The sequence below is a fragment of the Saccopteryx leptura genome, chromosome 2 (assembly GCF_036850995.1).
Source record: "Saccopteryx leptura isolate mSacLep1 chromosome 2, mSacLep1_pri_phased_curated, whole genome shotgun sequence".
In the NCBI taxonomy this organism is placed as follows: domain Eukaryota; kingdom Metazoa; phylum Chordata; class Mammalia; order Chiroptera; family Emballonuridae; genus Saccopteryx; species Saccopteryx leptura.
In genome coordinates, this window is record NC_089504.1 from 114075001 (window position 1) to 114216130 (window position 141130).

At 48.0% G+C, this 141130-nt stretch overlaps 4 protein-coding genes and 1 pseudogene across 11 annotated transcripts; 3 read left to right on the plus strand and 2 right to left on the minus strand.

The window, feature by feature from the left end:
• Positions 1-9556: 9556 nt before the first annotated feature.
• Positions 9557-62657, minus strand: DDX11 (DEAD/H-box helicase 11). Of its 4 annotated transcripts, none has more exons than XM_066368570.1 (27): positions 62527-62657; positions 55603-55750; positions 40799-41047; positions 39251-39337; positions 38804-38961; positions 29578-29629; positions 27738-27845; positions 27408-27495; positions 25382-25590; positions 23224-23376; positions 22265-22311; positions 21834-21913; positions 20547-20591; positions 20360-20427; positions 18413-18451; positions 18013-18124; positions 17724-17855; positions 17114-17226; positions 14016-14088; positions 13578-13681; positions 12735-12884; positions 12412-12480; positions 12224-12324; positions 11710-11794; positions 11318-11396; positions 10608-10762; positions 9557-10525 (listed from the first exon to the last, which is right to left on the minus strand). In XM_066368570.1, the coding sequence occupies exons 2-27, from the start codon at positions 55744-55746 to the stop codon at positions 10496-10498; spliced, it is 2730 nt and encodes a 909-aa protein (XP_066224667.1). In that variant the 5' UTR covers positions 55747-55750; positions 62527-62657; the 3' UTR covers positions 9557-10495. The 4 variants fall into 4 exon arrangements, with proteins under 4 accessions (XP_066224667.1, XP_066224666.1, XP_066224668.1 ...); XM_066368569.1 differs by adding an exon at positions 58843-58950 and having other exon boundaries at positions 12224-12480; positions 62527-62649; XM_066368571.1 differs by lacking the exon at positions 12224-12324.
• A 15333-nt stretch (positions 62658-77990) lies between these two features.
• Positions 77991-88320, plus strand: FKBP4 (FKBP prolyl isomerase 4). 2 transcript variants are annotated; one of them, XM_066368573.1, is made up of 10 exons: positions 77991-78280; positions 80382-80526; positions 80962-81104; positions 81974-82094; positions 82319-82475; positions 83103-83193; positions 83287-83370; positions 83661-83846; positions 84554-84822; positions 87516-88320. In XM_066368573.1, the coding sequence occupies exons 1-10, from the start codon at positions 78176-78178 to the stop codon at positions 87529-87531; spliced, it is 1317 nt and encodes a 438-aa protein (XP_066224670.1). In that variant the 5' UTR covers positions 77991-78175; the 3' UTR covers positions 87532-88320. The 2 variants fall into 2 exon arrangements, with proteins under 2 accessions (XP_066224670.1, XP_066224669.1); XM_066368572.1 differs by having other exon boundaries at positions 77996-78280; positions 84554-84793.
• Positions 88321-103990: 15670 nt separating this feature from the next.
• On the plus strand, positions 103991-121061 carry ITFG2 (integrin alpha FG-GAP repeat containing 2). Of its 4 annotated transcripts, none has more exons than XM_066368576.1 (12): positions 103991-104075; positions 113452-113547; positions 114143-114184; positions 114363-114534; positions 115129-115268; positions 115742-115890; positions 116273-116370; positions 116566-116619; positions 116730-116821; positions 118100-118217; positions 119815-119988; positions 120070-121061. In XM_066368576.1, exons 2-12 carry the CDS (start codon positions 113545-113547, stop codon positions 120171-120173), a joined length of 1146 nt encoding a protein of 381 aa, XP_066224673.1. In that variant the 5' UTR covers positions 103991-104075; positions 113452-113544; the 3' UTR covers positions 120174-121061. The 4 variants fall into 4 exon arrangements, with proteins under 4 accessions (XP_066224673.1, XP_066224672.1, XP_066224674.1 ...); XM_066368575.1 differs by having other exon boundaries at positions 104016-104236; XM_066368577.1 differs by having other exon boundaries at positions 104016-104145.
• LOC136393873 (janus kinase and microtubule-interacting protein 2 pseudogene) lies at positions 110858-112765 on the plus strand (annotated as a pseudogene).
• An 872-nt stretch (positions 121062-121933) lies between the features above and the next one.
• On the minus strand, positions 121934-131799 carry NRIP2 (nuclear receptor interacting protein 2). Its single transcript, XM_066365739.1, has 7 exons — positions 131546-131799; positions 126644-126796; positions 124592-124674; positions 123766-123887; positions 123467-123519; positions 122504-123161; positions 121934-122471 (listed from the first exon to the last, which is right to left on the minus strand). The coding sequence occupies exons 1-6, from the start codon at positions 131735-131737 to the stop codon at positions 123069-123071; spliced, it is 696 nt and encodes a 231-aa protein (XP_066221836.1). The 5' UTR covers positions 131738-131799; the 3' UTR covers positions 121934-122471; positions 122504-123068.
• Positions 131800-141130: the final 9331 nt, after the last annotated feature.

Below are 141130 nucleotides of genomic sequence, written 5' to 3' on the forward strand. Positions count from 1 at the left end.
AAGCATCAACTTATACTTGCAGCAACTTAGTTGTTCATTGATTGCTTTCTCATGTGTGCCTTGGTGGGGGGCTCCAGCCAAGTCAGTGACCTTTGGGCTCATGTCTATGATCCCACACTCAAGCCGGCATCCCTGTGCTTAAGCTGGTGAGCCCACACTCAAGCCGGATGAACCCATGCTCAAGCTGGCAACCTTGGGGCTTCAAACCTGGGTCCTCAGCAGCCCAGGCCAATGCCCTATCCACTGCACCACTGCTTAGCCAGGCCCATTACTATTTTAAGTGGCATTCCTTCTGTTTATAAACCACCTTATTAGCAATGAAGTAAGAGTAAAATGGAATTTTAGTATAAGATAGTGAAAAGTAACAGTGGATACCCAAAGGAACCTTTTGATATCTTTACTTTTGGGCTGTGGCAAAATTTAATAAAAGCATCACATATCTTCATGCCTGTGTAGTATATTTTGTTTCAAACTGGATTAATTTGCAAATTTTTAAAATTCTTATCTTGCTTAGGTATTTGCATTTGGAATTATATATGTTAAATACCTTATTGCATGACAATTTTTTTTTTTTTTTTTTTTTACAGAGACAGAGTTAGAGAGAGGGATAGACAGGGACAGACAGACAGAAACGGAGAGAGATGAGAAACATCATCAGTTTTTTGTTGTTGTTGTTGTTTTTTCATTTTTCTGAAGCTGGAAACAGGGAGAGACAGTCAGACAGACTCCTGCATGCGCCCGACCGGGATCCACCCGGCACGTCCACCAGGTGGCGATGCTCTGCCCATCCTGGGCGTCGCCATATTGTGACCAGAGCCACTCTAGCGCCTGGGGCAGAGGCCAAGGAGCCATCCCCAGCGCCCGGGCCATCTTTGCTCCAATGGAGCCTTGGCTGCGGGAGGGGAAGAGAGAGACAGAGAGGAAAGCGCGGCGGAGGGGTGGAGAAGCAAATGGGCGCTTCTCCTGTGTGCCCTGGCCGGGAATCGAACCCGGGTCCTCCGCAAAACATCATCAGTTTTTTGTTGCAACACCTTAGTTGTTCATTGATTGCTTTCTCATATGTGCCTTGACCGCGCGGGCCTTCAGCAGACCAAGTAACCCTTGCTCAAGCCAGCAACCTTGGGTCCAAGCTGGTGAGCTTTGCTCAAGCCAGATGAGCCCGCGCTCAAGCTGGCGACCTCGGGGCCTTGACCTGGGTCCTCCGCATGCCAGTCCAATGCTCTATCTGCTGCACCACGCCTGGTCAGCATGACAAAGTTTTCAGTGCATCATCCTACCTCCTGGGAAAGGGTCCATTTTCTCGGCAAAGCTTTTTCCTTTTCTCTTTTTACTTCTTACCTCTTCCCTTCTTTTCCTCTCCTCTCCTCTTCCTCCTTTTCACCTCCACACTTCTCCTTTTTTCCTCTTTTCTTCACTTTCTTCTTCCTCTCAGCCCTTCCTTCCCTTTCTTCCCCCCTCTCTACTGATTGGCACCTGGACTCCCAAGGTTAAAAAGCAGTCAGCTGCCTGCATAATAAGGAGATCATTCTTAATTATCCCTGTGAACTATGCCTGTGAGTGGAGGATAAAGGTGAAGAGCCCAGGTCAGAGTCTGCTGTGCTAGGGGACAGGACAGGCGAGGGGAGGAGAAGCAGCAGTTACAGAACAGGAGTAGGTGCATCCTCCTGCCACAGCCTCTATGGCAAGGGTCCCCAAACTACGGCCCGCAGGCCGCATGCGGCCCCCTGAGGCCATTTATCCAGCCTCTGCCGCACTTCCAGAAGGGCACCTCTTTCATTGGTGGTCAGTGAGAGGAGCACATTGACCATCTCATTAGCCAAAAGCAGTCCCATAGTTCCCGTTGAAATACTGGTCAGTTTGTTGATTTAAATTTACTTGTTCTTTATTTTAAATATTGTATTCCCTTTTTGTTTTTTTACTTTAAAATAAGATGTGCAGTGTGCATAGGGATTTGTTCATAGGTTTTTTTTGTTGTTGTTTTTTAAATTATTTTACTTTTAAAGCAGGAAGCACCTACTCATAGTAGTTGCCTCCTGCATGTGCCTTGACTGGGCAAGCCCAGGGATCTGAAGCAGCGACCCCAGTGTTCCTGGTCAACACTCTATCACTGAGCCACCACAGGTCCATAGTTTTTTTTATAGTCCGGCCCTTCAACGGTCTGAGGGACAGTGAACTGGCCTCCTGTGCAAAAAGTTTGGGGGCCCCTGCTCTATGGACTGGCGTGCTGATCTGATGGTGAGGAATCCGAACAGTGCGCCACAGGGCCTGCCTGGCCTCGTGGGAAGGGGAGGGAGGGTCAGCTTCAGAGGTGGCAGGGCAGGGAGCCCAAGCACTCTCCTGGCAACCTGTCCCCCTCCCTGTGTCATATGAGGAAAGGGTGGTCCCTAGGCGCCTCCTGAATGCCTCCCGCCCCAGCCCGAGGAGTGCTCATGGTTGCTCTGCCCTCCGCACTCCATGGTGTTCTCCTGCAAAGTGCTTGTTCCCAGCCTGGGACTTCCTTCTCTGTCTGCCCAGCACTGCCTCTTCTGGCTTTCCCCTGAATGCCTAGAGTCCCTCATCCCTCCCTCCCTGGATGGCTAGGAATAGCAAACGTGAACCGAGTACTTAGGATATGTCAGCTAGTACAGGAGCACTAGACATACATTTGCTCATTTTAGCTTTTACACTTTCCATGATATGGAAGTTACTACTTCTCAGCTGACAAGGCTGAGGTATAAGCTAATTAAGTGACATACCAAGGTCACATTGCTACTAAATAGAAGTTCAGCCAGGTCTATGGGACACTGTAGTTATTTATCTCCCCAGTAAACCAGTATCTGCTTGAGAGCAGATGTGTGTGTGGAGAGGGGATGTTTGTCATCTGATTCCCAGGCCCTGAGCAAACTGGGTGAGCCAGTTCTGTCTCTGCTGCTGACCGGGCAGCCCTTCCTCTGCTAGGGTCTGAGCACACATGTTCTAGGGACATGGCTTCAGTGATGGGCTTGAAAATAGACCTACTTTGAAGCAGACTGTCAGACCAGGGGGCTCTAGATCAGGAGTGGCAAACAATTACCCTTTTGCCACCATTCCCCACCCTCCTGGTGGCCGTTGCTAATCAGTTATTGCACACAGTCCCCAGCCCCAGTATAGCCTAACAGTCCTTCCTGACACAGCCTTCCAAACCGTCTCTGCCAGCCTAGAGAGGGTACGCACACTGAAAGCTCCCACATGGCCTGCACTGTCCTCGGCGTCGTGGCGTAGACTGTAAGAGGCCAGGCTATCTGGGAGCTTTGTCAACAGACTGGCCATTACTTCAACTTCTAGGTTCTTGGCTGAGGAAAGAACCCTGGAAATCATGCCTTACGTTCCCCTGCCCCACACAGACTCTCCCTTGAGGCATCCTGACAGGTGCTCATCCAGCTGGAGTCAGATTGGTTTGCAAAGCTGTGCAGCTGTTTACTAGAAAGTTCTTATACAGAACTGAGGTCTGCTTCCTTGACCTCTACCCCCAGGTCCTAATGCAGCCATCTGGGGTGACAGAATAAGTCTAATTGCTTTCTACCTGACAGTACTTGTGATACTTTTGATATTTGGAGGGAATTATCATAGTCTCTAGTCTGCTTATCTGTTGCCAGACATCCGTCATTTACCTTTGCATGACATGAGTTTCTCACTCATCACCATCCTTATTATGCTCCTTTAGACATTTATTAACTTGTCACTTTTTTTCAGCCAATGTTTATTACATGTCCAGCACTGTCCCAGGTGCAAAAGTCAATACTAGAATGATACAGATTCCATCCTGTGTCCCAGGTGCAGAAGTCAATACAGGAATGATACAGATTCCTTCCTGGGGGGGAACTCAGAGTCCTCTTAAAACATGGATCCAGCTTAAAGGAGACACAGCTGTGGATGAGATGGTGCATGGCATGGATTAAGTTCATTAATTCAGGGCTCTGTTTTCCCTGTATTGCCGTCAAGAGAGTGGACGAGCCCTGTTTGTTGAAAGTAAGTAGAAGAGGGACCAGGAGCTGTGTGCTCTAATATTGTTTTTCCTTTTTAAGCTGCTTAACATTCTTTTAGCTTGTACTAAGTTTATAGTTAACCAAAACCTCAGGTCCTTCTTCACCTGAAGGACTGCTCAACCTCCCTGTTCTGTATTTGTGTGCTTGACTTTTTAACCTAAAAGCTGGGCTTCACCCTAACTCCTTGTCAGTTTCTTTTTGTTGATTGCATTCGGTCCTTCTGGCCTGGGACTTTCTGAGTCTTGATTCTATCCTGCAGTCGTTTTTGACCCGTTCGATGTCCCCACTTTACTGATCAAGTGTTGAATGAACTGGATGGGGCCCTGCCAGAGACCTTCGTGCAAGGCTGAAATCAGTCCGTTCTTAGCAGTGCCCGTTGCATACTGTTGTTTATCTGGCTCTGGTTTTCCTAAGGGTGCTCTCCGCCAACTCCATAGCTCCATCTTATCCGCAGGATTTTATGAGAAGCGGTCAAAATCCTCCTTGAGTCAAGATGCATCGTGTTTAAGATTTTCCCCGACACACAGTCTAACAACCCTGTCACAGAAAGAAATGCTGTGAATTTACAACAGTGCTGAACTCGAGACCTGCCTCTTCCTCTTCTAAGTGTTTACAGACCCTCTATTTAATAATCTATTCCGGAATTTTGGCAGGGTTCTTTGTTAAGCTTGATGTTTACAATTTTAAGAATCAGCCCTTCTCCCTTCCTGTCTCTCTGCTTCTCTCTTGCTCACAAATAAACAAGTAAATAAATAAAAAATCAACCCATGTCTCCTTAATGGAAGAACAAGAACAGGGTAGCCTTTGTCATCTCCAGGTCTGACATCCCTCCCTCCCCATGTTGACTTCAAGTGGAGTGGTTACATAACCACTGAGATTGCTCCAGCACCCAGCACCAGAGTGGCAGAATTTGGGACTGGAGGAAGTACCTCCCCCTCCCCTCCCCCCAGTGGATGAAGACCTTGCTCCCTGCCTGATATGATGGAGCTCATGCTGGAAAAGGTGTGTGTGTGTGGGGGGGCGTTCTGCATTCTGTCGTCAGAAGGAAGTTGCCCTCTTGTTCTCTGTCCGCATTGCTGCCCAGTCAGACTAGTGAGTCAAGGAAAACTAAGCTGCTTGAGGTGCCTGCTTGTACCCCAGGCCCCACCTCACTCTCCACGTCTGGCACATGAGGAGTCGGGAGAAATCAGGGAGACATCATCAGGACGGAGACCCCTGAGTCGTGAACTTAACTGATGGGATGGGTCTTCTAGAGTAGGTGAGAATGGTTTAGGAAGGCTGGGCCAGAGTCTTGACTGGTTCATTTCAACCTTTAGAGAAATCCGAGTCCCCTGGCCCTGCAGTCTCCCACCGAGCATCTGGGCCCCTCTGCCGCCCACTGCGTCCTCCCACCTTTCCGCAGGCACTGTTGCAACACTGCCTCGTTTCTCCTGCCTCACTGTGTGCTCACTCCTGCCAGCTGGATGCAGAGATGTGACTGCTTTGAATGTAGAACGTGGTGGTCCAGGCAGGAACTGGTGTTCTTGGAAGTGGGGGAGCTTTATGGGGAGGATGCACTGGCACCCAGGAGCCAGAGTTAACACTGCAGTGAGAAGCCCCTTGCTGTTGCTGCACGTGGGGACAGTGTACGTGCGGCTCGTGTGCATTTACATTTAGGACACATGGGTGTTAGTCATCAGTACCCACAGAGGGGCCTGTGCAGGTGCCGGGCACTGTTCTAGGCACTGGGAATACGCAGGGAACAAAGTGGAGTCCCCAGTCCCCTGGAGCACATGTTAGACAGGAGACACATAATGTCAGTGGCACTGTGTGAAAGTAAAGCGGGTGGAGGTTGGAAAATGACAGGAGCCTTTTCAGACTCTGTGGTCAGGAAGGCTTCAGAGGACAGAGCTCAGGCAGTGAAGGAGCTGGCCGTGTGGGCATCTGGGGACGGCACTGCCCCTGACGCAAACACCCAGCAGCAAGAGTGAGTTTGGCCTGTTCAGAGAACAGCAGGGCAGAGTGTTCCTGCAGCTGACTGATGGGGTAGGAAGGGGGGCGGAGGCTGGCGAGCAGCCAGACCACAACCATGAGAACCTTAGGACTTAGTTCGAACTTACATGAGTTTATCACGTGTCAGGGCAGTTCCTCAGGAACAGCTCTAGGACTTGAGTGTGGGCCTAGCCTTGCCAAGCTCTGGTTTCCTAGTCTGTAAACAGGTGATTGTGTCCATGTCAGTCGTGACGGTTCTGTCCCTGCTTGCCCCCACTTGAGGCTGTAAAGCCCAGGAGGCGGGAACCATGGCCTCAGGGGGCATGTCCAGGCACCAGCTTGGGGCCAGGATAATTGTCCATCCCGACCCAGAGCTCCAAGGAGCCTGGCACAGAACACTCCTAAAACCTTCAGTTTGGGTTAATCCTTGAAAGGTTACCTGGGCAGTTCCAAGATTGACCCTGACAAGAGGCGACACTTTTTTTTTTGAGAGGAGGGGAGATAGACTCCCACATATGCTGGATTGGGATCCACCTGCCAACCCTCACCTGGGGCTGATATTCGAATCAACCGAGCCAGTGGCTACAAGGGGAAAGAGGGAGAGAATGCGGAGACAGAAGAGAAGCAGATGGTTGCTTTCCATGTGTGCCCTGACCAGGGATCAAACCCAGGACATCTGCACACTGGGCTGACATTCTGTCCACTGAGCCAACCAGCCAAGGCCAACATTGTCTCTTTAAGAACCCTTGCCAAGCCCCTGAGTTTTTGCAGGTTTGGTGTTAGAAGCAGGAGGTACGCAGGAGGCTGCAGAGAGAGCAGCCCCAGCCCGTCATTTTCCCCATGGCAGGATCTCCCAGAGTAGAGCTCTGCCGGAGCCAGCTGCGGCCATGAGGGAGAGGCCAGGATCGGGAAGAGCAAGGGCAGCAAGGCCATCAAGGTAGCCCACGTGTGCCCGTGGCTGGTGGGCAGTCGCAGAGTCCCGTTCTCTGCCGTATCTCTGGGCCGCTGAGGTTGCCTAGGTCTGTCCTTTCACTGTCCAGCCACACCTCAAGCTCTCCTCCTCCTCAAAGTCCCCCCGCCCCAACCCTAGGCTGTCTGGGACTTCTTGGGGCCCCTAAAAAAGTGATCCCCCAGTCTACCTTAAACCAATGGAAAAGGGGAACCAGCCCTGGGCGGTTGACACAGTGGTAGAGCGTTGGCCTGGCGTGTGGAAGTCCTGGGTTCAATTCCTGGCCAGGGCACACAGGAGAAGCGCCCATCTGCTTCTCCACCCCTCCCCCTCTACTCTATCTCTCTCTCCCCCTCCTGTAGCCAGGGCTCCATTGGAGCAAAGCTGGCCCAGGTGCTGAGAACGGCTCCATGGCCTCCTCCTCAGGGGCTAGAATGGCTCTGGTTGCAAGGGAGCATCACCCCCTGGTGGGCTTGCTGGATGGATCCTGGTCGGGCGCATGCGGGCGTCTGTCTCTCTGCCTTCCCGCTTCTCACTTCAGAAAAATAGAAAAGGGGGGGGGTACTAAAATAATTGAAAACTACAGCAACAAGATATCCTTATGTCCCTTAAAGTGCAGAATTTCAGTTTAATATGTCTCCCAGTCATCACCATCCAGCAGTGGCAGAATTCCTTGTTGGATCATGTGTCACATTTAGATACTCAGCACATCAGTGATCCCCAAGGTCCCCCTCTACAGGGTGGCACCTAGGCTGGGCGGGGATTGGAGAGGGACCGGGGTGTCTGGACAGGACTTCTGAGCTCAGGTGGATGCAGTCAGCACCCATCAGGAAGGGCCCTCCTCACAGCCAGGCTGCTGAGGGCTCCTCTGGACCCCCAGAACCTTGGGCCAGGCAGGTCTGTCCCAGAGCCTGGCCCTGTCTGAGCAGCCTTCCTTCCCCGCCCCCAGCTCCAGTCCAGGGAGCTCCCAAGGAAGTGGTGGAGCCCTCCAGCGGCCGGGCCTCTCTGCTGGAGTCCATCCAACAGGCTGGGGGCATTGGCAAGGCCAAGCTCCACAGTGTCAAGCAGCGCAAGCTAGAGAAACAGGAGCAGGAGCAAGGTGAGGGGCCCTACACCCCTCCAGTAGGGCTCTCAGAAAAGGGCCACCTCTTCTAACCACCACAACACCTACAGGGTGCTCCCTGTCACCCAGGTGTCAAAAGGCCAGCCCCCTGCTCTCCCCAGGTGTGTGCTGGAAACCCTGGTGGCCTCCCTAGCATCCTGTCTCTGCTGCCTGGGCATAAGCAACAGTGCCCTGGATGTCAGCAGTCCTGAGCTGCAGTCCCAGCTTTGCTTCTGAGCTTGCACTGTGACCCAGGCAGACTGCAGCCTCTCTGGGCTGGTTCCCTCATCCATTCACAGGGGCTGCTCATTCACGCCCCTTTGTCTCACAGGGTGGCTATGACAGTTGCTCAGATGTCAGCCATGTCCTTTCCACTGCCCTGGTGCTGTGTCCTCTGACAGGCTGAAGCTCCAGGAGCAGGTGGTGACACGTGGCTGTGGAGGGCTGGGGTGTGTCAGTAGTGAAGAAAAAGGACAGATGGGGCTGAACCCTGAGGTTGTCACCCAGAAGCAGGTTTCATACCTGGTCCCTTCCTCCTCCCTCGCCGTGACTTTCCTGTTGCAGTGAGAGCCACAGTCCAAAGTGGGGACTTGATGTCTGATTTTTTTTAACAAGCTGGTCATGAGGCGCAAAGGTAGGACAGAGCAGGGGACTCAGGGTGTTGGAGTCATGCACGTTCTGCCTTTCTCTTCCTGAGTCTCTAGGGACAGGGTGAACTGGGCCCCAAACCATCCCCTCACCCTCCACCCCCCCCCCCAGGCATCTCTGGGAAGGGACCTGGGCCCTGGAACAGTGCGGAGGCAGAAGGAGCCGTCTCCCGCATGCCAGACTCCATACTACCTCTGCCATGCCCACAGCAGCCACCTGGAGAGGAGGATGAGGATGACTAGGAATCCTAGAGCTCGGAGGCTTCCCCCAGGGAAACAGTGGGGATGGGCTCCTTGGCCTACAGGCCTCTCAGCCCCTGTTGCCTGGAAGGACAGGGCTCATGGAGGACGACCTCAGGTCTGTGCCTGGACCATCAAGGAGCATGAGGGTGCTGGGAGGGGGCCCTTGCTCTCTGTCTGTGCTCCATGCACCTCCACTAGCCTGCCTTCTCTTCCCTGAGACTTTGAGGTTCAGCAGTACACAAATCAATAAAGAAATACAATGCAGAGACTGACCAGGCAGTGGCGCAGTGGATAGAGCATCGGACTGGATGCAGAGGACCCAGGTTTGAGACCCTGAGGTCGCCAGCTTGAGCCCAAGGTCACTGGCTCGAGCAAGGGGTCACTTGGTCTGCTGGAGCCCCCCGGTCAAGGCACATATGAGAAAACAATCAATGAACAACTAAGGAGCTGCAATGAAGAACTGGTATTTCTCATCTCCCTCCTGTCTGTCTGTCCCTATTTGTCCCCCTCTCTCTGCCACAAAACAAAACAAAACAAAACAAAAATATATATATATATATATATATATATATATATATATATATATATATAAATATATATATATATATATATATAAATGCAGAATTGAGTGTCCAGTAAGTGTATTTTAATTAAGGGGCTGTGCAGAACACAAACCTCTCTGAGCCAGAGCCCACCCTGCTCCCCAGCAATGGGCAGGATGCCCATTGAACCCAGGCCGCTTTCTCTGGGGTCAGGGAGAGAAGAGAGGTGTGTGTAGTCAACCGGGGCAGATGTTGCAGATGGAAGGTGGAATATTTTTACACGGGAAAAAATGTCTAGGTGACAGAGTATCTAAAATAGTCCTGTGAGAGCCTAACGGCCCTTGCTGTGATTGCTGAGGTCAGGGGAAGAGGTGTCTTGGAGTTTGCGCAGGTGGCGGAGAAGGAGAGAGGTGCCACTGACTGGCAGGACCTGGAAGGAGCGCTGTGGAGCAGGGCGGGGTAGGGGCAGCCCCGGAGAGAAGTGAGGCAGCGGTCGGGAGAAGCGCACGGGCTCTGCTCAGGCTCTAAACGACTTCATTGACCAGCTTGTCATAGGTGGCACCTCATCCCCAGAGGGCAGTCGGGGAAGTAATCAGAAGCCTGTGCCCAGGAGAGCCCTGGGCACCGGGCGGGGGACTGGGAATGGGGAATGTTCTGGATTTTGAAGAGATGGTGAAGGTCTAGAAGAACTAATTTCAGTGAGAAAAGGCAGAGGCAGGAGAGGCCTGCTCCATCTCAGCTCTGAGAAGGGGCTGCCGGGAAAGGAGCAAGGGCAGTGCTCCAGGGGAGGGCGCAGCTCCCACAGCCACCTGCCAGGCAACAGGGTGGGGAGCTCAGCTGGGCTGTGGAGACCAGGGAGGACGATGCCATTTCAGGGAGGGGAACTGCCCCGGGACGGGCCCAAGGAAGCCAGGACCCACTGTTTGCTCTGGATTCACGTAGTTCACCCCTTGGCTTCTGCACCTATTCCTGGATCCTGGCAGCCCAGCGAGTCCAGAAGGGGGCAGGTCTGCACTCCAGACAGGTGCTGCTGTCCCTCAGGAAAGGCTTGACTTGTTGTGATGGAACTGGGAGACAGGGAAAGACAGTGAGACACCAGATGGGGGTCATGGTGGGGGGTTCTCGGGGGAAGAGAAGAGCAGGACTGACCTTCCGCAGAGCAGCAAAGGCGGGGCCAAAGGTGGCTTTGACTTGGACGCGGTCTCGGATCCAGGCTGGCAGCTTTGCCAGGACTGGTGGACGGGTGTACCGCTGGTCCAGGAGCACTATGCTGGCAAAATCCTTCTGGTGCCTGATGGCTCTGCCTGGATGGGAATGGTTGGGGTTCTTATTTAACCTAGCTGCCCTGGCCCTGGCCAATTGGTTCAGTGGTAGGGCACTGGCCCAGGGTGTGGATGTCTTGGGTTTGATTAATAGGGCACACAGCAGAAGCGCCTGCTTCTCCACTCCTCCCCCTCTTGTTCCTCTCTTCCTCCCCTCCTGTAGCCATGGGTCAATTGGAACAAGTTGGCCCCGGGCACTAAGGATGGCTCCATGGCCTCACCTCAGGTGCTAATAAGAGCTCAGTTGCTGAGCATCGCCCCCTAGTAGGCTTGCCAGGTGGATCCCAGTTAGGGCACATGTGGGAGTTAGTCTCCCTCCTCTCCTCTCACTGTGTGTGTGTGTGTGTGTGTGTGTGTGTGTGTAATATATACACCTTTCCAACAGTACATTTCTGTTGTGTCTAGTAGTGTATCCCTTTCCCTATCTCAGCCTTCAGACTACAGATATGGCAAGTGAAACCCCATCCCGTCATCTCATTCTTCATCCATCCCTCCCCAGCTACCCGTCCTGATAGCCAGCAACAGTCCTGGGCTTACCTATGGATTGGTTGACAGCCTTCATACAGAGATTCTCCACCAAAGCCTTTCCTGGGGGAGCCTGACCTGGGCTTCGGGGCTGGGAGGGGCAAAGGGGATGACCTATCAGAACTGTTTCCTGCCTCCCGCCTAGTGTTCTGAGAAAACAACACTGCCAGACTTTGAGCAAGACTGGTCAGCTTCACGGGCACAGTGCCAGCAGCCGGTAGAACAGGTGATGTCCGGAAAGCTCCAGACGGTATGGAGGATGCTGCCATCCCTCTGCAGCGAACAGGAAACACGGCACACAGCAAGGGGCAGAGGGAAAGTCGCAGCGTATCTGGGCCCTAGAGGCCTCAGAGCGCTCCCCCACCCGCCCCCTCATCCTCCGGTAGAACAGTGGGGGTACTCACAAGGGTCTGATCCAGGTACGCCATCTTCTCTTGGAGCTCTGGAGACTTGATGTTGGGGTAGGGCATGCCCACCATAACCACACACCTGGGTGGAGGCGCACAGGAGCTGAAGGCACCTAGAGTTCTCAAGGCCCAGGATGGAGGGCCAGGTCCTCACCCACATGTCACAGCTGCCCTGTCTGCCACCCCTGCAGTCCTCAAGCTGTGTTCGGTGACTTGACTTCTCCCTCCCCACTCCATACCTACCATGTGAAAGGGGTTTTTCGACTAAGAGATCCAATCTAGACCAAGGAATTGAGTCCTGATAAAGGTAGGGGCTGCCTGATTTTCCACCTGGCCTCAAAGAGCCAAACCCGAAGCTGCTGGATCGCTTCCCCACGCCGCTGACTGCCCTACAGTCAGCCCAGGTGCAGACTCAGCTGGCAGCAGACTGCATGGCAGGGGGTGGGGGGACTGCTCGGAGTGAGCAGAGGGCAGGTAACAGAGCCCCAGGGATCCGAAGCCCATCACTTACCGACCGAGGTTGTCAGAGAAGTTGATGCCTTCACTCATCTTTCCTCCGACCACCGAGAGCAACAGGGCCCCCGTCAGTGTGCCTCCTGCCTGGCCATGGCACTGCAGGAACCACCCAAAGCTGGGACCAGACGTTCTCAGCTGCCAACCCCCCATGTCTGGACCCAAGGCCTGAGTGCCAAGTCTCACCTCGATGCACCTGGAATACTCTGTCAGCACCCGTTCCACCTGGTCTGCTCTCTTGGGTTCCTGAAATATCTGAAGAAAAACATGTCTCCCAGAACAGGGTTTAAGGATGCCTGGGTCACGGGTCTCCTCCAAGCCTTTTTCCAGTTTGGAGAACCCTGGGAGCTTTAGGGACTCCTCTGGGCGGTCATCAGGGATTAGAAGTGGTGGGAGAGGCCCCCTTATGGGAGGTCCAACCATCCTGTTTAATGTGAATACGAAATCCCAGGAGGAACTCTGGGTTCACTGTCCCCACAAGCAGAAGATCCAGCTGAGGGACCACTCACCTTTTTCCTGACAGACAGGCGGGCCAGCAAGCCACTCTTGTCCCAGTGGGCATGGACCTGGTGTTGGTACTCATAGGAGGGAAAGAAACAGATCACCCCTCCTGGGACCACATTGCACAAGTTACAGAGGATGCGACCTGTCTCATCCATCTAAGAAAGGAAGACAAGGGGTCCTCCATGGGGACACTCCTGAAGCCACACCCAGAAAAGGCTCCTAACATTAGGACCCAGAACCAAATAGAAACCCACGAATGAGTGCAGTCAGGGAGGTGCCCCCTGGCGGGAAATCAGACTGGAACATGCCACTCTCCCTACCAAACACACCCAGCTGCTCATGGTGACTGGTGCATCGGACACACTCCAAAGTGCTATCATATCAGAGCTACACCTGTCATCGGCGTGACTGATGAGTCCCCCTTCCCAGTTCCCAGTGTCCTGGGGGCAATGGGGCTTATGCACCACCTATGACAAATGGGGCACTGAAACCCTGGCATGTCACTAGAGAAGTGCCCCTAGCACTTGCATTCTGCCAGACACGGGCCGAGAAACCAAATGGCAAGGAGCCAGAGGAAGTGAGCCGCTTTCTCACGAACTTCATCCTAAAGGGATCACTGGAGGTGTCAGGAAAACTTTAGCAACCTAAGGAGTGAGGGGTGTGGGGAAACAGGCTGCCCTTGATAAACATCTAGATACTATTCATCCTGTGCCAGCTCTGTGATGGAAGACACAGCACTCATTTCCACAACGCGCGGACACTCAAGATTGGCTCGAGTGCCTCCCTGCCCGGAAATCTCCCTCCTGCCCTAGCGCAGGCTGTGGTGAGGCAGGCTGGCCGCTACTCACCACCTGAGGCAGCTCTCTTCTCAGGTATGTGAATTCCAGCTGCTGGTTGGAGGGTCCTCTGCAGATGACAAGGGGCAGGATGTTGTCTGGAGGGATCACATGACCTGGGGAGACCCAGTGAGGGGCTTAAAACTGTGGAGGTGCAGACTGTTGTGCAAGGCAGAGTCCAGAAAGAGCACTGCCCGACCCTTGTCTTCCACACTAGGGACAGCAATGATGGCACCCACCCTCCCACTGCCCCACGTTACTCAGCACTGCTCAGGCCTCTCCCATGTAGACCGAGGGGGCACAGAGCATGACAGCACGGAGATGCTGAGCTCACGAGACAGCAAAGGATGAGACGCCCATCCCGTGGTCTCCTCCGCCCTGTGGCTCAACTATGACAACCCAGGGCCCTTTGACCATGTGGCTCATCCCACCCTGGACATGGATCCTCACCACAGGAGAACTCCACCAGGCGCTCGGCTTCCACCCCAGCACACGCCAGCAGCTGCTCCCGAAAGTCAGACACCTGAAGGCCACAATGTCAAGGCTCTGTGACTGCTCTCTAGGAGGACCAGGGACGGGGCCTCAGGACTGAGCAGGTGGGGGCCTTGGCAGGGAGGGAAAAGAGAATCTCTTGGAAAGACAGAAGTCTGGGTGAGGAGGCAGCAAGCACATAAGAACAGAGAAGATGTAGAAGGAAAGGCTGATAACTTAGTAGAAAGAAAAACAATTTAATGACACCCAGCGTTGGCAGTCTCATTTAAACTACTTGTGGGAATAGCAAAGGAAATTTGGCAAAACTGGCACAATGGTTTTCAACAAAATCACTAGTGACAATTTAAAAATTGCCTGACCAAGTGGTGGCACAGCGGATAGAGCACTGACCTGGAATGCTGAGGACCCAGGTTCGAAACCCCAAGGTTGCTGGCTTGAGTGTGTGATCATAGACATAACCCCAAGGCTGCTGGCTTGAAGCCCAAGTTTGTTGGCTTGAGCCCAAGGTCACTGGCTCAGCTGGAGCCACCACCACCCCAGTCAAGGCACATATGAGGAAACAATCAATGAACAACTCAAGTACTGCAACAAAGAATTGATGCTTCTCATCTCTCTCCCTTCCTGTCTGTTCCTTGCCCTCTAAAAAATAAATAAAAATATGTATACATGGTCAGGCCCCAACCCAAACTATTGTATAAGCATCTCTAGGGAAATAAATATGCTTTTGTATTTTTAGAGCTCCACCCAGATTTTTTACTTATCAAATTGGCAAAACTCCAAAAGTTTGACTACTCTGTGGAGAAACAGGCATTCTTATACACTGCTGGTGGGATACCAAATAGTACTCCTCCAGCCAGAGGGGAATTTGACAGTACTCAACACATTAGGTATATTTTTACTTTTTACAAGCAATTCCGTATCTAGGAGTGTCCCCTGAAGATACAGCTCAACAAACCAAGTAATACATGAACAAGGATAGTTGTGAAGTTACTCATGAGAGCAAGACTCGGGGTTTCAAACTTGGGTCCTCCACATCCCAGTCCAATGCTCTAATTCACTTCGCCATCGCCTGGTCAGGCTGTTTACATATTTAAAAAATAGGGTAAATCAAGCCTGACCTGTGGTGGCGCAGTGGATAAAGCGTCGACCTGGAAATGCTGAGGTCGCCGGTTCGAAACCCTGGGCTTGCCTGGTCAAGGCACATATGGGAGCTGATGCTTCCTGCTCCTCCCCCCTTCTCTCTCTCTGTCTCTCTCTCCTCTCTCTCTCTGTCTCTCACCCTCTCTCTCTCCTCTTTAAAAATGAATAAATAAATAAATGAATAAAACTGTGTGTGTCAACTATTTAAAAAAAATAGGGTAAATCAACAAAAAGGCAACCTCTAAAACTGAGAACTGAAAAAAAGAAAAACTAGCATCTTATCAAATTCACAACATAAGCACACAAAGAAAAGCCTGATACCAAGTGACGTCATCTCTTTTGTAAACCACATTATCTTTAGTAGAATATACTCAAAGGGCAAAAAGTAAATGCAAAGAATTGAAATTTAAACCATGGCTTATAGTTAGAATATTGGTACTGTATTTTTTACACTATTTTAACTACATTGTGGGATAAAGCAAATAAATAATTATGTTACTAAAACCAAAAGTTTAGCTCAAGAAAAAAGACACAGCATAAGGTCAAATTGATTGATTTTGATTTAGAAATATCAGTATGAATTCATGAAGCCTGAAAATATATTTCCCTGGTCTGGACTGAAAAGGCCTATAGACCACAATCACGTAGGGGCACTGCAGACACCCCAGCACCCAGATCCTGGTTTCTAAGTACCCATCCCCAATAAGAGCAACTAGGACACCTTGGAGAAACGAATGAGTCTAAATCTGGGGCAAAGAAAGCACCAGGGGGCCTGGGTGTTTGTTGTGCCAGAGCAAGACAACATCCCCAAGGCTAAGAGGGCATCTAAAGGGCCAGAGGTGGCAAGGGGGTTCCCACAGGCCATGCTTGAGACAATTATTTTAATACACGAATGAATAAAAACCTACAAGTCTATACACAAGACAGAAAGCTACAGGGGAGATCTAACAGCCAGCGAGGTTGGGAACAGACTACTTGAGAACACTGATGAGCTTTCCACGAAGGACGTCTCCTAAGGAAGTAACCAGCATACAGAGACTGGTTACATTTAGCACTCTACTGTTCAAATAGAGAAAAACTAGAGATAACCTACATATCTAACAAAAAGAGTGGTTATATCAAATACAATATATTCTGTAATAGGATAAAGTATAGCCAGAATATGGTGGAATAAATGCTTATTTGATGACATGAAAAAAAGTGTGTATAATGTTTTGTTGTGGAATGAAAAAAATTGTAACAGCAGCATATACAGATAATACTTTTTTTTTTGGAGAGAGAGAGACAGGGAGGGATGAGAAGCATCAACTCGTAGTTGCGTCACTTTAGTTGTTCATTGATTGTTTCTCATAAGTGCCCTGACCAGGGCGGGGGGAAGGGGAGCTCTAGCCGAGCCAATGACCCTTTTATTCATGCCAGTGACCTCAGGACTTTGAACGTGGGACCTCAGAGTCCCAGGTCAATGCTCTATCCACTGTGCCACCACCGATCAGGCACTGTTTTATTCTTTTTAAAGATATGTAAATATATTTGTAAAAACTGTGCATACAAAGACTTGTAATGATATGCACCAAAATGAACTTTTGCTCTGAGATTACGACCCTTTTCCTGTGGGGTACAGGAAGGGCGTGGCACTGGGACACCTTAAGCAGCTGCAGAAGGGCTTTCTCTGGAGAAGTGTGATCCACAGACACAGCAGAGCAGGGGCAGTATTCCCTTGTCCCCACAGCCTAGAAGGGCCGGGTGGTGAGACAATACAGCAATGCCACCTGGTGGACACTGCTTGGGCTGCTCAAGCCAACCCCTTTCTGGTTTGGGAACCCAAGGGGCGATGTGGAGAGGCCCGACTCTGCAGCCTTCCCCTGCCACTGTCCCATCCACACCAGGGCTCCAGAAGCTGGGTTAGGTGTCCTTACCGGCTGCATGGTGCCCCCTGCAATGACCACTGCCCGGCATTCCTTCACCACCTGGGCAAAAGGCACAGCTGGATTCAGCAGCAAGAACTTCAGGCTGCTCTGACTGAGGCTGCCTAATCAAAGACAAAGAAAAGACAGCTACATGGGAAGGGGGTGAGTACAGGCCCAACAAACACTTCTATCTCTCTGAGGCAAAGGGATCTCCAGCTGGGTCCATGGAGGAGGCACGAGAGATGACCCTTTCTCTTTAAGTTAAAGCCCACCTAATCCCTAGGACAGCTCTGAGGCAGAGAGTACTAGTAACTCCCTTTTCACACGAGGAAACTGAGGTTCAGAGACAGAGACTCTTGTGGCTGATGGAACCAAGACTCAAACCAAAACTCAGATAACCTTAACCACTAGGTTACGTGGCTTCTCTCACATCCTTGCGAGATGACTGACCATCCGAGCACACCTGCATCCCTCTTACTTCCCCACCGCCTGCCCGGGTGCAGGAGGCCATGCAGTACCACTGTCTCCTCGTCCTAACCCAGAAAGGTGCCAGGCAGGAGGTCAAGACCCCTTTCACGCTCTGGCCTCCCAGCTCTGACCTGGCTTCTGCCGGCATTACCTTGGCGGCTCAGGATGACCCGGCCGTCCTGGTTGGCAGTGGTGAGAGCTGCAAGGAAGCCTTCGATGTGCATCAGCGGAGAAGCAGGCCTCGGTGCCCTGGCCGTGCCCGCCTGCACAGGGGGTGTGGGAGCTGCACAAAGCAGAAGGAAGAGAGCTGGGACCAAGGACAAGGGAAGAGAGCTTCCTGCAGCTGGACCAAAGTGGTTCTCTGGGAAGCTGAGTGCACATGTGAGGAAGGAACACCTTTCCCAGGGCCTGCAGCTCAGCCCTCCCCGCATCTGACTCACCCTCAGTCAGTCCAGGCTGAAGGCTCTGTAGGAAGTGCTGGAACCCAGCCAGCCTGGGCTGCTCGCGGGGGGTTGTGAGGACGGCCCCATACCTTTCTGTGAAGCCAAAGAGCTGGGCAGGGATGACACAGTGAAGGCGAATGAGGGCGGCCCCAGTGAGGGAGACCGGGGGAACGAGAGGCTTCCACGTCTCGTCCACAGCCCAAGCAGCCACCCCCAATCCCCCAATCCCAGCACCCGGCACCTCGGCAGCCCTCCCCACCCCAGCAAGGCTGCTCCAATGTGAGGACAACGGAGACGAGGGTGACTGGGGTTCCCAGGGGCAGGAGAGGAAGGCATTGTGAGGGCAGCAAGCTGGGAGCTGCTGGCCCACCCAGACCCCAAGGAAGGGCAGCCATACCTTCCTGCTGACCATGCTCTTTTCACAGTAGCGCCGCACCTGCAAAACCAAACCTGATGTCAGCCCGTGGAGAACTCAATCAGGCCAGAAAACAGAAAGATCACCACTTTCCAAACCCAGGGAGCATGATTCAGCACCACTCCCACCTCCCAGGAGCCCAGAACCTCCCGAGGCTAACCAGGTCACCCTCTTTTCTGAGGTCACTCCTCCTGCACTGTCCCCATACAGTGCTGTCCCATGAAAGGGCCTCTGTCGGGCCTCAGACATGGCCTCCTCACAGACTAGTCTGCATGGTTCCAACCCTCCTAAAGGTGCCCGGTGACAGCTACGGCCCCTCTGCTTTCCTTCATCACGACAGCACTTACGCCAGACACTGAAGGATTAAGTTGACAGAAAACAATATCTTGCTTGACCAGGCGGTGGCACAGTGGATAGAGCTTCAGCCTGGGATGCAGAGGACCCAGGTTCAAAATCCCAAGGTGGCCGGCTTAAGTGTGGGGCCACTGGCTTGAGTGTGGGATCATATACATGACCCCATGGGTGCTGGCTTGAAGCCCAAGGTCACTGGCTTGAGCCCAAGATCGCTGACTTAAGCAAGGGGTCACTTGCCCTGCTGTAGCCTCCTGGTCAAGGCAGGCACATATGAGAAAGCAATCAATGAACAACTAAAGAGCCACAATGAAGAACTGATGCTTCTCATCTCTCTCCCTTCCTGTCTGTCCTTATTTGTCCCTCTCACTCTGACACACACACACACACACACACACACACACACACACACACACACACACACACACAAGAAAACAATATCCTGTGAGCAAAGGCACACAGAGCTGAAGCTTGGTACTTGTTCAGGGAATGCCTGGGCTGCACGTTAGTTGGTGCGTAACTTAGAAATGCCAGATGATGACCTTAGAGCCTTTAAAGGTTTCTGAAAAGGCAGTATCTTTCAACTAAGATTCACTAGACTAGTTTGTGAAAGAGCAGAAAAAAGGCAAAGGAGGAAGGGCTGCTGTGGAAATGAGAAGGGGGGAGAAATTCAACAGCTCTTTCAGCTACTGGTCTGGCACTGTTTGGATGAGGGACACGGCAGGAGAAAGGACTCGAAGAGGACAGGAGTGCCAGCCTGTCTGAAGGGAGTAATGGCAGCAACCACAACCAAAATGGGTAAGACCGGGGCAAGCTGGTTTGAAAAGGAAAGGCAGAATGGAAAGCAAGGTCTTGCATCTGTGCAGCTGGGTTCACACTCTGGCTCCGCCATGTGCGTGCTGTCCTCCTGAGGTGACCTCGCTGAGTGTCGGTCTCCTCTGCACTAGAAAGGGGATAGCACACTCTACCCTAGAGTCACAGAGCCTGGAGCACCACCTCAAACATACTAACTGCTCTGTTACTGTTAGCAAACTGGAATCACTAAGGTTGTGAGTGTGGCAACAGTGGCCGTACCCCACCGCGAGAGCACGGATACGCAGGCCTGGAGTGAGCAAAGGTCTGAGGCCGCCATCAGACCACGGCCGGAGTGGAAGGCCGAGAGAAAGGCCAAGCAGAGTGGCCCAGCTGGGTCCTCCCTCACCTCAGCCCAACAGCTTGGTCAGGCTCACAAAATGAACTTCCTGCTCTGCCCAGCAGCCCGAGGGAAAGACTGCCCAGGAAAAATGGAGTAAGGCGAAGGGCCAGGTGTCTCTAACTGCTTGTTAGGGACCAGGAAAGGCACCTCTCCTCCCTATCTCTATGACCCTTCAACTCTAAGTTGAGGATTTTTTTTCTGGCTGACACATTGCTTTTTTCAAGAGTTAATGACATGTCTGTGCTGTAGACAAAGTCCTCTGGACTGCCTGAGGACAGAAGGAATTCACTTTTGCTCTTTCCACAGTGTTAGCATGGTGTTCTGCCCACATGTGGAGGTAAAGACAAGATTTGATCTGCTAATGTGAACAGTAAAACCCCTACCTTGAACAGGTTGATGTTGTCGATCTGGCTCTGAAAGAGAAAGTCATTGATGGTCTTCAGCTCTGTCCCTAAGGGTAAACAAACCAGTGCCTTGAGTCCTGCTCTGAAGATCACAGCCTCCAGGCCCCAGAAGGAAGCTCAGAACTGGCTCAGACCAGCTATGGACCCAGGAGGGTCACTCTCTTACCTGTCTGTGAGAGGCTCTGTGTATTGGGATTTTGCTTAATGTTCCCTAAAAGAGAATTCAAACAGGTCAGGGTGGTGGTGCTCTAGCCCCCCATCTTCTCACACTCCTCACTATACTAGTCAAATAAGAACATTTGTATTTCAACAGGTATTTTGCTATTTTCAGTACCCATCAACCCTCACTGAGGACAGGACGTTCCAGGAACCCAACACCTTGTGATTTCATTCTTTTCACATTTCCCCCAAGGGGGCAGGGACAGAGTAACCACCCATTTTACGCAGGTGCAAAGAGGATGTGCCCAAGCTGCACTGTGACTGTGGCAAGGAGCTTTGTGCAGTGGCAGTATCGTAGCCAACAAGATTTATCCGAGGCGTGATTATTGCTAAGTGATAGTTTCAAGGCAGAGATGGATGTTAAGAGCCCCTACATGAGGCCCTAGCTGGTTGGCTCAATGGTAGAGCATCGGCCCGGAGTGTGGAAGTCTCGGGTTCGATCCCGGTCAAGGCACACAGAGGTGCCCATCTGCTTCTCCACCCTTCCCCCTCTCCTTTCTCTCTATCTCTCTCTCCCCCTCCTGCAGCCAAGGCTCCATTGGAGCAGAATTGGCCTGGGAGCTGAGGATGGCTCCGTGACCTCTGCCTCAGGCACTGGAACAGCTCCGGTTGCAACAAAGCAACAGCTCAGATGGGCTGAGCATCACCCCCTGGTGGGCATGCCAGGTGGATCCCGGTGAGGCGCATGTGGGAGTCTGTCTGTCTGCCTCCCCTTCTCAATTCAGAAAAGTACAAAAAAAAGAGCCCCCATATGAGACATAGTCCCTCCACAATAACCCCACTGGTAGGTCAACTCGGGGTCTGTGAGTGCCTTCGAAGGGACCATGGAGGAAGGAAAGGGCTGTCACACGGAATGCTGGGAAGACTCCTGGGGCTGCAGCCAGCAGACTCGAGTCTCTCACTGGCGCAAGGGCCAGAGGCAGGCCCCCTGCTCTTGGCTTTCATTTATTCGTCCAACACTGAGTTAGCACACTGTGCTGCTTTAATCACAGGAGCATTCCAAGCTGCTATCGCTATTATTAACATGCATACTTTATATTGTTATTATTACTACCTCAGGACAGTGGCAAATAAACCAGTCTAAAAAAACATTCACATCAGACAATTCAACTAAGCTAAATCAATGGCCAAGACAATCTGAGGACACCAGAAACGCAGATGTCCTGCGGTGTCCAGGGAACTGAGTCCTGCAGGCTGAGCAGGCTGGAGTCAGGGAGGGCACGGTGCTCCTTACCACCCAGCATCGTCACAAACTTCTCCAACAGATACAGGATCTGTTTGATGTACATCAGGTTCTTGGCCTTCAAACGCTTCCTGAAGACAAATCAATGGATGGCAAGTGGGATTATTCCACAGCAACTTCGCCTCTAGGTGCCCCAAGCTGAGGCCTGTCTGGTGTCTGTCAAACTGGGTCACAAGCTACAAATACTCTCCTAGAACAAAAGGCTGGCCGTGGCCCAAGGCCTTCAGAGCCAGCTGCTGTGTGCTGAGCATCCCTGGACTGTGTGGGGTACATGCCTCGATGAACCAGGAGACGAGCAGCATGCCGGGCCATCCCGCAGCAAGCCTGGCCAGAGATGGCAAGCTAAGTGCTTCCTCTCAGAGGCTGAGCTAGTGGTGCGAGAACAAGTGGAACTGTCCTTCCCCCTCCAGAGGTGGTCTCACCTGTATCGTTCCATGTACTGGAGCAACTGGGAATGTGCCTGGCAGAGCTGGGGAGAGAAGAAATGAACGTGAGGGCAGACCTGGCTCTAGGCAAGCGGCCTAGGACTGTGGCAGTGACAATTCAGATCGTGCCTACAAAGTGCCAGCCCAGGACACACAGGAGACAGTCAAGGGGAGGCGAGTGGGGCCGGGTACAAACGATACGGGTTTGAGGTGCCCTCAGGCTGGTGGGACCTGAGAGAGGGGAGGAGGTGGGTTCTGCTGCAGTGTCCCCTTTGTGTCAGGGACAAAGGAAAAGGCTGACTCTCTCAGGTAGTGAAGCTCCCTGCTCATTTTTACTGGGTTTGGGAAAGATGTGCTGTCTACTCAGAGTAGTGCTTCAAGGTACTATCACACCCTAGCCTAAGGTTAACCCAGGCACTGGGCAGTGGAGACGGTGGGGTGTCATGTGGGTTTCAGGATCAGAAAGCAGTGGCGAAACCCCAGCTCCCCACTCACTAGCTGTGTGACCTTAGGCACTGCTTAAACCTTTCTGAATCTCTGAGTTCTCAATGTAAACTAGGAGTACCAGCCAAATGTGAAGTAGGCATGAAGAGCAGAGATGCCTCCTACAGTGCATGGCACATAATAGGCAGTAAATAAATAGTGGGTTTGAGGAATCTTGAGCATTCCTCAACTAAATCTCCTCAAAGCAATATCAGTAACAGAGACATCCAACTACACAAGGACTCTGCTTCTCTCATGCCATTATCCTGGACCATGGACAACTAGTAACATCCCAGGCTAGAGGGGCTCAGGATAACAAAGGCCAGTGAAGATCAAGGGGACGAGCCACTTTGCCTGGCTCAGTGCACCTCCACCAAACTCTATCTCTGCAGGAATCCCAGGTCTAGGTCATTAGAAAGGTGCCCCTTTGCCCCATGGCAAGCTCTGGCCCAGGTAGGGAGAGGCCGACTTACCTGGGAACCGCTGACCTCCGTACTGTGGATGCCCGTGATGGTGTCGATCAGGTTGTGTGCCTCATCGATGATCACCACCTGGCCCTGCAGCCGGATCCCTGCGGCCTGCCGGGTAGCCGTGTGCAGCAGCATCTGGTAGGGCAGCACCACCAACTGGGAGGAAGAGATGGCGGCCACGTGAGTGGTGACGGAACTCCCTCCTACAAAAGGTTCACCCAGCCCACTCCAGGTTCCTGGTGTGAACAGTTTTATTTCCTGCCCAGAATAGGTAGAAGAAAAGCTATAGCATCGTACTGTGGTTTTAGCAACAAATTCTTTCCTCAAAAGTTTTATTTATGTCAAAACATAAGCCTTGGCCAGTAGATCCACTGGTTAGAGCGTCATCCCGATATGCCAAGGTTGTGGATGCAATCCCCCATCAGGGCACAGACAAGAAGCAACCAATGAATGCATAAGTAAGTGGAACAACAAATCAATGTCTCCCTCTCTCTCCCCACCCCTTCCTTGCTCTCTAAATTCAATAAATAAACATTTAAAAATATATACATATTTATATGAAACATAAAAGTGGAGCCAATCTAATTCCTGATTGAAACAAGGGCGGGGTGGGGGAGGGGCCTTCAGCCCCTGCTGCTTAGCCTTGTCCACGTGCCCACGGTAGTCCCTGAGGCACCCAAGTTTCCTCAGAACACTGTGAACACCACTCGTGTCCCAGAAGGCAGTCCTGGCTTCTGATCCTGGACCTGCCACTTGCCAGCTGTGTGGGTCTTCGAGAGTCATTCACCTCCATGAGCCCCGTTTTCCTCATGCAAATGAGATTAATAAACTCCATCAAAATAAGGTGAAGAAGTGGGGTTGGGGTAACAAAAATCAAAACACTCTGCAAATTAGGGGCTTTGGTGTCATGACCATTTTCCAGCTAAAAGAATACTGATAAATGAAGTGAAAATCCAGAAAACGGGACACTTCGAACCCAGGTTTTAGTACTGGTTCCATTCCTTACTTGCTATGAGACAAGATAAACCACTTCACCTCTCTGGACCCCAGTGTGCCCGTGTGTAAAATATGGAAAGAACCAGCCTCCGCTATCTCAATGGGACACCATAAAAGCTGTGTTAGGCTTGCTCTCTGGTTTACCGGCTGCAAGCACTTTGCCTGATTAGTGCATGAGCATATGGCAGTGTCACATGTGTACAGTCTATGTAAGGCTATGGGTGCTTGCCCTCATGGCAGTGGACTGCGGATTGCTTGCCTTGCCTGACTGCCTGACTGCCTTCCCGCCTGCCACTGTGAGGGGCCATTTTTGCTGCTCATTTGCCTGAGAAGTGGTTTTCCCCTGCCTGCTTGCTCGTCCACTGTTGCAAGACTCTATCAAACGGGAATGGCCCAATGCTTCCTGGCTCCGCAGTTTCTCTACCGTCTGCCCAAATCCAATGTGGACCTGCCTGGCCCTGGCCACTTGCATTACAACCACACAAATGTTCAGGGCAGTATATTGATAAACAGTGACTGCCATGTCCAATTATTACTCATGTAGTTCCCTGCATCTTTTCAAATCAACCTTAACCTTTCCTTGGTTAAGGAATTCTCCACAAACAGTAGCCTATTTCTAAAAGTCACGCCAATGAACAACGTGGCAAGAAAACAGTTAAATCATACCAACCAATTAACAACAACATCATTTTTGACCTGACAAACTGGCAGTTTTTCTCTGTTCAGATAATACTCCATGTGGCCAGTCTAGAACACAGTCCTCTCCAATGCTACAGGTTGGCACATAGTTAGGACAGTCACTCTGAAAGGCCATGTGGAAACAGATTCACATTCTGTAGCTCCCTGAGTCCATTCCTCTCCATTGCTGCCCTGGCATCTCTCACTGTGGTTTCCGTAGGAATGCACACTCCTTTCTGGCTCTAACCAGCTTACTGTCTCCCATAATGCCAACAGTCCCTGCAGCCCAGAGCCACCCAGGGACCTGGGGCCTCCTGTGACCCTATGTACTAGGAGAGAGTGCGTGACGTGTCATCAGTGAGCAGTGTATTGGTCAGTCCAACCATGGCCGGTGACATCTTCCCACACTAAGAGGTGTAGGAACTCCCTCATGGCCTAGGCTGCAGTGACAGACATGAGTTACTGTCCACCCCTCCGTGGTCTTTACCTGGGCTGCTGGAATGGCAAACCGGCTCCCGTAATAGGGACAGGCCCCAGCCTCCTTCCCCAGCGTCACCAACTGCTCAATGTCCATCACCTCCAGCAGGACCTCGTCCCGGAGGAGCTGCAGCTGCCTGTACTTGTAGAAGGGGCAGGCAGCCCGGGGCTCCTGCCTTCTCCTCTTGCCCTCCTTGTTCTCAGCTCTGCTCTTGCTCTCTGTGGTGGCACCAGTATGGGGGCAAAGGCAGAAAGAACAGTAACTGTCCGGTGGCCAGAAGCAAACCTGTAAGGTCAAATCTACAACACCCCTCCGGGAACTACTTATTCTGGTATTTTACTCAGTGTTCAAAGCCAGGGTTTAGGAATTAACACTAACCCAGAAAGCAAAAACACCTTCTCTTAAGGAAAGGATCTTTCAGAAGAAACCATCTTTCCCACTAAGACACTACCTGTGGTTCCTGTGGCCCAGGTCCATGCCCCTCCCGCCCCAGTGCTGCCAAGGCCACACAAGGCTCCCGAGGCCGCTCCTCTGGCTAAGGGCACAGGTGACTACCGTGGCCGCTCCTCTGGCTAAGGGCACAGGTGACTACCGTGGCCGCTCCTCTGGCTAAGGGCACAGGTGACTACCGTGGCCGCTCCTCTGGCTAAGGGCACAGGTGACTACCGTGGCCGCTCCTCTGGCTAAGGGCACAGGTGACTACCGTGGCCGCTCCTCTGGCTAAGGGCACAGGTGACTACCGTGGCCGCTCCTCTGGCTAAGGGCACAGGTGACTACCGTGGCCGCTCCTCTGGCTAAGGGCACAGGTGACTACCGTGGCCGCTCCTCTGGCTAAGGGCACAGGTGACTACCGTGGCCGCTCCTCTGGCTAAGGGCACAGGTGACTACCGTGGCCGCTCCTCTGGCTAAGGGCACAGGTGACTACCGTGGCCGCTCCTCTGGCTAAGGGCACAGGTGACTACCGTGGCCGCTCCTCTGGCTAAGGGCACAGGTGACTACCGTGGCCGCTCCTCTGGCTAAGGGCACAGGTGACTACCGTGGCCGCTCCTCTGGCTAAGGGCACAGGTGACTACCGTGGCCGCTCCTCTGGCTAAGGGCACAGGTGACTACCGTGGCCGCTCCTCTGGCTAAGGGCACAGGTGACTACCGTGGCCGCTCCTCTGGCTAAGGGCACAGGTGACTACCGTGGCCGCTCCTCTGGCTAAGGGCACAGGTGACTACCGTGGCCGCTCCTCTGGCTAAGGGCACAGGTGACTACCGTGGCCGCTCCTCTGGCTAAGGGCACAGGTGACTACCGTGGCCGCTCCTCTGGCTAAGGGCACAGGTGACTACCGTGGCCGCTCCTCTGGCTAAGGGCACAGGTGACTACCGTGGCCGCTCCTCTGGCTAAGGGCACAGGTGACTACCGTGGCCGCTCCTCTGGCTAAGGGCACAGGTGACTACCGTGGCCGCTCCTCTGGCTAAGGGCACAGGTGACTACCGTGGCCGCTCCTCTGGCTAAGGGCACAGGTGACTACCGTGGCCGCTCCTCTGGCTAAGGGCACAGGTGACTACCGTGGCCGCTCCTCTAGCTAAGGGCACAGGTGACTACCGTGGCCGCTCCTCTAGCTAAGGGCACAGGTGACTACCGTGGCCGCTCCTCTAGCTAAGGGCACAGGTGACTACCGTGGCCGCTCCTCTAGCTAAGGGCACAGGTGACTACCGTGGCGGCTCCTCTAGCTAAGGGCACAGGTGACTACCGTGGCGGCTCCTCTAGCTAAGGGCACAGGTGACTACCGTGGCCGCTCCTCTAGCTAAGGGCACAGGTGACTACCGTGGCCGCTCCTCTAGCTAAGGGCACAGGTGACTACCGTGGCCGCTCCTCTAGCTAAGGGCACAGGTGACTACCGTGGCCGCTCCTCTAGCTAAGGGCACAGGTGACTACCGTGTCCGCTCCTCTAGCTAAGGGCACAGGTGACTACCGTGGCCGCTCCTCTAGCTAAGGGCACAGGTGACTACCGTGGCCGCTCCTCTAGCTAAGGGCACAGGTGACTACCGTGGCCGCTCCTCTGAAGCTCCATGCAGCGGTCGTTGATCAAATGCACAAAACCCAGGTGTTTCACGTCTTCATTTATACAAAGATTCTACAAGACAGGAGAGAGTTAAAGACACAGTGCTGGCTAAATGCACGCAGCAGCCCACCAGGGCCTCCCAGACCAGCCCGCCCATTTCCTTCCGGGGTCTCCGGGGTCAACAAGGCCAGGGGAGGCGCTGTCCTCCCCGCTTGGCTTGCCTGGGACCCACCTTCCTTCTGCACCTGAGGAAGACAAAGGCACAGGGAAGGGAGCAGATGGCACCTGGGCCATGACGCCCTGACCCTGCCTACCTGCCGAGAGCCGAGGGTGACGAGCCGAGTGTCCTTGCCAAAGGGGCTCTTCTGCACCTCGTGTACAAACTGGGCCAGCTGGGAGTGTGTCCGACTGCAGTAATAAATCTGCCCCGAGCAAAAGCAGGAAATTTCAAAGAGACTATAATGTCCTCAAATATTCTCTGCTCATCAACAGATGCCATGGCCTGACAGGCTGAGGGAAGCGGAGAGTGGCCACAAATACACAAACCTAAAGCAAGGTGACTCTGTCCCACAGAAGATCTTGTTAAATATAGGGTAAGGAAGCTTCCTTACCTCACCCTCAATCCCTGAAGTTCAAGAGAATGATCAGCTGTGTTAAGCTTCCTCGCTGGTGTACCGGCTGCAAGCACTTTGCTTGATTAGTGTCTGAGCATCTGGCAGAGGCACGTGTGCGTAGCTGTGGGGCAGCTGTGTTAGGCTTGCTCGCAGGGTTACCAGCTGTAAGCACTTTGCCTGATTGGTGCATGGGTGCATAGCAGCGCCACGTGTATGCGGCCTATAGAAGGCTATGGGTGCTTGCACTCGAGAGAGATGGGGGATTGCAGATGAGTGGATTGCCTACCCACCACTGTGCAGGGACATTTTGCTGTTTGTTGCCTGAGAGGCGGTTTCCCCTGCCTGTGTGCTTGTCCACCATTGTGACACTTTATTAAACAGAATGGCCCAACCCTTTCTGGCTCCGCAGTTTTTCTACCGTCTGCCCGAATCCAATGTGGGCCTGCCTGGCCTTGGCTGCCAACATTACAGCCCCCAGGACAGGACTGCTCCCATCAGTCATGCTCACCCTCTGATCCAACTGTTCTCTGGAGGGTTCAGTCACCTTAGGAAACGAACTTCCCTGAGTGGTGACTCTTGACACGTGTTGGGAAAACAGATGTGTTAGGCTTGCTCGTGGGCGCACTGGCTGCAAGCACTTTGCCCAACTGGTGCGTGAGCACGTGGCAGTGCTGTGTGGATGGTCTATAGAAGGCTATGGGTGCCTGCGCTCAGGGAGGATGGCAGATGGTGTATTGCCTGCCGCTACTGAGGGGCCATTTTGCTGTTTGTTTGTGTGAGAAAAGGCTTTCCCTGCCTGTTTGCTTGTCCACCATTGTGAGACTTGATTAAACAGAAATGGCCCAATGCTCTCCAGCTCTAGTTTCTCTCCTCTCTGCCCCAATCCAATGTGGACCTGCCTGGCCTCAGCCACGGGCATTACAACATAAAAACGGTTCCTAAGACTCTGCGTAGTGTGGGAGGAAGGGCTGTTCCACACCCGCCACAGAGGGCTTGGAGGGCTCAACTGAACACCCTCTCTGTACTCTGCTGACATTTAGAAGAGTGAGGAAAGGAAAAACAACAATAGGGGGAAAATAGCTAATCAAGTGTTACAGGAATGAAATAAAATTATTTGAAATTGAGACATGTCGGCACCACACACGCCTCATAGAACTCCACACAAATGTAGACACAAAGAGCAGCGTGCCATCAGACACCCAGAGGGCAGGGAACTCACTCTGACCTGCCCTGACCTGTCCCATCCCCTAATGGAGAAACCCAGGATCCCTGGCCCAGAAATGTTGCCCTTCGATGCCTGAGGGCACATGAGCCCTGTCACGACTCCCAAGAGAGGTCTCCCCAGGCGCCCAGCCCAGCTGCCAGGTGAGTACCTAGCGACCAAGGCCTGGGTCAGGGGAGACACAGAGTCAGTGGGCTGGAGGCTCCTCACTTACAAGAGAGTAAGAAGCAGCTGGAGAGACTCCCAGTCTCCCTGGCGATGGAGAGCCTCTGAACTCAAGACCAATCACAGCAGAAAGGCCGGGACATAACATCTTACCTTGGTTATATGTTCTTCCTCCAGATCATCCTCATTCTCATCTTCATCTAATCTGAGAGAGAGAAAAACAAGACAGAAAAAGTCTTCTCAGCAAGCTCAGGTCAACTACAAACACATTTCCCAAGCATCTACCACATGCCAGCGACTAGCCCTAGACCTGAGCATATGAGAACGGAACTGAGGATTGAGCTCTGAGCCAGCAAACACATCCCAGTAGTGAGGTTCCACCAAAGCAGCAGCTGCTCGCTTGTTCTCTTGGTCAGAGAGACAGCACAGGCTGACACCAATGCTGTCCTGCTGCTGCTCAGCAGAGGACAGGCAAAGCACGTGGGTTTCTCCATTAGGGGTTGGGACAGGTCAGGGCAGGTCAGAGTGAGTTCCGTGCCCTCTGGGTGTCTGATGGCACGCTGCTCTTTGTGTCTACATTTGTGTGGCGTTCTATGAGGCATGTGTGGTGCCGACATGTCTCAATTTCAAATAATTTTATTTCATTCCTGTAACACTTGATTAGCTATTTTCCCCCTATTGTTGTTTTTCCTTTCCTCACTCTTCTAAATGAACCGTGGTATTCCCAAATCCTCGGTTCAATGTCTGACTGTCGTCCAAGGCAACTCTCCCCTCATGGTCCAACCTCTAACAAACAGGATTTTTCTCAGTTCCTCCAAGAGAACTTTATTTTTTGACAGACAAAGAGAGAGACAGAGAGAGAGGGACAGATAGTGACAGACAGGAAGGGAGAGAGATGAGAAGCATCAATTTTTCATTACAGCTTCTTAGTTATTCAGTGATTGCTTTCTCATATGTACCTTGACCAGGGGGCTACAGCAGAGCGAGTGACTCCTTGCTCGAGCCAGCAACCACGGGGTCATATCTATAATCCCACACACAAGCTCGTGAGCCCATGCTCAAGCCAGATGAACCCACACTCATGATGGCGACCTTGTGGTTTCGAACCTGGGTCCTCTGCATTCCAGTCTGACACTCTATCCACTGTGCCACCACCTGGTCAGGTAAGAACTTTATTCTTTATCACTTAGAGCTGCGCTCTTTGCCCAGAATGCTCTCTCCCCTCACTTCATTCCTTCACCTAGCCAACACCTAGTCAACCTTGAGTTCTCCACATAAACATCACCTCCTCCGGGCAGCCTTCCTCAATCTCCCCTGGCAGGCTTGGCTGCCCTGTGACACACTGCCATGACCCTGTACCGGTTCTTTTTTTTTTTTTTACAGGACAGAGAGAGAGTCAGAGAGAGGGACAGACAGACAGGAACAGAGAGATGAGGAACATCAATCATCAGTTTTTCGTTGCGACACCTTAGTTGTTCATTGATTGCTTTCTCATGTGTGCCCTGACCGTGGGGCCACAGCAGACCAAGTAACCCCTTGCTCGAGCCACCAACCTTGGGTCCAAGCTGGTGAGCTCTGCTCAAACCAGATGAGCCCACGCTCAAGCTGGCGACTTCAGGGTCTTGAACCTGAGTCCTCCGCATCCCAGTCTGACGCTCTATCCACTGTGCCACCAACTGGTCAGGCCCTGCAACTGTTCTTTGTGGTACTCATCTCATTCCAAACAGTTTAGTCTTCTGTCTCACTGACCACACTAGCACGTCCACAGGCCGGACCTGGGCGTGCCCTGTTTCTGTGGAGTGCCCCCCACAGCAGCAGGCACACAGCTGGAACTCCATGCACATTTTTTCTTTCTTTTTTTTTTTGTTGTATTTTTCTGAAGCTGGAAACGGGGAGAGACAGTCAGACAGACTCCCGCATGCGCCCGACTGGGATCCACCCGGCACGCCCACCAGGGGGCGATGCTCTGCCCACCAGGGGGCGATGCTCTGCCCCTCCGGGGCGGCGCTCTGTCACAACCAGAGCCACTCTAGCGCCTGGGGCAGAGGCCAAGGAGCCATCCCCAGCGCCTGGGCCATCTTTGCTCCAATGGAGCCTTGGCTGCGGGAGGGGAAGAGAGAGACAGAGAGGAAGGAGAGGGGGAGGGGTGGAGAAGCAGATGGGCGCTTCTCCTGTGTGCCCTGGCCGGGAATCGAACCCGGGACTTCTGCATGCCAGGCCGATGCTCTACCACTGAGCCAACCGGCCAGGGCTATGCACATTTTCTAAGCGAAGCCCTGAGTGACTGAGGGACTAAATGATGCTGTCACTCGGGACCAGATAAATCTCTTCTCTCCTCAGCACCTCAGTCTGTCCTTTCTAAGAATAAATGAAGAGCCTATAGCACTGGGGGCTGGTAAGTCAATCCATATTACGTGGCTGGATGTCTAGTCAACATTATTAGTCTACACTTCTTAGAAACACAAATAAAGGCGTCAGAAGCTGCACAAACTAATCTCTAGGATTCACGGCTTTTGCCTGGACCCTATGGAGCACTTTGTTTTTTTAACTACAAACTCTACTCAAGGTCTTTAATGTTTCCCAAGGGGCTCTAGAGGAGAGGTAGAAGGGCAGACAAGCAATCTTGGAGGCCGATGGAAAAGGGTTTATGGAGGGGGGAGGGGGCAAGGGGGATGTTGAGGGGAACACGGGGTGGGGGAGATGTATTCAGTGGGACACTTCAATCTATGTAAACACAATAAATTTAAATCAATTCAAAAAAATAATAAAGTGGGCATGTCACCATAAAAAAAAAAGGGTTTCTGGAGCACTTGTTGCTCCGTTTTCCCCCTAAGTGTAATGCATAAATTTGTTCAGACATTTCAGCCCTGAGTAGTCAGAAGTTTTAATCTGAATCCAGGTCCTGAAATCTATGCTTAAGTGCAGGCCACTGAGCACCAACAAAGAAAATGCCAGGACCAGATGGTTTCACTGGTGAATTCTACTTAATATTTAAAGAAAAAAAACACAAATCCTCTTTAAACTCTTCCAAAAATTTATTTTTATTTTTATTTTTTATTTATTCATTTTAGAGGGGAGAGAGAGAGAAAGGGGAGAGTAGGAAGCATCAACTCCCATATATGCCTTGACCAGATAAGTGCAGGGTTTTGAACCAGCGACCTCAGTGTTCCCAGGTCGACGCTTTATCCACTGCGCCACCAGAGATCAGGCTCTTCCAAAAATTTGAAGAGGAGAAAGTACTCCCAAACTCATTTTATAACACCAGCATCAGTCTGATATCAAAGCCAGATAAGGACACTACAAGAAAGAAACTACAAGCCAATTTCTCTGATAAAAACAAATGCTAAAATTCTCAACCAAATACGAACAAACCCAGCTCAGCAACACACTAAAAAAATCACACATTGTAATTAAGCAGGATTTATCCCTGGGATGCAAGGATGGTTCAACATAAGCAGATCAATAAGTGTGATACATCACATTAATCCAACGGAAGATAAAAAACATATGATTTCAATAGATGCAGAAAAAACATTTGACAAACTCAACATCCTTTTTTTGTGACAGAGAGAGAGACAGACAGTTAGGAACAGACAGGAAGGGAGAGATGAGAAGCATTGATTCTTCGTTGTGACATCTTAGTTGTTCACTGATTGCTTTCTCATATGTGCATTGACAGAGTGGGGGTAGGGCTACAGCAGATCAAGTGACCCCTTGCTCAAGCCAGCAACCTGGGGCTCAAGCCAGCAATCATGAGGTCATGTCTATGATCCCACGCTCAAACCAGCAACCCTGCACTTAAGCTGGTGAGCCTGCGCTCAAGCCGGATGAGACCTTGCTCAAGCCGGCGACCTCAGGGTTTCAAACCTGGGTCCTCTGCGTCTCAGTCTGACACTCTATCCACTGCACCACTGCCTAGTCAAGCTCAACATCCTTTCATTGAAACTATCAACAAATTGGGTATGGAAGAAAAGTACCTCAACATAATAAAGGTAATATTTAACAAGTCCACTGTACTCAGCAGTGAAAGGTTGAAAGTTTTTCCTCTGAGATCATAAAGAAGACAAGGCTGCCCACCATCACCACTCCTATTCAACATAGTATTGAAAGTCCTAGCCAGAGCAATCAAGTAAGAAAAGGGAATAAAAGGTATCCAACTTGGAAAGGAAGAAGTACAATTGTCTCTGTAAATGACATGATCGTATATTTATATATATAACCCTAAAGACTGACAAAAAGTTGTCAGAACTAATAAAGAAATTTAGTGAAGTTGCAGAATACAAAAACAACCTATGAAAGTCAGTTGCATTTCTATACATTAACAGAGTATATGAAAGAGAAATAAAGAAAACAATCCCATTTACAAGGGCATCAAAAACCATAAAATACTTAGGAATAAATTTAACTAAGGAGGTAAAAGATCTGTATACTGAAACTATAAGGCATTGATTAAAAACAAAACAAAACTAAAGACAAACAAATAAAAAATATCACATATTTTAGATTGAAAAATTTAGTATTAAAAAAATAATAAATAAATTAAAAAAAAGAAAAAAAAAGAGAAAGAATTAGTATTGCTAAAATGTCCATACTATACTACTCAAAGCCATCTCTAGATTCAATATGATACCTCTGAGGTTTCCAAAGGCACTTTTTACAGAAATAGAAAAAACAGCCTGACCAGGTGGTGGCGCAGTGGATAGAGCGTCGGACTGGGATGCGGAAGGACCCAGGTTCGAGACCCCGAGGTCGCCAGCTTGAGCGCGGGCTCATCTGGCTTGAGCAAAGAGCTCACCAGCTTAGACCCAAGGTCGCTGGCTCCAGCAGGGGGTTACTCGGTCTGCTGAAGGCCTGCGGTCAAGGCACATGTGAGAAAGCAATCAATGAACAACTAAGAAGTCGCAACGCGCAATGAGAAACTGATGATTGATGCTTCTCATCTCTCTCCGTTCCTGTCTGTCTGTCCCTGTCTATCTCTGCCTCTGTAAAAAAAAAAGAAAAGAAAAAACAATCCTAAAAACTGAATGGAACCACAAAAGACTCGGAATAGTCAAAGCAATTCAGAGAAAGAAAAATGAAGCTGGAGGCATCACACTTCCTGGTTTCAAACTGTATTACAAAGTTATAGTAATTAAAACAGTATGGTATGGCATTAAAACAGGCACATAGACCAATGGGCAGAATTGAGAGTGGAGATGTAAACTGATACATATAGGGTCATCTAATATTTGACAAGGAAGCTAGGAATCTTCAATGGGAAAGGAAAGTCTCTTCAATAAATGGTGCAGGAAAAACTGAATATTCACATGCAAACAAATAAAACTGGACCTTTACCCTACACTCTAATTAACTAGAAATTGATTAAAGACTTAAATGTGGCCTGGCTGGGTGGCTCAGTGGATAAAGCATCAACCTGGCACACCAGAGGTTATGGGTTCGATTCCAGTCAGGGTACATGTGAGAAGTAATCAATGAGTGCACAACTAAATGGAACAGCTGAGTGAAAAAATGAGTGAATGCTTCTCTCTCTCTCTCTGCGTTCCTCCCTTTCACTCAAATCAATGGAAAAAAAATTTTTTAAAGATTTAAATGTAAGACCTGAACACATAAAACTCCAGAATAAAAAAAAAAAAATAAGGAAAAAGCTCCAATGTTAAATTCATCTTGGGAGTGATTTTTTTTTTGGCTATGACACCAAAAGTACAAACAACAAAAGCAAATATAAACAAGTGGGACTATATCGAAGTAAAAAGCTTCTGCACAGCAAAGAAACAACCAACAAAATGAAGAGGAAACCTCCCGAATGGGAAAACACATTTGTAAACCACGTATCTAGAAGGGCTTAATATAAAAACATGTAAGGAATCCCTACAACTCAAGAGCAAAAAAACCCCCAAATAATCCAATTAAAAATGAGAAAGGACTGAAATAGACATTTTTCCAAAGAAGATATATACAAATGGCCAACAGGTATATGAAAAGATGTTCAACATCACTAGTTGTTAGGGAAACACAAATTGAAGTCACAATGAGAAACCACCTCACACATGTTAGAATGGCTATTATCAAAAGATAAGAAATAACAAGAAGTGTTGGTGAGGATGTACAGAAAAGGGAAACCTTGTGTACTGTTGGTAGAACTATAAATTGGTGTAGAAACTGTGGAAAACAGTATGGAGATTCCTCAAAAAAATTAAAAATAGAACTACCCTATGATCCAGAGGTAGTCAACCTGGTCCCTACCGCCCACTAGTGGGCGTTCCAGCTTTCAAGGTGGGCGGTAGTGGAACAACCAAAGTAAAAATAAAAAGATAGATTTAACTATAGTAAGTTGTTTTATAAAGATTTATTCTGCCAAACTTAGCGAAAATCCAACATAAAGCACTTGGTAAGTAATTATTGTTATATGCTTTAACTTGCTATAACTCTGTTTTATAAATTTTATAAAGTAAAGTTACTTCCCTACTTTATAAATCACCATTACTGTGGAACCGGTGGGCGGTTAGAAAATTTTACTACTAACAGAGATACAAAAGTGGGCGGTAGGTATAAAAAGGTTGACTACCCCCGCTATGATCCAACAATTCCACTTCCGGGTATATAACTGAAGAGAATGAAAGCACCAGCTCAAAGACGTATCTGCACCTCAGGTTCACTGCAGCCTTATTTATAAGAGCCAAGATATGGCTGCAATTTAAGAGTCCACTGAAGGATGAATGGTCAAAGGAAATGCGATAAACACACACAGTGGAATATTTATCAGCCATAGAAAAAGAAGAAAATCCAGGCATTTACAACAATACAGAAGAAACAAGAGCATTATCCTAAGAGAAATAAGTCAGACAAAGAAAGACAAATGCTCTAGAATCTCCTATGTGGTATCTAAAATTCCAAACTCATAGAAAACAAAGAGTAGGTTGGTGTTAGCTGGAGGGATGGGGGGGGGGTGTAATGCAGGGGGGGAAGGCTGAAGAAGGTCAAAAGGTACAAACTTCCAGGTATAAGATGAGTAAGTTCTGGGGGTCTACTGTGACTATAATTAACAATAGTGTACTGTGTACTTAAAAGTTGCTAAGAAAGCAGATCTTAAAAGTTCTCACCACACACACACACACAAAAATGGTACTGTATTTTTCGCTCCATAAGATGCACTTTCTCCCCCCAAAAGTGGAGGGGGAAATGCCCGTGCATCTTATGGAGCGAATGTTATTTTTTTTTTTTTTTTAGCTGCTACAGGTTCCCGGACATCTAGAAGAGTATTTGAACATTAAAGTCTCTTCTCATTTGTTAATAACAGTGTTAATGGTTGTTAATATTGCTGTTGAGTTTACATTGTTCAAATATTATTGTGGTATATTTTATTAAATATTTTAACACACCATTTGGTTCAGAATATTTTTTTCTTATTTTCCTTCTTAAAACCCTAGGTGCGTCTTATGGAGCAAAAAATATGGTCATTATGTGAAATGACAGATGTGTTAACTATAGCTCCACTGTGGTAATCGTTTTACAGTATGTTCAGATTTCCAATCAGATTGTACACTTTGAACTTGCACAATGCTGAAACGTACACAATCTGTGTCAACGACATCTTGATAAAGCTGGGGAGACAGTCGGGGCAGCTGGGATGCAGGGTGTCAGGATGAAGTTAGATGGGGCGCTGCAGGCAGACTGTGAGTGTGGATTCATCCTTCACAAAGTCAACAGAGGGTTTCAGGCCTTTGGAGTGACATTCGGACAGACACGGTGACCACCATGTGGATGGAAACGTGAAACACGTGGCAGCTGGAAAGACCTCTTCCAAGCTGGGGGCTTGAGAGAGATGATCTGAAGGAGCTCTCAGGCCTTAGAGGAAGAGCCCCTGAACCTCAAGGCCATAATGACCTTTCTTTTTCTTTTTTTTTTTTCATTTAGTGAGAGGAGGGGAGGCAGAGACAGACTTCCGCATGTGCCCCAACCAGGATCCACCTGACAAGCCCACTAGGAGGCGATGCTCTGCCCATCTGGGACCCTTGCTCCATTGCAACTGGAGCCATTTTTTACCACCTGAGGCAGGGAGCCATCCTCAGTGCCCAGAGCCAACTCGCTCTAATTGAGCCTTGGCTGCAGGAGGGGAGAAGAAGAGGGAGGGAGGGAGGGAGGGAGGGAGGGAGGGAGGGAGGGAAGCAAGAGGGGGAGGGGTGGAGAAACAGATGGGCACTTCTCCTGTGTGCCCTGACAGGAATTGAACCCAGGACTTCCACACCCCAAGCCGACATGCTACCACTCAGCCAACCATAATGACCTTTCTAATGCCCAAATCACTACCTTGCTTGAAACCTCCCACAGCCGCCGGCTGCTCTGAGAAAACACCCAAACCCCTCACTGCCAGCTGCCTCGTCCTTGGCTTCCCCTTCCTCTCCTCCTCAATCACTCATGGCTCAGCAGCCGGGCCTTCCTTTTGTTCCTCAAACACACTCAACCTGTTGCATTTCTGGGCCATTGCGCTACAGGTCTCTGACCTGAATGAACTCTCTTCTCCTGGGTCTTCCCACCGCTCTCTCATCCTTCAGGCCTCAGCTCAAAGATCACCTCCTCACAGGTCTTTCCTGACTTCTCCAGAGGTGTAACCCCACAGCCCACCCACTTTACCCTCTTTTACTGCCCTCTTAGGCAAATGTGCTACTTTCAAATAATGGCCATTTACACACTGTCTGTCTCCCTCCACTAACCGCAAGCTCTCTGAGGGCAGGGGTTGTGTCTGTCTTATTCAGCTCAATATCCACAGCACCTAGAAATGTGCCACACTCAGGGTAGAGTCCCAAAGGGCATCTGTGAAGCATGAATGACAAAGGAGGGCCTCGTGCGGGGCACTGTGGTCCAGAAATGGGCCTGGCTGTTTCCCGTGTTAATTTTTAGTTCACCCGTATGTTACAGCCCATAAATGAGAAACCTATAAACCAGGACCACAGAAGCCATACAGTGAAAAGAAGAGCTAAGGATCCCTTGGTGGTCTGGGTCACCAACCTTACCCAGTGTAGTGTGGTGCTGAAGAGCCTGATCTAGAGCTGGGTGGGGGGCTCAAGCCTCAGCTCCACACTGCCTCACACCTCGCTGGGCCACAGTCCCTCAGTGTAAGGAAAGGCACAAATACTGTTGTGAGAATAATGGAGTTAACACACATGCTGGCAGCCTGGGCCTGGCAGAGAGAGGGCTGGCTATCACTGTCCTCATCACTGATGCACCCCGAGGGGCACCTGGCTGAGAGAAAAGAGGCCGTGGCTGGCAGTCAGGTGCCCTAAGAGGGACTGAGCAGCCTGCCTCCTTCTGGGCATGAGAAAAAAGCTGCCTCCCTGGCAACCCCAGGAGACCCTGCATGGGGGGGGTAGTGCTGGCTTACCCACTAGCGGCTCCTTTCTCCTCTTCACTCTCGTACTCGGAGAGGACTAGCTCCTCCTCCCCAGGTGCTAGCCCCTCTAGCGGCTCGGCCTCTGATCCTGCTGCCAGTGTGTCCCTGCTGAGGCGGAGGAGACACTCAATCTCTTCTTCTTCCTGTCTCTGTACACGAGCATTGCAGGTGGGAAAAGAAAACGGTCTCAGTCCTGGTGCCCCCACCTCCTTGACCACCAGCCTCAGTGTGGCTTTCCCAAGGACAGCACGCATGCATGCCACCAACGTGGGCCTAGCTCTTTCCCTGGTATTAATCCCTCGCCTCAAGCTCCTCGACCACTGCATGATAAGAACTTTGTCAGCAGGAGTCAGGGAGAGGAGCCTAAAGTCCTGGCCATTCACCCAAGGGAGCTACACCTCGAGGCCCCAGGCAGCCACTCCAGGAGATGACACTCACCTCACGCTTGGCTGCATGCTTGAACTGTGTGTTGTGACGGAGCTGCTGCAGGCGTTCTTCTCGCTTCTTCCTCCTGATCTGCTCCTTCTAAAGGGCAAAGCAGCCATAAAGGAGACTCCTGCAGGAAGCCCCAAACCAGGCCTTTCTTAAAGAGTCTGGGGGCCCTGGGCGGTTGGCTTAGTGGTAGAGCATCAGCCCAGTGCAGATATCCCGGGTTCAATTCCTAGTGAGGGCACACAGGAGAAGCAACCACCTGCTTCTCCACTTCTCCCCCTCCCCTCTCTCTTTTCCACTCTTCTCCTCCCACAGTTATGGCTCCATTGGTTTGAGCACATTGGCCCCGGGTGCTGAGGATGGCTCCATGGAGCCTCTGCCTCAGACGCTAAAAATAGTTCAGTGGCCAGCAGCCCCAGATGGGCAGAGCATTGGCCCCAGACAGGGGTTCCTGAGTGGATCCCCATCTGGGAGCTTGCAGGAGTCTATCTCCCCTCCTCTAACTTGGAAAAGAAGAAAAAATAAATAAAAGAGTCTGGAGCTGCTCAGCCTAGTGCCTCTTCCCACAGGGCAGTTCTCTGCTGGCCAGCACTTTAGCACCAGACCCTGAACCTCGCCAGTTCCAGCCTCGCTGCTCACTGCAGGAAGTCTGTATACTGCCTCCCAAAGCCATACCCTCTCAATCAAACACATTCTTTGAGTCTGTAGCCACCAAACCATGTTGTGAATAGCAATAGTGAGGTAGGTTCCTTTTCCAGGTAAGTAATGAATGGGAACTGCCAACTAGAGAAGGCCTACTGACATCAGCTTAAAAGCACACCAAGCAGACCTGACCTGCGGTGGCACAGGGGATAAAGCATCAACCTGGAACACTGAGGTCACTGGTTCAAAACCCTGAGCTTGCCTGGTCAAGGCACATACAGGAGTTGATACTTTCTGTTCTTCCCCCCTTCTCTCTCTCTCTTTCTCTCTCACTCCCCTCTCTAAAATGAATAAATAAAATCTTAAAAAACAGTCTGACCAGGCGGTGGCACAGTAGATAAAATGTCGAACTGGGATGCAGAGGACCCAGGTTCGAGACCCCAAGGTCGCCAGCTTGAACGTGGGCTCATCTGGTTTGAGCAAAGCTCACCAGCTTGGACCCAAGGTCGCTGGCTCGAGCAAGGGGTTACTCGGTCTGCTTTAAGGCCCACAGTCAGGGCATATATGAGAAAGCAATCAATGAACAACTAAGGTGTCACAACAAAACAACTGATGATTGATGCTTCTCATCTCTCTCCATTCCTTGTCTGTCTATCCCTCTCTCTGACTCTCTTCTCTCTCTCTCTGTCTCTGTAAAAAAAAACACCACAAAACTTAAAAAAAACAAACTAACAAAAAAAATTGCAAGTGTGAAACACCAAGAAATTTCAAGAAAGCTGCCAGGAGAGCTAAGATGCATTGCAAAGGCAAAGGACACAGGCCATCTAAATCTTGGACCTGACCCAAAATCATCACTGCAGTCCTCTTTCTAGATCACACCCCCTCCCTGTCCCCTCCCACCCCCAATCTCACCTTTAGTTGGTCCGCCAGATCCCTTTCTTTTCTCTTCTGCACAAACTGAGTAACCCAGTCAGGCTCTGCAGCAGGCCTCAGGGTGCCTGGGGTCTCTTGACTTGAACATGAAATACATGGGGTCTGGTTCTTCTCATCATTTAAGGGGGCAGTTCCAGCTTCAAGGAGCCGTGCCTCCTCTTGACGTTTCTTCTGTTCAAAGTCACGGAGCCAAGAGAGGGCCCCACAAATAAGACTTAAGGATTTTCCCTACAGGAAAAAAAATGTTTGCAGGAATGAAAAACAAAAAACAAAGCTTCCCAGCCTGACCGGGGGTGGTACAGTGGATAGAGTGACTTATTATGCTGAGGTCCCAGGTTCAAAACACTGAGTTCTCAGACTCGAGCACAGGCTTGCCGGCTTAAGCATGGGATCATCACCATGTCCCATGGTACCTGGCTTGAGCCCAAAGGTTGCTGGCATGAATCCCAAGGTCATGGCTTGAGCAAGGGGTCACTGGGTCAGCTGGCGCACCCTGCCAACCCCGTCAAGGGATGTATGAGAAGCTGTCAGTGAACAACTAAAGTGACGCAATTACAAGTAGATGCTTCTCATCCCTCTCCCTTCCTGTCTTTCTCTCTCTGTCTCTCTCACTTAAAAAGAAAAAAAAAGCTTCCCAAAAGACCTTTTCCATTTCACTAATGCTTCAAAGAAGGTGTGACTTTAATATTAGAAGGTGCTCTAAGACCAGCCTGGGGAAGAAAAGGAAGGAAATTAGCAAGACAGGGCCAGGGTAAGTGGGACCAAGGAAGAAATAAAAGTGAAGCTCTTTGCTTAATTATATAGTTCACTGTTCCTACAAGAATTTAAAGTGGCTTATCAGGTTACATATAACTACTGCAAGTTAACATAATTAAAAGAAAATGAGAAATTAGATCAACAACCCCCAAAAGAATTAAGGTGAAAAAATGCAGCACATAAAATCCCATCCATATGCTGAGAAGGAGCCACCCTTGCTCCACCACTGGGCAGATGGACCACTTGACTCTAGCAGCCAGTGGGCAAATAGAACACAATCAGTCCCATGAGTTCTAGTGTTCAAAGCTTTGTTAAAGCAAACCAATTGCTCTAAAGAACACAATTCTTCATTTAAAGTCCAGAATTTTCTCTGTGGTTCCGGTTTACAGATTGAATCATGTCCCCCCAAATTCATGTCAGTCCCAAACCCCAGTGTCTCAGAATGCGGCCTTATTTGGATGCAGGCTCATTGGAGATATATTCAGTTAAGATCACTGGTGCCCTTAATAAAAAGGGGAAATGATGCCGGGTGGATCCCAGTCGGGCGCATGCAGGAGTCTGTCTGACTGCCTCTCTGTTTCCAACTTCAGAAAAATACAAAAAAAGCGGGGGTGGGGGGGGTGTGTGGACTCAAGGGCATGTATAGAAGGAGGGCGATCTACAGGGGAACACAGCAATCTACAAGCCAAGAAGAGGGGCCTGAACAGATCCTTCTCTAACTGCCCTCAAAAAGAGCCAACACTGCCCACACCAGAATCTGGCCTCCAGGACAGTGAGAGAATAAATTTCTGTTGTTTAAAGCTCTGCAACTTTGTAAGCTTCTTACAGCAGTATGAACAGACTGAGCAGTCCTTCTAGAGAGGCTGCCGCAGTGAGTTTCAGAGCCGCTTCTCAGGTGTCTCAATAGCAGTTCATTTCAGGTGAGTCTCAGGAGGGGCCAATACCTTCGGATCCAAGCCATCAGCTCCCTGAGCCTGCTTACCCCAAGGGTGATCTCGGAGTATCCAGAGTGAGATTCTGAACACAATCTGGGCCTGGAGGAACTGTAAGTGAAATACACATGTGTGTCCAGAGTTGGGGGAAACAGCAGAGCATAGGGGCTAAACCTCAGACTCCACAGCCAGATAGCCTGGGCCAAATACTGGCTCCTTCTCCACTTATCAGCTCTGATTTCATGCTAACCTCTGTAGGCTAGTTTCTACAAATGCAAAATGGGAGTAACAGTAGCACATTCCTCAGAGTTGCTTCAAACATTAAGTTAAATACTCATAAAGGTTAAAGAATTAGAATACCTTGTATATAAATGAGCAATTGGAACCTCTTTTTTTTGGCCGTAATAAGTAATAATAAAATAGTTGGCCCTGGGCAGTTGGCTCAGTGGTAGAGTGTCGGCTTGGCGTGCAGGAGTCCCGGGTTCAATTCCTGGCCAGGGCACATAGGAGAAGCACCCAGCTGCTTCTCCACCCCCCCCCCCACTCCTTCCTCTCTGTCTCTCTCTTCCCCTCCCTCAGCCAAGGCTCCATTGGAGCAAAGTTGGCCCGGGCACTGAGGATGGCTCCATGGCCTCTGCCTCAGGTGCTAGAATGGCTCTGGTTGCAACAGAGCAACGCCCTAGATGGGCAGAGCATCGCCCCCTGGTGGGCATGCCAAGTGGATCCCAGTTGGGTGTATGCGGGAGTCTGTCTATCTCCCCGTTTCCAATTTCAGAAAAATAAATAAATAAATAAATAAATAAATTTATTAACTCAGAACCAGGATCTATTAGCTTTTATCAAATTCCCAGAAGGCCCTGTGACAGACTGACACTTCTAAAGAATGGATGGCTCACATATCTTCAGAAAAGCCCCATATGTCCCATTTCTGTCAATTTGTGATAAATCCTGAGTGGCAAACTTGCAGACAGCACCCCCCAGGAAAAGCTGGAGGCAACCATTCTGAGCTGCCCGTGAATAGGGAGCCATCTGCTTTAGCTGTCATAAAACTAGGGACAGGAGAGGTGGCCCCGTAACAAGTTTCTGAGGCGACCAAGTTACCTTCCAGAAACAATGCAAAGATAGTCTAATACCAAGAAAATAGATAAATAAAGCCTTGCAGGTCTATATTCTATAATAAAGCCTCAAATATTTTAGATTGGAAAATGTTAAAAGGACTTATAACCAAATACTCACTTCATTTAGAAAGCAATTTAATAAAGCACCCACAGTATACCTAGCCTTGTGCAAAGTTATTTCCTGGAAATTTTTCTACCATAACACAGTTTAAAAAAATGTAGGCAGAGACAAGTAAATTCATTCATTCTAAACACCTATATCACAGCAAGCACTAGGCTAGGTACTGGGAACAGATCTCCCTGGGAAGTGCTCACAGGCACAAACATAAATATATGATCCAAGGGCTTCACAGATCCCTGCCGGGACATAGACTCCAGCATTCAGAACTCCCATTGCACTGCTGTACAAGGTGCAGTGGGCAAAAGGCAGAAGTCAAGTCAGTGTGATGACAGATTCATGAAACGCTTAAAAAGGTGACTTAAAGGGACACTAGGCATCATCAGGCAGCTAAAGGGGAAACTGAGTAACTGAGGCAGAGGACTAGCAGGTGAGGCACAGCCTGTCACAGTATGGCGCCCTCTGCAGGCAGTGGGGCACAAGGACAGGGGAAGAGCTCTGTTAGGGGCATGATGTTACCAAGAAGGTAACTGAAGTACACAGTAGGGAGAGGAGGCCACAGAGCCAAGAGCACCCGCATGAAGGGCTGAGCAGAGGAAGAGGACACCTGAAATGGGCAAGCGGCTGAGACGGAGACCTGAGGGGAGGAGGGCCTCAGGTTAAGGAAGGAGGAATGAGCACGAGCTCTCTACCTCCTCAGAAACACTAAAATCACAACAACGGAATAGAAGCGGCTCTCACCACAAAAACAAAGGGAATGGAATAGGGACAGTAACCAGTTTTAGGAGCATAGAAGGCACAGTGAAGGGCACTGGGACTACGTGCTTACAGAAATCTGCCCCGTTCCCCCTCAGAAATGCCTCGGAACCAGCAGGACCAAGGCACAGCACTAAAAACAAAGGGGTTCATGGAAATTCTTTTAAAGAATAATTAGATTCCCAAGGTGCAGTCTGTTCTCCTCCCAGAGACAGGAAGTTATTCTCTGGAGAAGTGAAGCCCCGAGCACCTGGAGGCAGCAGGTGGAGTGAGGCAGGGCAGAGGGCAGGGCAGAGGGCAGGACAGAGGGCAGGACAGAGGGCTGGGCAGAGGGCAGAGGGCAGGACAGAGGGCAGAGGGCAGGGCAGAGGGCAGGACAGAGGGCAGGGCAGAGGGCAGAGGGCAGGGCAGAGGGCAGGACAGAGGGCAGGGCAGAGGGCAGGACAGAGGGCAGGACAGAGGGCTGGGCAGAGGGCAGAGGGCAGGACAGAGGGCAGAGGGCAGGGCAGAGGGCAGGGCAGAGGGCAGGGCAGAGGGCAGAGGGCAGGGCAGAGGGCAGGACAGAGGGCTGGGCAGAGGGCAGAGGGCAGGACAGAGGGCAGAGGGCAGGGCAGAGGGCAGGGCAGAGGGCAGAGGGCAGGGCAGAGGGCAGGACAGAGGGCAGGGCAGAGGGCAGAGGGCAGGGCAGAGGGCAGAGGGCAGGGCAGAGGGCAGGACAGAGGGCAGGACAGAGGGCAGGACAGAGGCAGGGCAGAGGGCAGGACAGAGGGCAGGGCTGAGAGCCCAGCAGTAAGTGAAAGGCCAGGTGCCCAGAGCCACTGGCCACACCCTCAAGAATCCTGGCTGTCAGGTGTGGACCCACTAGGCAAGAGATCAGAGCAGAAACTTCGCTGGAAAAACTGGATGGCTCTAGGGAAAATTCTACAAACACTAATAAATGGAGGCCCTCGGCTTTTTCTCGAATACCAACAGCAGACGGCAAGTATCACCAGACATTTGCGGAAAGCCTCAAAACAGAACCCCAAACTGGGGAAGTAGAGGGAATGGGACAAAGCAATGCAAGGGGAAAAGAACTTCAAAATACAACTACAATTGATATCTTCAGAAAGATATTGTTTTCATAAAACAAGAACAGTATGCTACTTTTAAAAAATTATAGAACAGCCTGACCAGGCAGTGGCGCAGTGGATAGAGCGTCGGACTGGGATGGGGAAGACCCAAGTTCGAGACCTTGAGGTCGCCAGCTTGAGCGAGGGCTCATCTGGTTTGAGCCCAAGGTCTCTGGTTCAAGCAAGGGGTTACTTAGTCTGCTGAAGGCCCACGGTCAAGGCATGTATGAGAAAGCAATCACTGAACAATTGCAGGCGTCCCCAAACTACCACCCTCGGGCCGCATGCGGCCCCCTGAGGCCATTTATCTGGCTACCCACCGCACTTCCGGAAGGGGCACCTCTTTTATTGGTGGTCACTGAGAGGAGCACTGTATGTGGTGGCCCTCCAATGGTCTGAGGGACAGTGAACTGGCCCCCTGTGTAAAAATTTTGGGGACCCCTGAAGGTGTTGCAATGTGCAATGAAAAACTAATGATTGATGCTTCTCATCTCTCCGTTCCTGTCTGTTTGTCCCTGTCTATCCCTCTCTCTGACTCTCTGTCTCTGTAAAAAAATAATAATAATAAAAATTAAAAAAAATTATAAAATAGCCTGACCTATAGTGGCGCAGTGGATAAAGTGTTGACCTGGAACACTGAGGTCACTGGTTCAAAACCCTGGGCTTGCCAAATCAATCAAGACACATATAGGAAGCAACTACTATGAGTTGATACTTCCTGCTTCTCTCTCCTCTTCTCTGTCTGTCTGTCTCTCTCTCCTCTCCTCTCTCTAAAAATCAATAAAGTTTAAAAATAATAATAAAATAAATTTAAAAATAAAAATTACAGAATAAGAGCAAGTTCTTGAATATCTACGAGACGATAGGCAAAATAAACTGAACCCATCCTAGCCGGTTAGCTCGGTTGGTTAGAGCACCATTCTGATATAGCAAGGTTGGCGAGTTCAAAACCCAGTCAGAGCACACATAAGAATCAAATGAGCCCTGGCCGGTTGGCTCAGCGGTACAGCGTCGGCCTAGCGTGCGGAGGACCCGGGTTCGATTCCCGGCCAGGGCACACAGGAGAAGCACCCATTTGCTTCTCCACCCCTCCACCGCGCTTTCCTCTCTGTCTCTCTCTTCCCCTCCCGCAGCCAAGGCTCCATTGGAGCAAAGATGGCCCGGGCGCTGGGGATGGCTCTGTGGCCTCTGCCTCAGGCGCTAGAGTGGCTCTGGTCGCAACATGGTGACGCCCAGGATGGGCAGAGCATCGCCCCCTGGTGGGCAGAGCGTCGCCCCATGGTGGGCATGCCGGGTGGATCCCGGTCGGGCGCATGCGGGAGTCTGTCTGACTGTCTCTCCCTGTTTCCAGCTTCAGAAAAATGGAAAAAAAAAAAAAAAGAATCAAATGAGTGCATGAATAAGTGGAATAACAAATCGATGTTCGTCTTTCTTGTCCATCATCCAAATCAATAAATAAAAAATTAAAAACCAATACAAAAATAATAGAAAGATGGGGCAATAAAGTTAAAGAAATCTCAAGAAAGTAGGATTTCAGGCAAAAAATAAAAACAAACAAACTACCAGACCTGTGGTGGCACAGTGGAAAAAACATTGACCTGGAATGCTGAGGTCGCTGGTTCGAAACCCTGGGCTTGCCTGGTCAAGGCACACATAGGAGTTGATGCTTCCTGCTCCTCTCCCCTTCTCTCTCTCTCTCCTCTTTCTCTAATATTGAATAATTAATTAATCAGTTAATTAATTAAAAATAAAAGCAAACCATGGTGCCCAAAGAGATGGGAAATTAGAAAGAAACTGATAGATATGTGTATTCCAAACTGCCCTCTTGATGTTCCCCTTATCTGTCAGACCTCACCCTATTGGACTATCGCCCCTGAGGCAGAGGAATTCCAAAAAGCTGACAAGCCGCCCCAAGGAGCGGCTCCGGACATAAACCAGGACTTTTGCCTCAGTATCCCCTCAGGCTCTATATAACTCGCCCTTAGTCTGTAACCCGGTGCACTTCTCCTGGAGGAGTGCCCCGGCAGGTCTTTCTCCTCTAATAAAGCCTGCACACCTGGTGATGGAGTGCCATCTCATTCTTACATCTGGTGCCGAAACCTGGGACGAGCTGCCGCTGCCCACTGCTTCCCTGGTTGTAAGTTTGGACGGCAAAGAGGGATCATCCAGGCAGTTAGTACCCTGTCCTGGGTTTCGGCTGGTCCGAAGGTAGTGAGTTATCTCAATTGATTGTTCACAGTCAGTTACAGATTGTCTCTCTCTTCAGTTGACTGCCTCTGCTAATCCTTGGATCTTTGATATCTGGGATCCCTGGGATAATAAGTGGGTAAAGCCATATTTAATATATCTCTATTTGTCAAACTTTGGTCTTCCAGACAGAAAACTCAAAATATATCGAAAATGAGTAAGGAAAAAAAAACCCTCCAAGGTTCTTGAAGAATTAACCAATTCTATTCTTACCTATGAAGATGAACTTAAAAATCAAGCATCTAATTCCTACTCTCAACCTTTTTCATGGGTAGGACTCATCAAGCAGGGCATCCAAGTGCTCAACCTCACTTCTGTATACATTTCTCACTGCTTTCTCTGTGCCTTCCTTAATAAGCCTCCCATCACTGCAGTTCCTTTACCATATCCACTCAACATCACCAAAAATCCAGACCCTTTTCCTCTTTCTGCACTTGATCTTAGCCAAAAGGCCGAGAAGCGATCCTCTTTCTGGAGTTCCTCTCTTCCAAGAAGACCCCACCTCAACCCTCTCAATTTGCTACACCAATCGGCCTACCCCGTTATGCAATAAGACTATCCCAATCAAAACTTCTCTAACCAGCCCTAACGGAACTCATTTGTGGTGCAATGGAACCATTCTAAAAACCTTAAACACCTCTTCCCCCTCCCTTGTGTCCCAGTAATAGTTGCGCTACAACTAACCTATTATGGAGAAGAAGAATTTTCAAACCAGCTGAGAACAAGCAGGAATAAACGGGCTGCCTTCCTCCCGGTCCTCCTTGGCCTTACCCTTGCCACCTCTATAACAGCTATAGGGATAGGTGGAGTTGGCTTAGGCCACAGTATATGGACTACTAACTAACTAAAGGCAGACCTAGAACAGGCCCTTGATAATTCAGCCACCTCTCTAGCCTCCCTCCAGAGACAACTGACCTCTCTAGCTCAAGTCGCCCTGCAAAACCGGAGGGCTTTAGATCTACTAACAGCTGAGAAAGGCAGTACTTGTCTCTTTTTACAGAAACAGTGTTGCTATTATATCAACCAGTCTGGCCTGGTCGAGGAAAATATCAACTCTCTCCGAAAATTTCAGGAACGAATCCGCAGTGGTCAGGTCAGCAACGGCCCCTACTCCGAACAATGGTGGAAAAACCCCTTGTTCTCCATGCTAGCACCAATTATAGGACCAATCCTAATTCTGTGCCTAATTTTAATATTTGCCCCCTTCTTTATCAAGTTCCTATAGGCCCGGATGAAAAAAATCTCTAGGATTACCTATAATCAAATGCTCCTACACTCCTATTCCCCAATACCCCAAGGAGAACTTCACAAGGGAAATATCAAATTGGTAGGGATGACAGCAGGAAGAAGCCGGCCCTCAGCCCGAGAAGTTCCCTCCTGAATGTTCTCCAAATCCTCTTCCTTTTTAACCACACATATTCAATCCTTCTAAAAAACTTACACCAACAGGTTTCCTGTCTTTTAAAATCTCCACATGTCCTCCCACTTGAGGGGAACCAGACCAGCCTGTCTCATGAGGCTCATCCAGGAGACCATGTATCACCATGTCACTCTGTCCACTTGGCACTCGCAGCAAGCACCTAACAATTATTACCTTGCAAGATTTTTCTACTTCCTCACTCAGGTGTTCGAGGACATCGCCTGGTTCAGACCTCACAGCATGAAAATTGACGACCTTCTTAACTGGATGGGGGACTTGGCTTGGCAAGGTTCCCTTCTTGACTTCTCTCCAGAAGAAGCAATAATTTTCCAATTTTTTCTCCTCTTTCTCCTCATCACCCCTTACCATATATTATAAAATTAATAACTGCCTTTTTTTATATGTAACCACAGAGTTGAGAAATGATCGGTATGTGTATTCCAAACTGCCCTCTTGATGTTCCACTTATCTGTCAGACCTCACCCTTACTGGACTATCACCCCTGAGGCAGAGGAATTCCAAAAAGCTGACAAGCCGCCCCAAGGAGGGGCTCCGGACATACCAGGACTTTTGCCTCAGTATCCCCTCAGGCTCTATATAACTCGCCCCTAGTCTGTAACCCCCGTGCACTTCTCCTGGAGGAGTGCCCCGGCAGGTCTTTCTCCTCTAATAAAGCCTGCACATCTGGTGATGGAGTGCTGTCTCATTCTTACAGAAACACAATTACAGGATTAACCAGAAGGTCCAAAACCCAGTGAATGGGGGTACCAGGAAGATTATTATCAAATATAAGGAAATGTCTCAGAAATGAGAGGTAGAAGTCCCCAGATGGAAAGTGCTCAGAGTAAATAAACATACACTCACAGGCCCATCAACATGCAATTTCAGAACACAAAGCATAAAGAGAAGATCCTGAAAACCCTGGAGGGTGAGGTGGGATCAGGTCACAAAGGACTGAGGTGGACACTGCCAATGGACTTCTCAACAGCAACAATGAAACTGGCGCGGGGAGGGGAGAAGGGCACCGATGGTGATGGACAGAGACGACTAGGAGCGGTGAACACACAGGCAAGTACAGATGACATACTGTAACACTGTGCGCCTCAAAAGCTGCATAATTTTATTAACCAGTGTCACCCCAATAAAGTCAATAAAATGTTTTTAAATGTAAAGATAAGAAAGAAACTAGTGAATAGAGAAAGCACTAGTGAGGGAGAATTATTTTGAAGCTAGCCTTATATACCTAGCCAAACTATATATTAATACCAACCAAGTAGAATTCATACATCTTCAGACCAGCAAAGCTTTACACACTTACTTTCTATGCAGCCCAGCTCAGAAAGATTCTTTACCAAAACAAGGAAGTAAACCAAGGAGATATGGAATAAAAAAAAAAACAGAGAATCCAGCCTGACCTGTGGTGGCGCAGTGGATAAAGCATTGACCTGGAAATGCTGAGGTCGCCGGTTCGAAACCCTGGGCTTGCCTGGTCAAGGCACATATGGGAGTTGATGCTTCCAGCTTCTCCCCCCTTCTCTCTCTCTGTCTCTCTCTTTCCCTCTCTCTCTCCTCTCTAAAAAAATCAAAACAAAACAAAAAAACCCCAGAGAATCCAACACAGAAGCAATAGGGAAAAAATATACATGACTGAATCTCAGAAATACTACGCTGGCTTAGTAAAAGAAACTAGACACAAAAAATTACATACTATATATCATTCCACTTGTATGGGATTCCATTTTAATGACATAGTGGAAAGATCAAACTAATCTACAGAAACAGAAAGTGAATCCGTGACTGCCTGGGGCTGGGGTGAGATGCCAACGAAGGAACAGCAGCAGGGAGCAACTTCCAAGAGGTACAGTGAACCTTCCAGGGTGAAGGCAATTATTTTGCATCTTGGTCATGTGGGGTCAATGATGACTGGGTTGGACATCTGTCAAAACTCACTGAAATTACAGATGTAAAAGGGGTACATTTAATTAAATGTCAATTATCCTCAAATAAGTTGACTTTTTAAAAGGAGCAAAGGAAAATCCTAGGGCAATAGCTGTGTACTAGCTCTAATGAGCTACTAATTCCGGTAAGAACAAACGTATAGAGGAGGACTTCAAGGAAGTCATCAGGTAAAACGGAACTGATTATTGCTATGGACTGAACTGTGTCTCCCCCATCCCACAAATACATATGTTGAAGCCCTAACCCCCTAAGACAGGGGGTGGGAACCTATGGCTCACGAGCCAGATGTCACTCTTGATGGCTGCATCTGGCTCGCAGACAAATCTTTTTTTTTTTTTTTTAATTTTATTTATTTATTTATTTTTTTTACAGAGACAGAGAGTGAGTCAGTGAGAGGGATAGACAGGGACAGACAGACAGACAGGAACGGAGAGAGATGAGAAGCATCAATCATTAGTTTTTCATTGCACGTTGCAACACCTTAGTTGTTTATTGATTGCTTTCTCATATGTGCCTTGACCGCGGGCCTTCAGCAGACCAAGTAACCCCTTGCTGGAGCCAGCGACCTTGGGTTCAAGTTGGTGGGCTTTTGCTCAAACCAGATGAGCAAAAGCTGGTGACCTCGGGGTCTCGAACCTGGGTCCTCTGCATTCCAGTCCGACACTCTATCCACTGCGCCACTGCCTGGTCAGGCGCTCGCAGACAAATCTTTAATAAAAAAAGTAGTAACGTTAAAAATATAAAACATTCTCATGTATTAGAATCCATTCATTTCCTACCACTCATGTTCATGGTTGCGGTTGGCTGGAACAGAACACCACCACAGCTGTCCTCCAGAACAACACCAAAGTTTTATTGGATAATGCATAACGTACATGCGTCATTGTATGGCTCTCATGGAATTACATTCTAAAGTATGTGGCGTTCATGGCTCTCTCAGCCAAAAAAGTTCCCAACCCCTGCCCTAAAACCCTAATGGAGAAACAGCCACTAAGGTCATAGAGTTAAATGAGGTCATAAAGGTAGAACCCTGATCTGATAGACATGGTGGTGTCCATATAAATAGGAAGTGACACCAAAGATATTTTTCTTTCTCTCTCTGCCATGTGAGGACTCAGCGAGAAGGTGGCAGTCTCAAAGCCAGGAGGGGAGTCCTCACCAGGAACCAAAGCCTGCTGCAACTGTACTCTCAAATGCTCCCGTCTCCAGGACTGTGAGAAAGTAAATTTCTGTCATTTAAGCCACACAGACCATGGTATTTTGTTGTGGCAGCTCTAGCAAACTAAGATCATAATTTTATGTGCTGAATACTGGTCTTCTCTGCTTTCCAAAAGATCATCACATTAGGCAAACTTTGGTCTTTTGTAAAAGCAAAGTGGCTTAACACAAACTTGCATAAAGCAAACTTTGGAAAGTGGAAGACACCCTTTACTTTATGCCATTTTGGTTTACAAAAGGTTTCAAAGGAATCCTCTATAGTGGTCCCTCAGTATCCACGGGCAACCAGGACCAAGAACTCCAAAAATGCAAAAAATGCAGATGCTCACATCCCCATATAAAATGATTCAGTATTTCCATATAACCTATGTACTACCTCCTGTATACCTTAAATCATGTCTAGATTACTTACATTTACTATAATGCAGGGGTCGGGAACCTTTTTGGCTGAGAGAGCCATAAATGCCATATATTTTATTTATTCATTTTAGAGGAAAGAGAGAGAGAGAGAGAGAGAGAGAGAGAGAGAGAGAGAGAGAGAAGGGGGGAGGAGCAGGAAGCTTCAACTCCCATATATGCCTTGACCGGGCAAGCCCAGGGTTTTGAACCGGCAACCTCAGCATTCCAGGTCGACGCTTTATCCACTGCGCCACCACAGGTCAGGCGAACGCCATATATTTTAAAATGTAATTCTGTGAGAGCCATACAATGACCTGTGTACCTTACGCATTATCCAATAAAACTTTGTTGTTGTCCCAGAGGACAGCTGTGATTGGCTCCAGCCACCCACAACCATGAACATGAGCGGTAGGAAATGAATGGATTCTAATACATAAGAATGTTTTATATTTTTAACATTATTATTTTTTTATTAAAGATTTGTCTGCGAGCCAGATGCAGCCATCAAAAGAGTCACATCTGGCTGGCAAGCCATAAGTTCCCGACCCCTGCTATAATGTAAATGTTATATAAATAATTGCTATACTCACAAAGAAAACCAGATAGAAGGTGACGGAAGACAATTTGACTTTGGGTGAGGGGTATACAGCATAATCAAATGTCAAAATAATCTGGAGATGTTTTCTCTCAACATATGTACCCTGATTTATCAATGTCACTGCATTAAATTTAATAATAATAATTTTAATTGACAAAAATTAATTAATTAAAAATAACTGCTATACTATATTGTTTATTGAATAATGACAAGAAAAAAAGTCTGTACATGTTCAGCAACTGTCATAGGCCAAACTTCATAGGACATGTCAGCAACAAGGCAACTTTTATTTCCAGTGCTGTGTGTGTGTGTGTGTGACAGAGACAGAGAGAAGGATAGATAGAGACAGATACACAGGAAGGGAGAGATGAAGCATCAGTCCTCCACTGCAGTACCTTAGTTGTTCATTGATTGCTTTCTCACGGGTGCCTTGACCAAGGGGCTACAGTACAGCCAGTGACCTTGGGCTCAACCCAGCAACCATGGGGTCATGTCTATGATCTCATGCTCAAGCCAGTGACCCCATGCCCAAGCTGGTGAGCCTGCACTCAAGCCGATGAGCCTGCACTGAAGCTGGTGACCTTGAGGTTTTAAACCTGGGACCTCAGCGTCCCAGGTCATCGCTCTATTCACTGCACCACCTCTTGTCAGTGCTTCTGATCCAAGGTTGGTAGCGACTGTGGGTGCAGAAGCCACGGATAACAGCCAACTAACTGTATTTGGGATTGCGCAGGAACCGGTATCATACTGAGAGACCACCAGATGATGTGTGAGGAATGGCCTTAGTATATTGAAAATGAAACAAATGTTTAAAACACAATTATTAAATCTAGAAAAATAAAATTACTCAAGGAAAAACCAATCACAGTATAGGACTTACAGGGTTTTTTTGTTGTTTTTTTTTTGTATTTTTCTGAAGCTGGAAAAGGGGAGAGACAGTCAGACAGACTCCCGCATGCGCCCGACCGGGATCCACCCGGCACGCCCACCAGGGGTGACGCTCTGCCCACCAGGGGGGGCTGCTCTGCCCCTCTGGGGTGTCGCTCCGCCGCGACCAGAGCCACTCTAGTGCCTGGGGCAGAGGCCAAGGAGCCATCCCCAGCGCCCGGGCAATCTTTGCTCCAATGGAGCCTTGGCTGCGGGAGGGGAAGAGAGAGACAGAGAGGAAGGAGGGGGTGGGGGTGGAGAAGCAAATGGGCGCTTCTCCTATGTGCCCTGGCCGGGAATCGAACCCGGGTCCCCCACACACCAGGCCGACGCTCCACCACTGAGCCAACCGGCCAGGGCCTAGGACTTACAGATTTATTCTCTCCCATTCAATATACATATATGAAAAAGCAAAATGACACAATACCATGTCCCAGTCTGTACTTTTCCTGTCCCAGGTGATCCTATCATCTCAAGAGAGTGACACGCTTCAATCACCAAGTGGGAGAAAAGGAATGACTCACTTTCTTTTATTCATTCATTCATTTATTCAACACATACTTATTAGAAGACTCCTGTGGGCCAAATGGGCCAAGCTCTACTAGATAGGGACACAGAGGTGAGGACCACAAGGTCCTTCTCCTCGAGGAAGTCACAGGCTAGTTGAGGGACCTTCACATCAACACATACATTGCACTATCACATACTACTTGAGATATAAGATAATAAAGTGCAAGAGAGAAACAGTAACTGATCTCCATAGCCCTAGCAATCCTCAATGGCCAATATCTAATAAATCCCTCATTCCAAGCCAGGAAGAAAAAACTTAGGGACCCTTGATTGGACCTCGCCATCACTCAGTAACGTAGTTCCTGGAGACTAAACCAATATGCTTCATCCGTGAATGAGCCAAAGTCATTTCTATATAGCTCAACAGCAAAGCAGTTGCATGCCCAGTAAATCTGGAAAGTTTTAGTGCTTTGTTTGAACTGCCATTCAAGTTCTCATTTGCCTTTAGCCTAAATATCCTTAGACCCTGGTGTTATGTTTTAATAAGTTAATAAAGAGAAGTGAGCATTACTCAGAAAGATAAACTGACAGAACTACTTTGCCACCTTCAAACCATGAAAATCTCTACATGGGTACAAAGGCATGCTAGGATGCCTCTGACCAGCTGTAACTGGGGTCTCCCAAGAGCCTTCTTGGGCCCAACTATTCATACTTACAGTGCCAGTTGGACTCTCAAATATCCCAATCTTGCCAGCCTCCAACACCTGGTATAGCTTTGCCATGAAGTCTTTCTGGATGGAATAGGGTGTGAAGGGAAAAGGGAAATGGATGCCACCAATCTCCTGGGTTTTATTCGCCATGGTCCTAGGGGGAAAAAATTTGGCAGTTAGCTGACAAGCCAGGAAGAACTGGCTTGAAATCTAGTACAGTTCCTAAGAGCAATCTCAACACTACCATGGAATTTCTCCTTAGGATGTACATTTTTTTGCTGGCAAAGACCATATCCTCTCCATCACGTGCAGATCCCCATGAAGTCACACCAAATGGTGCAATCCATCTAGCAACATTTATCACAAATGGCTCCAGCAGAATGCAGCCTAGGAAAGCCTCTATAGAGAAACTGCCTGCCATTTCATCAAGGATGCTTTTTTTTTTTTTATAGATACGGAGAGAGAGACAGGGACAGATAGGGACAGACAGAAAGGGAGAGAGATGAGAGGTATCAATTATTCATTGCGGCACCTTAGTTGTTCACTGCTTTCTTATATGTGTCTTGACCGGAGGGGTACAGAAAAGCAAGTGACCCCTTGCTCAATCCAGTGACCTTCGGCTCAAGCCAGCAACCATGGGGTCATGTCTATGATCCCCACGCTCAAGCCAGCAACCCCGCGCTTAAACTGGTGAGCCTGCACTCAAGTCGGCAACCTTGTGGTTTCAAACCCGGATCCTCAGCATCTCAGGCTGACACTCTATCCACTGTGCCACCACTTTGGCAGGCTCATCTGGGAGGCTTTTGCTGCTTGGGTGCCCTTCCAACTTTTCTAGGAAAGGCTTGGAGATTTCCTCACAAAGACCTGTGCCCTAGAATCACAGATGTTGCCTATAATCACTTCTGCAGCATTGTCTCACGTCTCCAACAAGGCAGCTTCACTTGATCCTGTTGGGAAGACCTCTAAGTAAAGTGTCATGACACACAGGCAGAGAATTACAATTACAGCTTTTCCTACATGGCACAAGTTAACCCACTGTTGGGAAAACAGCTGTGTTAGGCTTGCTTGCTGATTTAGCAGCTGCAAGCCCTTTGCCAGACTGGTGTGTGAGCACATGGCAGCACCATGTGTGTGTGGCCTATGTAAGGCTATGGGTGCCAGCACTCGGGGGGATTGCGGATGCCGGATTGCCTGCCCACCACTGTGAGGGGTCGTCTTGCTGTTTATTTGCCTGAGAAGCGGCTTCCTCCTGCCTGTTTGCTCGTCTGCCCTTGTGAGACTTAATTAAACGGGAATGGCCCAGAGCTTTCTGGCTCCACAGTTCCTCTGCCATCTGCCCGAATCCAATGTGGACCTGTCTGGCTTCAGTCACGGGCATTACACCCATGTATCAGATATCTTTATTTATAGATACCTCTAGTTTGCTTCTTAGTTCACCCTACCCTCCATTTCCAGTATAGACCAGAGCTGCCCCCCATAAAATGTTCTGGCCTCAGGAAGCAGAGCTTTCTGTCTGGCTGCAGACTGGCAGAGCTCTCCTCACAGGGCCTTGGCCTGGCGGGAAGAGCTCCCACTACCGAGTCCACCGTATTCCTCTTCCCTGGTCAGGCCAAGGGCTACGGGAAACTTGTCTGCTCCCTGTTTGTGTCATCTGTTTTTCTCCTCTTCTGAACCTGATTTCCCTGAGATAGCTTTTGCATACCCTTCCTTCCTTGAATCACCATTTGGACGACTGGCTCTTAAATCCTTGTTCTCACACTCTGACTTTGGAAGCCACTGCTTCAAGTTATTTAGCAGGCCCATCTTTTATAAATACAAATATTAATGTCTAAAAAAGCATTTTCATCTTTGTTACCCTGACTAGCCTCAGAAAGACTAGTAATAGGGTTAATTCATTAGGAAAGGAAAGGCAGTTGTCATGTTGTTCCCATTACAGTTTAGGGGCAGTTCCAATGAGTACAGAGGTGGAAGGATAACTACAAGAGTGACTTAAAAAACCAAGGACAATTCAATACTGAGAGGGAGGCATGCAATCATATAAGCATTCAAACATGTAGAAGAAAAGCAACTAACAAAGTCTGCACTCCTACTATGTACCGAGCACTCTCCAGGCCCTTTCACAATGATCTCCTCTAATCTGAAGAACACTAAGGATACAGTTGTTGCACCTAGATGCTTGCAGAAATGAAATAATTGTTCAAAGTCTCAGCTAATTAGAGGAAAACCAGGGATCCAAACCCAGCTCCATATGACTGCTTTAATCAAATTTAACTGTCTGCAGGAGACAGCTGGCAGACATAAAAGGGAGTTACTGAAAAGACATCTTTTTTTTTTTTTTTTCTGAAGCTGGAAACTGGGAGGCAGTCAGACAGACTCCCGTATGCACCCGACCGGGATCCACCCGGCACGCCCACCAGGGGGCGATGCTCTGCCCATCCGGGCATCGCTCTGTCGCAACCAGAGCCACTCTAGCGCCTGGGGCAGAGGCCAAGGAGCCATCCCCAGCGACCGGGCCATCTTTTGCTCCAATGGAGCCTCAGCTGTGGGAGGGGAAGAGAGAGACAGAGAGGAAGGAGAGGGGGAGGGGTGGAGAAGTAGATGGGCGCCTCTCCTGTGTGCCCTGGCCGGGAATCGAACCCGGGACTTCTGCATGCCAGGCTGACACTGTACCACTAAGCCAACCGGCCAGGGCCAAGACATCTAATAAGAGATTAAGATTTGAGACCAGCCTGACCAGGCGATGGCGCAGTGGATAGAGCGTCGGACTGGGATGCGGAGGACCCAGGTTCGAGACCCCGAGGTCGCAAGCTCATCTGGTTTGAGCAAAAGCTCACCAGCTTGGACTCAAGGTCGCTGGCTTGAGCAAGGGGTTACTTGGTCTGCTGAAGGCCCGTGGTCAAGGCACATATGAGAAAGCAATCAATGAACAACTAAGGTGTCGCAACGTGCAATGAAAAACTAATGATTGATGCTTCTCATCTCTCCATTCCTGTCTGTCTGTCCCTATGTGTCCCTCTCTCTGATTCTATATCTCTGAAAAAAAAAAAAAAAAAGACTTGAGACCAGCTGGGAAAAGCAAAATTAGAAGCCATGGACAGGGTGGGAGTTCTTGTAGAACTCCAGACTAGTTTAGATCTCAAGACATCTCCCAGAACCTCACTAATACATAAACAGCCATGGATTTGCATTCTCCTGCTCATTCACATGCCAGAGGGAGCCACTCACTGCCTTCCTCTGCTTACTCACAGCTTCGGCTCGTTCAAAACTTTAGCCTGCACGTGTCTCTTCAGCCTTCTGTACCTTTTAGCTTCAGCTCCCACTGCCAACTGAAAATTCTTTTCATATTTCTGAACTCTAAAACCCAAGAGAAAAATCTGATCAGTATTCCCTGCCCTTTTACGACAGATCACTGGTCGGCCTATGGGTGGGTGAAGCACCCAACCTGGGTACTAATCAGCCTAGGGCTTCCACTTGCTGCCATACCCCACCTCCCAAAGGAAATGATAACTCTTCAACGTTTAGGACAGCTCAGCTCCTCAGAGAAGCCTCCCTCCACTTGGCCATCCTATAGTGGTCAAACACCTACCCTCCAACTACATGCACACATGCATATTCTCTACTTTAAGTCACTTTTATTTCATGACCCTGTATTTAATCTCTTCATAGCTCTTAGCATTCTCAACTTCTTTTATGTAGTCCTCCCCACTAGAACATAAGCTGCATAAAGGGGCCTTGTCTGTCTTATTCTTCCCTGCCCCTAGACTCAGAAAGCCAGGGGCTTTGGCAACCAGCAAGCATTCAAGAAAAATCTGATGACCTGTGCTGGTGCAGGTGGATAAAGTGTTGACTCGAAATGCTGAGGTTGATGGTTCGAAATCCTGGGTTTGCCCAGTCAAGGCACATAACAATCAATGAAGAAGTGAAGTGAAGCAACTGTGAGTTGATACTTCTCATACCCTACCTCCTCTTTCTGTAGAATCAATAAAATCTTAAAAAAAAAAATCTTGAGCCTGACCAAGATAGAGTAGTGGATAGAGTAGAGTATCAGACTGGGACAACCTTGAATGAGGTCAGCGGCTTGAATGCGGGCTCATCCGGCTTGAGCATGGGATCATAGACATGACTCCATGGTCCCTGGCTTGAGCCCAAGGTTGCCGGCTTGAGCAAGGGGTCACTCGCTCTGCTGTAGCCCACTCAACCCCCCACTCAAGGAACCTGTGAGAAAGCAATCAATGAACAACTAAGGAGCTGCAACAAAGAATAGATGCTTCTCATCTCTCTCCCTTCCTATCTGTCTGTCCCTATCTGTCCCTCTGTCTCTGTCACAAAAAATAAATAAATTTTTTTTGAGCTCTGGCCAGATAGCTGTTCTTAGAGCTTCACTCTGAAGCACAGAGGTTGCCTGTTCAATCCCTGGTCAGGGCACACACAGGAACAGTTCCTGTCTCCCTCTCTCCCTTCCTCTCTCTAAATCAATAAAAAAAAAATATCTGACATGGGGTCTGCAAGGTTTCTCTACTTCAATGTGTGGGTAGAGGAAGTCCCATGACTAAAGTAGTTAATAGTTTCAAACTGTTTTCATATAATCTCACAACAACCCTGTGTGGCCAGTATTTTTATTAGCTCTATTTTTTACGTAAAGAAAGTAACACTTAGAAAGGTTAAGTGACTTGGCCAGTCACTCAGCAACTATCAGAATCCAAGATTTGAATGCACATCTGCCAAACCTTCAAGTGCCTAAACTGTGAATTTCCTCACTCTTCCTCTCACCAGGTAAGACTGAAAATGATTCAGGTACCAAACCTTAGAACAACAGGAAACAATACAGAAAAAAATAATTATTATTTCACTCCCTGGGGGTACTAATTATGGATTTCATTATTCCAAAAGCAGCACAAGCTAAGTCAGAAGTTAAAGAAGGGCTTAGATAAACCCATGCTATTAAGAATGCTTGGTGTAATTTTTTTCTGATCTCTTCAGGTTGGCTGCATGGAAGACAACCACGACCTCCCCACACAAGCTCTCCCGAGATTTCCCCACCAGTGCTAAGTAAGGCACATACCAGTGCAGAAAACCTTAAGCTCATTGAATGAGGTAATATATAAGAAACTTGGGTATATATTGGTTCTGAAAGTGTTGATTTTCCTCCATCTTCAATTATTACTCCTTATTTACTTGGCTATAAACAACTGCTACACATTGAACTGTGTCCCAACCTACCTTAAATTCATGTGTTAAAGCCCTTACCCCCAACATGAGACTATTCGAAGACAGGACTTTTAAGAGGTAATTCACATTAAATGAAAAAGGTAATCAAGATTAAATTTAGGCCCTGGCCAGTTGGCTCAGTGGTAGAGTGTCAGCCCAGCACGTGGATGTCCCAGGTTCCATTCCCAGCCAGGGAACACAGGAGAAGCAACCATCTGCTTCTCTCCTCTTCCCCCTCCCTGCCTCTTCTCCCTCCCTCCCCCCAGCCATGGCTCCCGCCAGCGAGTTGGCCTCAGGACCTGAGAATGGGTCCCTGGCCTCAGCCGCAGAAGCTAAAAAAAATGCTCCATTGCTGACCAATGAAGCAACAACCCCAGATTGGCAGACCATCGCCCCCTAGTGGGCTTGCCGGGTGGATCCTGGTGAGGGGGCATGCGGGAGTCTGTCTCTCTGCCTCCCTTCCCTCTCACTAGAAAAATAACAAACAAGCAAACAAATAAATAAAAGATTCAATTTAGTCATAACAGTGGGGTCCTAATTCTTATTAGAATCGGTGGCTTTATAGAAGGAAGAGAGAGAGCTCTCTCTTTACCAGCCATGTGAGGACAAGTAAAAACAGGCCTTCTGCAAGAGAAAGAGGGTCTTCACCTGGGATAGAATACACCAGGACCTTGATCTTCAACTTCCAGCCTCTAACGCTTTGAGGAAAAAACTTCTGTTGTTTAAGCCACCCAGTGTATGGTATTTTGTTATAGCAGCCAGAGAAGACAGAAACTAGGTTCTAGGCACTGCCAGCTTTTAAGCTCCTAAAATGCTTTAACTTCACAAACCTGGGAGATAACACAGCCCCAAAAGAAAACGTTTCCTGCACCTGCTGTTAAACCAGAGCCACAGCTGGGGACATGGCCTGGCCCACAACCTTGCTCTGGCCTTCTGTGTCCCTCCCAGCTCAGTCCCCAAAGTCCTAACACTGTGTAGGGAAAACCTGATACTCCTTAGTACTTTTTTTTTATTGACTCCAGCTAAATTTATTTCATTAAATTATCGGGGGGTTTTCCCATGCTGCCTTCATTCATTTATTTTATTGCATTTACTGGGGTGACACTGGTTAACAAAAGTATACAAGTTTACTTATTAGTGTTTATTTCCACTTTTCACTGCACATCCTCCAACAACCTGGTCAATTCCATTTACTCGAACCCTCTTGACTGGACCCCACTCCACCTTGATTTTCTGAAGGGCAAGCAATAGGGCAGGGGCATTACAGTATGAGCGCTGGGGTCAGACTGCCAAATTTGAGATGCCCGCGATATTCCTGCCCTAAGTTAGTAGCACGAATCCTCGGTTTCTTCAAGTGTAAACGAGTGACAGGTAAAAGCGCATACTCATAAAGTTGCAGTGACCACTAAATAAAATATTTTCTCTTAGCACAGACGGGCTATTTATGTGCCTGGTGCGTGATAACTATTACTCCAAAGCAGCGCTCCAGTTCAAGCGCACATCCCGCCCTCCTTTACCTCCTGTTCCACTTGCATTAGTTTCTCGCCTGTCAATTATACGTTTAGCCCCACCCCTCCAGATCCGGGAGGTTTTCCCGCGCTGGCGCTCCGGGGCCCTCAAACCTCCCCCAATAGCCTTCGTTTGGCTTACACGGGAGCTTGCCCTTTTTCATTTCCTCTCGCCCGCTCCTTATCTTTGTCACCTCCCAGCACCGCCGCTCACCCTCGTCCCTGGCACGACAGCTTCGCTTCAGGCCAGGTGCAGAGGAATCAAAGTGAATGCGCTGAATTTAAAATCGCAGATCAATGAGAGATCAAGCCCAAAAGGAGCATGGAGCGTGCAGGTGCCCACGCCCCCGCGCCACTGCGCGTGCTCACCGGCGGACTTGGGCGTGTTCTCTTTTTGCAGCACTGCGCTTGCCCAGCGGGCTTTGCAGTAGGAATGCTGCCTGTGATGGACCTTCAGACTCTGATTTCTGACGTCAGCCTCTGGGCTTAATGTCTGACTTCCTCTGCACTCCTGTCAGTTAAAGCAGTGGTCCCCAACCTTTTTTGGGCCACGGACCCATTTAATGTCAGAAAATATTTTCACGGACCGGCGTTTAGGGTGGGACGGATAAATGCACAAAATAAAATTGTGCGACCAGCGTAAAAACTGGTATTTTTAAATATACTTGTCGAACTTACGAGACAAGCGTCAAGAATGAGTCTTAGACAATGTAACAGAGGGAATCTGGTCATTTTTAAAAAATAAAACATTGTTGAGACTTAAATATAAATAAAATGGAAATAACTTAAGTTATTTATTCTTTCTCTGCGGACCGGTACCAAATGGCCCACGGACTGGTACCGGTCCACGGCCTAGAGGTTGGGGACCACTGAGTTAAAGGATGCTTGATTCTCTGCCAATAGCGCTAGAAGTACTAAGCGCTCTGAGTTGCATTACTTAATCAACTTACCAAACATGGGGGTTGAGGGGACATAAACTGTATCCCGGAATTGAGAAACCCGTTTTCTGGTCCCCGCTTTTGTCAGGCCTTCACATGTGTGAACCTGTTATTTTACCTTTAAATGGATGGTACAAACCTCAATTGGGTTGTGCCTGAACTTCAACATTTTTATTTTCAATTAAAGTTGACATATAATTTTTGTTTTCTTGTGGGAGAGACAGAGAGAGTCAGAGGGACAGACAGGAACGGAGATGAGAAACATCAATTCTTTGTTGCAGTTCCTTCGTTGTTCATTGATTGATTTCTCATATGTGCCTTGACCGGGGGGCTACAGCCAGCGACCTTGGACTCAAGCTGGTGAGTCTTGCTCAAACCAGATGAGCTCGCGCTCAAGCTGGCGACCTTGGGGTCTCGAACCTGGGTCCTCCACATCCCAGTTCGATGCTCTATCCACTGCGCCACCGTCTGGTCAGGCTTGACATACAATATTAGTTTCAGAAATAGAACATACTGATTAGACATTAATATAACTTAGGAAGTGATCACCCCAATAAGTCTAGTACCCATCTGACAGCATACATATTTATTAAAATATTATTGACTTTTTTCCATATGCTCTGTTTTACCTCCCCATGACTTTTTCATAACTGGCCATTGGTATATATTTTTTTGGCTTTGTTTTGTTTTTTGTATTTTTCTGAAGTGAGAAGCGGGGAGGCAGAGACAGACTCCTGCATGCACCAGATGGGCATTCACCCAGCATATTCACTAGAGGGCGATGCTCTGCCCATCTGGGGCGTTGCTCCATGCCAGCCCGAGCCATTCTAGTGCCTGAGGCAGAGGCCAGGGAGCCATCCTCAGCGCCCATGCTAACTTTTGCTCCAATGCAGCCTTGGCTGCAGGAGGGAGAGAGGAAGAGAAAGATAGAGGGGGAGGGGGAAGGGGGAGGAAGCAGATGGGCGCTTCTCCTGTGTGCCCTGACGGGTAATCATACTCAGGACTTCCTCACGCCAGTGCTCTACCACTGAGCCAACTGGCCTAACTGACCATTGGTATTTCTTAATCCCTTCACCCCTTTCACTCATCCCCAAACCCCCTCCCATCTGGAAAATCTGGCATCCATCAATTTGTTCTCTGTATTTATGAGTTTGTTTCTGTTTTGTTTGTTCATTTATTTTGTTTTGTTGATGCCACATGAGTGAAATCATGTGGTATTTGTTTTATTTCACTTACCCTCTAGGTCTATCCATGTTTTCGCCAACGGCAAGATTTCATTCTTTTTTATGGATAAATAACATTCCAGTCTCTGTACTTGTCAGTCTGAGTTCAGAGGTAAGGGATGGAAGGCTGTGAGGAACTGGGAGGTGGAAAAAGACACAGGGAGCTTTAGGCAGATAGGACATACTTTATTGGCAACGGCAGCCAGGTGCAATATGGTGGCAACAACAGCAGCTGGCAGCAGCAGCAACTTGACGCAGTACCTAGGTGTTTTATAGTAAAATCAAACAAAAGTGGCACCAAGGCCCTGGCCGGTTGGCTCAGTGGTAGAGCGTTGGCCTGGTGTGCGGAAGTCCTGGGTTCGATTCCCGGCCAGGGCACATAGGAGAAGCGCCCATCTGCTTCTCCACCCCTCCCCCTCTCCTTCCTCTCTGTCTCTCTCTTCCCCTCCTGCAGCTGAGGCTCCATTGGAGCAAAAGATGGCCTGGCGCTGGGGATGGCTCCTTGGCCTCTGCCCCAGGTACTAGAGTAGCTCTGGTCGCGACAGAGCAACGCCCCGATGGGCGGAGCATCGCCCCCCGGGTGGATCCCGGTCCGGCGCATGTGGGAGTCTGTCTGACTGCCTCCCCGTTTCCAGCTTCAGAAAAAATACCAAAAAAAAAAAAAAAGTGGCACCAAGCCACGATTACATCAAGTGTGTGCAGGGTGGGGGGGTGGGGGGGGGTAACATAGTTATATAAGGGAGATGCGCATGTGTACTGTCCCCAGCCTCTTTCCCTTAGTCATACATGGCCAGATCTGACATAGCAGAGCTGTCCACACCGACTCCATCTTGTGCAGGCTGTTTACTAATTCTGGGGATACCAACTTCCCCACACTCTACCCCTTAAACAGTCTGTACTTGAGAGGGTACATGGGCCCAGAATGCTGCTCTTTGAGCCTATAGGCCACAACAGTAGTATAGGAGCAGCAGCCTACCACAAGAGCCAGGGAAACTATGGTCCACCTCTAGGTGGACATTAGGTTATTCCATCACGACTGAAGAAGGCCATGGGAGAGGGCCTACATAGCTAGTACCTCAGTAGCTATTTCTTGCAGAGGTTGGGTTACATTTATTTGATTATCTGGGATATACATACAACACTCTTCATGGAGGATAGCACATGTACCTCCTTGGGCAGCTGTCAATAGATCCAAGGCCATCCTGTTTTGTAACACAACCTTATGCATCTGAATAGTTTCATTTATCATGAGAGTAAGGGCCTGCTGGGTTTGAAAGCCTGGGCTGTGTGCTCAGCTAAGGCCGTCATCTCTAACTCTACTTTAATAGCACCCCCTCTGGGGAAAAAGACAGCTAAAGGATAAAACCACCAAGCAGTATGTTTCTCTTTATGCCAGCTGTTGTACAGCATGTCCCAGTTGTGTGGGGTTTCCAGCAGGGCCTTCAGAAAATGCCCTGAAAGATAGAGTCTTCCCCAAGTACAACTCCCAATCCAACTAGTAGGGAGATAAAACCATTTGTAACCCCCACAAACCCACATATAACCTGGGGGTACCGTGTCTACTTGTTTGGTGCTGGTGTGCTTTCAACCATCTACCAGTGACCAGGCTTTGTTACTAGGGTGATATTAGGCCCTGGCCAGTTGGCTTAGTGGTAGAGCATCAGCCCCGTAGGTGGATATCCCAGGTTCAATTCTCAGGGCACACGAGAAAAGCAACCATCTGCTTCTCCACCCCTCCCCACTTCTCTCTCTGTCTCTGTCTTTCTCTCTTCCCCTTCCACAGCAATGGTTCAATTGGTTGAAGTGCACTGGCCCCTGGCACTGAGGACGGCTCCCTGGAGCCTCCGCCTCAGGTGCTAAAAATAGCGTGGTTGAGAGCATGGACTGAGATGGGCAGAGCATCGGCCCCAGATAGGGGGGTTGCTGGGTGGATCCTTGTTGTGGTGCATGCAGAAGTTTGTCTCTCTGTCTCCCTTCCTCTCATTTGGGAAAAAAATTTTTTTAAAAGGTGAGGGGGGGCCCTGGCCAGTTGGCTCAGCGGTAGAGCGTCGGCCTGGTGTGTGGAAGTCCCGGGTTCGATTCCCGGCCAGGGCACACAGGAGAAGCACCCATCTGCTTCTCCACCCCTCCCTTTCTCCTTCCTCTCTGTCTCTCTCTTCCCCTCCCACAGCTGAGGCTCCATTAGAGCAAAAAGTTTGCCCGGGCACTGAGGATGGCTCTGTGGCCTCTGCCTCAGGAGCTAGAATGGCTCTGGTCGCGACAGAGCGATGCCCCGGATGGGCAGAGCATCGCCCCCTGGTGGGTGTGCCAGGTGGATCCCGGTCGGGCGCATGCAGAAGTCTGTCTGACTGCCTCCCCGTTTCCAGCTTCAGAAAAATACAAAAAAAAAAAAAAATAGAAAAAATAAAAGGTGAGGGGGGATACATGCTGGAATATGTATAGTACCATACTATAAATCTGAACTTAGTCTGAAATGATGAAAGAGAAAGATTGAGAAAAGAACAGAGAGAGAGAGCGCACAAATATGGCAAAATATGTTAGCAAACTGCTGAATGAGAGTTTATGAATAATAGGTGTTCATTGTACTGTTCTTTCAACTTTTCTATAGGGTTGTATTTGTTCAAATAAAAAGCTGGGAGAGAAAATCAACTAATCATCAAAAGACACCATAGGTAGGTAAAAATGGCAAACAATAGTGTGAAAGAATATTAATGTCACCCATAAAATCAACAAAAAGTTCATTATACAAAATATATAACAATTTCCTGAAAATCAAAGAAAAATACAAATAAAAAAATGGGTAAGAGACTTATGAGGAATTCATAACAGAGGATATCCAGATGGTCCATAAACATGCCAATAGGTCTTGCTCAACTTCACTAGGAATTAGAAAAGTGGAAATTAAAACCACAAAAATATAGCACTATATACCAACCTGAATGGCTTAAATTTAAAAGGTTTACAATGACAAGTGTGACAAAGATGTAGAACAATGGAAAATTTCTAATACTACTAGTGGGAGTGTAAAATAATACAGCCACTTTTGAAAAGTTTGGTATTATCTACTTCATGATCCTTTCCTAGGTATACACCTAGCAAAAATGCATACTTACTTACAGTGACAGACACATGTGACTGTTCATAGTGCCATTATTCATAATAGCCCCAAACTGCAACTCAAATTTCCAGTGTCAGGATAAATAAATTGGGATATATTTATGTATTATTCCTCTGATAGAATACTATACAGTAGTGAAAATGAACAAACAGCAAGCTTATGCGACAGTATGTATAAATCTAACAAATGTAAAATGAGCAAAAGCCAGATGCAAAATAATACATACTTCATTACTGCTCCTATAAAAAGCTCAAAACAGGCAAATATAAATTACTGTGTTTCTGAGGTAGTAAAACTTTAAAGAAAAGCAAGAAAGTTATATTTTTAAAAAAAGACTTTATTCATTTTAGAGAGGAGAAAGAGAGAGAGGGAGAGGGTGGGGGGAGGAGCAGGAAGCATCAACTTTATGTGCCTTGACCAGGCAAGCCCTAGGTTTTGAACCGGCAACCTCAGTATTCCAGGTCGATGCTTTATACACTGTGCCACCACAGGTCAGGTAAGAAATTGATTTTTATAAAGGTTTCATGGGTTATTCTGGGAATGGAAACTAGAAAGGATCACAATAAGGAATGCTAGGGTGCTGGTGATGTAATTTCTTTTACCTGGATGATGGTGACACAAATACTGTATTTGCTTAGAATCAGGCAGATAAGCCAACAAAAGAATGCAAGTGTCTAAAAGACTGATGGAAGTCCAGGAGCTAATAAGGAGTCTACAGGAATTCTTCAAACATTACATGTGCATGAAGATGAAGTGCCAGCCATTCTTCCAAACTTCCAACCCAGTAGTGGGATTCAGCCAGTTCGCACCAGTATGGCAGAACCAATACCTAATTTTCAGTTGAGTTCGGTGAACCAGTTGTTAAAATGGCACTTGTAATCACAGTTCTCTCTAAGGTGGGTGCCTGGGCAGCTGTCCAATGTGGAAATCACAGATTTACATTCCTTACTCTTTTTTTAACATTCATCTGCGCAATAGTGTATTCTAAGCGCCCGTAGCAATGTTCATTCTGTCCATGGGTGAAAAAAATTTGATGGACTACACTTGTGATATTTATTCATTTCATAAAACTCATTATACCTTTGATGAAATACATTTTAATTCCCTTGCTTTTGTTACTTCAGTAAACAAACATATAACATAAAAAGTGCCAAACAACCAGGGGGTGACAAGCTGTCACTGGAAATATCTTAAATAAGTTTTATTGTTTTTTGTCAGGTATTATTTAATTTTTCATTAATATTTTAAAACGCTTTCTTATAATATAATCTAGTTTTGTGTACCTCTTTTATTGTTCTTATTTAAGTATTAAATGCATGAAATAATAAACTACCTTTCAGTATATCTTTTTTTATACTTAAAACAGTCAGTAGGGCAGAAAACCAGCTGTTAAACTATTTGAATCCCATCACAACTCTAACCTGTCAGCTAAGAAGGGAACAGAGGAACAAAAAGTAGATTAGTGGTTGCCAGGGGCTGGGAGCTGGGGAAGGTTGGGAAGTGATATTGAAATGGTACAGGGTTTCTTTATGGGGTGATAAAAATGTTCTAAATTTGATTGGGGTGATGGTTGCACAACTCTGTAGATATATTGAAAGGTATACTTTAAATGGGTGAATTATAGCCTGACCAGGTGGTGGCACAGAGGACCCAGGTTCAAGAGCCCGAGGTCGCCAGCTTGAGCGTGGGCTCATCTGGCTTGAGCAAAGAGCTCACCAGCTTGGACCCAAGGTTGCTGGCTCCAGCAGGGGGTTACTCGGTCTGCTGAAGGCCCACGGTCAAGGCACATGTGAGAAAGCAATCAATGAACAACTAAGAAGCCGCAACGCGCAACGAAAAACTGATGATTGATGCTTCTCATCTCTCTCTGTTCCTGTCTGTCTGTCCCTGTCTATCTCTGCCTCTGTAGAAATAAATAAATAAATAAATAAATAAATAAATAAATAAATAAATGGGTGAATTATATGGTCTGAATTCTATCGCAATAAAGCTCTTACCAAGAAACTAGAAATTTTTGGCATGTTTGTACAATGATGTGAATGTATTTAGTGCCACTATACTATACACCTAAAAATGGTTAAAATGGTAAATTGCATCTTATATATATTTCACCACAATTAAAATAAATAAGTAAATAGAAAACAAAAATCAATTGCATGCCATGTACTGGCAACAAACAATTGGAAAGTTAACTTTTGAAAATACCATTTACAATAGCACCAAATCCAAAAATACCCAGGAATAAATCTTTATTTAAAAAAATGTATTTATATTCCTGATTTTAGCAAGAGAGTAATGGACAGAAAGAGGAAGAGACAAGAACTGTTCCTGCATGTGCCCTAACCAGGGATCAAACCTGAAACCCCTGAGCTTAGGGATGGTGCTGTAACCAACTAAGCTATCTGGACAGGGCAGAATAAATCTAATAAAAGATGTGCAAGACCTCTATGTTGAAAAATATAAAACATAACACATTACTGAGAAAAAATAAAGACTACCTAAATAAATAGAGGCAAGTATCATTTTTGGATTAGAAGACTCAGTATTTAAGATGTCAAATCTCCCTAACTTGATGTATAAATTCAATGGAATCCCCACCAGAATACCCAAATTATTTTATTTTATTTATTTATTTTCTTAAGTGAGAGGAGGAGAGATAAGATTCCCACATGCACCCCAATCTGGATCCACCTGGCAACCTGCTCAAATCAAGGGAGCTATCCTCGGGGCTGGGATGACGCTGGAACTATTGAGCCACTGGTTGTGAAAGGGGAATAGAGGGAGGAGAGGGGGAGGGGTGGAGAATCAGATGGTTGCTTCTCCTGTGTGCCCTGACCAGGGATCAAACTAGGGACATCCACACACCGAGCCAATGCTCTATCAACTGAACCAACCAGCCAGGGCCCAGCCTTTTTTTAGATATAGACAAAGAGATTCTAAAATGTGTATGAAAACATTTAAACACCTAGAAAAGCCAAGGCAATCTTAAAACGGAAGAACAAAGTTGGAGGATTTACACTACCAGGTATCAAAATTTATTTCACAGCTACAGCAACTAAGATTATTTGACACAGGGACAGATTAACAGACTAACGGAACAAAAGAGAGTCAGTCCATAAACAAACATAAATACATAGTTACACCTGATAAAAGACAAAGGAGCCATCTTAGTTCAGTAAAGGAAGATGGTCTTTCAATGAATGGTGCTGGGTCAATTGTACATCCATAAAATAATAAACCTTGATTCTACCTCAGTTCACATGTAAAATTAATGAGATGGATCCCAGGTCTACATGTGAAAGATAAAACAAAAAAGTTTCTAGAATTTTAAAACAAAAAAGAGACTATCTTCATGGGATAGGCAAAGATTTTTTAAACAAGACACACATAAAAAATCACTATCATTCTTATCAGACAACATGACCATCCATGTAGAAAATACAAAATAATCAAAAACAATGACAAAAAAACCCTAATGGAACTAATAAGGAATTAAAGCAAAGTTGCAGGATATAGATTTATATGCAAAAGTTCATTGCTTGCCCATATGCCAGCAATGAATAAATGTAATTTGAAATTAAAAAAAAAAAAAAAAGAATAAATAAAATTTAAAAAAAGCCTGACCTGTGGTGGCGCAGTGGGTAAAGCGTCGACCTGGAAATGCTGAGGTCGCCGGTTCGAAATCCTGGGCCTGCCTGGTCAAGGCACATATGGGAGTTGATGCTTCCAGCTCCTCCCCCCTTCTCTCTCTGTCTCTCTCTCCTCTGTCTCTCTCCTCTCTAAAAAAAAAAAAAAAAAAAAAAAAGAATAAGTAATTTGAAATTAAAAGCAATATACCATTTACATTAACACCCTGCCATAAATGAAATACTTAAGTATAAATCTAACAAAATATATACAAAATCTACATTAAAAAACTACAAAACTCTGATGAAGAAAACCAAAGAAATCAATAAAGATAGTACATGTTCATGTATAGGAACACTCAATATTGTCAAGATGTCAGTTCTTCCACATTTGATTTATAGATTGAATGCAATCCCAATAAAAATCCCAGCAAGTTATTTTGTGGTTATTGACAAACTTCTAAACTTTATATGCAGAGGCAAAAGACCCAGAAAGATCAACACAATATTGATAGAGAAAAATAAAGTAGGAATATTGATACTGCCTGACTTACCATAAAGAGACAGTGATCAAGACGGTGTGGTATTGGTGATGGAATAGATAAATAGATAAATGTAACAGAAAAGACAGGCCAGCCTGAATAGGCAGTGGCACAGTGGATGGAGCATCGAACTGGGATGCGGAGGACCCAGGTTCGAAACCCTGAGGTCCCTGGCTTGAGCGTAGGTTCATCTGGTTTGAGCAAGGTTCACTGGTTTGAGCCCAAGATCACTGGCTTGAGCAAGGGGTTATTTGGTCTGCTGTAGCCCCCCAACACAGTCAAGGCACATATGAGAAAGCAATAGATGAACAACTAGGGTGACACAGTGAAGAATTGATACTTCATATTTCTCTCCCTTCCTGTCTGTCTGTCCCTATCTTTCCCTTTCTCTGTCTCTCTCTGACTCTGTCACCAAAAAAAAAAAAAAAAGGCCAGAAATAGATTCACATAAATAGAGTCAACTGATCTTTGACAAAGGAACAAAAGCAGTACAATGGAACAAAGATAGTTTCATCAACAAATGGTGTTGGAAAAACTGGACATCCTCAAGCAAAAAAAAATTAATCTAGACAAAGACCTTACACCTCTGCCCAAGGATCCATGGTGTGCTCAATGATGAAGTTGAGGTTTCTCTATAAGAACTGAGGTAAACCCAACCCAGTGCCCATGAGGTTAACCTTTACACTAAGCAAATCCCCATTACTGCAGACCTCACATAGATGTCTACTATTTTTTTTTTAAAGATTTTTATTGATTGTTTGATTGTAAAAAGGCAGCAAGGAAGTTCGGATGGGAAGTACCAGCTCGCAATTACTTCTTGTATGTGCCTTGACCTGGCAAACCTGGGATCTCCAACCGGCAACCTCAGTGTTCCCAGTCAACGTCCCATCCACTGCTCCACCACAGGTCAGGCCATTTTTCTTCTTCTTTTTTTTTGACAGAAACCAAGAGAGAGACAGAGAGAGGGAGAGACAGGGACAGACAGACAGAAAGGGAGAGAGATGAAAAACATCAATTTTTCATTGTGGCACTTTAGTTGTTCATTGATTGCTTTCTCATTTGTGCCTTGACCGTGGGGCTTCAGCAGACCGAGTAACCCCTTGCTGGAGCCAGAGACCTTGGGTCCAAGCTGGTGAGCTTTGCTCAAACCAGATGAGCCCTCCGCTCAAGCAGGCGACCTTGAAGTCTCGAATCTGGGTCCTCCGCACCCCAGTCCAATGCTCCACTGCGCCACTGCCTGGTCAGGCCCTTTTTTTTTTTTTTTTTTTTTGCATTTTTCTGAAGCTGGAAACAGGGAGAGACAGTCAGACAGACTCCCGCATGCGCCCGACCGGGATCCACCCGGCACGCCCACCATGGGGCAACGCTCTGCCCACCAAGGGGCGATGCTCTGCCCATCCTGGGCGTCGCCATGTTGCGACCAGAGCCACTCTAGCGCCTGGGGCAGAGGCCAAGGAGCCATCCCCAGCGCCCGGGCCATTTTTGCTCCAATGGAGCCTTGGCTGCGGGAGGGGAAGAGACAGAGAGGAAGGCACAGCAGAGGGGTGGAGAAGCAAATGGGCGCTTCTCCTGTGTGCCCTGGCCGGGAATCGAACCCAGGTCCTCCGCACGCTAGGCCGACGCTCTACTGCTGAGCCAACCGGCCAGGGCCAGGCCCTATTTTTCAAATAGTATTAAACTGCAGCTGTCATCACTAAAATATATAAATAAATGTTCTATGAAACGTGTAATTGCTGTTTTGGTCAGTGGTATAGTTTGTGTTGCTCAGATAAGAGACACCAAACATAGCAAGAAATTAGGTAAGGGTCCTTAACATTTTGGTATTACATTTTTGACACAAATTATACTGGTAATGTTCTAATTTATAGGTTGGGTTGTATACTACCAAAGTTCATTACATTGGAATGTTACATAACGTGTGTATATATGTATACACACACACACACACACTCATCTCACATTCTTTTAAACAATCCCAATAGTATATAATTTTTTAAATGTTTACGAGCACTGGCAGTCTAAAAAAAATAAACTAGAAACTCAAATACAAGGGCCTTCATGTGTAAAGGATGGGCCAGCATTAGGGAGATGAACCAGATGAGCTCAGGAAGGCTCCTTTTGGCAATAACAAAACTTCTAACCTCAACATGAGTCATCTATAGGGTATGGTGGATGATTTTTAAAAAGTGTGCTCTCTTTCTCTAGCAATAAAGGAAATTTTCAGAAGGATTTTAATTGGCTGAATGATACCAATGAAAATAACTACATTGTTAAATATCTTTGATGAGAATATTAACTAAAATGGGCTGGGCAAGGAATAAGCCAAGGAGGGAAAAAACAGAACATCTGTGTACTTTCTACATTGAATATGTGTAAGTTTTACAATCAGAAGAATATAATGTAATGTAAATAACCAGAAAAAAAATCTAGAAACAATGAAGTCATGCTCTGAGATTCAAAAACCCAATGCCTACTGCCCCTCCCCTCTCCCTTCCATCCCCCAACCTCCTCACCCCTCATTCACTGAACAGGGAAAGAACTTTCTGGCTGGAAACCTTTCCCTGTTGTCCTTCCCCTTTCCCTCCCACCCTATCTTCCCCCTCCCTTATAGACCTTTGTCCACATCTCCACAAAAGCATTTATCACGTTAGATTTATGACCATAATTTATTTTATTTTATTTTTTTACAGGGACAGAGAGAGAGTCAAAGAGAGGGATAGCTAGGGAAAGACAGACAGGAACGGAGAGAGATGAGAAGCATCAATCATCAGTTTTTCGTGGCAACACCTTAGTTGTTCATTGATTGCTTTCTCATATGTGCCTTGACCGTGGGCCTTCAGCAGACTGAGTAACCCCTTGCTTGAGCCAGCGACCTTGGGTCCAAGCTGGTGAGCTTTTTGCTTAAGCCAGATGAGCACGCGCTCAAGCTGGCGACCCTGAGGTCTCAAACCTGGGTCCTTCCGCATCCCAGTCCGACGCTCTATCCACTGCACCACTGCCTGGTCAGGCTATGACCATAATTTTTTTTTTTGTATTTTTCTGAAGCTGGAAACGGGGAGGCAGTCAGACAGACTCCCGCATGCGCCCGACCGGGATCCACTGGGATGCCCACCAGGGGGCGATGCTCTGCCCATCCGGGGCGTTGCTCTGTTGCGACCAGAGCCACTCTAGCGCCTGAGGCAGAGGCCATGGAGCCATCCCCAGCGCCCGGGTCATCTTTTGCTCCAATGGAGCCTTGGCTGCGGGAAGGGAAGAGAGAGACAGAGAGGAAGGAGAGGGGGAGGGGTAGAGAAGCAGATGGGCGCTTCTCCTGTGTGCCCTGGCCGGAAATCGAACCCGGGACTTCCGCATGCCAGGCCGTCGCTCTACCACTGAGCCAACCGGCCAGGGCCTATGAACATAATTTATTAACCACCTGCTTGAAGGTGGGCATTATGCTAGATAGCTGACATCCATGTCCTTTAACCATCACAACTACCCTCCTTGACAGATGTTACTACCCCCATAACCTGCCCCAAATCGAATGGTTAGTACATAGGTGACCCAAATCTTTGCTTACTTCAATGCATATGCTCTTTCTACTACTCTAAAGTTATGTATTTTATGCAATGACAGTCACATCTTTAGTTCTTGATTAATACATGCTGACAGGAATGAAAAGATATAGATATGTTATTTGCTTCCACTAAAGAAAAAGATGCAGAAAAGCATTATTCTAGAGGTGAACTTTTCTCTTCTATCCCAACTTGTTCTGCCAAATAATACCCAATAGCCCCAGCATTAAAAGAAACTAGCACATGATGAAAATAAGCAGGTGCCTAAGCCAACAGCAAGGTTACTGCCAAATCTGCAAGCCAGCACCCTACCCCTATCCCTGTCCCCTAGAGTTTTGGCACTTAGTAGGGGTTTCTTCCCCTAATAAGGAAAGTGTACAAAAGAAATAGATTTACCTCTAGTGAGTCAACCTCCTCCCTCTCAATATCCTTCAAGGGTATCCCCAGTTAGCTAATAAGAAATGTATTACGGGACCAGTGGTGGCTCAGTGGATTGTTGACTGGGATACTGACGTCCCAGGTTTGAAACCCTGAGGTCACTAGCTTGAATGCAGGCTCATCTGGCTTGAGTACAGGGTCATTGGTTTGAGCATGGGATCATTGACATGATCGCACAGTTGCTGACTTAAGCCCAAAGTTTGCTTGCTTAAGCCCAAGGTCATTGGCTCAGCTGGAGACCCCCTGGTCAAAGCACATATGAGAAGCAATCAATGAACAACTAAAATGATGCAACTAAAAGTTGATGCTTCTCATCTCTCTCCCTTCCTGTCTCTCTTTTAAAAAGAGAGAGAGAGAAAAAAGAAATGTCTTGGTTGTGGCTAAACTCATTTGCTGTAAATAGCTGGAGGAAAGTTTTGTTTCTTCTGCAGCTCCTTCCAGTAAAGTTCGATCAGAAAGAACTATGATGAATTACCAAATTATGTTAAGGTATTGAAATTTCATCTGTAACAGCCCTTTCAATTACCTACCTAAATGGGACAATTCACATTCAACAGAGCAGTGTCAGGCCCATAGCCAGGGCTCAAATAGTTTTACTACTGGAATACAAATTAATGTAGCCAATGACTATCTGATACAACTCACCAGGCACTATGCTAAACTGGGGATAAATGCTAAGCAAAATCAAGATCCTCTCTAGCAGGATCTTTTTGCCAAAAAGCTATCGTGTGGGTAACTAGGGGTTGCAGAGCTTTGAATCACCACAGATGCTCAGCATTCTATAGGCAGTCTATAAACACTTGGGAGTCAAATATTGAAAAAATAAGCCCTGGTCAGGCAGCTTAGAGCATCCTCAGGGCATGGCAAGATTGAGGGTTGGATCTCCAGTCAGGGCACATACAGTAATCAACCAATGAATGCATGGTTGAGTGGAACATCAAATTTATGTTTCTGTTTCTCTCTCTTTTTCTCTAAAGCCAACCAATAATTTTTTTTTAAATTTTGTTTTAAAAGAAAATATACCTTGCCTCAGGCCTTTAGTAAAATGGAATGACTTTGGCCCTGGCAGGTTGCTCAGTGGTACAGCATAGGTCCAGTGTGTGGAAGTCCCGGGCTCGATTCCTGGCTAGGGCACACAGGAGAAGCGCCCATCTGCTTCTCCACCCTTCCCCCTCTCCTTCCTCTCTCTCTCTTCCCCTCCCTCAGCCAAGGCTCCAAGGGAGCCAAATTGGGCCGGGCGCTAAGGATGGTTCCATGGCCCCTGCCTCAGGCGCTAGAACGGCTCAAGCCGCAATGGAGCAACGCCCCAGATGGGCAGAACATCGCCCCCTGGTGGGCATGCGGAGTCTGTCTGATTGCCTTCCCGCTTCTAACTTCAGAAAAATACAAAAACAATAAAAAATGGAATGTCTTTTTTCTTGAGTTGAAACAACATTTGTTTTTAAGTATTAACCGAAATAGCAGTTTTATTGTCGGGAAGGACCATTCAATACGTGTCCCGTTTAAGAATCCTTAGCTTTGTGGGTCATTTCCTGCAAATGGCTCAAGCACTTTAAAGAGCTCCACACCGCACATCTTCCGGGCTCTGGGAGAAATTAAGGCTGCTCTAACCCAATTCTGTGCACAGAGGGAAGCGCAACTAGCTCATGGTACCCCCCATACCATTCCATTCCCGCCCCCCCCCCCCAACTTGTTACGTGTGCCCGCCCCGTGAGCACGCAGAGGCCACGCGGCTGTGTTTATGGCTGGCATTTATAAACACGCGCGGCGTCTGAGGTCGGGGAGACCCACCACACCGTCGCCACTCACATCCGGCTACACAGCTGGGAGCAAACCAAGCGGCGGACTGCAATGTATAGAGCGGATTTGGGTTGGCAGGCTTGGCACAGGGAGTGATGTCGGGGCATCGAGAAGGATCTGGAAGAATCCGGTTTGACTGGGAAGCGGGAAAGGGAGGGCCCAGGAGAGCGCAAGGCGGGTAGGGGACTGCCCCCCCCCCCCCGTAGTCTCCACCCAGAGTCCCAGGAGTGTGTGTGTGTGTGGGGGGGGGGGCAGGCAATCAGCATAAGGAATGAACCAGAAATAGGAAAAAAATTCATATAATCACCGGCAGCACTAGAGCCACAACCGGCTTAACCGTCGCCGTCTCTAGAAACTTCTCCACGCCCTCCCCCTCCGTCCCTCGCTAGCTCTCCGGCTCCTCCCAGCCCCTCCCTGCGCGGCGGGGCGGAACCAATCACTCCTCCGGCCGCTCCGGGACCCACCTACGACGGCTCCCCAGCCGGATTCCGCTGCGGGCCAGGGAACCTGAGGGGCTGAGCCTCGGACCAGTTCGCAGGTCGGCGTCTGCGCGCCGCCCCGCCGAGCAGACAGGCCGCGGCGCCCAGTGCCCAGCTGCCCGGGTAAACGGCACACGGAGCGGCGATGACGGCGGAGGAGATGAAGGCGGCCGAGAGCGGGGCGCAGTCGGCGCCTCTGAGAATCGAGGGAGTGGACATCAGCCCCAAGCAGGATGAAGGCGTGCTGAAGGTAAGGGCGCCGACGCTGGGGAAGCCCGTGGCCTGCGGGGGGCGGCCGAGCCCTAGTCGACCGTCGCAGCCGCTCTCCCGCCGAACCTGGGAGCCCCGCCGGGCCAGGCTGGGGACTCCCGCCTCTGCAACCTCCCGGCCTATGGTGGAGTGTTTGTGCAGCGGGCGGCCGGTTGCATCGCCTTCCTAAACCAGGCTGCGTTGTTTGAGGGCGAAAGGGGAGTGATCTAGGTGCGCGGGTCTCCCCTTGCCCATTTTTCTGGCCCCTTTGGAAGCCTGTGGTCTGGGCTCAGGCCCCCGACGCTGCAGGACCAACTCCGGTGTGCAGCGTGCAGAGGGGAGGGACAGGCGCGGCGGCTGACGCGAGCGGCAGCTAGGGGGCCTCGGGCAGCGTGCGCCCGGCCCGGCCCCGACGCCGCCCCTCCCTCACCTCGGTCCGACCCCGCAGCTGTGGCCAAACTGCCAGCTCCTTCCCTGCCAACAGCAGCCGGGAAGGCCCTGGGCCGTCTTCGTCGGTAGTGGAGCGAGAGCTTGCCTACTCCTGGCAATATCAGCTAAGATCTGAATCGGTCACAAGACTAATTTCTGGCCCAGCGACTTATGTGCCACTTGGCGCCCGGGCCTGGCCGCGAGGAAGGTTCTGGTGCTCTCCGCTTTTTCTTTAGCCCCTTTCTAAAGGTTGGGACTTAGGTAGGTCACCCGCTCAGCCATGCTGTCCCCCCTCCCACCAGCCCCGGGAAAACCGGGGAGCGGTGCATGCTGGGACCTGTAGTTCTCGTACACGGACCCACGCCACCCCAGATTTGGGGCTTGGGGTGTGATGCCTAGAGGAAGTGCTTTGCTTAGGAGCCTGCGGCAGTGTAATCGCCAGACTGCAATAGCCATAGTGAAGGGGGAAGGGTCTTGGCCTGAGGGAGCAGGGCAGCTTGACCTGGGTCAGTACAGCCAACGGTGAGTTCAGAGCAGGTTCCCACAGAACACACGAAATACCAGCCCGGATCTCATTCCCGCTGCTTTACTCCACGTGTGTGTGTGTGTGTGTGTGTGTGTGTGTGTGTGTGTGTGTGTGAGAGAGGGGGGGGGGGGGCTTGGGCAAACCTCCAGGAGTCCCTGTCTGGTCCAGAAATGCATGTGGCTTTCCTCCTATATCTTGGAATCTCAAGCTGCTCTTCCAATGGGCATGTGGCTTCCCATTCTCTCTCCAGTGTCCTGGTGATCTCTATCTTCCACTCCTTTCCCTTATCTTTATTACTCCTTAATCCCCCATCCATTCTATCAGAGAAGCTTTCCTTGGGCAATGACACACCTATCAGGTTGCCTGTGGAGGGAGCTTTTGTAAATGCTGAGGAAGAGAAGCAGAGGCTTCTAAGTTCCTGGGAAATAATCTTAGCCCAGAAATAAAGGGCTTAAACTAGTCTACCAGTGCTCATCTGTAATTTAGTATATTCCTTTTTCCTCTTTGAAACTCTTCATTAGCCATATTCCTCTTATCTCCAAATCAGACCCTGATCTGGCATTTAGGAAGAATGAGAAAATGGAGCATAAGTACCTCTGCCTGACCTGTGGTGGCGCAGTGGATAATGAACTGCCCTGGAACACTGAGGTCACTGGTTCGAAACCCTGGGCTTGCCTGGTCAAGGCACATATGGGAGTTGATGCTTCCTGCTTCTCCCCCCTTTCTCTCCCTCTCCCACTCTCTCTTTCTCTCCCCTGCATAAAAGGAATAAATTAAGTAAGGAAATACTTCTTCCTTTGCTGCTGATAAATGTTACCAATTTAATCCTCCAACAGCTATAATAGGGATTATCATCACTACTTTACAAATATGGTTTAGAGAGTTTGAGTGACTTATCTAAGATCATACAGCAAAGATTTGACTTGGGTTTTTTGTCTCCAGTTTTCAAACCAAGTCATATCACACCTCAGGAGAGATAGGAAGGTCAGTTGGCTTCTATCTAAGATTTATATCAGAGTCCCTTGAGGAATGGTTCCTTGAATCTACTTAAAGGAGACAGAAGACTCCCTCTATGTTTCTGTCAGAGGCATGCAAGTGGTTTTACGGTCCCATGCCTGGGTACTCATCTTCTCCCCCTTCCTCCCAGGTCATCAAGCGAGAGGGCGTGGGCACTGAGATGCCTATGATTGGGGACCGAGTCTTTGTTCACTACACTGGCTGGCTGTTAGATGGTACCAAGTTTGACTCCAGTCTGGACCGCAAGGACAAATTCTCCTTTGACCTGGGAAAAGGTAGGCAATAGACTTGGTAGATAGGCTTCGAGGAGGATTTAAGTTGTCAGAAGCAGGAACGATATTATTAGAAACTTGGAGTGGTTTATTACAGGCTGTTGGTTTTCTTTTTGTTGTTGTTGTTGCTATTCCTTTTTTCCCCCAGTCCTGTAACTATATTGATTTCTCTCTCTCCTTCCCCTGATTACTTTTGAACACCTCACTTCCTCTTCAGGAGTGGACTGCCTTGTTTCTTGAATTCCTTTGTTTCCATAGTTGAGTGGTTTCTTTAATTTTTAAGAGATCTGACAGGACCGCACTGATTGCAACCAGGTTTTCTACCTTCCTGGTCCCATTTCTAAAAAGTGTCTAGCTTCCCCTCGGGCATGGTACCCTGGGGCTGGTGAGCTCAGAGTCAGATCTGTAGAGGGATCTGTTTGCTTTCTTTACCTACAGGGGAGGTCATCAAAGCTTGGGACATTGCTGTAGCAACTATGAGGGTAGGAGAAATATGCCGCATTACCTGCAAACCAGAATATGCCTACGGTTTGGCAGGCAGCCCACCGAAGATCCCTTCCAATGCCACGCTTGTGTTTGAAGTAAGTGTCCAGCCAGAGAACAAAGAGCCGGCCTTATCTTAGCTCAGGGCCTAGTTGCCCTCCTGTCTTTCCTGCCACTTGGAGACAGTATAGCCAAGGCTGAGGTCCTGGCCTTAAGGGGAGAGGAGAAATGGAGAGGGCCGTTGGCTCTGCTGTGCACATAGCTTACTGCTGCCAGAATGTGGGCTTTGATGGAGGTTTTGGGTGGGAAGAGGTGCCCATGAGCCCCTCTTCAAAGCAGGTTAATAGGTTGAGGTGTATTTATTTCTAGAGCAAAGCCCAGAGGAAATGGGGTATAGTTTTAACTGAAAGGAGTCACGCGGTCTGTATCTGTGTGCAGTAATAAGTGACAGCATTGAATATTGGCACCTAGAGATCAGAGGAGGGGAGTAATGCCTCCTGCCATGGGTCAACAAGGTGAGGAAAGTTTTCATTGAGAATGCAGAACTTGGCACTGTTTTGTTTGAGAGTAGTTGAGCCCTACTCACCAATAATACTTGGAGAATGTTCAGAAGACTTCTGAAAGATGTTGGGACATTTCTAATGCCTGTCAAATTGGGCTTCTCAAGTAGTTGAGTTAGGATTCTCTGGAACATGCCCCTAATATGCAGAGGAGGTAATAAATAGATTGATCTCCTGAAGTTAACTGAGATCTATGTGGACTACCCACCTCTACCAAAGTTGAGGCTGGGGCAGGTACCAAGAACTTAGCAAAAGTGCCCCTCTGTCAACTCCTAGTGTGGCTGCCCTTGTGGTCAGACCTAGTCTGGGAATTACTAAGAACTTTTCTGAATGAGAGAGAAGTTGTATCTCACTGTTGACGAGTTAGTGCTGAAAGGAGTTGTGTCATCTTACGTCTTGGACCGCAGGTGGAGTTGTTCGAGTTCAAGGGAGAGGACCTGACCGAAGAAGAAGATGGAGGAATTGTCCGGAGAATACAGACTCGGGGCGAAGGCTATGCTAGGCCCAACGAGGGTGCTATTGTGGAGGGTGAGACAGTAGTCAGGTTTTAAGTCACTTTCTTTTTCTGATGCTCTTTTCTTGTCTAGCAAATGAGGGATTTGATATACCCTCTTAGTATACCAAGTCTGAGAACACAACAAGGGCGTCTTGGGGGCAAGAAGTGATGAAGGTAATAAAGGGAGGCTGGTAGCATCCTTCTTCAGTCACCTTCCTGCTCATGGGCCTGATTCATTACCTCTCTTGCATTCCAGTTGCACTAGAAGGATACTACAGGGACCAGATTTTTGACCAGCGAGAGCTCCACTTTGAGATCGGCGAAGGGGAAAGTCTGGATCTGCCTTGTGGGTTGGAGAAAGCCATTCAGCACATGGAAAAAGGAGAACATTCCATTGTGTACCTCAAGCCCAGGTGAGTGAGCACTTTGTAGAACAGGTGGGTGAACCAAGGTCAGAGATCTACATGTCCACAGTGAGGTGCATAACTGGCCCTATGTGTCCTTTCTTCTGCATGTGTTTACTACCCCCACAGCCTCATGAGTGTTCACTGCCTCTGGGCACCACAGACATAGGCCATTATGATCTCTTTGCTGTATTTAGGAGTGTGGCCACAACTGTCCACATCTCCTTGGATCAGAACGTAATCTTTTCGGTCATGGCTCCTATAGACTCTCTCCAACATCAAGATTTTCATCTTTATGACATTTCTTGAAGCACACCTACTCTGCCAGACACAATAAGGAATGGGCCTAGGTACTCAGGGACATTGTTCTTGACATCTCTTGATTCATTCTTCAGTGAAGTACCCTTGAAATTAGTAAGCATACCAGTGTGTAGTATGAGTTATTACTAGGATATGTAAGATACTGAGAGACTAACTAATTGTATAAAGAAGTCGGGGAAGATTTTGCCGAACGGGAAACATTTGAACCAAGTCTTAAAAGGGTTGGGGAGGTACTTTCCTGGAAACAGATAGGAAGCCTTTTCGGTAAGGAGCATGTTAGGTGCTGCTAAGATGACAGGTTTTTTGCCCCCACAGCTATGCTTTTGGCAGTGTTGGGAAGGAAAAGTTCCAGATCCCACCAAATGCTGACCTGAAATATGAACTGCACCTCAAGAGTTTTGAGAAGGTGAGTTGGTTCAAGATCTTTTCTCTCCTGAAGTAGTTCTCACCCTGCCTGTGACTCTCTTGACAACTGTGTTTCTCCCTTGGGGGACGGCAGGCCAAGGAGTCTTGGGAGATGAATTCGGAGGAGAAGTTGGAACAGAGCACCATAGTGAAAGAGCGGGGCACCGTGTACTTCAAGGTGAGCCAGCAGCCGTGGTCCTGAGGATACTCCCAGGAAGGGCTCCTCTGGGCTCACCCTTCTTCCCACCTCCCGCCCCCAATGGCTGAGGTCATTTTCTGCCAGGGAGTGGACAAGTAGCCCCTGTTGTCCTCACTTAGTATATCTGAGCTAGCTGCTCTTGCCTGGGGCATTGAGGGTAGCAGGGTAGGCAGGACTCTTCTGCTCATGGGTCACTGATGTCTGCAGGGTCAGAACCTGCAGGTGCAACTGGACCTGTGTTGTGTGCCTGAGCCTTCCTCCCGTTCTAGGAAGGCAAGTACAAGCAAGCTTCATTGCAATACAAGAAGATTGTGTCCTGGCTGGAATACGAGTCGAGTTTCTCTAATGAGGACGCGCAGAAGGCACAGGCTCTTCGGCTGGCCTCCCACCTCAACCTGGCCATGTGTCATCTGAAACTACAGGCTTTCTCAGCTGCCATTGAGAGCTGTAACAAGGTGAGGCCCCTTTAAAGAAGGCACAGGAGTGCTCTGGCTAGATAGCTCTCTGTTGGTTAGAGCATTGTCCTGATATGTAAAGGTTGTGGACTCTATCCCTGTTCAGGGCACATACAGAAATAGGTTTGTCTCTCTTCTTCCTCTTTGCCCCCTCCCTCTCCCTGGTCCTAAGAAAAACAAGCACCTTGGCTTCAGTGGTAGGAGGCAGCTGACAGTGTCTCAGTGAATAGAGCATCAGCCCAGCATATGGACATCACAGTTTTGATTTCCAGTCAGGGCACACAGGAGAAGTGACCATCTGCTTCTCTCCCCCAACCGTCACCCTCTTCCCCTCCCACAGCCAGTGGCTCGATTGGTTCAAGCATTGGCCCTAGGTGCTGAGGATGGCTTGGTTGGTCCCAAGCGCATAAACCTCAGGTGCTAAAAATAGCTCAGTACTCAAGCTTTGGCCCTAGACAGGGTTGCCAGGTCGATCCTGATTTAAAGAAAATGGAAATGTCAGAGGTCCTTCCCTTCCATGTGAAGAACTGTCTTCCTAGATCTTGGTCTTTTCCATTTATTGCCCCAAGATTGATTCTTTCTGAGGCAGAGCTAGCCATTTCCGTTCCCAGTCATCCTGCTGAGGGCCACCTCTAGAGCCCAATCTTGACCAGATAGGCTACAGGAAGGAGCTGAGGTCTCACTGTTGCTTCCTCCTTCATCATTAGGCCCTGGAGCTGGACAGCAACAATGAGAAGGGCCTTTTCCGCCGGGGAGAGGCCCACCTGGCAGTGAATGACTTTGACTTGGCACGGGCTGACTTCCAGAAGGTCCTGCAGCTCTACCCCAGCAACAAAGCTGCCAAGGCCCAACTGGGTGTTTGCCATCAGCGGATCCGCAAGCAGCTTGCACGGGAGAAGAAGCTCTATGCCAATATGTTTGAGAGGTTGGCTGAGGAGGAGAGTAAGGTGAGGATCAGGACAGGCACAGGGACGAGGTAATGTCTCTTTTTATACCCATCTCATTTCCTTGTCCCTGTGCCCAGCTGAGCTGGTGTGGGCTCTTTGTGCCTGTGGTTGTTTGTGCCAGTCCTGGAAACCAGAAGTTGCCCTGTCCATGGAACAATAGCATGTATGTTCCCTCAGTAAAAATCTCTGCTGTCAGGGCAACATTCCTTGGTGGTCAGGGCTGGGAACCCACTTGAGTAAGTAGAGGTCAGGAATCAGTTGTCAAGTGTGCTTCCTAACATATGTTGTCTGTGCATTTTTAAAACACAGGTTTTAAACATCTTTTTAAAAATCGGTAATACAGCCTGACTTGTGGTGGCACAGTGGATAAAAGCTTTCGACCTGGCATGCTGAGGTCACCAGTTCAAAACCCTGGGATTGCCTGGTCCAGGCACATATGGGAAGCAACTATATGTATTATGAATTGATGCTTCCCACCCCATTTTCTCTCCTCTCTCTAAAAATCAATAAACCTTAAACATATATAATACATATATATAATACGTCTATATATATGTAATACATATACGTAGTTAAATTCAAGTTGTACAAAAGAATTTGTAGTCAGAAGTCTCCCACCACCCAAAAGCAACTGATATTACCAGTTCTTGTATCATTCCAGCATATTTGAGTACATGTACAATTAGACACATTTATGTTTTCTCTCTTTTTCCTAATAAAAGGCAACATGCTCTGTGTTCTATAGCATGCTTATTTTACATCAACAACCAAAAGAGCTTCCATGTTTGTTCTTATGTTTATATATCTTTCCATCGCATAGATATACCATACCTCATTTACCAGTCCCTTATTTTTAGTCTCCTGGTGTTCTAAACCAGCACTGTCCAGTAGAAATATAATGCATACCACATATATAATTTTAAGTTGTCTAGTAGCTGTGCTAAAGAAAAACAGGTGAAGTAATTTTAATACTGTGTAGTTGACCCAAGGTATCTAATTGCAACCTGTAACTTTTTAAATTGCACCTGTGTATTTTCAGACCAAGTCATCAAAATCCAGTGCATATTTTACACATACAAGACATCAGTTTTAACTACCTAAATTTAAAGTGCTCAGCCTTTACGGTGCTAGTAGCTGCCATGGTGGAAAATTAGTTATGAACAGTATTGCAATAAATGATCTTTTAAATATATAGTTTTTTACATGTACAGGTGTGGTTTTTTTTTTTGTTTTGTTTTGTTTTTCTACAGAGGCAGAGATAGACAGGGACAGACAGGAACAGAGAGAGATGAGAAGCATCAATCATTAGTTTCTCGTTGCGTGTTGCGACTTCTTAGTTGTTCATTGATTGCTTTCTCATATGTGCCTTGACCGCGGGCCTTCAGCAGACCGAGTAACCCCTTGCTGGAGCCAGTGACCTTGGGTCCAAGCTGGTGAGCTTTTTGCTCAAACTAGATGAGCCCGGTGCTCAAGCTGGCTACCTCGGGGTCTCGAACCTGGATCCTTCCGCATCCCAGTCCGACGCTCTATCTACTGCGCCACCACCTGGTAAGGCCTACAGGTGTGCTTTTAAGACACACCATATTGCCTGACCTGTGGTGGCGCAGTGGATAAAGCGTCGACCTGGAAATGCTGAAGTCGCGGGTTCGAAACCTTGGGCTTGCTTGGTCAAGGCACATATGGGAGTTGATGCTTCCAGCTCCTCCCCCCCTTCTCTCTCTCTCTCTCTTTCTCTGTCTCTCCCTTTCCTCTCTTAAAAAAAAAAAAAGCCCTGGCCGGTTGGCTCAGCGGTAGAGCGTCGGCCTAGCGTGCGGAGGACCCGGGTTCGATTCCCGGCCAGGGCACACAGGAGAAGCGCCCATTTGCTTCTCCACCCCTCCGCCGCGCTTTCCTCTCTGTCTCTCTCTTCCCCTCCCGCAGCCAAGGCTCCATTGGAGCAAAGATGGCCCGGGCGCTGGGGATGGCTCCTCGGCCTCTTCCCCAGGCGCTAGAGTGGCTCTGGTCGCAATATGGCGACGCCCAGGATGGGCAGAGCATCGCCCCCTGGTGGGCAGAGCGCCGCCCCATGGTGGGCGTGCCGGGTGGATCCCGGTCGGGCGCATGCGGGAGTCTGTCTGACTGTCTCTCCCTGTTTCCAGCTTCAGAAAAATAAAAAAAAAAAAAAAAAAAAAAAAAAGACACACCATATTTCCCCATGTATAAGATGCACCTTAATTTTGGGGCCCAAAATTTGAAAAAAAAAGTATTACATAAAGTTACTGAACTCAAGTTTTATTCATCATAAAATTCATACAACTCTTTATCAGTGTCAAAACTCCCATCCATTAGCTTGTCCTCATCTGTGTCTGGTGACAAATCACTGTCTTCAACAATGAGAGCAAAAACAAGCGCAAAAAAGCGGGAAATGCAAGTAAAGAAACAACTACTTGCATATGTAAGACACCCCCAGTTTTTAGACCCCAAATTTTGGGGGGGAAGGTGCGTCTTATACATGGGGAAATATGGTATGTAGAAAGGGAATTGCTGTGTCCATTTAATTCTGCTGGAAATGAATGTACTGTACATTGTTTCACTTGTGGGATGAGTATTGGGTACAGACTGGACATGGTGGCAGGGTGCTGGGTGTGTGGAAGCCGGTCAGTAAGTGCAGGCAGGCAAGAGTGGGGACATGGAGAAAGCATTACCTTTCTCACCAGGTGACCGGGCCTCTTTCTTCTCGCAGGCCAAGGCGACAATAGCTGCAGGAGACCGTCGTGCTGATGCAGAGATGAAGGACGAGCAGGAGGATGTGGCAGGGAGCCAGTCTAAGGTGGAAACTGAGGCATAGCCCCTCCCCAGCCCTATTCCTGCAGCCGCCTGCTTCCTTGCTCCCTACTCTGCTCCACCCTGTTCGTTTTGTAAAAACTGAAGAATTTTGAGTGAATTAGACCTTTATTTTTCTATCTGGTTGGATGGTGGCTTTGGGGGGAGGGGGAAAGAAGTAGGCTGGGGGATTGAGGTGGGGGATCATTGTAGGTATTTTCACTCCCTCCTTCCCCCGTTACACATGAGCAAATGTACATCCATGCACACTCATCAGAATGTTAATTTATTTTGCTTCCTCTTTTGGTTATGCCCATTTTTCACATGGTAGAAGGGGGTGAGCAATAGGAATGTGGGATCAGATGTGAAACCAGGGTGGAGAGGGAGAGCTCCTGGGCGGGCATCTTCCTCCTCCTCCCTCCTCCTCCCTGTCCATTTCCAAGCACGTGGCCTCCGTGTGGGTGCTAGGGGCATGGGAAAAACCACTGTTGTGCCCGTTATTTCTTTCTGATCCCTTCTTCACCCAGATGGTGTGGTTGATGATTTCTCCTGGGGTCATGGTGACCACCCCCTGTATCCCCTTCCAGTATTTCCTCTCCGATCTCTTTCTCTTCTCAGCCAGGTCATGTCCCCACCCCCCATCAGCCTCTTCTCTGCACATTGCTGAAGGTCCAGGCTCAACTCAAGTTCTGTACTTGAGCAATAAAGTGGAAACATAAAAACTGGGTGTCAGGCAACCTTTTTTGTTTTGGCCTTAGAGGGTGGGCATGCATGGCTACATTGTGGGGGACAAATTAAGGGAGTCACCCATCTCAAGTCCTTAAAATGCAGCACCTGATAGAGAATCGGTGGTTGAGCCTGGAGCAGCGCTGCCACACAGGGCCTCCTGGGCTCTGCACAGGCGGCTCCAGGGCCGCGCTGAGATCCTCTACACGTTTCCACACTCTCCACAGCAGCCTGGCAGTTTCTGCTGGCTCTGGTTCTCTTCCCAAACAATAAGGACGTGGAAAACTTCCAAAATACAGGGGCCACTTGTGTTTGGTTTGAAGTTCGATTTCCCTATCTGCCTAACTAATCCCATAGAAAGGACAGCCTCCCTTGGTTTCTTAAAAGGTAAAATCTGTTGGCCCTGGCCAGTTGGCTCAGTGGTAGAGCATCGGCCTGGCGTGCAGGAGTCCCAGGTTCGATTCCTGGCCAGGGCACACAGGAGAGACGCCCATCTGCTTCTCCACTCTTCCCCCTCTCCTTGCTCTCTGTCTCTTCCCCTCCCGCAGCTAAGGCTCCATTGGAGCAAAAGGTGGCCCGGGTGCTGGGGATGGCTCCTTGGCCTCTGCCCCAGGTGCTAGAGTGGCTCTGGTCTCAACAGAGCGATGCCCTGGATGGACAAAGCATCGCCCCCTGGTGGGCATGCCGGGTGGATCCCGGTTGGGCGCATGCAGGAGTCTGACTGCCTCCCCATTTCCAGCTTCAGAAAAATACAAAAAAAAAAAGTAAAATATGTGTGGTGGCGCAGTGGAGAAAGCGCCAAGTTAATGCTGGGGTCACCAGTTCAAAACCCTGGGTTTCCCTGGTCAAGGCACATATGAGAAGCAACTATGAGTTATGCTCCGTTCCTTGCCCCCTTCTCTTTAAAAAAAAAAAAATTAAAATAAATTAAAAAAAATATGTATAAATCTCTGATGTCAGTAACACCTGTGTGACACCTTTTACACAAAAGGGATGAACCAGGGAGGGGGGCAAAGGGGGTGTCGAGGGGAACAGGTGGGGAGCAATGTATTCGATGGAACACTCAAATCTATTTAAACACAATAAATTAAAATAAATTGAAAAAAAAGGGAAGAAAAGTCCTCAAGCCAGGTAACACAGGCAGTCAGGCTCACTTGCCAGTTTCCTTCTGGGTTCTAAGAAGAAAAGACTGCTTTTTTCCAACTGCTTGACCCTTCACTCTTGTAACAGGCCCTGGGAGAGACCAAGGGGCATAAACAGCTAAGCTGAGACTTCTGAATTTGGCTGCTGGCCAGGGGTCTCCATCTGTGCACCTCTCTCTCTGGGCTGTAGTAATTCCTGTGCATGACAGAGCTAGAATGCCTACCCACATGCCTGTAAGCAGTTCTTCCAGAAGAATTTTCTCCACACTTTCACTGTGGAAGAGAAACTTACATGTGTAAAAGATACACCAGGTCACAAAAGCATGACTGGTGCTGGAGCCAGAACTAAAATGTGCTCGTCCTAGTTTCCTCGTGTCACCCTTACTCTCTTGCTGGATTCACACCCTAGTCCTGGGCTTGGCTTTTTTAGGTATTTCAAGCTTAGACATGGCCCTGCAGCCAACGATAATAGCTAACCTTTCGTGACATAAGCCTAGCACTACAAGAGCCTCATGTAGAGTGACCTTAATCCTCACAACCATCCTACAAAGGAACCACCCCATTTTACAGATGAGAACACCAAGGCCCAGAGGTTAATGCAAAGATCTGCCTGGAATATGAGATCTCTTGAACAAATCTGAAGTTGGTCATGAAGTTCATGTGACGTTGGGCAAGTTGAATCTTTCCTGAACTGCAAAAATAGGGAAATATACAAAACGCTTCTGGGGTTTCTTACAGCTCTGAGTGCTTCCGTAGGAATCCCAAGAATTTAAAAGAATCACTTGTGTAGCACTAGCTGGACAAGCCTTGGTTTATGTGTCCTGTGAGGCTGTTTGTGGCCAGAAGTCTTAAGTTTAAAATTAAACCCACTGCCTACCCCACTGTTCTCAGTGAATGCTCAAATAACAACCAGTAGCAATCAATATTTTTAGCTGTTAATACAAGTTTGCAAGTAGTTTCTGGAAGTTTTAAAATAGGTTTTCTTCTTGATATGCTGAAGTTGCAAGTTAGACCCCCGTCATAGCACATAAAAGAAACAATGAATGCATGAATAAGTGGAAAACCAAATTGATAATTCCTTCTCTCTCAAATCAATAAATGGTTTTTTGGGTTTTTTTTTTTAAAGATTTGATTCATTTTAGGAAGGAAGAGAGAGAGAGAGAGAGACAGAATGAAGGGGGGTTATAGAGCAGGAAGCACAACTCCCGTATGTGCCTTGACCAGGCAAGCCCAGGGTTTCAAACCAGCGACCTCAGCATTCCCAGTTGTTGCTTTATCCACTGCACTACCACAGGCCAGGCTTTGTCTTGTTTTTTTAATTTCAGTAAGTTTGACCAGTGGTAGCACAGTGGATAGAGCAATGACCTGGGATGCTGAGGTCTCAGGTTTGAAATCACGAGGTTGCCAGCTTAAGCATGGGTTCATCCTGCTTGAGCACAGGCTCATCAGCATGCGTGTGGGGTTGCTGGATTGCACAAGGGATCGTGAACCTGATCCCATCATTAGCTTGAGCCCAAAGTTTGTCTTGAGCAAGAGGTCACTGTCTCAGCCGGATCCCCTAGGTCAAGGTATCTATGAGAAGCCATCAATGAACACCTAAATTGCTGCAACTACAAGTTGATGCTTCTCAGATGCTTCCCTGTCTCTGTCCCTCTGTCTCTCGCTCAAAAAAAAAAAATTATAAAATAGGGTTTATCTTCCTAGTGCTGGTTCAAACATCAAGTTCTATGAAGTTTCTCCTAAGTACAGTATGTCCAGTCTCTCCATTCTGTCAGCTGCTCCCTAACATCACTGTGCGCCTCCAGCCTGCTCCTGTCCAACAACACTCCCGGCTTGCATTCCCTCTTGCCCCACCTGCATTTGCATAGCATTCCAATTGTATCCCTCCGACTGCAACGTGTCAGTGATTCCCCATCCCATTTATGCTGAAGATCAGAATCTGTCATAAGCTACAAACACCTTTAAGGCCTGGCCCCCCTGCCTTACCCTCATCAGTACACACTTAACTTTTTTCCACTCTATACCAGCCACACTGCCCTGATAGTGTACAGGTAATTGTACATCTCATTTCAATTGGAGAAATAATATGTAAAGGACATTTGAGATGGGACTAGTAAACAAATAGTACCTTTTTTAGAAAACGGAAACCCTGGCAGGAGAGCTTGGTTGGTTAGAGCGTTGTCCCGAAGCAGATGTTGCTGGTTTGATCCCTGGTCAGAGTACACACGGGAACATATCTATGTTCCTTTCTCTCAAATCAATTAAAAGACAAAACAAAACTGGAAAATTACAATAAGCTATCACCTCACATCTGTAAGAATGTCTGTTGTCAAAAAGTCAAATAATAAATGTTGGCTAAGATGTTGGGAAAAGGGAACCCTTGTGTGCTATGGATGGGAATGTAAATTGTCAACCCATGTTTGTCCATTCAAATGTCAATCCATTCATCATCTATTTCTGAATTTATTCGTGAAAGAACATCCAGACAGAAAGATAAATACTTTTGATAGCATGCAATTTAAAATGAACAACTGTTTTAGAAATAAAGGAAAGAGAGAGAGAGAAAGAGCAAGAAAGAAAAAGAGAAAAAGAAAAGAAAGAGTCTGATCAGTGATGGCACAGTGATATAAAGTCAGCCTGGGGCTCTGAGTTTCCAGGTTCAAAACCCTGAGTTGCTGGCTCAATTGCGGGCCCATCCAGCTTGAGCACAGGCTCACCAGCATGATCCCCTGGTTGCTGGCTTGAAGCCCAAGGTCACTGGCTTGAGTAAGGGGTCACTGGCTTGGTTGGACCCCTCTGGCCCCTTGTCAAGGCACATATGAGAAGCAATCAATGAAGAACTAAAGTGCTGCAACTACAAATTGATTCTTCTCTCTCCCTTACTGTCTATCTCTCAGTCTCTTACTAAAAAATAATAATCATAAAATAATAATAACAATAATAGGGAACATTTAAGATCTTATGTCCCAGCATATATCATCAGTTTGGCTGAAATAACCTCCTACAAAATTAAAAAAATAATAAAACTAAATAAATTCAATGACATTTAGTCCAATTACAATGTTGTGTACCCAACACCTCTAACTAGTTCTAAAACATGTTCATCATGGAGGAGTCCAGCAGGCACCAGACACAGTGGAGAATAAATATGCCCAACAGGACAGACACTGCACAGTGTCTAATACATATGATCAAGGTTGATCCTTAGAGCCAGCCAGCCAACCTGCACCCACGAAAGGACCAATTATGTTCAGTACTCACATACAAGAGGAGGGTAAATACCACCTCAAGAGGCATTCCTAGAGCAAGGAACTCAGGTGGCCTGGAGGTCAGTACCACTGAGCCCATCTTCCTCATAAAGATACCACATCATGGCCCTGGCTGGTTGGCTCAGCGGTAGAGCGTCGGCCTGGCGTGCGGGGGACCCGGGTTCAATTCCCGGCCAGGGCACATAGGAGAAGCGCCCATTTGCTTCTCCACCCCCCCTCCTTCCTCTCTGTCTCTCTCTTCCCCTCCCGCAGCCAAGGCTCCATTGGAACAAAGATGGCCTGGGCGCTGGGGATGGCTCCTTGGCCTCTGCCCCAGGCGCTAGAGTGGCTCTGGTTGCGGCAGAGCGACGCCCCGGAGGGGCAGAGCATCACCCTCTGGTGGGCAGAGCGTTGCCCCTGGTGGGCTGCTGGGTGGATCCAGTCGGGCGCATGTGGGAGTCTGTCTGACTGTCTCTCCCCATTTCCAGCTTCAGAAAAATACAAAAAAAAAAAAAAAAAAGATACCACATCAAATTTCAAAGTCAGAGCAGAGCTACCTAATACACAGACAAAATGGGCAAAGAAATGTCCAAATGAATTAATAGGAGAAATCCCCAGAAAAAGAACTAAACAAAGTGGAGGTAACCAAACCACCAGACTCATAGTTTAAAATAATGGTTACTAGGATGCTCAAGGATCTTAGAGCAACAATGGAGGGTCACAATAAGAACTTAAAAAAGATAGCAAGCATCAAAAAGGACATTGAGATAATAAAAAAGAACCAGTCAGTAATGACAAATATAATATCAGAAATGACTGCACTAGAAAGAATCTACAGCAGGCTGGATGAAACAGAAGATTGAATCAGTGATTTAGAGGACAAGATAAACATAAGTACAGAAGCAGAGCAGCAAAAAGAAAAGAGTCTCAAAAAGACTGAGGAAACTTTAAGAGACCTCTGTGACAACATGAAAAGAAACAACATCCACATCATAGAGGTTCCTGAAGGAGAAGAGAACAAACAAGGGATAGAGAACCTGTTTGAAGAAATCATAGCTGAACATTTCCCTAAATCAATGAAGGAAAAAGTCACACAAATTCAAGAAGCACAGAGAATTCCACTGAAGAGGAACCCAAGGAGTCCTACACCAAGACACATCATAACTAAAATGCAAAAGTTAAGAGGCAAAGAAAGAATACTAAAAGCTGCAAGAGAAAAGCAGTTAATTACCTACAGAGGAGCTCCCATAGGATGACATCTGACTTGTCAACAGAAACACTTCAGGCCAGAGGGATTGGCAAGAAATATTCAGTGAGGCAAAACAAGAACCTACAACCAAGACTACTTTATCTAGCAAGGCTATCATTTAAAATTAAAGGAGAAATAAAAAGTTTCCCAGACAAAAAAAGACTCAAGGAATTCATTACAAGCAAACCAGTATTGCAAGAAATGTTAAGGAGCCTGCTATAAAAAGAGCAAAGGAAAAAAAAATCGAGAGAAAGACAATTGTGGGTTTAAAGAATAAAATGGCAATAAATAAGAAAACAGGATCTGGCCCTGGCTGGTTGGCTCAGTGATAGAGCGTCGGCCTGGCGTGCAGGAGTCCCAGGTTCGATTCCCGGCCAGGGCACACAGGAGAAGCGCCTATCTGCTTCTCCACCCCTCCCCCTCTCCTTCCTCTCTGTCTCTCTCTTCCCCTCCTGCAGCCGAGGCTCCATTGGAGCAAAGTTGGCCCAGGCGCTGAGGATGGCTCTGTGGCCTCTGCCTTGGGCGCTAGAATGGCTCTGGTCACAACAGAGCGACACCCCAGATGGGCAGAGCATCACCCCCTGGTGGGCATGCTGGGTGGATCCCGGTTGGGCGCATGCGGGAGTCTGTCTGACTGCCTCCCCGTTTCCAACTTCAGAAAAATACAAAATTAAAAATTAAAAAAAAAAAAAAGAAAACAGGACCTATATATATGCTGTCTACAAGAGACCCACCTCAGAACAGAAGATACACATAGACTGAAAGTGAAGGGATGAAAGAAAGTATTTCATGCAAAAGGAAATGAAAAAAACAGCTGGGGTAGCAATACTTATATCTGACAAAATACCCTTTAAAACAAAGGCTACAGTAAGGGATAAAGAAGGTCATTACATAATGATAAAGAGAGCAATCCAACAGGAGGATATAATAATTATATTTCTGCACCTAATATAGGAGCACCTAAATATATAAAACAGATTTTGATGGACTTAAAGGACAAGGTCAACAGAAATACTATAATAGTAGGGGATTTTAATACCCCACTAACATCAATGGATAGATCCTCCAGACAGAAAATTAACAAAGAAACAGCAGCCTTAAAGGACACACTAGATCAACTGGATTTAATAGGTATCTTCAGAACCTTTCACCCCAAGCAGCAGAATAGACATTCTTTTCAAGTGCTTATGGTACATTCTCTAGGATACACCACATATTAGGACACAAAACAAGTCTCAATAAATTTAAGAAGATTGAGGATATAATTAGATGGCGCTGGAGTAGGCGGACGTACCAACATCTACCTCCCAGAACCAAAGTGGATTACAAACTAATTTTAAGAACTATCATCTGGCCTGACCTGTGGTGGCGCAGTGGATAAAGCGTCGACCTGGAAATGCTGAGGTCGCCGGTTTGAAACCCTGGGCTTGCCTGGTCAAGGCACATATGGGAGTTGATGCTTCCAGCTCCTCCCCCTTGTCTCTCTCTTCTCTCTCTGTCTCTCTCTCTCCTCTCTAAAATGAATAAATAAAATTAAAAAAGAAAAAGAAATGTTCATTAAAAAAAAAAAAAGAACTATCATCTGGAAAAACCAACTTTGGACTACACTAAGAGGACTCTTCAACCAAGGAACACTGAAGAAGCCACACCGAGACTGGTAGGAAAAGTGGAAACGTGGAGAGGGCTGCCCAGCTCCCCAGAGTGAACGGCAGCCAGGAGAGACTCGCCTGGCGGGAACTTAGTGTATCCCAAGGTTCTCTTTACCAAGCCACAGTCACAGACCTCCAGGGAAAAGCAACCTGGTCTCATCTCTCTAGGCAGAGGAGAACAGAAGCTCCATATCCACACATGCTGCAGATGGCTTTTCCAGTCTATCTGAATCATTACCAGCTAGAAGCAGCGGTCATTGGGACTTGGATGTGAGCTGCAAAGTATAGAATTGTGACAACAATTCCAGTGCCATGCGGACTTTTTCTGGATGTGGACTTTTCCTGGACTCTTGCTCCTTGTGACAGCTCCTAACAGACTGAACTGGGGCTGGGTTGCATTTTTCAGGGATTAGGCATGGTGTTAGGGCCAACTTGGACTTGGTGAACATGTTAAGGACACTAAAAAAAAAAAATTTAAGAAGATTGAAATCATATCAAGCATCTTCTCTGATCCCAATGGCATGAAACTAGAAATCAACTACAATAGGAAAACTGAAAAACATTCAAACACTTGGAGGCTAAATAGCATGTTATTAAATAATGAATGGGTTAACAATGAGATCAAGGAAGAGCCTGACCTGTGGTGGCGCAGTGGATAAAACCTTGACCTGGAATGCTGAGGTCGCCGATTCAAAACCCTGGGCTTGCCTGGTCAAGGCACATATAGGAGTTGATGCTTCCTGCACCTCCCCCCTTCTCTCTCTTTTCTCTCTCCTCCTCCCTCTCTCTTCTCTCTAAAATGAATAAATAAAATCTTTTTTAAAAATTAACTACAGTTGACTTAAAAAAAGAGATCAAGGAAGAAATAAAAAATTTCCTTGAAACAAATGAAAACAAACATACAATAACCTAAAATCTATGGAACACAGCAAAAGCAGTCCTGAGAGGGAAGTTCAAAGCATTACAGGCATACCTTAAGAAGCAAGAAAACGGAGGACCCGGGTTCGATTCCCGGCCAGGGCACACAAGAGAAGCGCCCATTTGCTTCTCCACCCCTCCACCATGCTTTCCTCTCTGTCTCTCTCTTCCCCTCCCACAGCCAAGGCTCCATTGGAGCAAAGATGGCCCGGGCGCTGAGGATGGCTCTGTGGCCTCTGCCTCAGGCGCTAGAGTGGCTCTGGTCGCAACATGGCGACGCCTAGGATGGACAGAGCATCGCCCCCTGGTGGGCAAAGCGTCGCCCCTGGTGGGCGTGCCGGGTGGATTCCGGTCGGGCGCATGCGGGAGTCTGTCTGACTGTCTCTCCCTGTTTCCAGCTTCAGAAAAAAAAAAAAAAAGAAAAAAAAATGAAAAGAAGAAGCAAGAAAAAGCTCAAATAAACAACCTAACCCTGCACGTAAAAGAAGTAGAAAAAGAACAGCAAATAAAGCCCAGAGGAAGAAGAAGGAAGGAAATAATAAGGATCAGAGCAGAAATAAATGACATAGAGGCTAAAAAAATAAAAAAATAATAAATAAATGAAACCAAGAGCTGGTTCTTTGAAAAGGTAAACAAGATTGATGAACCTTTAACCAGACTCATCAAGAAAAAAAGAGGACCCAAATAAATAAAATTAGAAATGGAAATGGAGAAGTAACAACTGACACCACAGAAAAAGATTGTAAGAAAATACTATGAAGATTTTTATGCCAAAAAATTGCATAACCTAGGCCAGTGGTCGGCAAACTCATTAGTCAACAGAGCCAAATAGAAACAGTACAATGATTGAAATTTCTTTTGAGAGCCAAATTTTTTAAACTTAAACTATATAGGTAGGTACATTCCTTATCAAGGTAGCACCCGCAAGTGGTATTTTGTGGAAGAGCCACATTCAAAGGGCCAAAGAGCTGCATATGGCTCACGAGTCGCAGTTTGCTGACCAGGGACCTAGGTGAAATGGATAAATTCCTAGAAACATACAATCTTCCAAAACTCAATCTGAAAGAATCCAAAAACCTGAGCAGACTGATTACAACAAATGAAATTGAAACAGTTATCAAAAACTCCCAGCAAACAAAAGTCCTGGACCAGATGGCTTCACAGGCAAATTTTATCAAACATTCAAAGAAGAACTAACACCTATTCTTCTCAAGCTATTCCAAAAAATTTAAGAAGATGGAAGACTTCCAACCTCATTTTATGAGGCAATTATCCTCATTCCAAAACCAGGTAAAGACACTACAAAGAAAGAAAACTATAGGCCAATATCTACTCATCAGAGAAATGCAAATTAAAACCACAATAAAATACCACCTTACAACTGTCAGAATGGCTCTCATGAACAAATCAACACAAAACAAGTGCTAGCGAGGGTGTGGAGAAAAGGGAACATTTTCCTCCCACATTGCTGGTGGGAATGCAAACTTGTGCAGCCATGTGGAAAATAGTATCGCATTTCCTCAAAAAATTAAAAATGGACTGCCTTTTGACCCAGCTACTCCACTTTGAGGAATATATCCTAAGAATCCCAAAACACTGATTCAAAAGAAGATATGCACCCCCATGTATATTGCAGCATTGTTTACAATAGCCAAGACCTGGAAACAACCAAAGTGTCCATTGGTGGACAAGTGGATAAAAAAGCTGTGATACATATACACAATGGAATATTACACGGCCGTGAAAAAGAATGAAATCTTACCTTTTGTGATGGAATGTATGGACTTGAAGATTATTATGCTAAATGAAATAAGCCAGGCAGAGAAAGACAAATATCATATGATCTCACTTATATGTGGAATTTCACTTATATAATGAACATGGTGAACTGAAGAACAAAATAGAGGCAGAGGCAGGGTCACGGGGAGCAGAGGGACAACTGTCAGAGGGAAGGGGGATAAGGGGACAGGATTAGAGAAGGTGAAGGGATTAGTGAAATTATATATACATAACACATAGATACAGATAACCAGACAGCAAATCTCAGAAGGGAGGAGTTAAAAAGAGGGGGGCTAGGAGGGTGTAATGGGGGGCACGTTGTTGGGGGTGAGGGTGTTATACTGAATTGGACACTTGAATCCATGTTAACATGATATATTTTAAAATTTTAATAAAAAAATATAAATAGCCTGACCGTGGGCCTTCAGCAGACCAAGTAACCCCTTGCTTGAGCCAGCGACCTTGGGTCCAAGCTGGTGAGCTTTGCTCAAACCAGATGAGCCCGCACTCAAGCTGGCAACCTTGGGGTCTCGAACCTGGGTCCTCCGCATCCCAGGCCGACGCTCTATCCACTATGCCGTGGGAGGGGAAGCAAAGCAAGCAAACCACGCTGTGATTGGCCCACCATGAAAGTTGCAATGCCCACTAGTGGGCAGGAAGGACCAAGTTGATCAGCACTGCAAAAGTGGGACAGACTCCCGCATGCGCCCGACTGGGATCCACCCGGCATGCCCACCAGGGGGCGATGTTCTGCCCATCTTGGGGCGCCGCTCTGCCTCAACCAGAGCCATTCTAGCGCCTGAGGCGGAGGCCACAGAGCCATCCCCAGCACCCGGGCAAACCTTGCTCCAATGGAGCCTTAGCTGCGGGAGGGGAAGAGAGAGACAGAGAGGAAGGAGAGGGGGAGGGGTGGAGAAGCAGATGGGCGCCTCTCCTGTGTGCCCTGGCCGGGAATCAAACCCGGGACTCCTGCACGCCAGGCCAACGCTCTACCACTGAGCGAACCGGCCAGGGCCAAAAGTGGGCAGTTTTTATAAAAGGGTTCTCCATCATGGCCCTAGCGGATTGGCTCAGAGGTAGAGCGTTGGCCTGACACAGAGAAGTCCTGGGTTTGATTCTGGTCAGGGCACACAGGAAAAGTGATCATCTGCTTCTCCAAACCTCTTCCTCACTCTATCTCTCTCCCTCTCTTCCCCTCTCTCAGCCATGGCTCAAATGGTTCAAGTAAAGTTGGCCCCGGGCACTAAAGATGGCTCCATGACCTTGCTTCAGGCATGCAGCAGCAGCCCACACAGGCAGAGCATCACCTGATAGGGGTCTTTCCAGGTGGATCCCGGTCGGGGCGCATGCAGAAGTCTGTCTCTGCCTCCCTGCCTCTCGCTTAATTTTAAAAAAAGATTAAGAAAAAATTTTTATTCCATTGATTTGAGCGAGAGAGAGAAAGTGAGAAAAAGAGAGAAGAAAGGAGAGGAGGAAAGGAAGAGAGACAGAGAGAAGCATCAACTCGTTCCACTTAGTTGTGTACTCACTGGTTGCTTCTCCTACATGTCCCAATCAGGGATCGAATCCGCGACCTTGGTGCACTGGGACACCAAGCCACTGAGTCACCTCGCCAGGGCAGAGTTGGTCCATTCTGATAGGGCCAAACTTGTGTTAGAGGAGACTCAAAGTAAAGCTCTGAATAACAGCATTTCACTCAGCAGTGCTGCCCACACTTGACCTAATTTCTAGGTCAAGTAAGTTTGAGAAACAGGTTTCTGTACTTCATGACTTCTCAGAACCTTTAGTATGCTAAGGTGCACTGTAAACTACAGGGGGAAGGGGAATGAGTAAGTGTCTCAAACTGAGTCCATTAGAAAGCTTAGGTCCTCTCCTCAGGACAGTGAGAGGCTCTGGACCTCACCTGTAGAAGAGCTTTAGAGCTACTGTTTTTTACCTGGACATCCTAGGCGACAGAACTTAATAGGACCCCTCTGACTACTTTTGGAAGAAATGGACAAGGAATCTCCCTTGTAATGTTTCTGACTTAATGCTTCCCCTCCCATAGCGGGTTTCTATTGATGCGATTGTTTAGCTGGTTTGTAAAGAATATGCCACCCACACAACTGTATCCATATCATCTGATCCGGAAGATGGCCTCATTAGGCAGTTCTGGGAGTAAGCCAAAATCCATGCTGGAAGAGTGCTTGGCTTAAACAAGACAGACTGTAGATGGAACCAGTGGAAACTGAGCAACCATCCCACTAGACAGAACCAAGAACAAGGGTGCTCCTTGGAGAGCCAGGGATCTGTCCACATGGCTCTGCAATGTTCAGACCTGTATTCCACTTACTATGAGTTTAACACTCAATGCCGTTAAAGTAGCTGACAAAGGTAGGGAGAGGCATAGGAATGTAAAGATTTGATTCATGCTGTATTTCTCTGGAGACTCATTTTTTCCCTCTAACTTTATTTTGTTCTCTTAATAAAAGCCAAAAGGCATGGTATCCAAGTTGTGATCATAATGACATGACCTTCATGGCAAAAACAGAACAAGCTAAAATAGGCACCCGCCTGGCACAGAAATGTCAAGAACAAGAGGGCAAGTGATGAGGAAGATAAAACTAAGGCATTGCAGAGAGCTGGGTCAGTGTATGATTTCAGAGAACTGGGTCAGGCCAGGACACTTGGTAACAGGAGCAGGGTGATCCTCATCTATTTTGTTCTGGATTATTTTATTTTTTTATTTTTTACAATTTCCTTCAAAGGGCTAAAAGAACAGAAAATAGTGTAGAAGTATTAATGAAAAGAAACAATTCAGCCCTGGCTGGTTGGCTCAGTGGTAGAGCATCGGCCTGGCGTGCAGGAGTCCCGGGTTCGATTCCCGGCCAGGGCACACAGAAGAAGTGCCCATCTGCTTCTCCACCCCTCCCCCTCTCCTTCCTCTCTGTCTCTCTCTTCCCCTCCTGCAGTGAGGCTCCATTGGAGCAAAGTTGGCCCGGGCGCTGAGGATGGCTCTGTGGCCTCTGCCTCAGGCACTAGAATGGCTCTGGTTGCAACAGAGCGACCCCCTAGATGGGCAGAGCATCGCCCCCTGGTGGGTGTGCCGGGTGGATCCTGGTCGGGCACATGCAGGAGTCTGTCTGACTGTCTCCCCATTTCCAACTTCAGAAAAATACAAAAAAAAAAAACAACAACAACAAAACAATTCAAACTATTTAACTTTACATTTAGAGGTAAATATTTTAAAACTGGCTTATGTTTTCCAACCCTTAAAACCTCGCATGAAGCTAAGGGTTTTAGCTAGGATGAGAGAAGAACAGAGATGTGGCAGGGCAAGATGAGGTAACACACAACCCCTCCATAAATGAGATCATGTATTTAAGTACCAGGTACACCTATGTAACCCAGAGCCGTTGAATGGACCTAGCCAATCCCACAGTACATCCTCAAAAACAGAAACTTCAGTGTATCTGCAGTCCTAGTATTTCTCTAGACTGCCTCCTGTTTGCTGTTCCTTGTTATTTATTTATTTATTTTTTAGCTAGAGAGATATACAGATAGGGACAGACAGGCAGGAAGAAAGAGAGATGAGAAGCATCAATTCTTTTCTTGGGGCACCTTAGTTGCTCATTGATTGCTTTCTCATATGTGCCTTGACTGGGGGACTACAGCAGAGTGAGTGACTCCTTGCTCAAGCCAGTGACCCTGGGCTCCAAGCCAGCGACCTTTGGGCTCAAGTCAGTGACCATGGGGTCATGTCTATGATCCCATGCTCAAGCCAGCGACTCTTTATTTTTATTATTATTTTTTTTGTATTTTTTCTAAAGCTGGAAACGCGGAGAGACAGTCAGACAAACTCCCGCATGCGCCCGACCGGGATCCACCCGGCACGCCCACCAGGGGCGATACTCTGCCCACCAGGGGGCGATGCTCTGCCCCTCCAGGGCGTCGCTCTGCCGCGACCAGAGCCACTCCAGTGCCTGGGGCAGAGGCCAAGGAGCCATCCCCAGCGCCCGGGCCATCTTTGCTCCAATGGAGCCTTGGCTGCGGGAGGGGAAGAGAGAGACAGAGAGGAAGGAGGGGGGGGTGGAGAAGCAAATGGGCGCTTCTCCTATGTGCCCTGGCTGGGAATCGAACCCGGGTCCCCCGCACGCCAGGCCGACGCTCCACCGCTGAGCCAACCGGCCAGGGCCAAGCCAGCGACTCTTTATTCAAGCTGGATGAGCCCGCGCTCAAGCCGGCCAACCTTGGGGTTTCAAAACTGGGTCCTCTGTGTTCGTCTGATGCTCTATCCACTGCACCACTGCCTGGTCAGGCTCATCTTAATTTTTTTCAAAGATGATTTTAGAGAGGGAGAGAAACATTGATTGTCATTCCACTTATGCATTTATTGGTGGATTCTTGTATGTACCCTGACTGGGGATGGAACCTGCAACCTTGGTGTGTGGGGTGATGTTCTAATGAACTGAGACACCCAGCTAGGGCCATTGTTCTCATCTTAACTGACCATCAAAATGTATCCTTCCCACTTTCTTGCCCCCAGGCACCAAGTTCTTGCCCTCAGTGCCTTCCCTCTCTAGGTTCAGAAAGCAGGACCAGCCCTGGTCCAACATCCCCAGGTGAGGTAGATATCCTCACTCTCACAGTGTTGACTCCTAAAGGACTAATGTGTAAATCAGCCTGGGCCAGCACACCTAAACTTTAAAATACATCGAGCACCTAAAAAAGAACTTCACAAATAATAATTGTGGTGCCTTGCTTGACCAAGTGGTGGCGCAGTGGATAGAGCATCGTACTGGGATGCAGAGGACCCAGGTTCAAAACCCCAAGGTTGCCAGCTTGAGCGTGGGCTCATCTGCCTTGAGTGCAGGATCGTTGGCTTGAGCATGGAATCATAGACATGACCCATGGCTGTTGGCTTGAGCCCAAAGGTCGCTGGCTTGAAGCCCAAGGTCACTGGCTTGAGCCCAAAGGTCGCTGGCTTGAGCCCAAGGTCACTGGCTTGAGCCCAAAGGTCGCTGGCTTGAGCCCAAGGTCGCTGGCTTGAGCAAGGGGTCACTTGCTCTGCTGTAGCCACCCCTCCTGAAAGTACATATGAGAAAGCAAACAATGAACTAAAGTGCTGCAACAAAGAATTGATGCTTCACCTGACCTGTGGTGGCGCAGTGGATAAAGTGTCTACCTGGAATGCTGAGGTTGCTGGTTTGAAACCCTGGGCTGGCCTGGGCAAGGCACATATGGGAGTTGATGCTTCCTGCTCCTCCCCGCTGCTCTCGCTTGTTCTCTTTCTCTCTTTCTCCCTCCTCTCTAAAAATGAATAAAAAGAATTTTTTTAAATGATGCTTCTCATCTCTCTCTTTTCCTGTCTCTGTCCCTCTATCTGTCGCAAAAACAAACAAACAAACAAACAAAAACATTGATGGAAACCATACAATTGTCAGTTATTACGAATACTATGATTCTCGGAGTGGTCTGATGGCTGGGAAGCTACAATTGCCAGGGCAAAAAAGGAGCAGACCAAATCAATTACCAAGCACGAGAGAGCCTAAATGTCAAGGGAAAACAGATCAACCGGGTTAGGATTGGTCTACCCACGCGCTCTAGCCCTCAGACAAAAAGGAGTGGACTATGAACCTGTCACTCACATCAGTAGCTGGGCAAGCCCGCCCCACGCCCAGATAACTCGGAAGCCCCGCCTCCTCTCTCAATTAAGCGTCGAAGGTCGGGATTGGAGGCTCGGGCTGCGACGTAACTTTCCGCTTTGGGTGGCCTTCCGCTTCGGCAGCGGTGAGGAGCTCGGGGGACATTTAGCAGGTTCTCCAACCCCTTAGCTCGCAACCCTTGGAAGTGCGATGAGGTCAGTAAGCTACGTGCAGCGCGTAGCACTGGAATTCAGTGGCAGCCTCTTCCCGCACGCAATCTGTCTCGGAGACGTGGACAACGATACGGTCAGTGCATGCGCACTGCAAGAGACGCAGCCCGGGTGTGCGCACGGCCGGGGCGGGGCCGGGAAGTGGACGCCTGCGGAGTGAGAGGCGCATGTGCAATAGGGCTGGCGTGACCTAGGGAAGAACTTTGTAGGAATATTAATACCCGGGCGTCGTGACTGAGTTCGTCAGGTGCCCAGGTCTGGTATTCCTTTAGCATGGATAACTGATTCTCTGCCTAATTTAGTAACTTATTCACCATAAGAGCCTAGTAAACCCTGGTGATCAAATGTCCTAGATCACTGCTTCTGTCCTTATGCTTCCTTCAGGAGCATCCCTTCTAAAATCACTTTACCTTTCAAAGCCTCAAAAAAAGGCTTGAAAAGCACCTCTGCTGTTTTTTTTTTATTTTTCTGAAGTTGGAAACGGGAAGCAGTCAGACAGACTCCCACATGCGCCTGACCGGGATCCACCTGGCATGCCCACCAGGGGGCGATGCTCTGTTGCGACCAGAGCCACTCTAGCGCCTGAGGCAGAGGCTACAGAGCCATCCTCAGTGCTGGGCCCAACTTTGCTCCAATGGAGCCTTGGCTGCGGGAGGGGAAGAGAGAGACATAGAGGAAGGAGAGGGGGAGGGGTGGAGAAGCAGATGGGCACTTCTCCTGTGTGCCCCGGCCGGGAATCGAACCCGGGACTCCTGCACGCCAGGCCAACGCTCTACCACTGAGCCAACCGGTCAGGGTCACCTCTGCTGTTCTTACACTTGGTCCCTTGAGGCGCTGGAAACTTGAAAGTGCTACACCTTGATTAAGTTACATAAATAGTTTTCATCTACTATTCCCTCAAAAGTTCCTTTTCTTGTTTAAATGAATTAATATAGGTGACACAGGTAACAGCATTCCTGGCATACAGTTAACAACAGCTCAATAAGTGTTATGCCATTGTTGTACTTGATTCTATTTTTCTGCAAATATTTATTGAACTGCCCATTTTGCACCAAGGACTGCTACATTCTGGGAATTCAGGAATTAGCTAGATCGTCGCAGCCCTCAGGTAGCTCACAATCAGATGGGGTGATTGTAACAGAATAAGATATAATGGGGTGCCTTGATTAAAATATGTAAAAGATTCTAGGGTGAAGCATCAAAGGGGGTGGGGCTGTTGATAGTGTGAAACTTTTTTCCAGACTTTATCTTTTCATTCATTATCTCTATTTAATATTTTTAATACAAAGCACCTTATTGCCTTTATCTCCTACCCTTTGTCCTCCTAGCTCCCTACTCTGCCTCCTTGCTGTTCTGTACTCTTTTCAAACAACAAACAAACAAAAACAAGGGCTAAAACATCTTCCTCTCTCCTTTGTGCTGTGATGGAGAGGTATTTTATGAGGCTTTGTTTGGTTCTACACCCTCTAGGAAGGAAAAAGTTATTCTCATAACTTTGTATCATGTTTTCTGGGCTTTTGTATCTTTCTTTCTTTCTTTCTTTCTTTCTTTCCTTTCTTTCCTTTCTTTCCTTTCTTTCTTTCTTTCTTTCGACAGAGAGTGAGTCAGAGAGAGGGATAGACAGGGACTGGCAGGAACAGAGAGAGATGAGAAGCATCAATCATTAGTTTTTCACTGCACGTTGCAACACCTTAGTTGTTCATTGATTGCTTCCTCATATGTGCCTTGACCACGGGCCTTCAGCAGACCGAGTAACCCCTTGCTCAAATCAGTGACCTTGGGTCCAAGCTGGTGAGGTTTTTTTGCTCAAACCAGATGAGCCCACACTCAAGCTGGCGATCTCGGGGTCTCGAACCTGGGTCCTCTGCATCTCAGTCCGACTCTCTATCCACTGCGCACCACCTGGTCAGGTTTGTATTTCTTCATATGCCAAGAAGTACAATTTTTACAAGAAAATCAAGGGAGGCATTTCTAAATAGTAAATTAACAAGTGACTTTAGATATGCATTATTCCCCCCACCCCTTTTTAATGGATGAAAGAGTCAGGAAGAGAGAAAGAGGGAGGAAAGAGATGAGAAGCATCAACTTGTTGTTTCTTCACTTTAGTTGTTCATTAATTGCTTCTCATGTGCCTTGACTAGGAGCTCAAGTGGAGTCAGTGACCCCTTGCTCAAGCCAGTGATCTTTGGGCTTAAGTTAGTGACCTTTGGGCTTAAGCCAGCAACCTTGGTATCGTGTTGATGATCCTGTGCTCAAGCTGGCATGCCCATGCTCAAGAGAGTGACCTCAGGTTTTGAATTGGAGACCTCAACATCCCAGGTCGATGCTCTATCTACTGCCCCGTTACTGGTCAGGGTTCCTTTTTATCTGATTGTCTTCATTTACAAGAGAAATACACTTGCCTTTTTTAATAGCTTCATAGCAGCAGTTTTTTGGGGAACTGTATTTTTCTAAGTCAATTGCACTATTATACAGTCAGTTTTTGTAAATTAGGTATATTATACTTTTTTTTTACCTGAGTTGTGAGTGCCATTAGGGTAAGAATTTTTTTTTTTTAATTTTATTATTTTTTTTATTTTTTTATTTTTTTCTGAAGCTGGAAACGGGAAGAGACAGTCAGACAGACTCCCGCGTGCGCCCGACCGGGATCCACCCGGCACGCCCACCAGGGGCGACGCTCTGTCCACCAGGGGGCGATGCTCTGCCCCTCCGGGGCGTCGCTCTGCCGCGACCAGAGCCACTCTAGCGCCTGGAGCAGAGGCCAAGGAGCCATCCCCAGCGCCCGGGCCATCTTTGCTCCAATGGAGCCTTGGCTGCGGGAGGGGAAGAGAGAGACAGAGAGGAAGGAGCGGGTGGGGGTGGAGAAGCAAATGGGCGCTTCTCCTATGTGCCCTGGCCGGGAATCGAACCCGGGTCCCCCGCACGCCAGGCCGACGCTCTACCGCTGAGCCAACCCGCCAGGGCCAAGAATTTTTTTTGTCTTTATTTTTCACTGTTATATTCCCAACCCGTAGAATAGTGCCTGGCACATAGTAAGCACTAAATAGATGTTTGTTGAATAAATGAGGATTGTTATGAAAAGCAAATGTGATTGTGTGTCTCAAAGCAATTTGAAGGGCTCTGCCTGTTATTAATAAATATAATTGAAAGAGGGCAAGTAGATGAGATAGTTGGCCAGTGATCAAATGTGGTAAACTCCGCTTACATAACGGTGGACAGAAATTTTGTTACTGGTTTCCCAGATCAGAATTTGGAGATTTGGAGCAGGAAAAAGACTTATTTCATTCTCATAAATTATTAGCCAAAAGTTCTTTGAAAATAATTTATTTTCTGCTAAGTCAGAGGGAGAAGTCATGAATAGAGTACACACCCTCTAGAACTATTCACCAAAGCCTGGCTACATGGGAGGGAAGGTCTCTAGAAGGCTGAAGCAGATCACAGAAAAATCTTACCTTCTTTCTCTAGCATCTCTGACTGATGGTGTATTATCTAGTTGGGGTTCTTTAGTGTCACTGGGTGGCTTCCAGAGCCAGGATCAACCACAGAGAAGCAGAACTGCTGGGAAGCATTATACAGTAGTTGCTCTCTACCTGCTATTTCAGTTACCCACAGTCAACAGAAGTCCAAAATTTTAAAATGGAAAATTCCAGAAATAAACAGTTAAGTTTTAAATTGCATGCTGTCCTGATTGTCATGAAGGAATCTTGCTCAGTCCCATTCCATCCTGCCTGGGATGTGAATCATCCCTTTTGTCCAGTGTATTCTCACGAAATACATTACCCACTGTGAGTCATTTAGTGTCTGGGTTATCAGATCAAGACCAACCATCTTGGTACCACAGTGCTGTGTGTAAGTCACCCTTATTTTACTTAATGAACTCAAAGCACAAGAGTAGTGATGCAGGTAATTTGGATATGCCAAACAGAAGTGGTAATGTGCTTCCTTTAAGTGAAAAGGTAAACATATTCGACTTAAGAAAAGAAAAATAGCCCTGGCCAGATAGCTCAGTTGGTAGAGCATCTTCCCGAAGCATAGAGGTTGCTGGTTCGATCCCTGGTTAGGGTATATTACAGGAGCAAATGGATGTTTCTCTCTCTCTCGTCAATACAATAAACATTTTTTAAAAAGAAAAGAAAGAAATTTGTGCTTGTTTTGCTGTTGCATCTGAAACTGTGAAAGTGATGTCCATAGTGTGTGATAAGTGGAAAAGGCATTAAATTTGTGGGTGGAGCCTGACCTGTGGTGGCGCAGTGGATAAAGCGTCAACCTGGAAACACTGAGGTTGCTGGTTCAAAACCCTGGGCTTGCCTGGTCAAGGCACATATGGGAGTTGATGCTTCCTGCTCCTCCCCCCTTCTCTTTCTCTCTCTCCTCTCTATAATGAATAAATAAAATCTAAAAAAAAAAAAATTGTGGAAGACCTGAGCAAAAAATATGTTCCAACTGATGTTAATATGTTACTCCAGAAAGCATTGAGCGTATACAAAGACTTCAGCAAGGGACCCCCTGAAATGAGTGACCACATTTACATAACTTTTATTATAGTGTATTGTTATAATTGTCCTTTTATTAGTTGTTGTTAATTTCTTCCTGTGCCTAACATAAATGAAACCTTATACTCTGTATATATAGAAAAAATCATAGTATGTATGTTGGAGAGTTGGTACACTCTGCAGTTTCAGACATCCACTGGGGTCTTGGAACTTATTCCCATGGATAAGGGGGGACTGCTGTAGCTACCACAGAGCAGATGGGCTGCCCTGGGAATATCCTCTCCAGTGTCATTTCCTCACTCTGCCAGGCTCACTGCACCTGCCGCATTGTTTTATGAGTTTATTCTCGTGTCTGTGCCCTTGTTAAACTGTGAGGTCCTTCTTAGCAGGGAATCTGTAGCATTCATCTTTGTACCCCTAACTGGTTGTCCAGCTTTACCCGAAAATTCAAAGGGCTGACTGGGCAATTGTTTTCATTCTGATTTTTCTTGGTTTCTTAAAAAATCTTTTTTTGGTATTTGTTTATTAAGTAAACATTTTATTGAGGCCTACTACAGACTCATTTGTTGAAGGAATGTATAAAAAAGAATGGATTGGAATTAGGGGGTCAGGGGGATATATTCAGTGGGACACTTGAATCTTTGTAAACACAAATTAAAATCATAAATTAATAAAAAAAGAATGGATCTGTAGCCTTGATGGTGTTTAACTGGAGGCTTGAAAACCACCTGGTATTAGTGCTCACTGTATGCCAATCACTTCTAAGTGCTTTCCTCTGTTAGCTCAGTTCTTGCAACAACCTCAGGAGGTAACTGCTGTTATGATCCTTGTTTAATAGAGGAGAAAATATTGGCATAGAGAGCTGGATTCAAATGCAGGCAGCTGCGCTCCCAACCTCTGTGCCATGCAGCTTCTGCGCTGTCTGCAGCAGTCCTCCAGGGGCAGCTGTGAGGGAAACATCAAGTGTGGAGAGTTTAATGTAATTACGCTTGTCTTATGCTTCTGTGATCTATTCTGCCTGACCAGGCAGTGGGGCAGTGGATAGAGCATCGGACTGGGACGCAGAGGATCCAGATTCAAAATCCCGACCGAGGTTACCAGCTTGAGCCCAAGGTCGCTGGCTTGAACAAGGGGTCACTTGCTCTGCTGTAGCCCCCTGGTCAGGGCACACATGAGAAAGCAATCAATGAACAACTAAGGAGCTGCAACAAAGAAATGATACTTCTCATCTCTCTCCCTTCCTGTCTGTCCCTATCTGTCCCTCTCTGTCTCTCTCTGACACTGTCACAAAAAAAAAAGAAAATCACTGATCTAATATTCCCATAAGTAACTCCCATAACTATTAAAAAATAATTAACAAGATTCAAATCATGTAAGTCATTATTGATAAATTCCAATTCATTGCTAACTTTTCCTTACTGTTTTTCTCCTATGTCTTCATTGCCTTTAGAACTAAATTTCCTGATCATCTAATATTCATTGTATTTTGAGGACAGGAAGGGGTGTTAGATGTCCCCACGAGGGGAAACCATGAAGCTGTTAATGGCAATAGGGTTCAGAGCTACTGTTGGCCCCTGGAAAGGGTGTCCAGCCTTTAGGGAACCCTTGGGAAGCGGAGTATCTGGATACAAATAGTGGAGAAGAGGCTCCATGCAGAGAGCCTGCCCTGAGAGCTTAGTCACCACTTGAGGGCGCCAGAGGCCCAGAGCATGGATGCTGACACCCAGCAGCCTCCTCGTGCTGCCCTGCGTCCAGCACCTCCATGTCTATATTCACTCATGCACACCAAGATCAAAAGGTCTTACTAAAGGAGCGAGGGCCCCAAGAGCTGATATTTTCTTTTTACTTGGCCCCTAATTGAATATGAGGTTTGAACTTAAATTCTCCAAAAGTTGAACATTTTGGGTTGTTTTTAAAATACAAGATGTAAAGTAGGCTTATAGTTGTGAGTACACAGGTTCGTTCTTATATTATTGTTTGTTAATTATTGTATTATTTTCCATGCAGGCAACTATAAACGTACTTTTACCCCATCCTATTTCCCATTTGTAATGGGCAGATTAGAGTCAAAGTCAAATGTGGGGCATTGAGCTTTTCAGATGTCAAATTTTGCCGTGATAACGTCTGTATTGCCCCATTCCTGTAACCTTCTCTGTCCCTAACACACACACAGACACACATCACTTCCACCACCACTCCCACCAATGGGAATAAAGAAACTCTGGGAGGACCTGAGGAGTGAGCATCAGTCCCACCAGGAAGCCATCTCGAAGATCAAGTGGGAGTCGGAACGGGATATCCGGAGGCTGATGGTTGAAATCAAAGCCAAGGACAGGCTCATCTTTTCCCTGGAGAAGGAACTGGAGACCCAAACAGGCTATGTACAGAAACTCCAGCTGCAGAAGAAGGCGTTGGATGAACAACTCTTTCTGGTCAAGGAGGCTGAGTGTAACACGAGCAGTCCCAAACGAGAAATTCCGGGGAGAGCAGGAGACGGCTCCGAGCACTGCAGCAGCCCTGATTTGCGAAGAAATCAAAAGAGAATAGTGGAATTGAACGCCACTATAAGAAAATTAGAAGACAGGAATACCTTGCTTGGAGATGAACGAAATGAATTGCTAAAACGAGTGTGGGAAACTGAGTAACAATGTAAACCTCTTCTGGAAAGGAACAAGTGCCTCGCCAAGAGAAACGATGAACTGACGCTGTCTTTGCAGCGTAGGGAGGAGAAACTGAAAGCCATCAGCAAGGAGAATTCAGAAATGAGAGAAAAAATAACCCATCCACCCTTGAAGAAATTAAAATCTCTGAATGACCTCGATCAAGCTAATGAAGAACAAGAGACAGAATTTCTGAAACTTCAGGTCATTGAGCAATAGAACATCATTGATGAGCTCACCAGGGACCAAGAAAAGCTCATTCGCAGGAGAAAGCATAGAAGAAGTTCCAAGCCGATTAAGAGGCCTGTTTTAGACCCATTCATTGGCTACGATGAGGACTCCATGGACTCGGAGACATCATCCATGGCCTCATTTAGAACAGACCGAACACCAGCTACTCCTGATGATGACTTGGATGAAAGTTTAGCTGCTGAAGAATCTGAACTTCGATTTTGACAATTAACAAAAGAATACCAGGCTCTCCAAAGAGCGTATGCCCTCCTGCAGGAGCAGACTGGAGGCATCATCGATGCTGAGAGAGAGGCCAAGGCTCAAGAGCAGCTCCAAGCAGAGGTGCTAAGGTATAAAGCCAAAATTGAAGATCTCGAAGCGACTGTGGCTCAGAAAGGGCAGGATTCACACTGGGTAGAAGATAAACAACTTTTCATTAAGAGAAACCAGGAGCTTTTAGAAAAGATAGAAAAACAGGAGGCAGAAAATCACCGGTTACAGCAGGAACTGCAAGATGCCAGAGACCAGAATGAGCTGCTGGAGTTTCGAAACCTAGAGCTAGAAGAAAGAGAGAGATGGTCCCCTCCATTTAATCTACAAATTCACCCATTCTCAGATGGTGTGAGTGCTCTGCAGATCTACTGTATGAAAGAAGGTGTCAAGGATGTGAACATCCCTGATCTCATAAAGCAGCTTGATATCTTGGGTGATAACGGAAATTTGAGAAATGAAGAACAAGTGGCCATAATTCAAGCCAGCACTGTGCTGTCCCTGGCAGAGAAGTGGATCCAGCAAATCGAAGGAGCGGAGGCTGCCCTGCACCAGAAAATGATGGAATTGGAAAGTGACATGGAACAATTCTGCAAAATCAAAGGCTATCTGGAGGAAGAGCTAGACTACAGAAAACAAGCTCTCGACCAAGCCTACATGAGAATCCAGGAACTAGAAGCTACTTTGTACAATGCTCTGCAGCAAGAAACTGTTATCAAGTTTGGTGAGTTGTTAAGCGAAAAACAGCAAGAGGAGCTGAGGACGGCAGTGGAGAAGTTATGGTGGCAGATGCTGAGGAAGAGCAGAGAGTATGACTGTCAGATCCTTCAGGAGAGGATGGAGCTCTTGCAGCAGGCCCATCAGAGAATTCGTGACTTGGAAGATAAAACAGACATCCAGAAAAGACAGATAAAGGACTTAGAAGAAAAGAGTGACTGAAAACATGGATAAGACCCCAGAAAGACAAATGCTTCCAAACCTTCAATGATGGCAGAAATGTTTACAGCAGTGAGAGAGAAATCAAAAGCTAAGAACTACCCAGTAGCCAGGACTACAGCTGTGTATTTTAAAGCCATTATTCAAGGTTTCTTACTTGACAGTTCCTACATGGCCCTGTTGAAAATCTACAATATATGCTGCATTTAATGAAACATGTATATGTCAAACCAGAAGAAATAACTATAGACATAAATTGTGTAAAGGAAAAAAAAATCAGCAATGGAAACAGTTTCAGCAGATCAAGCAAAGACCTGTCTTGGGCATGGAACCAAAGTTACAAAGAAACATTCTACCCCTGCTGTGCAGGGGGAGTCATTTTAATGTAACACCACACCCCATGGAAACGCTAGTCCGAAATAAACATCGTTTTAAAAAAATCAAAACAAAAAAAAAAACAAGGGTGGGTGGGGATGAAGCACAAGGAATACCTATGAGGAGCTATTTACAATAAAATGTTTAAATAAAAAAAAAAAGAAACTCTGGGAAACTACGGCTGTGTTGGTCACAAAAGATTTTTGATAAAGTTGATGAAGATGCAAGTTGATGTCCTGTGATTTCCCTGGGATAAGCCCAGGAGAAAAGAGTTTGAGGTGGGTCAGCAGGATCCCATGCTAACACTATTCTCTCTCCATTTGAAGTTAAATGAACTGGTGGTGGGAGACACCAATGGAAAGCTGTCCGTGTATAAGAATGATGACAGCCGGCCATGGCTCACCTGTTCCTGCCAGGGAATGGTCAGTATTCAACTGCCTGATCTCAGGGTGGGGGAAGGGATTTCTTCTGTCCAGGAACTGTCAAGGCTGAGACCCACATAGCTCACCAGTGCATCCTAACTCACCAGCAACTCAGTTTAGCCACTAATTCAGGGTTCATTGACTCAGGGAGGGAAGCCCACAGGCAGTATGCTCCCAACTGTTAGACACCCATGGGGGGATTTTATGTGATGGAGTGATTTCTAAGTACTTTAGGGAAATTGCCTCGGTTGTCAGATCTTACAAAATATAGTAAAAAATGGGGGCAGTATTTCAATAGGTCTAGAAACATGATTGTCTATAAGAGTTTTTGTTTTGTAGAGTTTTTGTTCTGTAGAGATTTTGTTTTGAGCCCAAATTGTCTTTACTTCAGGTCTTTATATATATAACTGTCTAGGTAAACCAAGACAAACCTATAGCTTAATAACTCAGTTAATGCAGACTGTCAGTGTAGGTCATGTGACACAGGTTTGCAGTGAATGATGGTAATTAGAAAACCCACTCCTTCCTGCTTCATAAAGATTAGGGAGTATTGGTCTCCCTCTGTGTCTTCGTAAGCCTCCTTTTTCTTTTGCAGCTGACTTGCGTTGGGGTTGGAGATGTATGCAATAAAGGAAAGGTAAGAACTCTCAGGGACCTGGGGACTTGAGTGTAACTCCAAGGCTTTACCTCGACCAATCCCTGTCTCAAGGTGGAAACCTGTTGAGTGTTAATGGCTTCAGCCCTGACTTCTGTGTTCTTATGATCAGTCTATGCTCAGACTTCCCTTCCCAGTCCATCTCTCCTATACCTCTCAGAACCTGGTGGTGGCGGTGAGTGCTGAGGGCTGGTTTCACTTGTGTGACCTGACGCCTGCCAGGACCCAGGATGCTTCCGGGCACCACGAGATGCTAATGGGAGAGGAGCAGCGTCCGGTCTTTAAGCAGCACATCCCTGCCAACACCAAGGTCATGCTGATCAGCGACATCGGTGGGCATGGCTGTCTTTCTAGGCACCTGGGGCAGTAGGAGTCAGTGGGTAATAGAGCAGATCCCAAGGGATTCAGGGGGAGGATGGAGTTAGTATTCATTTGGGCAATTGCTATGGAGAAAGTAAATTACAGACAGGAACTAAAGAGTGTTGAGGTAAGAGTTCTAAATGAAGTTGTCAGAGAAGTCCTTGCTGAGAAGGTGACATTTGATAAAAAATTAAAGATGGCAAGGAAGTGAGCCATGTAGATGCTGGGCTGATATTTTGGCTAGAAGCTGTCTCGAAGGTGGTGGAAGGTATATGGGATGATACACAACTCGAGCTGTGTATCCGAGGGAGGCAGCGACAGCATCTGTGGAGCAGATGGGTTAGGAGCTCCTGGGAACAGGTAGGTGTTGTCAGCACAGGAAGGGCAGGGGAGCCTCAGCCAGACTCAGGGTGTGAGGTGGCTCCACAGCAGATTGGGCTTGAAGTTGTCCTGGATAAAAATGCCAGCGGCGTTGTTAGCAGAGGAGTGGAAATGGGATGCTTGCGGGAGTAAAGCTGACGAATGCAGCTTTGGCTCCAAACACTCTTTATTTTCTGGATCCACAGATGGAGATGGGTGTTGCGAGCTGGTGGTAGGTTACACAGACCGTGTGGTCCGGGCTTTCCGCTGGGAGGATCTGGCTGAGGGCACTGAACACCTGGCAGGGCAGCTGGTATCACTCAAGAAATGGACGCTGGAAGGTCAGGTGAGTCACGGAGGAGAGGGACCATAGAGCCAGAGAGCAGGGCGGAAAGGCCTCCTGAAGGGGGTGTGGAAGAACATTCATGGCCAAGATACAGGGTGGGAAAAAGAGATTATCAGCTTGCTGAGAGAGATCTAAAGATCACTTCAAGTCAGAGTCTTAGGGGAAATTGCTAGTACAGTAATGGCAATTAGGAAGGAAGCCAGTGCTAAGAATGAGGACTGTGAAAGGACGAGGGTGTGAAGTGGTCTGTATCAGGATGTAGACCCCACTGGAGGCTTGCGAGCGGGGAAGCAGGGGATGCGTGTGGAGAGGCTGGTATCAGGCAGGAACCTGTGAACTCTAGAATGCCTCCTGCTGCTTTCCTTGGGGCCCGGGGGACTGCTTCCAGGGCCCCTGCACCCTCTCTCTCCCCTGTTCTTTGCAGGGTCCCACTTTCTCTCCAGCTTGCTTTAAGCCTCTGTTCCCTGGTACAGGTGGACAGTCTCTCGGTGACTCCAGGGCCTCTGGGTGTTCCTGAGCTGATGGTATCGCAGCCAGGCTGTGCTTATGCAGTTCTACTGTGTACCTGGAACAAGGACAGTGGGCACTCTGCTGCCTCTGAGGGGACCACGGAGGGCAGTAGGTAAGGGTGCAGGCTTGTGGATGGTGTGGGATGCATGGGAGCAAGGTGAGGTCCCGGATGTACAAGGCGGTGGATGGGCCTGCAGTTGGCACAGTGGCTTCAGCTGGGTTTGGCACAAGCACCTCTGCCCTAGTGAGGTAAGACCTATATTTTGGGAGCCAGGGAATCCTGGCTCTAACCTTGTAGCAAAGGGAAGAGATGCCAAGATTCTAGCCTAGTAGCCTCTGTCCCTGTATTTCCTAATTGCCACATCGGCCAGATGGGGTCAGCAAAGGGTTTCCTAGCTGATTTGCATCTTGACAGCTCTTGCAGAGATCAGGTCATAAAGTGCCTGAGAACTCAGCTTACTTGGTATCTTAGTGCCCCGGTCTCCTGCCCACAGGGAAACCCCAGCTGCCCGAGATGTTGTGCTGCACCAGACGTCTGGCCGCATCCACAATAAGAATGTCTCTACTCACCTGATTGGCAACATCAAACGAGGTGAGGTGGGGTGGGATGAGGCAGGGTGCTGAAGGCAAATAGCACTTTTGAGAGAGGAGATGCAGGGCCTTCTCTCATTTCTAGTCCTCTTCCTCCCTCCTTCCCTCCTTGTCCTTGGCTGTCCCTCATCCCATATGCTCTATTCTTGCCTTGACCTTCATTTTTCTTCTTTTGGTCCTTCTGTCCCACCCGTAGGCCACACGTCTGAGAGTGGTAGCTCTGGCCTCTTTGCACTTTGCACCCTGGATGGTGAGTTCCCTGGGTCAGCCATGGACCAGTGCTGGGGTAGGAGGTTGTGTGCCTGGGGAGTCTGCTCAGGGGTCTGGCCCACCCGTCCCAGCCTGCCTCTTCCCCTGTAGGGACACTGAAGCTTATGGAGGAAGCAGACAAGCTGCTGTGGTCGGTGCAGGTGGACCACCAGCTTTTCGCCCTAGAGAAACTGGATGTCACGGTGGGTGGAAAACATGGTGGAGAGTAACATTCTTACCTTCTTCTCGTGGAGAGATAAGATTTCCAAAGATTTCCATGAGGCCATTCTCACTGCACAGTTGATTGCCGCGAACCCGACTCATAATTTTGCAGGTCTCGTGTGGGAACGGTGGAGGATTAGAAAATAAACACAGAAAGAAAAAGGATGGGATCCAGAGGACCCATTGCCAGGCTTGCAAGAGCGAGTCTCCACCCCAAAAACGCTTTATTATATAGTGCAGAGATGTATGCAAATAAGGAAGTCTCTGATACAAAATCACATATCTGAGGCATAAACAGGAATCCTCCCAAGGTATAAATAGGAATTCTCTTTTCTTAAGGCATAAACAGGAATCCCCCACCATGCATAACTGAAATAAACAGTTGAACAAGAGTGAGAAGAAGGGCGTGTAAATTGCCTCTAGCAACTTAAGCAAGTGAGGTGGGGGATGGGACGAGTAGAAACACAGCTTCACAGCCAACACGGAGTTGTGGGGAAGAGCTTAGCCTTTAGCTTAACTAAGCCTTAAACTGTGAGGACTGTGTCAGCTTGCAATCTCCCACAGTTGACTCACAACCTTTATCTTAGGGCCCTCTTTAGACAGATCTAACTCCCTCTGAAGTGAGTTGTTTGCTGCTGTTCTCAGGGCTCAGCACTGTTCTCTGTGCTCCGGGAGTCTCACATTTCAGCACCTTTCAGCGCAGTGATAGCTCCAAAGAGAAACAAGTAACTACTAGGGTCCGGAGGTTGCTCATTGGTCCCCACTCCAGATGTAAAGTTTTTTTCTTGTCCTGTGTGAGTCTGTCTTGACGGAGGCTATGGCCGCTGAATCTGCAGGTGGGGGCTGCACTGTGTGCTGCTGTCACGCATGCTTGATGGTGTATGAAACAGACACGAGGCTTCGAGGTCACGTAGAACGTGCCTGGGTTGGAGGTCTGATTCCACCGCCTCCCAGCTGAGTGGCCTTGGGTGCGTGACTTTTTTCTATAAGCTGAAGTTCTCTCATCAAACTGGGAATAACGTTGCCTACTTCACAGGGTGGTTGTGAGCATTATGTGAGGTGGCTCACTTGACAGCCCCTTTGGTGCCTGGCACATGGGAGGAATTCAGTAGGAAACATACAGTGGCTTGCTTTCCCTGCCGGCTGCTTATCACCCAGAGCCAAGTCCACAGCTCCTTAGTATTTTATCCAGCCCTATCATTAGATCCTCTAAAATGGCTCGTGCTCATCCCTGCAATCTTGTCTCCGACCTTTTTCAGGGCAATGAGCATGAGGAGGTGATTGCCTGTGCCTGGGATGGACAGACGTATATCATTGATCACAACCGCACGGTCGTCCGCTTCCAAGTGGATGAGAATATCCGAGCCTTCTGTGCAGGTGGGCCCCTGCCCCAAGGCCCCCCTGACATGTGGCCTCTTGTTTCCATTCTCAGTGTGCCCTATAATGAGTCCTTCATAAAAAAATGAGTTCCTTAGCTCTTTTGGGGGGAGTTATTTATTGATTTAAGAGAGAGAGGAACATAGGGGTGGGGAGGAGCAGAAAGCATCAACTCATAGTAGTTGAGTTGCTTCTTGTGTGTGCTCTGACTGGGCAAGCTCAGGGTTTCGAACTGGTGACCTCAACATTCCAGGTTGACACTCAATCCACTGCACCACCAAGGTCAGGGTGTCTCTTTCAGTAGAGGGTGCTGGATGTGTACTAAATCACCATTTTTACAGTTTGTTTATTTATTTGTTTATTTATTTACTTTTAGTGAGAGAGACAGACAGGAAGGGAGAGGGATGAGAAGCATCAACTCGTTGTGGCACCTTAGTTGTTCATTGATTGCTTTCTCATACATGCCTTGACTGGGGGGCTCCAGCCAAGCTAGTGACCCCTTGCTCAAGTAGCAACCTTGGACTCAAGTTAGTGACCTTGGGCTTCAAGCCAGCGACCTTTGGGCTCGAGCCAGTAACCATTGGGTCATGTCTGTGATCATGTGCTCAAGCCGGCAACTTTGGGGTTTTGAACCTGGGTCCTCAGTGTCTATCCACTGTGCCACGACCTACCTGGTCAGGCATTTTTATAGTTTTAAATAAGGAAAAATAAAGGTAGTGGTATCTGCATTATTTTAAAGAATAGGATGAGTTCTTATCATCTGTCTGTGCGGAGACATCAGAGAGCTCTACCCCACCCGAGGAATCAAGACTCTGCAGAACAGCCCCTCAGAGCAGCAGTTTCACCGTTTCCATCTCGTGGCACACGTAAACTAATGACTAAAATCCTGCGGCACACCTTGCTGATTTGACAGAACAAAATAGATATAATGTTAACTCATTCACACCGTACATCTATTGTGGTGTTGGCTGTTGTCATTTTTTATTTGACAATGTAAGGGAAAAGAGGTCAGCGCCTCTGACTGAAGAGTCATGTATTTAAAAAGTTCTTGCAGCACACCTGTTGAAAATCTCTGTCCTAGAGCATTCCCGTTAGTTCCAAGCCTGGACCTTGGAAGCCAGCTCTCACTCTTCGGGGTGACAGGGAGGAATCTGTGGTCACTACGATAAGAATGGAGCAGTGCTCTGGCATCCACACTCCAGTGACCTGAGGGGTCAGTGTGGCTCTGCAGAGGGTTGCCACATCAGAGAAGCCTTAGTTTCTGATTACATTTTGCTGATCTACCCCTTAGACTAGCAAGACGAATCATTACTTCAGGGCTCTCACTAGCATAAAAAAATCAGGTATCACATTTTTGGGTGTTATTCTGCCCGGGTTGTTTTACTGTTTTTTCTGTATCTGGAATGGGGCTGATATCTTACTTTTGTCCCTATTTTACTGAGTTCCCAACAGAGAAGACTTAGGAAGAGAGCCTTTAGTTTTTTGCTTGACATCTGTGGGAGGGTCAAAATGCTGACTAGTGCCCATATCTTGCTCTTACCCTCCCATACTGTGACCGAAACTTCTTGACCTTTGTCTGACCACCCACACCTGCCAGGCCTGTATGCCTGCAAAGAGGGCCGCAACAGCCCCTGCCTAGTGTACGTCACGTTCAACCAGAAGATCTACGTGTACTGGGAGGTGCAGCTGGAGCGAATGGAATCTACCAATCTGCTGAAATTGCTGGAGGCTGAGCCAGAGTACCAGAGCCTGTTGCAGGAACTGGGTGTGGGTGAGTCCCAGCAATGTGTGGGGCTGGGAAATCGGGCACAGGAGAGCCACAGCTTCTCACCAGCCCCTTTCTGACCCTCAGATCCTGACGACCTCCCAGCAGCCCGCACCCTGGTTCACCAGACCCTCTACCATCCTGACCAGCCACCACTGTGTGCTGCTGCAAGCCTCCAGGATCCCACCTAGCTGGACTTGCCCTCTTCCCTGAAGAAAGACCCTTCTGCACCTCGCTACCCCCAGTGTATCCATGGTATTGGCAGGATAGGGAATGTACATTACAGGGGAGCATGGACAGATGGCAGCAACCCCAGGGTGACTGAACTATAGGTCTCATGGTCTTTCTGAAAGAAGAGACAAGTTGACCCTCTGCCCATCTTCTTGTGTGCCTCATCCATTACATCAGCAAGGTTGTAGGACCCTGACCTTATTGCATATCATCTGGGACTACCCCGCCCAAGAGCTCCCCACCCTGGTTGTATGGAAAACAGACTTGTTTGTGAGGAGGGAGTGCAGATCTTTTGTGTGGCCCCCATGCTCGTAAAGAAACCAGGCTTCGAGCCAGCGGGGCAGTGAGGTAAGGGCTCTGCTCCATTCCAAGATCCATCTTCCATGTCACAACTCTAAGGTCATGGACAGCAGTAATTATTACAGAAACGGCAAACTATTTGTTTTCTTTTGGAGGAGTCTTTCAGGATATTTTACATTCTTGTTTTTCTGGGTCTCCAGCAACCCTGAGATGATTTTGTTCTATTTTTCAAAGAAATTGGGCACTCCCATTTTGTCGTATTCTGTAAGTATTGTGCCACTTTGTAGGCCTTGCCCCATTTCCCACCCACCCATTTCCACAAAAACGCGTTATTGTCCATCAGACAAGAGACATCTCAAATCTGACACAGGTTTATGATGCATAATCAGAAGTGTATCTTGGGCCATTTATATCCCTTCTGCTCTTAATTCTGTGGGCTTTAAATCAGTATCTTTCAAATTGTAGTTTGCAATCTTTTAGTGGGTTGTAGTCAGCATTTTTTGAATAAATGAAATAGGATACAATAGAATGAAAAATAAAGTATTTGCTTGCAGTATAGAGAAGTATTGTTTCATTATAATTTGTGTGTGTGTGTATTTACTAAGTGTAATATAAAATATATTTCCTGCTTTGAGTTATTTATGTTCAGACGAGTTTGGAAGCCATTGCTCTCAATGATGTTGACCTCCGCCAGATGGGTCAACCTGGGGAATGGTCCACACTCACATTTCCTTTCTGTAAGGGAATGAAGGCACAGTTACTCAGCCTTTGACAAGCATGGAGGAAGACCAAAGAAGGACAGGACCATCGAGAAACAGGTGTTTATTCAAACGGCAAAGCAGCTGAGCTGAGGGCCTGCTGTAGGGTTGGTGGTCTGCGGTCCACAGTTACAGAAGCAGCAGGAGGCAGAAGGGGAAGGAACTGGGTGAGACTAGGAGAGCAGAGGTCATGGGGCAAGGCAGTGAGGGACCAGGGTACTATCACACATGTAATAGTGAGCCCCCTCCTCTCCTTTTGAAGGCAGGGGACTTAGCCAAGAAAGGTAAGGCCGGGTGTCACAGGGCAGCTCCTTGCATCCCGGTTCTTCTCTAAACTCAGGATTTTGTTTCCACCAAGGTCCTAAGTTCCCTAGTTCGGGTCCTGGTTCTCTCTCCCTGTACCCCTCACCCATGATGTGAGAGGCTCCACCCCACCCTCCCTGTACCCCTCATCCATGATGTGAGAGGCTCCACCCCGCCCTCCCTGTACCCCTCATCCATGATGTGAGAGGCTCAACCCCGCCCTCCCTGTACCCCTCATCCATGATGTGAGAGGCTCCACCCCACCCTCCCTGTACCCCTCATCCATGATGTGAGAGGCTCCACCCCGCCCTCCCTGTACCCCTCATCCATGATGTGAGAGGCTCCACCCCGCCCTCCCTGTACCCCTCATCCATGATGTGAGAGGCTCAACCCGCCAGAAAGACACTCGGGTCAGAGTGTTTGGGTTCCTCTCTTCACAGTGAAGTCAGCAGAGCCTCCTTGTCTTTGCTTTGGCGTGGAGCCTGGCTTAAGCCACTGGTTGCAAAACAAGACAAGCTCCCACTCAGGAAGCCAGAGATGGGGGTGGGAAGAAGGTCTAATGAGGTGGATAGCTCTAGAACTAAGAGGGAATGCTGGTTAGATGAAGTCTGAGTACTGACAACACCCCCTTCCTGTCCGCCTTTGGGGGTAGCTCTCTCCGTGGCTCTTGCACACATGCCCTGAAATTCAGGTGCCCAGTGGGTGAAAAGCAAGTGGAGGACAGATAACTGGAGAAAACATTAGAGGTATATCCAAGGTTTTGCACAGTCATCAAATAATGATTGGCTTTGACGTTGGAAGCTCAGAAAAGTTAACTAACAGAGCTCCAGCCTTGTGGGCTGGCATTCCTCTACCAAGCCACCTTCCTGTTGTGTTGAAAAATTTCATTCAGTGTTTCTACACACACACACACACACACACACACACACACACACACACACACACACACACACGCCGCCCCCTGGCCAACTGAGCAGATGTTTACAGAATCAGAAAGGTAGGCACCAGCAGGGCCAGGGACCCCGTGGTGAGGTGTGGTGTCTAGTTGTGAAACATGAACCCAGAAAGTGAGAGAGATGTGGGAATGAAGGCAGTCAGTTTGGGGTGGAATTGGGGGACAGGTGGAAGACAATAGTCGACTGCAGCCTTTGCCTTGGCCAGTTTCTACTGTGTTGGGCCCAGCCTGGAACCCTATTGTGCTTGTGCCATTTTCTGCAATCTTGATTTGGTTTTGCTCTTCTCTGGTGGGGAATGAGAGAAAACGGGAAAACAGCGCCCTGAGGTCCTGAGTCCTCTCTAGGAAAACGGGGGATAGGGAAGTTGCCAAGAAGCAGAGAATGTGGCCAACTGAGGGAAACGGAACAGCAGTCAGGGTGGTCACAAAAGGCACAGACAAAGTAGTCCCCAGCTACCGGCTGTAGTAGTTCTCTATACCCCACATGGCTCTTCCTTTAAATCATGGCACTTCTGTCTGGGGACTGACTGGGACAGCGGTCACTGGCCAGGCTCTTGGTACAAAGGCAGGAAGGGCAGCTCTGGGAGGGGGGCTTTCAGCCGCAGCACTCCCCGGTCCAGGTCGATACAGCACTGTGGGGCGGAGGGGGAGAGGTAGGCTCACCTCAGCACGGAACCTCCCGCGCCCTCTTTTATTCCCCCTCCCGCTTCCCACAGCCCTGCCTGCTCCCTGCTATTCCCTTCACCTGCACCCCGTCAGAAAGGGATCCAGATCTCCATATTTTTCACCTGTGGGCAGGTCAGGACCCTCTAAGGAAGCAAAGGTGTGGTGCACAACCCGTCTTTCTCCCCTGACCCTAGCCCAGACTGCCGCACCTGGACCACCTGCCTCTTTCCCAGCCCTTGGTCAGGCCCCAGAGTGCTTGCATCGGCTTTACCTTGAGAGAAAGCAGAGTCTGCAGTCCAAGACAGAATTCAGGACTCTCAACATCTGCAAGAATCATTTGAAAACAGAAGATTCTGGAGGGTACCTGGCGGTTCCTGCTGCTCTCCTGTCAGCACGTGGCCCTTCTCAGCCCACCCCACCCTCCAGGGCACAGATGTTGGGGACAGTCAGAGCACCCTTGGGGATACCCTGTCTGGTGCTGGCAGGGCTGAAAGTCTCTGCCTTGGACCCGCTCGGGAGAGAAAGGTAGAAGAGTTGGGCAGCAGGGCTGTGGGTGAAGGGACGACTTACCCACCACCTGGGCTGAGCACGCCACAGTCTCCTGGCCTAGCTGTAGCTCCAGCTGCTCCACCTGGGCCGACGATCCGGGTGCCAGGTCCCCCCCTGGGGCTGTTAGGACCTTCTTCCCTAACCTGTGTTGGAAAGCAAGGGTTATAACCAACACAGCCCCCATCCTCTTCCCTTTAGTCAGCTACTGTCCCTGTCCTCCTCCACCACCACACTTTGGGGGGTTCTCACCCAATCTCTGGCCCCACATAAGGTCTAAATCCTTGTCTTCTCTGCCGGAGCCACATTAACTTTTTGTTAAATAGCAGCTTTATTTATTTATTTTTATTTTTTTACAAGGACAGAGAGAGAGAGAGAGAGAGGGATAGATAGGGACAGACAGACAGGAACGGAGAGAAATGAGAAGCATCAATCATCAGTTTTTCGTTGCGACACCTTAGTTGTTCATTGATTGCTTTCTCATATGTGCCTTGACTGCGGGCCTTTGGCACACCGAGTAACCCCTTGCTTGAACCAGCGACTTTAGGTTCAAGCTGGTGAGCTTTTTTGCTCATGCCAGATGAGCCTGCTCTCAAGCTGGCGACCTCGGGGTCTTGAACCTGGGTCCTCCGCATCCCAGTCCAACACTCTATCCACTGCGCCTCCGCCTGGTCAGGCAAATAGCAGCTTTATTGAGATACAGTTCATATACGATAAGTCTCACCCTTTTCCAGTATACAATTCAGTGGTTTTTAGTATTCCGAGTATATTTACTACTACCTCATTTCAGTATAGCGTTACTCCCAAAAGAAGTTCCATCCCCCATCACTATTTTAGGCCATCGGCTTACCCTAGGCGGGTGAGGCATCCAGTGGAGATCTGGTTGTAGTGGGTGCCTGTGTCCACAGCCACCCTAAGCACCTGGTCCCGACACTGAGAAAGAGAGTCATGAGGGATTCAGTGAGTCCCAGAAGAATGGACCGGGACCTTCACCTTTCCAGCCTTGAATGATTCCCTTTCAGAAACCAGCAAAGGGAATGAACTGAGTCTTTAAAGTGGTTTTTGGCCCTGGCCAGTTGGCTCAGTGGTAGAGCGTCAGCCTTGCATGTTGATGTCCCAGGATCAGTAGCCAGTCAGAGCACACAGGAGAAGCGCCCATCTGTTTCTTCACCCCTTCCCCTCTCGCTTCTCTCTCTCTCTCTCTTCTTCTCTTCTCCCATCCTTCAGCCATGGTGAGTTGGCCCCAGGCGCTGAGGATGGCTTCACAGCCTTGGCCTCTACCTCAGGCGCTAAGAAGAACTTGGTTGCTGAGCAGCAGACCAACACCCCTGATAGGCAGAGCATCGCCCCCTAATGGGCTTTTTGGGTGGATCCCAGGTGCATGCGGGAGTCTGTCACTGTCTCCCCACCTTTCACTGAATAAAAAAAAAGTGGTTTTTGTGGGACTCATACAATTGAGGCAAAACTGGCTCAGATAAAGGAATCAAAAAAGGAAGTGAGCTGCACATGGTGGTGAGTCCATCTGTTTGGGAATGATTTGACCAGAAATGGACATCTGTTTAGAGGAATTCTCGGGAGGCTGAGGGCCACCAGTTAGAGAAAGGTAGTTCAGCATTGAGGAGGGATGAGGAAATTGAGATACTTTGTTAAGAAATTCAGGCCCTGGCCGGTTGGCTCAGTGTAGAGTGTCGGCCTGGCGTGCAAGGGGTCCTGGGTTCGATTCCCAGCCAGGGCACACAGGAGAAGCGCCCATCTGCCGCTCCACCCCTCCCCCTCTCCTTCCTCTCTGTCTCTCTCTTCCCCTCCCGCAGTGCGGCTCCATTGGAGCAAAGATGGCCCGGGCACTGGGGATGGCTCCTTGGCCTCTGCCCCAGGCGCTAGAGTGGCTCTGGTCGCAACAGAGCGATGCCCCGGAGGGGCAGAGCATCGCCCCCTGTTGGGCAGAGCGTCGCCCCCTGGTGGGCGTGCCGGGTGGATCCCGGTCGGGCACATGCGGGAGTCTGTCTGACTGTCTCTCCCCGTTTCCAGCTTTGGAAAAATACAAAAAAAAAAAAAGAAATTCAGATGTGGGTAAGAGAAGCATTCACCATGGGAAGCAAAGGAAGACATGTTCATTTTCTTTTGGATATATACAGACATTCTGGGTTACACTTGGATATTTGGATGTCACAAACATGCAGCTCTCTTATTCCAAATATTTACTGAGCATCTACTATGCACAGATGTTACTAGAAGGCACAGCAATGATACTGTTCTTTCAGAGTCTGGGGAAGTGAAATGTAAACTACTGTATGGTTGAAAGTCTTAAGACCTATGAAAGGATTGTCAGTAAACTGCCCTTGACATTAAGAAGAAAAATAAGAAAAGCTATTTCCTACTGGGGAAATCAGAAGGTTTCAAGGAGGAGGTAACATTTGAGACTTAAGAGTTTATAGCATGTGGACATAAAATGATTGCAAAACAGGCAGAGGAAATGCTGAGCAAAGGCCAAGGCATAGAGCAACAGGCATTTATCAGGAAGGTTCAATATTGGTTGGGCAGCTAAATGGCTCCAGAGATGACAGAGCCGTCATATGAGCTTTTCCAGGAGGGTTGCCTTATCCGCCCATGCACACACCGTTCATTCTGTAGAGCGCACTGAAGAGCATTTACATCTTCACATTTAAAGATTATACCCCGATAAACGAAAAGGACAGATGGTGGTGACAGATGGAATTGCACAGAGGGAAGATGGTTTGAGGCAGAGAGTGAAGATAGAGGATCCCATTTTCTGATCCAGTCTTAGGGTTCCTTTTCTCCCTCCCTCGTTCCCTCACCACCCAGGGCGGAAAGGAGAGTGGGAGAAGTGAGCCAGTCACAGGCAGATTGTTAATGAAAGCCAGTGCCCTGGGCGGCCTCTCACCTTGCAATTGACCTGCAGAGCTGGACTCTCTGGCGTGCTAGCCATCCTCCTGTTTTCCTGGCCATGAATCAGGGCCTGCACCAGGGGAGACTCCCCCTGACTCCGACTCTGGCTTCCCTCTACCAGGCGTCTTTGGATCACGCTGCGCGGCTGCTAGCTCCATCACAGAGAACAAAGGTAGACAGGTCTAAAGCCGAGTATCCAAGCTGCTCCATTCCACCTACTTAGATATCCCAGGACGTTGTCCCCAACCTCACCCCGTCCTAAGTCTCACAGGAGTAAGAAAGGGGCAGGAGCTTATCCAAGGATCCCAGCAGTCAGATCATTATAGCAGAGTGAACTCAGTATCAAATCATTCAATTTTCTGGGACACCAATAGATTCCTCAGTGTTGAAGAAATGGGGAACAGCCCATATAGGTCAGACTGATTAATATTAACTGAAGGTACATTTCAGGAACTGGTATTATGCTTGGGGGAAATTCTGTCTTGAGTCTACAACATGTATTTTTTTGGGGTTGGACATCTATCCCCTCTTCGACCTCATCCTTCAATGGGTTGCAGCTCCCAGGGGTTGATGGTATGATGAAAAGAGATCAAAGTAACAGAAACAAAAAAGGGAAAAGTCAAAATCTTCAAAACTAGGATTCTGGGAGTCATCCTTGGAGCCCCCTTCACCTGTAACCCCACCCCACCCTGTCCAATCACTCTCTAAATTCTAATAGTTTTGCCTCCTGTGTGTATAGTCCATTCCCGCTATTACTGCCTTTATTCCAGATGCACCACAGCTCTCCTGAATCACTGGAACGCCTCTTTACATCATAAGAACCTGCCTCCAATACTGTTGCCTCCCAAATACACCTGCTCAAAGCCAATGATTATCTAAAACCCTCACTACGCAAAGTGTGGTCCTCAGATCAGCAGCTTTAACATCACTTGTTAGAAATGCAGAAAAACTATTAAATCAGAGCTTCATTTTAACAAGATACCCAAATGATTTGTATGCACATTAAAGTTTTAGAAGTAGCCTGACCAGGCGGTGGCGCAGTGGATAGAGCGTCAGACTGGGATGCGGAAGACCCAGGTTCGAGACCCGGAGGTTGCCAGTTTGAGCATGGGCTCATCTGGTTTGAGCAAGAATTAACCAGCTTGGACCCAAGGTCGCTGGCTCAAGCAAGGGATTACTTGGTCTGCTGAAGGCCCACGGTCAAGGCACATATGAGAAAGCAATCAATGAACAACTAAGGTGTCGCAATGCGCAACGAAAAACTAATGATTGATGCTTCTCATCTCTCCATTCCTGTCTGTCTGTCCCTGTCTATCCCTCACTCTGACTCTCTCTCTGTCTCTGTAAAGAAATTTAAAAAAAAAGTTTGAGAAGTACCCAAAGAAAGCAAAACTAACCATGTTACTTCTCTGGTTAAAAATCTATAAAAGCACCTCCCTGCCTCATTGCTTACATGGTAGAGCTCAACCTTTTTTTTTTTTTTTTTTGTATTTTCTTTTTAATTTTTATTTATTTATTTATTTATTTATTTATTTATTTATTTATTTATTTTTGTATTTTTCTGAAGTTGGAAACAGGGAGGCAGTCAGACTGACTCCCGCATGTGCCCGTCCAGGATCCACCCGGCATGCCCACCAGGGGGTGACGCTCTGCCCATCTGGGGCGTTGCTCTGTTGCAACCAGAGCCATTCTAGCGCCTGAGGCAGAGGCCACAGAGCCATCCTCAGTGCCCGGGCAAACTTTGCTCCAATGGAGCCTTGGCTGTGGGAGGGGAAGAGAGAGATAGAGAGGAGGGAGAGGGGGAAGGGTGGAGAAGCAGATGGGTGCCTCTCCTGTGTGCCCTGGCCGGGAATCGAACCCGGGACTCCTGCATGCCAGGCCGACACTCTACCACTGAGCCAACCGGCCAGGGCTGTATTTTTCTTAAGTGAGAAGCAAGGAGGCAGAGAGACAGACTCCCTCTCCTCATGCACCCAATCGGGATCCACCCAGCAAGCCCACTAGGGGGCTATGCTCTGCCTGTCTGGGGCCATTGCTCCATTGCAGTCAAAGCCATTTTAGCACCTGAGGTGAGGCCATGGTGCCATCCTCAGGGTTCAGGCCAACTTTGCTCCAATGGAGTCTTGGTTGCAGGAGGGGAAGAGAGAGAGAGAGAGAGAGAGAGAAGGGAGAGGGGGAAGGGTGGAGAAGCAGATGGGCACTTCTCCTGTGTGCCCTCACCAGGAATCGAACCCAGGCCATCCACATGCTGGGCCAACACTCTACCACTGAGCCAACTGGCCAGGGCTGAGCTCAGACTTTTTAAGGGGATCTATAACCCAGATGAGCCAGTCACTGCCTGAATCTGCCTGGTCTCGCCGTTCGTAGCCCACTGTGCTCGGCTTATCTGCCCCAGCTACACTGCCTGTAATGCTTGCAGCAGGCTGTTCTTCCACCTCCATGTGGTGCTTCTGCTCTCCCCTATTCCTGAGACTGAATGATTAGCTCAACACACTTCGTTCAAGAACTATCCAGGAGAGAGGTCTGGGATTCCATGTGCATTTGGTAATTAGTGCAGGTTTACTTTCCCCAGGAAGCCTTCTCTGACTTCTATGCTCCACCCACAAGGCTAGGGTAGCTCCCTTTGTCATGCTTCTCACAGATATTACCTGTGGATTTCACTCCCCCATTAGCCTGGAGAGTCCTTGAGATAATGCCCGTATATCACATTCATCTTATTTTCCCAGGGCTTAGCTCAGCATGCAGTAGTCACTCAATGAATGCTTGCTGAAGAATACGTGTCTCTCCAGGCTCCACACATGCTTCTCCACCTGCCCTCTTTCCTTGGGAGCCTGGGATTGTTTTTCCACCCATGGGCTAACGAGGCCCTTGAGGCTGCTCCCGCCAGCAAGGCTGCCAGCAGGAGACCCAGCTCTGGGAAAAGGGCAGCCAGCCCTGGGACTGGCCAGAGAGAGTGGCTCTGCTGCAGTTCCCAGCTCTCCTCCCACCTTTCCCATGGGGACGGCCCTTCTTCAGGGCCAAATCGATGTCGGATGGTCCCCAAAGGGTAGAGGCTATAAAGTCCTAGCGACTGGGAGCCAAAGAACCTGCTTCCCTTTCCCATTGCTTCTCAGCTGTGCTTGCTATGCTTGGGAGGAGGGACACCCCCTGAAGGTTCTCTGAATTTAAATGTCAGTCTGATCACTTTTCCTTTTTGGGGAATGCTAGGATGTCACAAGGGGATTGCCTGGCCTCTGGGCAGGGTTCCTGGAGGGGGAACCTTTGGCTCGGAGGACTTTGAAAGACAGGGCTAGGGCAAGAAGGGCAGTGAGGGGCTGTGATTACCTCTAGGTTCCCAGGTAGCTGGGGCTGCCAGAGTGGCCCAAGATGCCCAGAAAGGGCTTTGTACCTCTCAGGTTACAGAAGTGCCCACCCTCCTCTCAGATCCTCTTAGAAGGTGATGGAGTGAGCAGAGTGCCTCCAAACCTTTGCACAAAAGACTTTCTTTCTTCTATGAGCAAGAGGCTGGATATGATTCCATGTTCTCTGGACCCTACTAGAGCTTCCTTCTCTCTCAAGCTAAATGGAATAGTAGCTGAATGAATATTAATAATTAGCATTTAGGCCCTGGCCGGTTGGCTCAGCGGTAGAGCATCGGCCTGGCGTGCGGGGGACCCAGGTTCGATTCCCGGCCAGGGCACATAGGAGAAGCGCCCATTTGCTTCTCCACCCCCCCCTCCTTCCTCTCTGTCCCTCTCTTCCCCTCCCGCAGCCAAGGCTCCATTGGAGCAAAGATGGCCCGGGCGCTGGGGATGGCTCCTTGGCCTCTGCCCCAGGTGCTGGAGTGGCTCTGGTCGCGGCAGAGCGAAGCCCCGGAGGGGCAGAGCATCGCTCCCTGGTGGGCAGAGCATCGACCCTGGTGGGTGTGCCGGGTGGATCCCGGTCGGGCGCATGTGGGAGTCTGTCTGACTGTCTCTCCCCGTTTCCAGCTTCAGAAAAATACAAAAAAAAAAAAATTAGCATTTAGATAGTGCTTTCTCTCATTCAGGCACTGTTCTAAGTCTTTCATGTAACTCTTGCAACAACTCTATGAGGTAGACACTTTTAATTTTATCCTCATTTAATAGGTAAAGAAACTGAGGCACAGAGACAAAAAGTAACTTGCCCACATTAGTAAGTGGCAGAGCAGGATCTGAATCCCAGCAACATGGCTTCACAGCCCATGCTCCGAACCACTGTCTCTGAGGGGAATGCGTATGTGCAGTTTCCCCTGATCTACTCTCCTCATTACTGTTACCCCACCCCCACCCCGTTCCCTGTGGAGACCCAAGCTGCTGCAGGGGGTGGAAGGAAGGGGCCTGGAGGGAGGCTTGGAGGGAGGAAAGGGACAGGTGGCCTGGCAGAAGCTGTAGGAAATCCTGATGCTTTGGCAAGAATGGAGGCCTCATTCTGAGGGTCAAAAGGCAAATGAGTGTCCAGAGCTGGTGTGAGGCACTCTGGTTTAGGGAGCAGAGGGAAATCCCCTCCCTAAACTGGCCAGTCCTCCAGGCCCTCCCAGCTGTAGATGACTCCAAAGGCACCTGTGTCCCTAAAACCTCTACTCCCAAATGGCAGAGCTCACTCCAAGGTGAGCCTTGGATGGGGGGGGGCACTGAGCCGTGACATTGGGATCCCTCAGAGCCACCAAGTCATGGGAATATCCCTAGTGGAGAGCTTAGAGTGGTCAAAGGGAGCCCCCCAATTTGTTGGGACTGCCTGTCCCCCACTCTTAGTGAGGGAGGGGAACCTGAAGGCTTAGGGTCTGCTCTTAAATGTCCTCACCCCTCCCCTCAGGGTAGGGGGTGGGGAGGTGGAGAGAAAGGGCCAGAGGACTTCTGGGGGGTGGCAGGGGGTGGGGAGGGGGAGAGGGATGCCTCACCAGGTCCTTGGAGGTGCCCAGCCTCTTGAGGCTGTCCAGGGGCAGCAGGTCAGCAGAGTCCTTGTGCAGGAACTGGGTGGCTTGTTTGAGCCTGCGCTGCTGGCTCAGGTGGGCTCGGTCCCGGAGCTCTGCCTCCTGTCGCCTCCTGCTGGGGTCTGCCCCCTCTCTCAGGGCCTCCTGCCTGGTGCTCATGGCCCCTGCGAGGCTGGATGAGCTTGGTGAGCCTGGTGGGGGCTTCTGAGGTGACCTCCCCTCTGTCCCCTCTGCCTGCTGTGTCCCCGTAGCTTCCAGCCTGTCTCCGTCCCGGGCTGCAGCTCTCCAGACTGGAGGGTCTTGGAGGGAGGAAGAGGAAATGAATAAATAATGTACGGGAGCAACCACGTCAGACGCCGATTCCCAGAGAGTGCAGTAGAGGGAGCGAGGCTCCGCTGGAAAAACCCAGCACTGGAGAGAGGGCGGCAGGACCTGCAGCTGGCGGGCTCTGCGGCGTCTTCAGATCTGGAGTCCTGGCCAGGGTGGGCGGTGGAAGGGGTGAGTGCATGTGTGAGGGGCTGTAAAGGTGCTGTGGACTGTCAGGGTGCCCGTGCCAGGCAGAGTGTGTGGAGGTGGCAGCCTGCGTGGGGTGCTAGTGTGAATGAGACGTGTAGGCGTGTGCATCCATGGTGTGGGTGCTCATCTGCTCTGCCACCCCCATGCACATCCCCATCTCCTCCCCCTGTGGCTCTTGCAGTCAAGGGGTTGGAGTGGGTAAGCCAATAACTAGGTTTGGAACCAGAGGGGGCAGCACCAGAATGTCTTCCTCTCCTTTCCTCCCCCTCAACAGGAGAGACTTTGCCTTTCTGGGCTCAGCCTTTCAGTGTGGCACATGTCAGACGGGTCTTTAGCTCATTACTCTAGGTGTGGGTTTCAGAGGTGGCAAGAGCTGCTCTGAATCTCCCACAAGTCAGCCAAGCTTCTGCCTCCGATTTATGTAAGGATGTTCCATTCCAGTCCTGGCTCTTCTAAAAAAGTGTCAGAATTCAAACATGCAGAAAGTTATAAAGAAGAACCAATACGCTTTACTTGTGGACTTCCTTTAAAAAATAACTTATAAATAATATAGCCTAAGCTCCACTTACACCTTCCCTTCTTCCCGCATAACATCCCTGGTGAACTTGGTGTTTGTCTTTTCCACACTTGTCTTTATACTCTACGCATACATAGGTACACATATTTTGAGCAATAGGGATTTAGTTTCACCTGACCCATTATATATATATTCTTCGGCAATTTGTCTTTTTTTCATTTTCTTTTTTTTTTTTTACAGAGACAGAGTCAGGCAGAGGGATAGACAAACAGGAACGGAGAGAGATGAGAAGCATCAATCATCAGTTTTTCGTTGCAACACCTTAGTTGTTCATTGATTGCTTTCTCATATGTGCCTTGACCGTGGGCTTCAGCAGACCGAGTAACCCCTTGCTCGAGCCAGCGACCTTGGGTCCAAGCTGGTGAGCTTTGCTCAAATCAGCTGAGACTGCACTCAAGCTGACAACCTCAGGGTCTCGAACCTGGGTCCTCCCAGTCCGACGCTCTATCCACTGCACCACTACCCGGTCAGGCTGTCTTTTTTTCACTCAATATTTTACTACTGAGATTCATCCATGAGATATGCATAATTCTAGTTTACCACTTTTGCTGCTGTATAGTATTCCTCTATATGAATACATCATATCTAGGAAATTTAGGTTTTCGGGAGTTTTTTTCTGACAACCAATGCAGCTATGAACTTTTTTGCACTTCTGTCCTGAGAACATCTATAAGCATTTCTCTAGAACAGTGGTTCTCAACCTTTCTAATGCCATGACCCTGCAATACAGTTCCTCATGTTGCGGTGACCCCAAACCAAACAATAATTTTAGTGGCTACTTCATAACTGTAATTTTGCTACAGTTATGATTCGGAATGTAAATACCTGATATGCATTATGTATTTTCCAACGGCTTTAGGCAACCCCGCCGGGGTTGCGACCCACAGGTTGAGAACTGCTGCTCTAGAATGTAGACCTGAGAATGGAATTGCTTCCTCATTTGTGCGTAATGCCAAACAGCCCTCCAAGGTATGTACCCCAGTATACACTCCAGTCAGCAGTGGATGGGGTGTCCTAGGGCTCTACTAGCATCAGACATTTTATAGCCCTGGCTCATCTGTCTTCAGATTTTTCTTTCCAGCCTTTTGTCTTCACCATCATCAAAATGCTTTGGTCAAGCACCTGCTCACATGTGTTGGACACTCACAGAACGAGCACCCCACCAGAGCCCTACTCCCTAGGGACTTAGTTTGGTCCAGACAGCACCAAGACACATGCTCAGCCAGAAAAACCAGACATCACTTGTCTTCTATGTACCCAGCCTCTTTGAGAAACATTCACAACCGCTACAGTGTTATGAAGAAGAATTGTGTCATGATCCCCATTTACAGATGGAGAAACTAGCTGGGTGCTATGGGTTGATTTGTGTCCCACCCAATTCCTGTGTTAAAATCCTAATCTCCAGTACCTCAGGAGATTATCTTGTTTGGAGATAGGGCTTTTACAGAGATAATAAAGTTAAAATGAGATCAGTAAGGTGGGCCCTAATTCAATATATGTCTTTATAGAAAGGGGAAATTTGGACACAGAGGCACACAGGAAGAATACCATGTGAGCACATAGGCTGAGAATGGGGAGATGCATCTACAGCTAGTGCTCAACTTACGACCACGATTTGTTTCGACAGACTGGTCGTAACACGATTTGGTCGTAAGTTGAGTAGGCTATATGTACAGTACTGTGAAATGATGTTATAAAAATCTTTAAGTCAAAGACAAAGACAATTTCCTCTTGGTAGACATCTTGGGAGGGGTTTGATGAAAAATATCCAAGACACAAAACACAAATTGCTGTACTGAGTCCGGGATAACAGTTGAAATGGCACACGCGGAGATGGTAGTGCTGCCGGAAGCTGGTCCGCACTGTCGTAAGCCCAGCTGGGCAACACTTGCGCTGCCAGATGTGAAGCAGTCGTGGCTAGCGATTGTGGTCGTAAAGACGAATGGTTGTAAGTTGCATAGGTTGTAAGTCAGTCAATACCTGTACAAGCTAAGGAATGCCAAGGATTGCCAGCAAACCACCAGAAGCTAGGAGAAAGGCATGGAACAAATCCTTCTTCACAACCTTCAGAAGGAACCAACCTTGCTAACATTTTGATCTTGGACTTCTAACCTTTACAAATATGAGAAAATAAACCTTGGCCAGTTGGCTCAGTGGTAAAGCATCTGCCTGGCATTGTGGATGTCCTGAGTTCAATTCCTGGTCAGGGCACACAGGAGAAGTACTCATCTGCTTCTCCACTCCTCCCCCTCTCACTTCTTTCTCTCTCTCTCTCTCTCCCCTCCTCCTGTAGCCATGGCTTGATTGGAGTGAGTTGGTCCTGGGTGCTGAGGATGGCTCCACGGCCTTCATCTCAGGCATTAAGAAGAGCTCAGTTGCTGAGCAACAGAACAACGCTCCTGATGGGCAGAGTATCACCCCTAGTGGGCTTGCCAGGCGGATCCCAGCTGGGATGCATGCAGAAGTCTGTTTCTCTGCCTCCCTTCTTCACACTGAATTAAAAAAAAAAACCTGACCAGGCAGTGGCGCAGAGGATAGAGCATTGTAATGGGATACGGAGGACCCAGATTTAAAACCCCAAGGCCTCTGGCTTGAGCATGGGTTCACCAGCTTGAGCATGGGATCATAGACATGACCCCATGGTCGCTGGCTTGAGCCCAAAGGTTGCTGGCTTGAAGCCCAAGGTCACTAGCTTGAGCAAGGAGTCACTCGCTTTCTTGTAACCCACCCCACCCCTGGTCAAGGTACATATAAGAAAGCAATCAATAAACAACTAAGGAACCGCAACAAAGGATTGATGTTTCTCATCTCTCTCCCTTCCTATCTGTCGGTCCCTATCTGTTCCTCTCTCTGTCTCTGTCACACACACAAAAAAGACAATAAATTTCTCTACTGTACATTGCCCTGTTCTTGGTACTTGGTTATGGCAGCTCTGGGAAACTAATACACTAAGACTTAGAAAACTTGCTCAAGATTCAGTTATTATATGGCAGAGCCAGTAGTCAAACCCTTGTGTACTGTCTCCCAAGTCTTGCTTAGTTTCCATTATGCCAAAGGAGAACACTGATAGAAATGATAAAGATGAAACAAAAACCAAACTATAGTATGGGCCCATTTATCAAGTTCTGGCCCACCAGATCCTGGCTTCAATTAGACACAGTTTTAGTGGACTATTTCAGCTCTCTCCCACGCCTTAACATCCATCACCACAGTGGTGGGATTCAGCTAGTTCGCACTGATTCAGCAGAACTAATACCTAATATTTTGTTGAGTTCAGCAAAACCGGTTGTTAAAATGTCACTTGTAATCAAGGTTCTCTCTAAGGTGGGCACCTGGGCAGCCGCCCAATGTGGAAATCACAAATTTACATTCCTTCTTCTTTTTTAACATTCATCTTTCGTAACAGCATATTCTCAGAGCCCATATAATGTTCGTTTCATCTATAGGTAAAGGAATGGGATCCTGTTCCTGCAGTGAAAGGAAGGTTAAGGATAAATCACACAGCCAATGACACTTGGATAAAAGCAAAGAAAATTGCAAGCGAAGACGCCAATCAAGAAGCAATATGGAGGCCCTGGCTGGTTGATTCAGTGGTAGAGCGTCGGCCTGGCGTGCAGGAGTCCTGGGTTTGATTCCCGGCCAGGGCACAAAGGAGAAGCGCCCATCTGCTTCTCCACCCCTCCCCCTCTCCTTCCTCTCTGTCTCTCTCTTCCCCTCCCGCAGCTGAGGCTCCATTGGAGCAAAGTTGGCCCAGGCACTGAGGATGGCTCTGTGGCCTCTGCCTCAGGTGCTAGAATGGCTCTGGTTGCAACAGAGCGACGCCCCAGATGGGCAGAGCATCGCCCCCTGGTGGGCGTGCCAGGTGGATCCCAGTCGGGCGCATGTGGGAGTCTGTCTGACTGCCTCCCCGTTTCCAACTTCAGAAAAATACAAAAAAAAAAAAAAAAAAAAAAAGAAGCAATATGGAAATATCTTAAATAATAGTTTTATTGTTTTTTGTCAGGTATTATTTAATATTTTTTCATTAATATTTTAAAACTCTTTTATAATAATCTAGTTTTATGTATCTTTTATTCTTCTTATTTAAGTATTAAATGCATGAAATAATAAACTACCTTTTGGTGTATCTTTTTTTTTTTAAGTTGGAAACAGGGAGGCAGTCAGACTCCCGCATGCGCCCGACTGGAATCCACCGGGCACGCCCACCAGGGGGTGATGCTCTGCCCATCTGGGGCGTCGCTCTGTTGCATCCAGAGCCATTCTAGCACCTGAGGCAGAGGCCACAGAGCCATCCTCAGCGCCTGGGCCAACTTTGCTCCAATGGAGCCTCGGCTGCGGGAGGGGAAGAGAGAGACAGAGAGGAAGGAGAGGGGGAGGGTGGAGAAGCAGATGGGCGCTTCTCCTGTGTGCCCTGGCCAGGAATCAAACCCAGGACTCCTGCACGCCAGGCCGACGCTCTACCACTGAGCCAACCGGCCAGGGCTCGGTGTATCTTTTTTTATACTTAAAACAGTCACTAGGCAGAGAATCGGTTACTACATTATTTGAATCCCACCACTGCATCACCACCACAAATCTGCCTGGGGTAGAGGTTGAAGAGGATCTGTTGACATGTTGAGCTGGTTTCTGTTGGTGGTTTCCATGGGATTACTGTATGCACTGACAGATCAGTGAGTGACCTCCATACTGTGATGCTGGCACGGCCCCAATGCTGAAAGGTAGCTCTCCAACTTCATTCTCAGCAATTCGTTCCTTAGGTTTAAAAATTCTTCAACATCTTCAAGAGTCCTTTATTAATTCAATTTTTGGAGGAGTAATGCTATCAGTGAACAAGAGTGAGATGACTCTAGGCACTTAGCAGAGTTGCCTGGAGCCAGCCTAGTAACATGGACAAGATAACTCAGGACTCAAGTGCATTTATGTCCATAGACTGCATTCCAGATGTACCTGTGGCATAGGATGGAGATATTGGAGTTTACGATTTTAGTGCAGTGATGTTGGAGACTCCTCCAGTAGGTCTGATAAGGCCTCTGTTGCCTGGCCCTAGGAAGCACTTGTGCTCAGGAAATGCCATTCTCTGAAATGCAGTTGAGTTGCCCCATGTTCTATGGTCCAGACTAATATTATTGATACTCCACTCACTATCTATCTTACCCTCTTGGGATGGGACTCAGGGGTAGGGGACTCTTTTTGCTTTTTTGTGTTACTTGGTTCTTTCCATTGTAAATTTGTTCTTTATTCAAAGAGGCAGGGTGAACAGAAATGTTTTCGCAATACAAAACTCTTGAGCTCTTCTTTGTCAAGGACTAAAGGAATCCCTTCGGTAGGATGGTGGAGAGTACTGGGGAATGTCCTGCGGCCAGTTTGTAATCTCAGATGGGTTGTTTGTACTTTACTAGTAATTCACCTCACTTCTCTCCTCTCACTATTTTTTAACCATTGGACTCTGACAATGAGACACAGGGGAATAAAACTTCCAGGAACACTGTAGAGAAAAAGTAAACCATTCTGGATTGTAAAGACTAAAGGAAGCAGAGGTTTTTCTTTCCAACACACTTGGTAAGTAGCTATAATTTCTCACATTTATTTCATCTTGTGGTTCATATAAAAGTGAATGGATCCGAACTCAGAAATTTTATGAGAAAAATGTGGAAGTGTACTATATGGCTCCCTCACTACATTGGTTTTCTTCTGAATTATAACAAGTTGTATTTTTGGAATGAATTCAGTCAAAAATATTTATTGAGCACCTACTATGTGTCAGACACTGAGCTAGACCTTGAGTGTGTAGTGGTGAACAAGATGAAGCAACTAAATTCATGTCAGGAAGTGGCAAGTGCTGGATAAAAATAAAGCTGGTGAGAGGAGAGAGAGTGGTAGGGAGGGTGGGGGCTTGGGTGGCTCTTTCCAAACAGATGACATTGTCCAGGGATGCGAACGGGCGAGGGAGAGGGCCGCACAGGTATCTGGGAAGGTGTTTGCAGACAGAGAACTTGGAACAGTGCAGGGAAGAAAAGCTAACCCAGGAGAGTGCTATGTCCCACACTGCACTCCAGATGGGAGGCAGAGCTTACCCTCTCCATCTCCTCTGTCCAGCCTGGCTCTTCCTGTGACCAGTTATTCACACCAGCAAGACAGATAGGTGAGGTAAGGAGAGAATAGAGCTACCTGTTTACCCATGGACAGAACAATGTCCTTGTCCTCCTGGGCACCATGCTCTTCCCACCTAGTTGAATAGCCCCAGGATCTGAATCTGGCAGACCTGAGGGAGTCAGGGTTTTCTCTCCTGAAAGAGAATACAGAACACTGCTGAGTAGGTTCTAAAAATTGCCAGAGGGCAGTGAGTTTTCAGATTTCTAGCGATGAGGAAGGCTGAGAAAGGCTCTAAAAGTTAAGGTATTCTTGGCCTTTAACCTCATAGGCCCACAGTTATGGAGAACTTTCTGCCTTTATTTATTTATTTATTTATTTATTTATTTATTTATTTATTTTAAGGGAGAGTGAGAGCAAGAGAGAGAGAGAGAGAGACAGAAGAGAGAGAGAGACAGACAGGAAGGGAGAGAGAGGGTGAGAAACATCAACTTGTAGTTGCTTTCACTTTAATTGTACATTGAGCTTCTCCTAGGTGCCTTGACCAGCCCGTGCCAGTGTCCCCTTGCTCAAACCAGTGACCATGGCCTTTTCATGTCAGCGACCTCTGGGCTCAAGCTGGTGAGCTTTGGGATCGTGTGGACAATCCTCCGCTTAAGTCAGCTACTCCATGCTGACAAGCTGCGCTCAGAGCCAGCAACCTTAGGGTTTTGAACTGGTGACCGCAGCATTCTGGGTCAACACTTTATCCAGTGCACCACCATCAGTCAGGCAGAACTTTCTGCTTTTAGATAAAACCAGGCTATATCTTGTATTTGCCATTTGAGTGTCTGACAGTCATTAGCAATTCTAGACTTGCGCTAATTAATATAGTGTCCACAAGCCACATATGGTTATCAAGCACTTGACATGTGGCTAGTTTGCGTTGAGATGTGCTGTAAATGTAAAATATACTAGGTGGGGTTTTTTTGTTTTTTTTGTTTGTTTGGTTTTTGTGGCAGAGACAGAGAGAGTCAGAGAGAGGGACAGATTGAGACAGACAAGAACAGAGAGAGATGAGGAACATCAATTCTTTGTTGCAGCTCCTTAGTTGTTCATTGATTGATTTCTCATATGTGCCTTGACGACAGGCCTTCAGCAGACCAAGTAACCCCTTGCTCAAGCCAGTGACCTTGGGTCCATGCTAGTGAGCTTTGCTCAAACCAGATAAGCCCTCGCTCAAGCTGGCGACCTCGGGGTCTCGAACCTGGGTCTTCCGCATCCCAGTCTGACACTCTATCTACTGCACCACCACCTGGTCAGGCTGGTGACCTTGAGTTTCAACCTGGCAACCTCAGCATCCTTGGTCAACTCTCTATTGACTGCATTGCCACTGGTCAGGCTCTTTTTACTTTTTTCTGTTCTATTTCTTTTTTATTGGGGGGGGGGGGAGGAAGGGAGAGAGATGAGAAGAATCTGCTCAGCCTGACCAGGTGGTGGCACAGTGGATAGAGCGTCAGACTGGGATGTGGGTGACCCAGGTTCGAGATCCCGAGGTAGCCAGCTTGAGCATGGGCTCATCTGGTTTGAGCAAGGCTCACCAGCTTGAGCCCAAGGTCACTGGCTCGAGCAAGGGGTCACTCGGTCTGCTGTAGTCCCCCAGTTGAGGCACATATGAGAAATCAATCAATGAACAACTAAGGAGCCACAACAAAGAATTGATTTTTTCTCATTTCTCTCCCTTCCTGTCTGTCTGTCCCTCTCTCTGTCTCTGCCACAAAATAAAAAAAGAAGCATGAACTCATAGTTGCGTCACCATAGTTGTTCATTGATTGCTTCTCATACGTGCCTTGATGTTTGAAGAGTGGGGCTCAAACCAAGCCAGTGAGCCCTTGCTCAAGCCAGTATCCTTGGGCTTCAAGCCAGCAATCATAGGGTTATGTCTATGATCCCATGCCCAAGCCAGCAACTGTGTGCTCAAGCTGTCAAGCTTGTGCTCAAGCCACTGACCTCAGGGCTTCGAACCTGGGACCTCAGCATCCCAGTTCAACGTTCTAGCCACAGCACCACCACTGATCAGGCTTTTTTTACTTTAATATGGCCACTAAAGCCGGACCAGTGGTTACACAGTGGGTACATAGTCAACCCTGAATGCCGAAGTTACTGGTTTGAAAACCAAGGTTGCTGATTTGAGCTGGAGTTTACCAGTTTGAGCCCAGGGTAACCAGCTTGAGAACAAGGTTGCCGATTCGATCCCTGATCAAGGTACATATGAGAAGCAATCAATGCATAACTAAGTGGAACAGTAAGTTAATGCTGCTCTCTTTCTCTCTCATCCTCCCCCCCCCCAAATAAATAAATAAATAAATAAAGATGGCCACCAAAAAATT

Bases quoted from the DNA above. Each gene is read 5' to 3' on its own strand.
- DDX11 (XM_066368568.1), bottom strand. From the start codon at position 55,746: ATGGCGAATAAAACCCAGGAGATTGGTGGCATCCATTTCCCTTTTCCC. The intron at 18,125-18,412 runs GTATGGCTGCCC...ATCCCTGCCCAG, and splicing joins AGAGCATGGTCAGCAGGAAG to CTCTTTGGCTTCACAGAAAG. The intron at 17,856-18,012 runs GTGAGTCAGATG...TGCTTTGTGCAG, and splicing joins TCAGCCTGGACTGACTGAGG to CTCCCACACCCCCTGTGCAG.
- FKBP4 (XM_066368572.1), top strand. From the start codon at position 78,176: ATGACGGCGGAGGAGATGAAGGCGGCCGAGAGCGGGGCGCAGTCGGCG. The intron at 83,371-83,660 runs GTGAGCCAGCAG...CTCCCGTTCTAG, and splicing joins GGGGCACCGTGTACTTCAAG to GAAGGCAAGTACAAGCAAGC. The intron at 83,847-84,553 runs GTGAGGCCCCTT...CTTCATCATTAG, and splicing joins CCATTGAGAGCTGTAACAAG to GCCCTGGAGCTGGACAGCAA.
- ITFG2 (XM_066368575.1), top strand. From the start codon at position 104,141: ATGAGGTCAGTAAGCTACGTGCAGCGCGTAGCACTGGAATTCAGTGGC. The intron at 114,185-114,362 runs GTAAGAACTCTC...TATACCTCTCAG, and splicing joins ATGTATGCAATAAAGGAAAG to AACCTGGTGGTGGCGGTGAG. The intron at 115,891-116,272 runs GTAAGGGTGCAG...TCCTGCCCACAG, and splicing joins GGGACCACGGAGGGCAGTAG to GGAAACCCCAGCTGCCCGAG.
- NRIP2 (XM_066365739.1), bottom strand. From the start codon at position 131,737: ATGAGCACCAGGCAGGAGGCCCTGAGAGAGGGGGCAGACCCCAGCAGG. The intron at 124,675-126,643 runs GTGAGAGGCCGC...TCTCTTTCTCAG, and splicing joins CTCTGCAGGTCAATTGCAAG to TGTCGGGACCAGGTGCTTAG. The intron at 123,162-123,466 runs GTAAAGCCGATG...TCCGCCCCACAG, and splicing joins AGACTCTGCTTTCTCTCAAG to TGCTGTATCGACCTGGACCG.